At 34.1% G+C, this 107,066-nt stretch overlaps 9 protein-coding genes, 1 long non-coding RNA gene and 5 pseudogenes across 11 annotated transcripts in view; 5 read left to right on the plus strand and 10 right to left on the minus strand.

Annotated features, from left to right (window-relative positions):
* The window catches only part of LOC120214621 (pre-mRNA-splicing factor CEF1-like), an 8,313-nt gene extending 7,284 nt beyond the window's left edge, over positions 1 to 1,029 (minus strand). The window contains exon 1 of one of the 2 annotated variants that reach the window (XM_039212494.1): positions 525 to 1,029. In XM_039212494.1, coding sequence (XP_039068425.1) covers positions 525 to 942 — 418 coding nt within the window. In that variant the 5' untranslated portion in view covers positions 943 to 1,029. The remainder of the gene's footprint in view (positions 1 to 524) is intronic. The other variant, XM_039212545.1, reaches the window with a different exon arrangement.
* Positions 1,030 to 3,241: 2,212 nt separating this feature from the next.
* Positions 3,242 to 6,594, minus strand: LOC120215165 (annotated as a pseudogene).
* Positions 6,595 to 14,071: 7,477 nt separating this feature from the next.
* Positions 14,072 to 14,731, minus strand: LOC120215264 (probable calcium-binding protein CML27). Its single transcript, XM_039213016.1, has one exon. It carries the CDS (start codon positions 14,657 to 14,659, stop codon positions 14,219 to 14,221), a length of 441 nt encoding a protein of 146 aa, XP_039068947.1. The 5' UTR covers positions 14,660 to 14,731; the 3' UTR covers positions 14,072 to 14,218.
* Positions 14,732 to 19,166: 4,435 nt separating this feature from the next.
* Positions 19,167 to 20,147, minus strand: LOC120215359 (thaumatin-like protein). Its single transcript, XM_039213106.1, has 2 exons — positions 20,010 to 20,147; positions 19,167 to 19,919 (listed from the first exon to the last, which is right to left on the minus strand). Exons 1-2 carry the CDS (start codon positions 20,065 to 20,067, stop codon positions 19,237 to 19,239), a joined length of 741 nt encoding a protein of 246 aa, XP_039069037.1. The 5' UTR covers positions 20,068 to 20,147; the 3' UTR covers positions 19,167 to 19,236.
* An 8,676-nt stretch (positions 20,148 to 28,823) lies between these two features.
* Positions 28,824 to 31,332, minus strand: LOC120118598 (WUSCHEL-related homeobox 1-like). The gene is made up of 4 exons (XM_039138848.1): positions 31,051 to 31,332; positions 30,654 to 30,962; positions 30,310 to 30,389; positions 28,824 to 29,469 (listed from the first exon to the last, which is right to left on the minus strand). The coding sequence occupies exons 1-4, from the start codon at positions 31,214 to 31,216 to the stop codon at positions 28,897 to 28,899; spliced, it is 1,128 nt and encodes a 375-aa protein (XP_038994779.1). The 5' UTR covers positions 31,217 to 31,332; the 3' UTR covers positions 28,824 to 28,896.
* Positions 31,333 to 62,174: 30,842 nt separating this feature from the next.
* On the minus strand, positions 62,175 to 64,766 carry LOC120215459 (annotated as a pseudogene).
* A 3,121-nt stretch (positions 64,767 to 67,887) lies between these two features.
* On the minus strand, positions 67,888 to 69,675 carry LOC120215555 (protein C2-DOMAIN ABA-RELATED 4-like). The gene is made up of 3 exons (XM_039213232.1): positions 69,529 to 69,675; positions 69,010 to 69,105; positions 67,888 to 68,226 (listed from the first exon to the last, which is right to left on the minus strand). The coding sequence occupies exons 1-3, from the start codon at positions 69,673 to 69,675 to the stop codon at positions 67,942 to 67,944; spliced, it is 528 nt and encodes a 175-aa protein (XP_039069163.1). The 3' UTR covers positions 67,888 to 67,941.
* A 2,713-nt stretch (positions 69,676 to 72,388) lies between these two features.
* Positions 72,389 to 73,284, plus strand: LOC120119584 (uncharacterized protein At3g17950-like). The gene is made up of 2 exons (XM_039139695.1): positions 72,389 to 72,561; positions 72,657 to 73,284. Exons 1-2 carry the CDS (start codon positions 72,478 to 72,480, stop codon positions 73,170 to 73,172), a joined length of 600 nt encoding a protein of 199 aa, XP_038995626.1. The 5' UTR covers positions 72,389 to 72,477; the 3' UTR covers positions 73,173 to 73,284.
* Positions 73,285 to 73,596: 312 nt separating this feature from the next.
* Positions 73,597 to 74,120, plus strand: LOC120120565 (annotated as a pseudogene).
* Positions 74,121 to 75,922: 1,802 nt separating this feature from the next.
* LOC120179223 lies at positions 75,923 to 83,621 on the minus strand. Its single transcript, XM_039185134.1, has 12 exons — positions 82,891 to 83,621; positions 82,405 to 82,662; positions 81,290 to 81,532; positions 80,995 to 81,144; positions 79,584 to 80,787; positions 79,307 to 79,439; positions 78,740 to 78,813; positions 78,528 to 78,609; positions 78,321 to 78,446; positions 77,420 to 77,526; positions 76,650 to 76,807; positions 75,923 to 76,425 (listed from the first exon to the last, which is right to left on the minus strand). Exons 1-12 carry the CDS (start codon positions 83,329 to 83,331, stop codon positions 76,171 to 76,173), a joined length of 3,231 nt encoding a protein of 1,076 aa, XP_039041065.1. The 5' UTR covers positions 83,332 to 83,621; the 3' UTR covers positions 75,923 to 76,170.
* Positions 83,622 to 85,939: 2,318 nt separating this feature from the next.
* Positions 85,940 to 89,696, plus strand: LOC120121552 (protein TIFY 6B-like). Its single transcript, XM_039141161.1, has 7 exons — positions 85,940 to 86,049; positions 87,442 to 87,620; positions 87,723 to 87,985; positions 88,068 to 88,164; positions 88,232 to 88,559; positions 88,710 to 88,770; positions 89,446 to 89,696. The coding sequence occupies exons 1-7, from the start codon at positions 85,965 to 85,967 to the stop codon at positions 89,477 to 89,479; spliced, it is 1,047 nt and encodes a 348-aa protein (XP_038997092.1). The 5' UTR covers positions 85,940 to 85,964; the 3' UTR covers positions 89,480 to 89,696.
* A 748-nt stretch (positions 89,697 to 90,444) lies between these two features.
* LOC120180224 lies at positions 90,445 to 97,555 on the minus strand (annotated as a pseudogene).
* On the plus strand, positions 94,572 to 94,851 carry LOC120215648. Its single transcript, XR_005524985.1, has 2 exons — positions 94,572 to 94,681; positions 94,755 to 94,851. It is a non-coding gene; the product is annotated as an uncharacterized LOC120215648 (long non-coding RNA).
* A 963-nt stretch (positions 97,556 to 98,518) lies between the features above and the next one.
* LOC120181202 lies at positions 98,519 to 99,292 on the minus strand (annotated as a pseudogene).
* A 5,151-nt stretch (positions 99,293 to 104,443) lies between these two features.
* On the plus strand, positions 104,444 to 105,925 carry LOC120182186 (homeobox protein knotted-1-like 2). Its single transcript, XM_039187468.1, has 4 exons — positions 104,444 to 104,581; positions 105,202 to 105,342; positions 105,556 to 105,696; positions 105,836 to 105,925. The coding sequence occupies exons 1-4, from the start codon at positions 104,444 to 104,446 to the stop codon at positions 105,923 to 105,925; spliced, it is 510 nt and encodes a 169-aa protein (XP_039043399.1).
* Positions 105,926 to 107,066: the final 1,141 nt, after the last annotated feature.

Consider the following 107,066-nt stretch of genomic DNA (forward strand, 5'->3'; position numbering starts at 1 on the left):
GAGAGAGGGTTCTTGACTTCTTGTAAGTAAAAAAGAAACAAATTTTGCCACATTTGGATGGCGCTCGATATTAAAAAAGTTCCAATTTTGCAAGGAAAAAAAAGGGGGGAAAAAAGCTTCAGACCACATAAGATCTCTTATACTTAAAATTATGTACCCGTCCCACCAAATGGACACAAAATCTTTGGCATAGTTATCACTTATTCACTTCTACCAAGTTACACATGCAATCAAAATTGCAATTTCTATACCGGTATTTTAGTAATAATTCAGCTAATTCAACCTTCATGCTATTTTTCACTACTAACATGCGATATTGAACTGAGAAACAGTAAGGCACAAAATTCAGAACTTCGGAGGATATCAAGATGGGCTTAGATTTAACATTTGAATTAATGATGAAGCAATGAAAATTCTATTTTCGAACACGAAACAGGAAATTCATTATCCAGATAAATAGAATACATTAAAACACCAACCTACTAGACAGTAAAACCTTAGTTTCAAGGAGTATAGCTACTTACCATCAGTAGAATAAGCCAAAAACCGCTTCTGGATAACGCGAAGAGTCTCCAAATCATCTTCAGCATCCTCGTCAGCAGAAACCGGAGGAAGAATGCAGAGAGGCTCCATAGAAAGAGGATCACAAACGTCCAGGGAAACCGCTAAACGATCCCGTACACTCCGGAAAATCTCCATATCATCGTCGCTCCCCGAGTCCGTGGACGCAGCCAAGGCGGCGGCATCTGAAGTGGAAGGTCGGTCGTTGTCGGAAGGGACGAATTCGAGACTGTTAAGGTCGGTTCCGGTGCGCAGACAGGCTTTCTTTAGGGCTTTCATGTCCTCGTCAAAACCGTCGCCGTTTTCACTGCCGGAGAGCTCAACATCATCTAGTTCTTCTCCGTCTTCGTTCGCGGCGTCGTATTGATCGTGTAGAGACATTGTTTTTGGCTTGTTTGTAGATACAAGAAGCGAAAATCAACAGAGGGATTATTGTGAAGTTGCAGGGAAGGCTGAAGAAAGTCGCTAGAGAAAACAAACAAGCGAAGGTTTCTGCTTCGAATTCGAAACAAAAACAAACAATTGATGGGCCTCGGCTAGGGCAAGAATCAGATCCATTAATAGTTTGGGTTCGAGAAAATATGTTTGGGCTTAAGGATTGGGCCTTGTTCTTGTACCATGGAGAAGAAATGGTAAATATATACTTTGGTACATGAACTTGACTTCGATATGCAATTTAGTACCTAAATGTTTTTGTCGAATTATGTATAGAACTTGATTTTAAGGTTCAATTTGACATCTAAACTTTTTTTTTATTCAAATTGGTATTTGAACTTGATTTTTAGAGGGTGTTTGGTTTGCAAAAAATATAATTACCAGTAATAACTTATTACCAATAGTAGAATTTTTTGGTTAAAATGGTGGAATGTCATTACCTCCAAATTTTTAGTTAATGAACAATTCCCACCACTTTTTACATAGAAACCTCTTGACTAATGAATTCTTTTCACAAATGTCACTTTGGACACTAATTATATTAATTATATATTAAATATATTTTCTTTATAATTTAAAATTAGATAGTGTAACAATTAAAATGTTTTTATAAATTTTTATTTAAATATTTTTAATTTAATATTAAATTTAATTTGTTGAGAAAAATATATATTACAATGATAGACTGGTAAAATATATATTCAAGTAATTTTATATTCCTCCAACCAAACATTGTAATCTTATATTCCTGCTAAATAAACCAAACAAGGTAATACAACATTCCCAGAGTAATATTACAACTCAGTAATCTTATTCCCAAATGCAATCTTATATTCTGTGAACCAAACGCACACTTAGGTTCAAATCGAAATGTGGAAGGGTATTTAACATGAACTCGATGGGTTCTAATCGATTTGACTCGATGGGTTTGAGTTTTAAAAAAATGAATTTGATTTGGGTCAAGTTGTGTTTTTTAAAATAAAATTGAATTCGAGTTTAGGATTAAAAATACTCGAGTTGATTTGAAAATAATAGTATAAATAACCTTTTATATATTTAGGAATAATTGTTATAATAAGGAATAATTGTTATAATATTCTCTTTATTTTTTCATTTATATATCTATTTTACCCAATAAAAATAATATATATATATATATATATATATATATATATTATTTGTTTTGGGACGGATCGGGTCATTTGCGAGTTTTTACCCTAATAATCGGGTTGGGTGAAACCTCTCTAAACCCATCTCAGATCGGGTGGTGAGTAGAAGATTGTTATACTCGGGTCGAGGTTAAGGGGGCTAAAAACTCAACTCGATCTAACCTATGACCATCTCCTGTACATAAACTTGACTTCATGGTTCAAATAAATTATTTATTGTAGTATTAATTTGAAGAAGAAAAATAATGTTCGGGCACCAATTTGAAACAAAGTTGAAGTACCAAATCAGATTAAAAAAATTAAATATCAAATTACACATTAAAGCTACGTCCAAGTACCAAAATGTATATTTACCCGAGAAGGAAAAATAAATTTCATTGGATTAATTGTATCATATACGTCCTCCTTTTTATCAACGGAAATGGAATTTCAGTAAAGAAAAGGAGAAATAAAGTAAGCCAGTCCTGATAACAACCAGGGTGACCGACGGTCCCAAAACGGACCCGATCTAAAGACACAGAGAGTCGAGTCCGAGAAAATAAAAGTAGAAAGTAAAAACTAGAAAACATAAAATCAACCAACATCACACAAAAAAACAGACATCGAATAATCATTTCTTTAATCGAATCAATCCACCAACCGACCAAATATATTTGTTCTTAGGCTTATTTTAAAAAACATTTGAATAATTAATAGTGAGTAGATGAAGACACAAAAATAAAAACTTACCCACGAGGGCCGAGGTGGATGGTTAGAGCGCTCTCATCCCTTAATCAGGTCTCGAATTCGGGCCTGGGTATGGAGCCGCTTTAAAATACCTTTGAGGGACTGTTTTACCCCCCCCCAAAATGGGCCCACCCGACAGGAAGTGGTACCAAACAACTAGGCATCAGAACTTGATTCTAGGTGTAGGAATGGATGAACATATGGACTATTTGAGTTACAGAATAGAAGCCACAACAGTATGCATTCTTCTCTTTTTTCATTATAGTACAAAATACAACAGCTCTTGCTTTCCTCAAATGTAAGCTACATGATAGCCCAAGTCTTCTCATGCTTTCCTCAAATTTGTGGTGCAAATCACTATGAATTCCCCTCTTCCCAATAATCAGGGGGAAATGGTTAACGCGCCTAGCCAACTATGAGAAAGCAAATTCCAAGTTCCGATCACGCATTAATATCTGCAACCTGCTGAGACAAGGCATCCACCGTCTCATCGTCGGCTTCTGCAATTTGGTTCCCACTGCAGAAGCATAAATAAATATGGGCATCAATAAGATATACACATCATTTGTAGGTTCCACAATGGGAAAGTGTTGTTGGTTGCAAGACATAAGAGATAATAGTCTACCGTTGATTCGTTTGTTTCTTTCACAACACATTTAGAGGCGCTATTGCTAGCACTCTCCAATAGGCTACGAGCACTACTGTTTCCTTTGCTAGGCCCATTCTCCCCTGCTGCAATTGTGTTTTCTGAGCCGTGAGAACCGAGAATTTGAAGCTGTATCATTATTTTCAATAGCATTCTCATCCTTGGGAACAGGAACTCGCTCTCTGAACAGAAGATAACACAGTTGATCAAGCTAATTGAAAAATGACCCGTAGACAAAATAGAGGTTTTTCCACCCAATCTTAAGTACGATGGTAGCTCCTGGGTTTATGTTAAAAAGGGGCACAAAACTAATATGATTCCTAAACTTTATGGAGCATACCGATGCAAAGAAGCATGCTGCCTCTGAAGTGCAGGAGTACTTTCACCTTTACCATAATGTTCCTCCAGATGTGCAAATTGTCGCTTGAATCGATCAACGGCACTATTAAATTGAAAAAGAAAAGAAAATGTTAGTTGTGATGCTCGCAGAAAAGTTTTCAAATAGACTTCCTTTATCTTTTACACCTGAATTCCAGTTGTTAAGCAACATAGTTCCCATTCATGGGCATAGATTTACAAGTGTTTTCTAACCTTGGGTACATGAAGCTGGTTTGCTCCCCACCCCGAAGATACTCTTGCAGCATCTGTGGATGATACTCTAATATCTGTTCCCTCAAATGAAGAAGTTGATTAAGCTCAATGATAGATAAACACCACATAAATACCAAAGCCACACACGAGGAGTACCTCTAGATAAATCAGCTCTCTGACATCATCTTTTGCCAGTTTCCTTCTCTCAAACTCAAATTCTAGTTTTGAAATAGGTTGGGTGGTTGGTTCACGATCCACATTTGCCAAACCACAAAAATAAGGATCAGCTCATGCCTGCAAGCACAGTGCATAAGCATTAAGGATATCAGAAGCTTGTAAGTCAAGTGACTTGCTTTAATCATTTATACTAAATTTGGTGTCAGTGGTTAGAGGTATTGCCATATCTTTGATGAAATGAAGCCAACAGAACTTTAGATCAGAGAAGTAGCATTCAAGATCATCCCTTCATTCAATTTTATAATCCTTTCTGAATGCACACACATCCATTTCAGAGTTATCTCTTGTAAGCATACTTCCTTGTTCGTGCTTTATTTATGTATTTGGGGTGGGGTGGGGGGAATTAAATAACAGATTGGAATCTTACTTCTTCAGCTGTGACGCGATCTTTAGGATCAAATGCAAGTAGGCACTGAAGTAAGCGAAGAGCCAGGGGATCCGCATTGGGGAACATTTGTGAGAAAGGAACTGGTTGCTTTCTACGCATGCTACTAAGGTACCTCGGTGCCTATTCATTCCGAATCTGCCAGGTCATGATAATTTAAGTATTGATGAGTTAGTCAGTATCTAATCTCCAGAACCTCAAAGGCTATGAGGAAGCTAGAAAAGAGTGTCAAATGCAAAATACAGCTGAATATAGAGAAAATAAAATAATCAACCTTTGATATGGATTCAGCGGAAGGTGTACCAAGCATATCAGTCATAAGATCCAATTGGTGCACCACATTTTTCCCAGGAAAGAGTGGTTTTCCTATTAGCATCTCGGCAAATATGCATCCTATGCTCCAAATGTCAACTGCAGGAGTATACTGCAGAAGAACAAAAGATTCAGAAATTCTAATTATAGCCTAATAAAAAATATTTTATACGAATACTATACATCAAAAGGAAAATGAAATTTCAGATCTCATATCCAAAAGATATAAATATTAGTGATCCATCCCTTCCTAGCGAAGACTCGCAACAACAAAAAATGATGAAGACAATCGATACATGCACTAATAACAACAAAAGTGGGTAAATATTCATGATAACAGACATGGCAGAAAAACTAGATCCATGAATACTTTGGAAGTGAAGGCACAAACGTTCAGTATCTTTAACTCCTAGGTTAGGTGATAACATACTCGATTCCATTTCTTATTGAATGCAATGAAAGTATACGGGGTATCTAGCTAAAGTGATAAAGTGAGGGTCTTGTTTATTATTTTAGCCTTGAACTAATTTTCAAGAACATTACTCAAGAGATAACATCAAATCACACAGTGAATAGGTATATACGTGCACAAAGTATGTTAAAGGAAATTCCTTATCCATCAGAAAGCAGAAGGGGGAATCCCAGTGGAATAAAAACATTCAAGGGGAAAAAATCCATATTTAATGTCTAGGTAATCAAAACAGAGACATCTATGTCTATAATTGGAGCCATCTAAGCAACTGAAAACAGAAAATAAAAACAAAAAGTCTAGTATATAGAAGATCATCAGAACTTACTTTGGAGAAAAAAGATCCACAGAGTTCAGGAGCTCAATACCATCGTGTTGCTACATAGTCCTTAATAGATTAAACAAGTTTAATCTAGCATAACAATTTTAGAGGCTTACCCTCTGTAACGTGGAAAATAAAATTTAGTAAGATTTTTTTTTTGACAAATAATATGGAAGCATGAATGCAGAAGCTCAAAGAAAAAGATTTCATGACAGAAAAACATACAGTCCAAAAAATCGTTGACGGGGCATCATTAAACGATACTCGTGCAAGCCCAAAATCGCATATCTTCAACTTACAATCAGCATTAGCAAGGATGTTCTTGGGTTTTAAATCTGGATGGAATACATTTGCTGCAGGAATTTTTTTAGAATAAAAATCAATAACAAATCCAAGGTGCGAGAGTAGGAAAGCATACTGAGAAGAACAGACCTGCATGTATATACTTCAGACTGCGAAGAAGCTGGTATAAGAAAAACTGATGGTGCTCAGGAGTTAAGTCATCATTGGCCTTAATTAATTGATGAAGATCAGATTCCATCAACTCAAAAATTACATAAATATCTCTAAAATCTCGTCGCGATGGAGGGAGCATAATATGTTTTATTTGTACAACATCTGGATGACGAAGCAACCGTAGCAGCTTGATTTCTCTCAAAATACGTGTTGCATCAGAGACATGCTCAAATACATCGTTAATCTTTTTTTATTGCAACCTTTTCACCAGTGTGAGTGTCGATTGCAGAAGCAACAACCCTGTAATTTCCCTTTCTAATGACCTCCTGAACTTGATACCGGTTTGTGTCTCCATACTCTATAGCACGACTGTTTAGAAACATAAAAACTCATATTTGGAGAGGACAAAAGCCAGAAGGTGACAGGAGATGCATGTATTGAAAACGAATACTTTTTAATTGCGTTATACTATCATTGGCACTACTATAATAGCACAAAGAAATGAATCTTAACAGTGCATGCTTGCTAAGGTGGAAAAAAAAGTCTACCTAAACAGAGTCAATAGAAACTCCAGGATCACAAATGCAGCCTCTCAATAACAATTTCTATTAGGCTTCCAAAATGAAAGGAAATGTGTTCTCTTCATACTGTAGTAACTCTCCTTTGGGTGGATTCGGAATTGGACTTCGACTTAAATAAAATATGCTAGACCTGTCACAGATCATTTATTTTTTTTAAATTAGGTTGAATGTACACCTCAATTTCTCATCTTACCTGATCTGCGTTTTACCATAAATATGTTGGGTTTGGGAGTCAATTACAGTCAAGGAATGATTAGCACCCTTGTACTGCCATTTCGGTACCAATTTAATTTTCCGGTTGTCTTAATTGAGAAAATTAAAAGTCTAATTGAAATTTAAAGATTCGATTCAAATTACTTTCCTTTGATCAATTAAAATTGTCTTTAAAAAGTAAAAAAAAAATAGATTATAAAATAAAATAAATACTCGATAAATCAAAGAAGAAGAAAAATGTTAAATTAAGAAATTAACAAAAAATGTTAAAAAAGAAAAATAAAATAAAATAAAGAAAGTATTAAATTTTAAAAGAAATAAAATATAAAATATATTAAAAGGAGGGAAAAATACGTTAAAATGAAAAAAAAATGAAGAACATGTCAAAATTGAAAGATAATAAATAAAGGAAAGAAAAAGATAAAAATTTAAAGGATCAAAATTGGAGGGTTAAATTGCAAAAAATATGAAATATAATCAAGGATTAAATCGAAATAATTCAAAATTTAATGGTCAATTTATAACAGGTGACTAAAATGAATTACACATCAAAGTATCAGAGACTGCATAAATAATTTAATATTTTGTAATTACACCAAGATCCCCCTATAAATAGCCCATAAATCACAAAAAAAAATCATTTCATTCATTTCTCATAAAATAATCCTCCACCCCTCTCTCAAAATGCTCTCAACCAAACTCACTGGCCTAATGGCCGGCCACCCATCGGTGGAGTCTCACCACCGCCTCCAGTGGTCGATAACCCAAATATTTACCTCTTTCGAAAGCCCCCAATCCCGGGATCTCGAAACCAAACCCAAACTCCCAAAATCTCCCAAATCGAGATAGATGTACGTTCAAAGTTTCAAACTTTACCTTTTTCGACGATGATTTTTAAATCTAGGGACCATTCCTCTTTCCGAGCACTACCGAGACTGCTCCTTTCTTTTTATATGTGAGATGGTTTTTGATGTTGGATACTTCGATGCTTTTTCAATGCTCTCGATATTTTTATGCTTAACACTGTTTGAGCATTGCGTTGTATTTTTTTTGTTTTTTTCGTTGTTGTTGTTCAACGCTTCACCGGAGGCTTTTATAGCATTGGATTCGACCATTGTGGTCCCGAAAATGACGAAATTTTTGCTGAAAATCTAGCCAATTGAGTTTATGTGGGTTGTTGTTCTGGTTTTGTGATTTTCCGCCGAAAATTTCGACCGGTTGGTAACCACGTTGGAGCATGGCCTTCACGCGCTGCTCCTGATGCTTCCTGACCGTTGGGTCAAAGGGCCAGATCCAACGGCTCTTGGTCATGCGGCGCCCCTGCTTAAAGATGAAACTTTAGCTTGCTGGGTTAGGGGGCTTGGGCTTCTCTGGTGGGCTCTTACCGGGTCTACTGGGTCAGGTTGTCAGGTTGTGCTTGGATCTTACGCTTTGAACCCTTTGAAACCGGATTTGGACCTGTAAAAAATGATATAAATATATAATAAATAAATAAAAATAATATAAATAATATAAAACAATGAAAAACTATATTATATTGATTTTTTTTAAATTTTTCAAAACCATTATATTGTATATGTTTTCAAAGTCGTTTTTAAACTGTATATTTTACTTTTTCAAAAATATTTTAAAAAATTATATATTGTACGTCTTCAAAAAATGTTTTCCAACTCATATATTATACGTTTTCAAAAACATATACTATATATTTTCAAAAAACTACATTTGAAATTATTTTATATATATTATATACTACATAAAAAAATCTTTAATGTCACGAACGAAAATAAGTGTCTACACATACCTCTCAGCAGCTGCAATAAATAAATCTAAACGTATATACAATATTAAAAGGAATGTTATCCCTTACTTTTTCCATTTGAAACAAAATTCAGCTTTGACGAGCGGATCCTAGACACGACAATGGACTGATTTCCAAATTTTAGAATCTTTTTTCGGTTGTGATCTTTCAAGAAGATATAATTCTTTTGAGTATAAACTCTCTTACGAGATAAGAGAAAATATGATATGATCTATTTCTTGGAGATCGTAACCCTTTTCATATAGTTGATTTAAGAATTAGTTATTATTTCTACTTATAACTCTACTCCTCGTCAAATTATAAATACAAAAATAATAGTATCTACACTTTTATTTTCATGACACTTCTAATATCTTATGACTTTATAACATAATTTGTTACTTAATTTATGTCATATTTTATGATAACAATATACATTAATAATATGTGCCTATAATTATTGATTTTAATTCAACAACCTCTCACTTTAGTAACATATGTTTCCTGATAAATGTATAACCTTATGAACTCAAAATTTGTTATCATACAATAGATATTCTATAACAATCTCGTCCATCAACTCTATCCATATAGGATCAAAACAATCTTCATCGTATCAATCATTACATTATTGATAAATGATATTACGATCAACGTGGATTTATTTCATTAGTTCGTTGATTGTCTGACAACGAAATCATACGATCTATTATCTCTTTGTAGGAATATATCAAACGATTTGTATTTTTAAACGATTAGATATTGTCGAATAATTTTTTTCCAAAAAATAAACATAATACTAAGGATGCAATATTCAAAATAATATTTGTAAATGTATGGACTATAACTCGGCCTGATATGATGTATAGTAAGTGTCAGACCAATTGGTTTGTCCACAAACAAAAAGGCCTTCACCTTTAGATATTGTCACGGACCGCAACCTTGAAGCCGAGTCCAACACCATCCAGCCCGCATTGGCACGCACCAAGGCACTCCGAAACCCAAACGCATCAAGCCACGAACCAAGATCACCACAAAACATGCCAAGCTCGTGGTAGAATGGGATAAGGCCGAACACCACCTGATTCGGACCCTCTCCAAACTAAATCCGACCCCCTCTAAGAAAAGGGACTAAACCACAATCCTTGTTCAAGTAGGACACATCCTTTAGAGTTTTAACTTAAGTAGGGAAGTACTTCTAGTTAGAGTAGAAGTAGACTTAGCCATCAAGCTTGTAGGGGATTCTCACTATAAAAAGGGGCCTCCCCATCCCATTGTACTCATTCATTCTTTTTTATTGGAAATAAGACTAACCCGGCTTCCAAGCTAAATACTCTCGTCCCCCTCTTATTTTCGTCCATATTCTTTTTCTTACGTTCACAACAACTTAAGCAACCAAGCTTAAGCTTGAAGGCTGCCTTAGCGCCCAGCAACCAAGCAAAGTGACTAAGGGCCGCACGGACCAGCTAACCTACACTCTAGCCCCGTGTCAATATGCATGCGCCAATGATTTGAGGGGACAGACATTTGGGTGGTATGCTCATAATCCACCTAAACGTGGATGCCATTATCCCACCCACTAACAGGAACGTGCCTTGGCTCTCTCATGCATCTTTTTCCTTTAATGGTAAAGAATCAAACAAACTTACTAAATGAATTGTTAAAAATATTAAATCAAGGAATGATTCTAGTAATTTCTTTATACATTATATATCTCTAAGTGGTTTTAATTTGAATAACATTGTTTATAAAATATGTACATTTTATTTAAAATTTGATTATCTCACACTAAGTCACTAATTCATAGCCAAAATGATTTATACGAATCGTTACTAACATGATAGTGACCACCATGCACCAAACTCGATGGAAGGCAAGATCTAGAAGCACGCGTGAGGTGAGGCGACACAATGGATATGCACCGAATAATTCGCCAAGCTGTGGCTTTGATCTCTAGGGTGCGTTTGGTTCACGGAATGTAAGATTATCAGTGAGAATGTAAGATTACCAGGGAATAGGATTACTGGGAATATTGTATTTTGTGTTTGGTTGGCTTAGCAGGAATGTAAGATTACCGTGTTTGGTTAAAAAAAATAAAAGATTATTGGAATGTATATTTAATCAAATTGTCCTTATTATATATTTGTATAATATTATAAGTTGAAAAATATTTATATATTTTCTTTAAAAATTTAAATTCATAATATATATATATTTTTTTTTACAAAATTAAAAATATAAAAAGGTTTAATGAAAGGATAAAATTTTATTTTAACCCCTGAACTTCATATACAATTTTAATTATATACTTTTTTTTGTAAATCTATAATAATTTAAGGATAAATTTGTAATTTAATCTTCGTAGAATTTTTATTATTCAATGCCAGAAGAATGATGTTTTTGAAAAAAATAAAAATTTAAGGACATTTTAGTCCAAAACACCGGTAATTCAATAATACATAAGAAAAGGGAGGTAATGACATTTCTGGTAATATACCCCAAAACATCCACTATTGGTAATCTTACATTACCGGGAATGGGATTCCCGGGCTAACCAAACGTGGGAATGTGGATTCCATTCTCATGGGAATCCAACATTCCCTCATCCAAACACCCCCTTATTGGAACCAACCCCGAGACAAATCCACGGCCGAACCACAGAACAAAATGCTAAATTATGGACAAAGGAAACATGTTCAAATATTCCTACAAACCCTAATGTTTTATTAGAATATTGAGTAAAGTATATTAAGGGTCTCTAAAACATGTAAAATGATTATTTAGTTGAATCATGTTCAAATACCACTCTCACAAAACAAAATGCTAAACTACGGCTTTTACTTTCTGTTTTCTGGTTAATCAAAGTTTCTAATTCGTTTCAAACTGCACACGACGCAAGGAGGTTTCGGGGACCAAGTTTAATTGGTTAAACAAAGAACGGTGGCATCTATGCACTTGCCCATAATAGTCTTAATTTATTCATTTATTAGATATACGAGGAGTCCACAGTTTGACCTGGTCAAACCCTTTCATTGATCTTTATCAGCGTTTTTGTTCAACTCATTTGGTGCATCCAAGTATGTATGTATCGAAGGTGATGAAATGTTGTTTTTAAGCCTATTTTATAATAATAATATTTATTTTAAATTTATTTAAGTAAATGGTACTTGAAAAATTTATTTGTAGGTTGCGTTTTCTATAACATATCTTTATTGATGTAATAGATGTTCTAAACATGGTTTTCAGAATCGGACCGGTTAACGAACCGATCATGTTACCGGTTCATTGGTTCAATCGGTTGAACCGGTCTTATCGGTCGGAAGAATCAGACGACGTCATAATTATTTAAAAAAATTAAATAAAAATACCAAAAATATTTAATAAAAAATAATTTTTTATATCACAAGTCATATTCAAAGCAAGTCATAACATATATAAGTTAAAAACAATAAAATCAAGTGAAACAAAATGATTTAAATTAACTACAACATAATATTTAAGGTAAAACATATTAAATAATAAATATAATTATATAATTATAATTAAAAAATAAATTTGGGGTTAAAAAATCATAACAAAATAATATTGTTTGGTTTAATTTTTTTTTTAAAAACAATCTCACATGGCTAAGAAACATAGAAGAGCATCCCAAAAGTCTAAAGAGTAAAAATATGAGAACAAAACAATCTCACATTGCTAAGAAACATAGAAGCGCATTACAACTAACTTCTATAAATAATAGAGGTAATTTGACATTCAAAATCATGGAGTCTTTTGGTGAGCATTGAGTGAACTATTCTTTCACTTCAATCAAGCTTCTAATTTTTTTTTGAGTTCAAGCATTTTTGAGTTCAAGTTTCAATATTATATTTCGAGTTTGAGTTGAGTTGAGCTTACTTTTAAAGTTTTCAAGTTCGAGTCGAGCTCAGTAATACTTGAGTTCGACTTGGCTCGTTTAACAAACGACGTTGTTTGGTTTAATTTAAAAAAAAAACAAAAATCTCGGTTTTTTCCGGTTTTCAGCCGGTCCGGTTCGAACGGTTTAACGGTTCTGGCCGGTTCACTAATAGCGGTTCAACCGGTTTAGATTGAATCGAACTAAGCAACGATTCCCGATTAAACCGGCCGATCCGGTCCGATTTTCAAAACAGAGGTTCTAAACGATACTTTTTACACATATTTAATAAAGGATTATATATTATTCAATCACATGCACATTTAAAAGACTAAATGATTTAAATACTTTTAAAAAATATCCAAATAATATTGGATTTAAAAATATCATAATTGAAAATTTATTTATTTTAAAATATAAAACATAAGCTTAACTTCATCATTTTATATCAGTACACAATATCAATAAATCCATAAATATATTATAATACGTAATTATCTATCATGAAATTCGATTTGGCATATATTTGTTATTCATTAATTGAGCTCAACTTTAAAATTTTATTTGTACTTATGATCAACAAAAATTGAAATATTGTGACAAAAAATTCTTTTTCAAAAAGGTAGGTGTTAAAAAATTTATTTTAGGATCTAAATCATTTGTTATAATATACGTGGAATTTATCATGAGAATAATGACAAGTTTCATAAAATATATTTAAAAACTAAAAAATATCATATAAACGGGAAGAAAATTATATAAAATTTATTATGTAGTTTTAATTGTTTGAAATTTGTTATTATTTTATTACAAATTCTACATGTATTGTAACAAATAAGCTAAATTTTAAATGTACTTTTAAACATCTATATTTCGTCAAATTCTTTTCTACTTGGATTATTTGGCCAACAAAGTCCATAGTTTATACCATAAGACTTCTTTAACAACACTTGTAACGTAATTAATACCATAATAAAGACTTCTTCAAAGATATTAATACTATTTATGTTTTCGCTCCTATATAATATACCATGTTGTAGTAATACAAGAGCCTGCTCAAACATTATGTTAGAAAAGAAGTACATTAATTAATTGGGAGATTATTTTTTCTGTTTGGGATGGCAAAGGAAAATTTGTGCAGGAATCAATGATTCGATCTCCAAAAATAGCAATGAGTGATGGAAAATTTCATTAAAAAATGTAGGAAAAAAGAAAACGGCGACTAAAATCTCGGTAATGGAGTCAAAGACATTTTCATTCAATTCGGAAAGCTAAGAACCAAACAAGAAAGTCAAGTTCTGCTCCGCAAATTACATATGATGAAGGATTTATATATGAAAATATCTAAGAACGCTACCTTTGATCCACGTTGTTTGAACCGATCAATCACCACCCGAGAAAAGCTTCGAATCCTACGGCTTAGGTCGACGCCGACGAAGCACTCATCATCTTTTTAAACTCCTCGAAATTGACATTACCGTCGGAATCCGAATCAACGGACTTGATCATCCCAACACAAGCATCGACCGAACACGTCATCCCCAGGCGGTTCAAAACCTGATGCAGCTCGGTGGCCGAGATCAGGCCGTTCTTGTTCTGATCGTACAAATCGAAAGCCTCTTTCAGCTCGGAAGCGGCGTTTCCGTCGTCGGAAGAGGACCAGAAGGAGGCGAATTCTTCGAAGTTGATGTGTCCGTCTTTGTCTCTGTCGACGTCTTCCATGACGCGCTTGAGCTCATCCTCCGAGTAGTTGGATCCCATTGCCTTCAACACGTCACGGAGCTCCGCTATGGAGATGCGTCCGTCCTTATTGGCGTCGAATTGGTCGAACACCCTTTTGAGTTCGTCCATGTTTGGCATGGCGGCGGCGTTAAGAGGGGAAAAGGAAAATTGGAAGGGAGGCAACAGAGTTTAGAAGCGATGGAGATCAAAATAGGGAGGGCAGTGGGGATTTATAGGCGTGGGAGGAAAGGCAGGAAAAACAATAAAGGGACCACAATGACCGCTCATCAAATAAAATTTTCATTTTTATTCGATTATATATATACTTTGTTCTTAACTTTATATAAAAACTTGTCAAATATTATTCATCATTTTATAGATTATATAATATTCGTCCCCTCGTAATTGAAACACGCTATACAGTCGAGACTTGTGTGTCTGTCAACAATCTCATTAATCGATTTTATATAAAATGAAATTAAAAAATAACATCAGTCCATAAATATCCATATCCAATAGAAAGTGGAAATAAAGAAATAGAAATAAGAAAGGGATTGCAAGCCGCGTAGCAGGCGTGTTCTTAGAAATTGATTGGGACTGAATTTTAGCCTTTTCATCTCATTGATCGGAGATCGCATTACAGACGCGGGCTTCACGCGCTATTTTCCTACAACTTCACCACGATCATTTATTCTTGGAAATTTACCGATGAGGATGTCATTGTCGCACAAAGCTCCGATATGGCACGTTTGAAACAGTAAGATCAATAAAAAACAGATTGACATGGATTGAACCAATAATATTAGGCTATTCCACTATTTGTAAAAAGCTTAACACCGGGTAGGGTTAAAATTTATTTAATTTTAGTTTGTTTACTATAATTGTTATAGTATTTTGGATATTACGGGATTGAGTGTCTAAATGCTGGTATCAACCTATTAATCGTTAGGCTTGTAATAAGTGAAGTGTGATTTGGACTATAATTAAGGAATCAATCACTGACTCGTGCATGTTAACACTTGAGTAGAATCATCAAGGACAATCCCGTGTCACAACCAACTCAAATGGGTCTTTCCATGTTGAAAAATGACACAGACAGTGAGAGAAGAAAAAAAGAGCACTAGAATAACTAAACCGATAGATCAAGTATTTCGGTTTAGAATAACATTGTTTGGTTTTAAAAAATTAAAATATGATTTTAATATAAAAAATCAAATCGGTCGAATATTTATCCCGAACGTTATAACATCCATCTTTAGAGAATGTGGAGAATTTCATCCTTGGTTCAATATAAACCTTTTGTGGAATAAAAGTAAACTTTGGTAGATTTCATTTACATGTCGTTTATGACTTTGATAGGGAAATTATGGTTTGAATGGTTGCCCATTATAGTTCTCAATTCTAGCAATAAAATTATTCCAATTTTGAAAATGGTAATAAATTGTTGCATAATTTTGTGTCAGTAATTATCCATCTACCATTTCCAGATTAACTCTATCTTCATCTACCACTCAGCATTGAAAATTCAATGCTATCCCAAGCAGATTGTTTCAGCTTTCAAATAGACCCGTACATCCAATTCGATTAATGATAAATCTTATTTGACTATAAAATGTTTACACCACAAACTCGTTCAATTCAATCTGAATTAGAAACGACCTAAACTCAAGATGACTTGACCTGAAAAACCAAACTGAAGACATGATAAAACTTTAGAGTAAAATAGAAATAAAAATAAAATCATGGTAGGTGTCTAATTGTTAAGCCATCAATTTAAAATTAGAAATTGAGAGGTTCGGATCTAATTTGTTGAATTTTAAAGTTGAAAGTACCTAAAAAGTATTTAAAACAGAAAAATAGTAGGCCAAGATTTAATTTGCCTAATTTTAAAACTAAGAGGACCTAAAAAGTAAATGTACCGAAAAATGAAAGCTATGATCCTAATTCCAAAACTTAGAAGACCTATAAAATAATTGAATCTAAAAAATATAGAGTAAATTATGTCGATAGACGTGTTAAGTTCATGTTTAATTCATCTCACACGGCTAAATGCTATTTTGAGGCCTAAAAACACGGGAAAACTACATCAATCGGATTTGCCAGTGGCCTCATAGAGGGAAAATCAACTTGAGGCCTAAAAACACGGGAAAACTAAATTGAATCGCATCGGGATGGGTGTTTATTAGCGGATTTCCGATCTATGCCGAAAAACACGGGAACGGTCAGCACGAAGGTTCAAGACTTAGCCGAGCGTTAGCGAAGCTAGATTCTCATAGCGAGGCGCTTCGAGTTAGCGAAGCGTTGTAGTAGCGCCGAAGCCCTATGTGCTATAATGCTGAGCCAAGGACGCTCCGCCTTATCTATAGAAGCAGTCAACTGAGTTCTGAACGAATTAGCTCCTTGGTAATGACTTAATCCCTTATGATTTTGGTATGATTGACTTTGGTTACACAAAAAACTAAATAGAAATGATATCTATATTATCGATATGTTTGATTTTAATACTCGGCCGTTAACTCAAGTTAATCTTTAACGAAAGTATTATGTGTCAACTAATTTTTTTTTAAAAAAAACACGTGAGCTTAAACTCATAAGCCTTTCTTCTTCTTCCTCTTTTTTTCTTCTTCAAACACACATAAACCATAAGCCAGCTGCCGTTCGATACTAACAAAACCAACCAATCCACAACATCTTCCGACTCAACCCAAGTGTCGGCCCCGGCCCCCTCTTCGGATCACGCTCCGTACCCGAAGGACATCACTCCTCCACCGGATAACTCGATCCAGGTTTCTATGGGTTCCCAGTTGCAGACTAATCTAGGCATGGCGCTAATATCCTGCAGTGCTGCTACTACCATGCCGACTGAGTTGAATCCTTACGTGTCTCTTGCTCCGGTTCAATCAACTTCCTCCATGAGTAACCCACTTCCAATAACTCCACTTGCCTCAACTTATACTAAACTGATTCATTTTTTTCTTTTAATCGTTTGAATTTGATTCAAAATTTTCAGTCCTTTAGTTTAACAGACGCACATATGATTTTAATGACTGTATATAAATACTGTTTAGCTATGTATTTATGTATTTATTTATACATGCATTGCATTTTATCTAAATTTTTAATTTTCTGACTGCCGGAAGTCTTCCACGGAAGCTACTCTCAACCTGGCGTTGGGGTAGCCTACTACCCTACCTCCCCTTACCCATACATATGGGAATTGGGTTTTGTTGTTGTTGTTGTAGTTTAACAGGCAAGATGGAATCAGTGAAGAATGTACTGGGAAAATGGGGAAAGAAAACGGCGGCGGAGACTAAAAAAGCAAAATCGAAATATGGATTTTGATTTCAAAAATAGTATAATCTTTGTAATAGTATAATCAGTGAAGAATTGATGTTTTCATACTTTTCAAATATATGATTAGATTGAATTTCAACCAATTAATTATGCATAACATATGCATGTGTTATCTCAGTGTATACAGAAAATGAAATCCAAACCAGAAACTTCATGTGTGGCTATTCTAACATTATATATTTATATGAAGTATATATGATAAGTTTGTATTTTTTTCATTGGAACAGTGAAAATTGGGTCGAGTTTTGCCGATACTGCCGTAGGAAAAATTGCTCAGGGCACCAAAGTCCTCGCAGAAGGCGGTTACGAGAAGATCTTTCGAACAACATTCGAGACTGTTCCAGAAACGTTTCAACCGAAAAAGGTGTTGCAACGTTCGTCGGAGAATGATCAAGAACCAGAACTGCGACATTGAGGTTTTAACATGGGGGTTTTTGTTACTATTATTATTGCATGGTTTTGTCTGAATTGATGGTGGGTGGTTAATGGGGGATAAGAAGAATAGGAAGGGGCGGTGGGGACTGTGGTTTTTATTTTTTTAATTGCCATATAATAATTTCGTTAATGAGTTAACGGAAGTTAATGATGTAGGGACTTAAATTGGACGGACAAATAATATTAGAGAATTAAACCAAACAGATAATAACTTTAGGTATCATTTCCTTAATTTTTTTAGTGACTAAAGTCGTTCATACGGAAAAAATAGGGGACTATGGGCATAATTTATCCAAAAATATAATGGATAAAACTTAGTCACTTAACATACGAGGGATCTGCAAAATTAAACCAGGAAAAATAATTGTAGTTGTTCCGCATTACCATGGCTAAGTCCATGCAAACAGTTACAAAATTATATAGAGTTTGGAGCGTTGGCCCCTAACATTTTTGGTCCAATAGCAATTAAGGTCTCTATATATTAAAATATTAGTTATGTATCTTAGTCCTCAACATTTTACATTTCACTAATTAGTATATTTATAATATATTTTTTTGAAATCCGATAATTTGACATCTTTTAATGTTTAATGAAGAACCCAAACTCAAAATCATCTCAATTTGCCTAGACAACGCTCTTTATTGATAACCTTCAACGTTTTTAAAACCACAAGAATATAATTTCGAAAATTTAAAGGCCTAACAAAATATAAAAACTTTAAATTGATTAATCAATCCATGGATCAAAAGATCTAAAACAAGAGTAGGTCCTCTAGTCCCCACTCTCAAACGGTAAACACCACCAAGATTCTCTACTCAAAACTACGCAGATGAAAGCAAAAGATTTAGAGCATACCATATGACAAGGTCCAGTACAGAACAATAGAGGAAAGCAATCCAAATTTAATGGTAGTTAGGGTACAAGCCTAGCGACGGTGAGGGCAGAAAGTGACCAAATAGTTGCCCCGAGAGCAAGTTGCAATGCTAGTGGGATCATCGTAAGCATAAGAATAAGCTTTGGGGCAAGCCGTCTTGAAAATTCTCGAATACACAGTGGGTTTACAAGACTGGGGGCTCCCAAAGCTTCCGGTGCAGCAATACCTGGGAGAATTGAAAGCGAAACAAGCGCTCTTGCAAGCCACCACTCGCTTCTTATCCCTCGCCCTCACTTGTAAAGCCACCGGGCACATCAAGTTCAAGTCGCTAACACACCCCGCGTAGCTGCATTTGCCTGTGCCTTTCGAAGGAGTTATCGACATCGCTATGTTGTACCCGTCCACCAGGCTCACGTCGTAGAAATCTTGTTGTGTCCCCAGTGTGATTTCCGCCAGAGTTGCCGGAGGAGTCCCACCGAGGCCGTTGCAGTACAGTGAGCCGCCGCAGTCCCCAGTAGCGCAACGGCCGCGTCCGGTGGCGTCGAAGGAGCATCCGTGGCGGCCCCAGAAGCGACCTGACCAGAGAGGAGGTAGATTCATGGAGTATGCCTTGTTTGGTGGAAGCTTGAAGCCGCCGCGTGCTAGAAGTGGCTTTCCGGCGCTAGGTTGGATCCCGGGCCAAACTGGGTGCGGACACTTGTTGTAGAGTGTTAATGTCGTCGCCGACACCTCAACTGTTAACAGCCAAAAGAGGAAACCCATTAATCTAAGACATGTTTGCTTTAACCAAATGAAAAATCTAGCAATGTAAGTGATTTACTTACCTGAAGTGTGGGAGAGGAGAAGAGTGAAGAGCGTGAGAGTTAACACAGATCTCAGCATTGTCGCCGTGGCTGAAACTTTTTTCTGGGGGGGGGGGTAAGGGACAAGAAGCAAGACAGAAAGGTATTTGAAGTGAGTGAAGAAGAAACTAACAAACCCTGACCATCAACTAAGGAATAACTATGGTTATGGTGTTCCTAAAACTAAAAGAAAGTGGGGTTTGATAACTACTGGTTATTTGAACTTTCGGGATAATATCATATTTGATACCTATACTTTTAACATATATAAAGATATATAATTTAGAGTTTGCTCATCGATCGGACAAAGATACTGCAGTGGAATGGTTGTCTTGTAATGAAAAGAACAAAGATCTCAGGCTGTATTAAAACGTAAGCAATGTTATTAATTAAGATTAGTAGCACTTAACTAACACAGCATAGGTCTGATGCAAACGGACAGAAACAGTGCATAGGAAAACGGAGCGGGAACTGGGAAGAGTCAGTCTGTCCACATAATTAAAATCTTTGTTTTCTTGTTATTGGAGTTTGGACTTGAAAAGTAATTGCTTATTGCTGGATGTTCTTTTCGATGCATTCTTTGTTAAATTACCGAAATACTTATATTTTATTATCAAAATTATTTTAATTATTAATTTATAATATTCGTCAGAGGGATTGGTTAATAATTTGATGAATTAACACGATAATAAAAATCAATTGCAGAGAACGACTGTAGCAAATCATGAACAAGACAAATGACAATATCACAAATATTTGGATAGTGAATTATGGTAATAAAGATGTGATTGCAATTCGAATGTGGTTTGCTGCAGTGGTGTCCAAATATGGCAACTTCACTTTGTATTACGGTGAAGTGTGATGCCTTTTAACTTCAAATCACAACCTAATTATAAATTACCTGAAAGTTGAGTCAAGACCTTTCCATTTTCTAGTTTTCTTTAGACATGTAAAGCTAAACTTCAGTTCGGGACACATTATTTACTAATTTGTATACCAAAAAAAACTTCAGTTCGGGACTGGTCTAGCATCACCGGCCCGATGAAAACTTTGGGTTCAAGCCCAAAGTTCACGTGATAAAGAGGCATTAGCCAGCTATTTCAGGCCTAAATCCTTGAAAATTCAGGTTCCGCTCTCATTTTTATGTGTTAATTTTCTAATTTGAGTTGGCCTTCATGATGGAATTAAGAAAAGAGTCGTGGAGACATCACATGTATTAAAAGTTTAAGAATTTTAAGTTGAGATAATGATAAAAATTGTTTTTTCTCTTGTTTTAAAAAATATAACTCATTGTTGCTCTTCATAAGTTTAGACCTTTTTAATTGTCTCCTGTGTGGGAAATAAATTAGATAATTCAGTGCATCAAATGTTAAAATTATAGGTACTTGAATCAACATACAGTAAATTTGATCTTTAATATCAAACCAAGTCTTGCAATTCACTTTTGAACTCAAATCATGATGCAAAGAAAGGGGTTGCATGGAAGGACCTGTCAACGAAAAAGGTAAGCTGATGGTCTAAAGACATTTCAGTCTGTTGAAGCACAGGTAGGCTTTGTATTTCAACAATGTGTCCATTACATTTGCCCCAACACTAACAATTTTGTAACAAATAAGCTTCAATTACTGTGTGTCAGAGGATGAAAGAGAGAGAGAGAGAGAGAGGGAATCACCTTTGATTGATTATTAATTTTTGATGTTGTTGAAATGATGAGCTCATGATACAGAGGGAGATTGTTGAAGGAAAGAAGAGATCACATGATATGTTAGTGGAGATAACTGAAAGGTAGAGAAAAGGGAGTTGGCCATTGTGGGGAACTCACATGGCATTACATATATATGTGAGAGAGCTTTATGTAAAGCAGAGAAGATAGGTACAGCTGATCCACCTGCTGCATGTTTACTTCTAAATGTGAAATCTGTAGCTGCCTTTTAATTATTGTCCATTTTCACTTCTCTTCCTACACCCCACCCTATGAAATCAAGTGATGAAAAGTTTTTTAAATATTTTCTTTTAAAAATTGTTTTTCAAGTCATGTGAATAAAAATATATTTTATAAGTGGTAAGAGAAAGGGTGTTAAATTTTATAACATAAATTTCGTTTTGATTTGACTAGAAAAGCTTATGGTACAACCTGCTTGAGGAAAGAAATAAATTAAGAGAAAAAAAAATGAAAATCTGCAATGGATGCAGAGGTCTTGGGTCATAGCTCACCGTTGAGTCTTAACTCTTACCAAAGGTACGAGGGCTCCACCCCTATTGTATGAACCTTGCCACACATTTATCTATACAATATTATAATTCTTCTATTAACTTTTGACTAAAATTAAGAATTCGAATTAAATAAGACTCTTTATAATATTAAATTTGTTATCATCAATTAATTAACCTTATATAAATATGACATGTATTAAAATTATTTATGACAAAATCCTAGAATTCATGTGAAGTCTTTAAAACATAAAATTTTATAATTTTAAGATTATAGTGACTTTTTTTATTTGTTCCTTTTAACTTTTTTTTCACGCAAAATTTGGTGTTCTTATTTTTGGTCTTTTTTATTTCACTTACCGTAGTTTTTTCTAATTATTGTAAGCAAATATTATTTAAGAATATTTAAATTTGAGTCATTTATGTGTACATCAATAGTTTAGTTAGCCATCTCTGTCGACAATGACAATTGTTAAGCATGTGTCCCATTATTTGCATGGCCAAGTTTTGTTGTTCAAACACCAAATAATAGCGGCGGTTGAAAGATGGCGAGCAGCAGCCGAAGATGCCGGTGGCTTTGACGAGGTAGCAGCAAAAGAAAGCAAAAGGAGAGGCTTTTTAGGGTGTGTTTGGTTGGGGGAATGTGAGATTCTCATGGGAATGGAATCCACATTCCCCGTTTGGTTGGCCGGGAATGTCATTCCAGGTAATCTTATATTACCAATAGTGAATTTTTTTGGGTATATTACCGGGAATGTCATTACCTCCATTTCCTTAGGTATTATTGGATTACCGGCATTTTGGACTAAAATGCCCTTAAAAAATTTTATTTCAAAAATATCTTTATTCTGTCATTGAATAATAAAATTTTTACAAATGTTAAATTACAAATTTATCCTTAAACTATTTTATATTTACAAAAAAATCTATAATTAATATTTTATATAAAGTTCAATGATTAAAATAAAATTTTACCCTTTCATTAAACCTTTTTATATTTTCAATTTTGTAAAAAAATTTATATAAATTTTATGAATTTAAATTTTTAAATAAAATATATAAATATTTTTCAACTTGTTAAAAATATATATATAATAAGGACAATTTGGTCAAATATACATTCCAATAATCTTTTATTCCTTTAACCAAACACGATAATCTTACATTCCTGCTAAACCAACCAAACACAAAATACAACATTCACAATAATCTTATTCCCTGGTAATCTTTTATTCCCACTGATAATCTTACATTTCATGAATCAAACGCATTCTTAGGTGGCATTTAGTTGGCATGAATCCCTTGGAATTAGAATCCAATTTCACCACTTTCCCATGTTTGGTTCAAGTTTTCCAAGAATTGATGGAATTCAATTCCCTTGTTGGAGGGAATTGAAATTTGATCATACTACCCTCATCAATCTTTTGGTAACTTATTCATATATTGAATAATTTTTTTATTATTTCGGGTCAGGTGAAACTTTATTTTGGTAGGGTCGGGTCAGTTTTTTTAAGTGTGATATTCGGGTCGAGTCGAGTTCGGGTTTAGGGTGAAAAATACCCGACCCGAAAATATATATAATTTTACCTTATATATTTAGGAATAATTACAATAATACCCCTCTGAGTTGCCTATCCAGCTCAATTGGTAGAGCACAAGGTTCTTAATCTTGAGGTCGTGGGATCGAGTCCCACGGTGGACAATTCATAATTTGGAGGTCTCCCACGGAAGCTGCTCTCAACCTAGCGTTGGGGGCAGCCTACTATCTTACCTCTCCCTTACCCCATTACATATGGGAATAAGGGTCAGCTAATTTTTTTACAATAATACCCCTCTATATATAATTGTTTTTCAATTAAGTCACTATTTTTATTGAATAAAAATATTTTTTTATTATTTCGGGTCGGGTTGGGTCGGATTTCTAATTCATATATTCGGGTCGTGTAACCCCCTAGACCCGGTCTATGCATTTCGACTAAGTCTAGTGAATCACATTCATGATTCTTAAAGATATTGTTCTGAAACCATTATTCAATCATGATAAAATCACATTATAAATGGCGTTTATGAAATTATAGTAATTTATACTATAAAAATACAAATTAATTTAAACATGTCTTAAAAATCCAAATTTACGATAAACCAAATATAAATAGGAAATGAGTAATCATTATAAAATCTAATACTTTAAAATAAGGCATATGTTACTAAAATAGTGTCAACTTAAAAGATAAAACATTACAATATGATATACTTTAAGAGATATGTTGATCCTCCAAGTGCTTAATCAGGAATCTAACCAACAGTATCTGAAAGGGGAAAACATTTTCGAAAAGTGAGCTAGGCTCAGTGTGTCCCAACATTACTATAAAATCATGATAGGTACACTAAACAAATCATAGTCCAATAAATCTCATAAAAAGTATACTGCAGTAAATCTCATAAAAGAGTTATTCTAAGGGAACATCTTAGGGCCTGAGAGCCTACCCAAGATAGATTTTGGGGCCGTGGGGCCTACCTAAGAACACATCTTAGGACCGCAGGGCCTATCCGAGAATGATCTCAGGGCCGTAGAGCCTACCTAAGAGTCACATTAGGTCCGTAAAATTTTCTAGCTTGATCAGGGTTGTACTTTATAAATTCGTATTCCAAAAATTCAATTGCACCGTGACATAAATTCCATAAATCCATAAACATGGTAATTATATACCATTTCAAAACAAAATCAGATAGCGGTCATAATCCATAAACCATCACATTAAATCGGTGCATCAATAAAACATTAACCAAAGAATTCAGTGTACCACATATTAAAACAAATAAAACAGTTCAGTAATAAATAGGAAACACACCTCGATAATAGGTTCAAGTAGTAGATCTACTAATTGCTGGTCTCACCACGTTCTGCTACAGTTTTCGAACCTAATTTATAATAACACTATATTACTAATGGGTAACATAATTAATATCTAAAATCATAAAATTTACGGGTCTTACGGGTGAATACTTGCACACGTGGTTTAACTGATCTATAAGAGCTGGGTCGAGCTGTCGAACGATCCAGAGAGTCTCTTGTACCTTCAAACAATAATAATTTATCAACCCCAAGTCTTACTTAATTGATCAAAGCTAAAATTCTCAAGTATATAATCATTTTTCGGGTTTAACTATTAATTTGGAGAATTTCGAGTCTGAATTTGACCAAACAGATTACGGAATCGGAATCACGACGTCAAAAATCAAAAAGTATGACTTTTCGAAAATTCAAATTCTTGATAAACTCAAAGTCAATGGGTTTGACTAATGATTTGGAGGCTTTCGGGTTCAAATTTGGAAAAACGGACTTCGGAAACGGATTCGGCACGTCGAAAAATGTCAGAATAGGTATACTCGAACAAAATCAAAGGTAATTTAATAGCCGTTTAAATCCGGTCAAAGTTATGGTCAAACAGGTTCAATAGTCCACATTCAAAAATTCCTAAAATGTTACAATTTTCAAAATAATTCATAGAATGTTACCTTTCTTTAAAATAATTCCCAGAATGTCACCTTTTTCAAAATAATTCCTAGAATGTCATTTTTTTCACAAAATTCCCCGAATGTCACTTTTTTCCAAAATAATTACCAAAATGTCACATTTTTAAAATAATTCTCATAATATCACCTTTTTTAAAATAATTCCCAGAATGTCAATGGGTCGGGTCGGTCAACGGGTCGGGTCAGACCGGTCACAACATCACCCAGCCATTCACATCTTTCCCCACGTGCAAGGACGGCGAGTGGGGGCGCACGGGACCTCCTCCGATCTCTAAAAATTACTGCAAAAATTTGCAAAAAATATTTTAAGCGATTTTGAGTCACTTACCAACCTCGGTTCAATTTTTTGAACGGTGGAGAGCTCGATTTCAACTCGGCTGAATCTTTGACCGCTCCACCTCCCACACGCGCCGCCGCCTACGGAGACAATGACAACACTGTCGGGCTCGGAACGACACCAGGAACACGTTAGTGCGGGAGGTGTCGAAAACCGATCAACGATCGGAGATGAATTTAAGATTTTCCCGGCGGTGGTGTTAAAAAAACGTCGATACTTTGACTCGAAATTCACTGCGTTTGGCAGCGTTTCGCTAAAATTGGTTTACTGGGTTTTGTTTACGGGTCGACGATGAACACGATGGTGGTTTCAATTTTACGATTGGAAGTCGAACGGCGTCGGAATTGAGCTTGAAAGTAGAGGTACGGGAGGAAGAAAGTTTAAGCAAATAAAGCATGTGTTTTCTTATTTCAATTAGAAAACACGCTTATAATACAAGCCTGTCGACACTCCTTGGAGGAATTCAAGGCTTGGTTCCTGAATTTCCTTCAACTTCTAAAATGACCTATAACTTTTGAAAACTTTTAATTTAGTCACCAAATTTCACCAATTTAAATATTATTTTTTTTGGGTTGTTACAGGTCGGGTCGGGGTGGGTGAAAAATACCCGACCCGACCCAAAAATATATATAATTTTACCTTATATATTTAGGAATAATTATAATAATACCCCTATATATATATTTCCAATTAAGTCACTATTTTATTGAATAAAATAATTTTTTATTATTTCGGGTCGGATTTCTAATTCATATATTCGGGTCGGGTCGGGAGAAACTTTATTTTTGTTGGGTTGGGTCTCGGATGGAGATTCTCTTGTTCTCGGGTCGGGTGGACCAAAAACCCGACCCATGGCCATCCCTAATTGGGATGATTTTAACTTATGATGTTTATTAGCATGATTTTTATAATTTATTGAAATGAATAATCAAGCAATCAATAAAATTAAAATTAATTTTTAAAATTTTTTTTATAATATATTGCTACATTTAATTTATAAAACAAACTAAAATTAAGTAAAAATATAAGAAGGGTAATTCTGTCATTTTATATTACTGAAATCAAATTCACGTGGCATGTCTGAGAACCAAACATAATATGGAATTAGATTTCAATTCAATTTCCTTCTAACCAAACAAAATATGGAATTGGATTCTAATTCATGACATATTCCAATTCCTTCACATATTCCAATTTCTTCACAGATTCAAATTCGTTCACAGTTTTTAATTCCCTCATAAATATTTCAACGAACCAAACGTCACCTTAGTGTATTATCTTGGGAATGCAGTTTGTTGTTAGGTGTGAGACATTAATGGGAGGGTATTGTATTCCCAATGGAGCTAAGCGTAGCATCTTATAGGTCATGGGTTTAGTTTTAGGTGGAACATGGAGCTACGTTTCAGGGTAAAAATCCTTTTAGCTTTGAACATATGGGTAAGTCAAAAGTAGTGAATTTAATTATGGACTAACCCAATCTCCTTTGGGCTACCTGCAATATCTACCTAGACCTTGTAGCCTCAGTTACCATTTACCACCATTAATCGGACATTATCTTCCTTGGATGTGAATACGTCTCTCAAGTTTTGGTTTTCGTTTTAGACAGCACTCCCTTTTTTGTTTAGGGATATAGGTTTCAATCTAATTTTTTTTAACAATGACGAGTGGATTTCATTAATAAAAGTAATGGAAGGACCCAAATATAGAAAGAAAAATGAGACAATAATCACACAAAAAACTCATACATAAAACAAAAATATTAAACACAAATATACGAAGAAAAACGAAATCTTCCGTTGAGAATAACGTCCAATATCAAAAGAACTCAGTAACCTTCATAAAATTCTTTATCTCTGATGAACGAACCGTTTTATGAAGTGATAAAGGAGTGGTGAGCGAACCAATCAATTTGATAGGATATTTTGCTATACAATCCTGATTATATCGACAAACAACATTTTATCTAACAATATGTGACTATCGACAACTTAATCTTAAAACAAATGTCGTGAGTATCTTTGTGCAAGCACCAACACAACCGTATAGGTATGTGAAAAAAGTATCAAAAGCCATAAGGAACGTATCACAAGAACAAAGAAAAAACATTTCACAAAGATAGAGTTTCTTATTTAAAATTGAAAAAACTAAAAAAAGAACATAGTATGAAAAAGAACCAAATAATAATAATCACGGTATCAATATAAAGATTAGTGTCACCAAATAATAATAATAATCACGGTATCAGTTGGTAGAGCACAAGGTTCTTAACATTGAGGTCGTGGGATCGAGTCCCATGGAGGGCATTTCATAATTCGGAGGTCTCCTACGAAAGCTGCTCTCAACCTAGTGTTGGGGGCATGCTACTATCTTACCTCCTCCTTACCCCATTACATATGAGAACAAGGAACAACCATTTACATACCGGTACCTGTCCAATACTATCTACTTTTTGACAATAAAAAACTTATACTCTAATATATGTGGTGATTGAATATGAGACTTCGAAATATAAAAATAAATATCTGTCTAAAATGAGATAGCTTAATTCATACGACGATGTCTTAGTCTTTAAACATGGTCCAAATGCAATTTATGACAACCCTTCCTTCATATCCCACAATTTTCCCATTGCACCCATTCCATGAAATGTAACATCACAACAAAGAAAGAACACAGTTCCTAATTTCGAACAAAAAAAAACATTACATTAACCTAAACATTAACCAACATTTCTAATTTTACCTACATAGCAAATTAAGTAAAAAAAAATGTCTTCAATGATTTTTAGTTCTTCAAAGGAAGGAATTCAAAAAACTGGCAGTTAGGAGCTAGGTTGACGGTCGTAGGCACGGTTGCGATGGATATCTCGTTCTCCTTTTCCTTCGAGTTATCAGAACGAAGAGGGAAGAGTTGTAGGGTTTGAGAGTCGTCCCCGGAGGCTTCATGGTTTCTAGCAAAGCTGAAGTGGTCAAGCACATTGGCATGTTGCCTGCAAGGGGATTTAAAGATGTTGAGATCATGCGTCTTGAAAAAGTTGTGGTGCTTTGGGTCCATTGGTTTGATCGGGCAGACGGTGGTGGCAGTGCTAATCGCTGCCGTGGGCGTAGTGGAGCTAAGACCAGTAACAGGGCTAGAACTAGGAGACAGGCAACGAGGGTAAGGGAATTGCATCTTGTGCTGCTGCCACGTGTCATTCCTTTCAACAAAGTTTCTCATCTGCTGTAATTCCCCTTCGTCGAACTGGATCCATCCATCTGCCATTTGTATTGATACAGATTCCTGATAACACTGCTGCTTTTGCTGCCATATACACTCTGACACTGCTGCTTTTGCTGCCATTTGTATTGATGTAGATTCCTGATGACAGTAAATAGTTATCAATATCGCAATATAAAATATTTCATATACAAATTATATAAAATTTAAATTATCTAATAATAATAATAATATACTAAATCTCTCTCTCTTGGTGTTGGACAAATCATCACTAAATAATTTGCATAACATATAAACATAAAAAATACATTTTAATCAGAAAGTAAATGAAATATATTCCCAGAACAGAGATAATACGATACTGTATAGTCTGTATATATGGTGACATCAAGTCTGGAGAAACTTCTGTTTTTATTAGGAAGACGGGTTTTTACATTCCATTCAAATCAAAGAACAAATGGTTCAAAGCTGATATAGGCTGTATGAGATGACAAATTGTACTATCGGGGTGAGCCCAAGTCTTTTCATTGTCAGGACAATATATATATATATATATATGGATTTCGGAGGGGGTGCTCAAATCAATATCTAGCCTGAATGCCATGAATAAATATCGAGCACAGCACCCAAAAAAATCCAACTCGTTTAATAACAGCAGCCCCGACAGAAGGAAGGAATGCAGCTTTTAAGCCCTTTTCATTTCCCAACAATTCAAGGACTTTTCTTCTTCCTTCGGATATTATATATATACATGCACAAAGAGAGATTCATATAAAGCCTTGACTCTAATCCTCGTTCATGTTAATGTAATCCGGTTTTAAGAACTGATTAGGGTTCCTGTTAACGTAATTGTATGTAGAATTGTTGGATTACTTTTATGAAAATGTTGTATGGACATGTCTATATTGGCTATGGAGAAAGACAAATGAAGCAAAAGGTAAAGAAAAAGGAATGGAATGGAATGGAGAGATAGATATAGACCTCTGCTAGTATACTGCAGTTTGTAGGGAGTGCCCAGTTTTTGGTCTGTTCAACTTCATAAGCTGTCCTATTCGATTCTGCAGAGACATAAACAAAAACCAAAAAGAATGCAACTTTACTCTCTCCAAACAAACAAATGGAATATGAATGCAAAAAGAGAAAAGAAAGTAAACCTAATTTATCAAAAGAAAACAAATTGTTGCAAAAACAGGCCATTCATTCATATCATACACATGCATATGATATGATATGCAAAAGATGAACATGACTGTATGTATGTGCCTTGTCTGTTTGCCAATGGATAAACTTTAACATGATTCTTTTAAGATTAGTTAATGTACCCAAATCCTTTCTTTCCAAGGTGTCGGGTTCGCGTACGTGTTCATCTTGAGATGATTCCATCTGCCGGCGTCGTTTCTGGCGTTCCCTTGCCTTGTGGTTCTGGAACCAATAGAACACATTCTTCCCTTCGATCTTACCATATCTACGGAGCTGCGCTGTTATATGCTGAATTTGATCAGCCGACGGGGTTCGAGTGCCTCGTCTGTAAAGCTCTTCAAGTGTTCTTAGCTGCTCCGGCGTTGGATTCCACCTCGAGCTCACTACAACTGCTGGTTGTGTATTGAACTCCCTCTTGTTTTGTTCTCCCATACCTGCGGGAAAAAGCGATACAACATTTGGCGCCACAAGCATGCATATATAACCATGAAAAGGACGAAAAAGGAGAAGAAGAAAACGTACTTAGGTGATGATTCAGTGCAAAAAAGTCGGAGCCATTGATACGGTTAAGACAAGGAGAGTTGTTGGGAGAAGATATCGGCTTAGGAATTAAAGGCCTGAGCTTCCTAACATTGAAGGAATCAGGCATGTTGAACTCGGCACCATCATTGTAGCCCATCATCCACATCTTCACCAGCAGTAATATAGTTTTAGGGTTTAATAAAAAAAAGGGGAGGGGTTTAAATGAGCTCTCACACTCACAGTCACTTTCGTTGCCGTGAAAGGATAAAAGGAGTTTATAAAACGGTGATGAGATTGTAGAAAAAGGGAAAAGAACTAACGAAGCATGCGAAGTTTGGCAATGGCGATGATGATGGTTGAAAAGAAAAGAAAAGCCCTAATTTTGAAAAACAAGGAGTCGTTGGTATATAAGATGGAATGAAAGAAAAGGGGAAGGGGGTGGAGAGTTTGAGGAGTTGAAGAGAAAGGGATGGATGAGAGAAAGCAAAGAGGACAGAGAGGAGTTGTTTGAAGGAGGTTGACTAATGACTAAATACGTATGTTATGGATGCTGCTGGGAATTTGAAGAAGACGATGAGAGGACAAAAAGGAAAAAAAGAAAATAAAAGGCAAAGAGAGAGAGAGAGAGAAGCGTGGAATTCTGGAAGGGATGGTTTGGGGAGTGGTGAAAGTAAAACGACGTGACGATGATGAGGCTTATCATAAGTCTTATCACACCTCTTTCATTTATTGTTCGCCTCATGTTCTGTGCCTTTCATACATATTCTCAATCCAAACTGCCCCTCTTCCTTCTGCCTCCTTACCCTTTTCTTTCTCTATCTCTCTTCCCATGCATACATGCATTTAACATATGCATCATTCTTTTTCTTCACCATTCAAATATTAACATGTTGCCAACATTGGCCGATTAATGCATTTATCACCAACGACGGATTCTAAAATTTAGCTAATGTATAAACCAGTTTTATGTTTTTTTACAATAGTACTAATATAATTGTACGAGCTAATAAAAGGCTTATAAATAGAATAAATTATTAAAATCTTTCATAGAAAAACCTTGAGTTAACCACCCTCCCATCGACTAGAGCTCCTCCAATATTGCTTTAATCTGATTCTCCATTATTCGACACTCAGTTTTTAAAGGTACATAATTAAATAATATTATATTTATTATTTTTAATTAGAATGATTTGATCTTATATTTAATTTTAGTATTCCTTGAGTTAATCTAATAATTATTAAGGTGAATGGTGATTACTAAATTTGATTTTTTTTATGTTTTTGAATTAAATTTATATAAATGCAGCTTGTCATGGGAAAAATCCAACAATTATTGAGTCTTTTAAGAGAAAAAGCGGGGAAACTTCAAAAAATACAAGTACAACAACTTAAACTTCAACTGGTACACCTATTGACATTTTACCTTCGGAAGATAGACCTTTAAGATAGCTATAAATCAGAAACCAAGTACCAACTCTAATTACTAGGAGCGAGATCCTGGTAAGCGCAAACAAATATGAGAATATCCTTCTTAACAAGAAAGAAATGCAATTCGAAAAGCTTATATTATCGAGGGTCCATATCAACCATTACTCTTGGAATTCAAAAAATCTGGAAATGTTTCTCACCCTCGTCGATTTCAAGCTTCCTGGTACAAAACTTTCGTTCATGGTTAGAATATTCTCCTGAAAATGATGATGTTTTCTATTTTATTTGATTTCTTTTCAACAAACCAGATAGTCATCCATCACACAAGACTTTCACTATGAATGAGTTTCGAAATTGGAAGAAAGTAAATGAAAAAAAGTTGTTATTCTAATATATATGTAGGTTCAGAACCTAATTCACCTTATAAAATTGCTAAGCAAGATTTGGAGGATTTTCTTAACCACTCTATACACCTTCCACAAGTGTTGTATAAGAAAACATCATTACAAATTGCTAATAATAGGCTTAGACTTGAAACCTCTATAGATGCATTGTGTTGGCTAGCTTTACAAGGGCTGCCAATGAGAGGTCATGACTAGAGTGAATCTTCATCTAACCGAGGATATTTTCTTGAACTCATGAAACAATTAACTTCTTATGATAAAGATGTTGAAAAAGTTGTATTAGAAAATGCTCCAAAAAATACTACTTACACTTCGCCTGAGATTTAAAAGGAGATTTTACATATTTTGACAGAGAAAATTAAAAGAGCAATTCCTGAAGAAATTGGTGAAGAAAAATTGTGTTATTGTTTATGAATCATGGGATGTATTAAGAAAACAACAAATGACTATTATTTTACAATACATTTATAATTTTGGTATAGTAAAAGAACTTTTTTTAGCATTATTCATGTTCCTAATACTTCATTAGTGATTTAAAAAGATGAGATATTTTCCACTCTTTCTCGTTATTGCTTTGACATAAAGAATATTCGAGGTCAAGGTTATGACGGTGCAAGTAACATGCGAGGAAAGTGGAATGAGTTACAAGCATTAGTTTTTAATGAGTGTCCTTTTGCTTACTATGTGCATTGTTTTCCCCATCTTTTACAATTGGCACCAATAGATGCAGCGAAAGAGGTCATACTTGTTTATCAATTTTTTCCAAGTTATCCTTTATTATCAATGTTATTTTTGCCTCATATAAATGCATCGATGAACTAAAAAATGCTTATTCTGACGAGATAAATCATTTGATTGAAGAAGAACAACTTGAAACTGGAACTGGTTTGAATCAAACAAGTAATTTGCAGAGGGCAAGTGATACTTGATGGGGTTCTTACTTGAGATCAATTTCAAGCTTGATAAAAATGTTTAGTGCCACTTGTGTTGTTCTATATAAACTCATTGATGAAGGAAATATATATTCTAAACGTGGAGAAGCGACGACAGCTTTAAAGACTTTGGATTCCTTTGATTTTGTCTTCATTTTACATCTTATGAAGAAAATATTAGAAATCATTGATTCACTTTATCAATCATTACAATGAAAATCTCATGATATTTTGAATTTACTACATCTTGTTGAGAATTCAAAGATACATTTGCAGAAATTTAGAGATGATGGATGAAATAATCTTTTTATGGAGGTTACCTCATTTTGTGAAAGTCGCAACATAGATATCCCAGATATGAGTTCTATTTATATAGAAAGAGGAGGTCGCACTCGTCGCCAACAAGATCATTTTACAGTTGAACATCATTATCGAGTAGAAATTTTTTATGCTACAGTTGATGTTCAACTACAAGAGTTAAACAGTAGACTTAATGAGAAATCGATAGGGTTATTAACTCTTGGTTGTGATTTGGAGCCAAGAGATGGTGACAAAATTTTCAAGGTTGAAGACATTTGCAATCTTGTGAATAAACTTTACCCGAAGGATTTCACGAAAGTTGAAAAGAATAATTTATGAACAGAATTGTGTCATTATGAGGTGGAGTTATCTTGGAATCCATGTCTAAGAAAATTGTTGACAATCTCTGACCTAAGTCAGTGGTTGGTGGATACTAGGAAAGTGAACAATTATTCATATATATTCCGAACGGTAAAACTTCCATTGACTCTCCCAATTTCTACAGCAAGTGCTGAAAGAGCTTTTTCTACAATGAATATCATCAAGACAACACTTCACAACAAAATGGAAGATGATTTTTTTTAGAGTTGCATGCTTGTCAACATTGAAAGAGATATTGAAAGGAGTTTTAGTACAACATCGCTCGTGGATGCATTTAGAGATTTGAAAGAATGACGCGTTTTATTGTGATTATATGATAGTTATGTCTTTTGCACTTTTTAAAATCGTATTTTTTATTATTATTTACTTTAATTTTTAATTTGTTATTTCATATAAATATAGAACTATACGTATTTGATGTTATCATTTATATTTTTTGAAATAAACAAATAATAAAAGTAAAATTATATATATAACTTAAAGCTGTTAAAAATATTCAGTCTCTGTTGAGATATAGTTTTGGCTCTGTCCCTGCTGTATAAACCAGCGTTCAAGGTAAAACAAGAAGCCCTGTTTTTTTTAATATCTCTTATTTCACGCCATAGTTTAGAAGAAGAATAAGAAAGAGAGTCCAATGGTGTTTTATTTTAGTCGTATATTTGAAGCAAGAAATGAGGAAATAGCTGTGTGTGCATGCAAAACAAAATTACCAATCGGTGGATGTGCATGTGCATGCAGACATGCAAAGAAGACATGAACCCAAATTTGTGGTGTAAGATGTCATACATATCCAAACAAATCAAAATATATATTTTTTTTGATCCTTCATCTGTTTGCATTGAAAACTATACATGCGTATATATATATATCCAAGGAGAATGATGTATCATAGTTGTCTTTAGCATGTATACATATATATTGCATGGGATTGTTGATGTACTATGATGAATATTTTACAGTGTTGAAAGTTGTTTTTGGAATCTTCCCTTGTGCTTTTGATTTTGGGGTTACAAGTAGAACTTCCCCATACAAAAGGTTGATATTTTCTTTGGTGATGTATAGGGTTTAGCCCATCGGTCATTATGATGAAATGATTTGGATTTCTTCAGTTATTGGGGTACCCTATTGTCCCTCCCTTTATAAATCCACGGAAATTCTTCATTATTGATTAATTATTACTTTGTTTCTGTACGATAGTGACTTAGCAAATTCTCCCTCTTTTTGAGTAATTAAGTATAAGCTTTTTGTATACGATTGTAAGGTTTGTTTTTTAAGATTTCCTATCATTTAATAATTTTTTAGGGATGAAATTCTTTTTGTGTATTTTGTTTCAGAAAATAAAAAAAATATATCGTTTATATCATATGAAGACTGTTCACTACGTGAAAATGTTTTGAAGGGTCATGTCTCTAAAATTTAAATACTAATTACTTTTAAAGTTTGTAAAATTAAATTTTATCCTTCTAATACTGAATTTGGATGGTATATATCAGCGTCCCAAAGGAAAAGTTAAGAATATACGCATGTTTTAAGGCTTTTAGCCCTTACGCCTGGAAGCGTCGTTGTCGGTTTCTGCTCTATTGACTCTTTTCTCCGTATGAAAACACAGTTTCAACACAAAATTTGCTGACAAATTCATTATTTGCAAATCAATGAATCATTATCACGACCTTTTATTTTTCCCCCCAAAAAAAAGAAATTATTTAAATCTTAAAACTTTTTTTTTAAAAGTAATATTATTTTAAGAAGAAAAATTCCTAACATCGGAGTAGTAATTAAAATAAAATATATTTACAACTTTTGCTCGTATTTTGAAACCGATGAATTATCTTTCCCTTGCTGAAATAGTTTTTGAACAATTTTCATCACTGGAAATATGCCAAAGCCTGAACTAAGTGCCAAAGAGTTATGAATAGAACTAACAGAAAGTATCAAAGGCATCGAACATCCAATGCTAAAATACATTTTCTGGAATTATTAACGTGGAAATGAAATCATTTTTTAGAGAAATGACAAGGCGAGAGCTATTAGTTTTTCTTGGCCCAACTTTGGCTTCCATCGGAGGACTATATGGTCATAGGCTTGATATAGTGGGCGAAATCAGACGATGAAGCTTTAGCAGTTTTGCAGTAATGAGTTATAACAAGTTCGGCTTCAACCCAATGATCTAAATACTGCAGGTTAGTCCCGGGCCTTCCTTACCATTACAAGTGCGTAGCCGACCTATTATTATAGAATTATCCATTACAAAGCGCAGTCGGATTGAGAATATCTAGACCTATACCAGAGTAAAATCTCCAAGTTCACACTACATTAAGCCAAGGCGTTATGGGCCTAAATCTCTAATCTTTACTTATATTTTCAAAGGAAAACATTTTCAGTTATGCATAGTAAAGAATGAACACGAGTGTTACATTGTCCTTTTACTTGGATGTGCAGATAACATCAAAAGTGTTTTCGGGGTAAGTCTTTGTACATAACCACCTACCAAATGGCTCGTTCAAGAGCAAAAGATGTGACTATTTTGGGCCCAATGGACACAATAGCCCGAATTCTATTATTTACCATTAAAATCTCGGGGACCCAACCCATTGATGTGCTTCCTTTTCTTTAATAGGAACCCAACCCGTATCTGAACCTACATGAAGGTTGTTGTACTGTAATATTATATATACAATCACCAACTAATTGGCCTGGTGTCTCATAAATAAGATTAAATGTTAAAATCTTAATATTATGAATAAAATAAATTAGGTGTTATTATGGTTGAAAGTTCTTAAAAAGGGTTAATGTGCTATTTGGCCTTCAACTTTGGCATCAATCTAAATTAGAATAAATTTTGACCTAATTCACATATGATTAATTTAAATTCATATATAATATCTACACATTATAAAACTCAAACATAACATTTTGAAATCTCTAATTTTGTTATTAAATTAAAACTTTGTTAGTATAATAATATGAGTGTGAGTTGTGGTGGTGGGGTATATTTTTTAGTTTCCTTGCGGTGAGCATTACATATATGATTTGTAAAGATTAGTTTAAAAGCATATCCTTGGGCCAGAATGCTCCAAAGTGTAAAACGTTCAAAAGCGTCATGACAAAAATCTTCTGAGTGAGCAATTTCACTCAAAAACAATGGGTATGGGATACCAATATTATCCACGCTCTACATGTATTCGTTTTCGTCAAATCCAAATTACCAGAGATTAAGATTTAATTCATCGTAATATAGAAAAATTAAATAGACTGATTCAAGTAATCAAAGATGTTAATTATTTGGAATCTCCTACACATCAAACAGGGCTGCCTGCAGATTCATTCTCTTTCACTTTTCACGTGCAATGGGACGACACTCTTCCGACTATTATAATCAAATACATTGCTGCATGCGTAGCGTACTAAACAAAGCTGCTCCCTATAACCAAAACCTTTTAAATAATATGTATTATTAAAATTTCTTAATATATATCCATTTCTGCAGTTTTTAGAAACGAATGAAACAAATTCACGTGCATCCACCCTAATTTCATTGCACTTTGCTATTATTCCATTCTATCTATTATTTCTTTATATTTTGTTTTTGTTTTCATCTAATTGTTTTAAATTCTATCTCTATCACTCCCATGATTTTCTCCTTTTTCAACTCTATTTTATAAACTAATACTTTGGAGTTAAGTCGGGTTAGAGTTCATATAGAATTGTTTTAAATTATAAACCCGACCATCAAATTTGATAATATATTAGACACGACATACAAATTGTATTGATTATCTAATAATTGTATTAACAATATGTGAATCTATATTAATAATGTGTTAAATGTAAAATTCAGATAGAGTTTTATGAATTTTCATATTATTATCTTCTAATCTAATATTAAATGTTAATTTTGTTTCAAAATATATATCACAAAGATAATTTAATAAAATATATTCTTAATAATATAACATTCTTCAATCAAATATTATAATATTATATTCCAATCAAATAAACCAAAAAGATAAATAACATCTATTGCTATGTACTAATTAATTTTACTTTTTGATAATCATATTTTTTTATATAAAAAAGATACCTTATAACTCTCAATATTTTAACATTAAATGGTCATACCCTGATATTTCTAGTGCTTGAATCCGTAACTTCAACGAATAAAAACAATTATTTTACCATTAATGTCACTAAAATTCGTGCATGTCCCTAAAAGTTTTAATACCAATAAAGTTACTATATAATTAACCTCACGTGAGTATAACTGATTAGGATGTGACCATTAATGAAATTAAACAATGTATAAAATCTTTTAACCAATTGTATTAAAACTAAGTTATTAATGTATTATATAATGAGTTAGTTGTGAAATTGTTCAAAATCTTTTAACCAATTGTATTAAAATGAATGTTATAGTTTGGAGATAAATGATACAATTAGTTAGGGATAACTAAGAAAATATTACAATTAATCATTTTCTAGTTTTCTTTTTGTTGACGTAGGATGCAATTAAAATAAATAAATAAATAAATTGATTTATAAACTTTTGAATATTCCAATTTTATCCTTAAACTACAACTCTCATTTTAAATTAATCATTAAACTTTTGAATATTCTTAAGCTATGAGCCTCTTTCTAAATTGGTCCCTAAACTTTTGAATATTATGATTTCATTCTCAAATTCATCCAAATATATAATTAGTTTCAACTATAGTTTAACCTAAATTTTGTTTTTCCCCCAAACATATGATAATATAACTTGGCCTAACTATTTTATTAACAAGGGATGTGATTAGTATATACAAGTTTGGGATGAAATTGGAATGTTCATAAAGTTTGGGATTAATTTAGAATGAATGTCATAATTTGAGGATGAAATTGAAATATTAAAAAAAGTGAGGACTAATTTAAAATATGATCATAATTTAGAAATGAAATTAAAACATTTCACCAATTTAAAATAAATATCATACTTTGAGGGGTTTTATCATAAATTATATATTAAATTCAATATAAAATGTATAGAGAAACAAGTATGGGTGGGAAAGGGACAGGAGGTGACAAGCCACGAGGGATTGTCCGGGAAACGGCCGACCTAGCACAAGTTGGCGCTGCTTTTCTTATCCTTTCCCTTTTCCAAAATTCAGTGCGTTGTCGTGTTTCTTTCTCAGTTTAAATGTAATAATGCCTTTTATTATCAATATATAGGATTAAATTTGGTTTAATTTTTCAAATAGAAGTTTGAGATATATTTTTCTTATTAATATAACCTTTTCGAATCTGGATTAGAACAAATAAATCTTAGGGATATGTGTTATATATTTATTATTATTTTTCAACGGCTCCCTCCTTTCGGCTTTTGCTTTCCCTCGGTTGAATCTTGGGAAATAGAAATTCAACACTTTATCATCACACTGCCTCGTTGTTAATTAGCTTTCTAATACATTTCTTGAAGTTTTCGTTTCACACGTAATTATATTTTTAAGGAAAGATAAGTATAACTTTAGGTTATTTGTCAAGAAATTGTGCGGGGAATCATGAAAAAGCAACTTAATTAACATTGTTTTCTAATCATATTTTAATGAGATTAATTAATCCCCCAATTTCGTTGTGCGCAAATTCATAAAGAAGTGATAATCAGCCAATCAAAAGTTCCATTGTTTTCTTATTAAGAGGAAGAAAGAAGAATTTGTTTAAGGATTAAATTATACTCCACTAATATAAAATAGATATTTAATATTTATTTTTTTTATGAACAGAATAAATTAAATTAATTGTTTTTATAATAATTAATTTAAATAAATTAAATTACAATCGATTATCGCACTTTATATTTGGTTCAATCAATGTACTTTCCATTTGGATGAAATACGCAACAGTGGAGTTTATTTTATTACGTGTAACCAATTTTCATGGCTTTATTAACCTTTATGCCAAATTTAACCTGATTTTGCGGTCACGTTTTGCCATTTGATGGGCTCAAATCATTAACCTATCATCACAAAGATGTGATTCATATATACTAGATTGATTTTTTTTTTGAATTTTAGGTTATCCTACATAATTTGCGTATGATTTTCTTTTTAGATATGTTTTATTAAATTATCTCATTTATGAAAATCGGATCAGATTATTTTAAATTAGATTATATAATTTAACGGGTCGGATTATTTTAAATTAGATTAAATGTTTCAATATTTTGTAATAGTTTATTCTACTTATAATGATTTAAATTTGTATTGGTTATCACTACGATTGTATTTTTATTTTATATATCTATCTATCTTTTTATTATTACGTCTAATTAAATAATTTATAAGAATAACAAAATAATCATTTCATTTTATTTTATCGAATTTGATCATCTTATATTTTAAAAACTGAGAAATTAATATAATTCTTGGTAAACGCATGACTTTGAAAGATCATTTTTATTAATTTTTTATATTATATTGAGTGAACTACTTATAATCTCGTTAATATTTTTAAATCAAATGTTAATATATGTTTAAATATGTTAACATTTATAATATTTAATGTATTATAATACTCATAATTAAATTAAATTAAAATTCAATCGATAATTTAAAGATATTTTGACTTGGATAAAGATGAGTTTCTTTGTATATAAAATAACATACATGCAAAAGGTAAAAGTAATGGACCAAGAATATTCATGTCGACGCATAAATGAAATTATTTCCGATTAAGAATAAAATAATGTGAATATTGTTGAAGATGCCAACAATATATCTAAGCCAGCAACAAGAATTTTCTTTATGATAAGATAATATATGTTTATCAAAATACGTACACTAACAATAACAATTAATATACATATTATAAATGGTAAATAAACTATCATAAAGTTTTTAAAAAAACTCAAATTTTTATACAAAAACTTTTTGATAAAAAATTTATTACATTTGGTGATAAATTACAAAATAAACTGAGAAAAAAATATAAGATAGGTACACTCACCATATATTAACCCTAAAAGCCCTAAATACGTATATAAATATATAGATATCAGACCCTAAAAACTAAATTTATATTATAAAATAATCAGATCGTAAACTTTTTAAATTAAACTTGGAGTGACTACAACTACGTATTTCTCCCATTTTCTCCCCATTGTCGGTAAACAAAGCACCAACTTATATGCATTAAATAACTAGTCTGAATTCCATATGTTGAGATAAAGTTGGCTTCCATGTAACCAAGCATTTGTTAATTAGTTTTCTTCTTTTGTTGGAGAATTATTGTTACAAATGCCAAATACTTCATTATGAAAATGGAGGAAACTTTTGGTTTTTTCTCTCTTGTCATGATCAGTCAGTGTCTTACAATCAGCACATGCATGTTTATAAAGTTAAATAATGCGTATTTAACCTACGGTGTATAAATTCACAAATTACGTAGAATAAAGTCTTCTTTAAATAAGTCTAGAAGACTAGGTTGGGCTGCAATTGGGATGCTTGGATTGAAGTGCCTAGAAATTAGGGTTTTGATTTGGCAAGTCCCATTGCACTACCTTATCAAACCAATAATTATTTCATGTTAGATTGATGTGGATGCCATGTCTTCTATTGGTATAGGTACATATAAGAATAAGTAAAAGCATTTCTTTTCTTTTTACTTATTTGAATCTAGTTATTTCAGTAGACTCGTATTTTTAATTCAAGGCGAGTTTAAATTTATAAAATTTGAATAATATAAAAATTAAAAATTAAAATAAATTTATTTGGGTCTTTAATTAAGTAATTTGATTATTTTATTAACTGATATCCTTTTTTATATCAAATTCCCCTCATTTTAAGTTATTTTTGACCAAATTTAAACCGCTTGCTCCCAAACAACTTATATGATATTTGATTTATTAAATAATATTATATATCTCATATGCACATGTGAAAAAGAATATGAAAAAAATAAATGTATATCCTATATGATCAATGAGAGTTGTTTAAATTTCTAGTGAGATGAGACACTAGATCCCTTAAGCAATATCATGGGTTCAAATCCAGATGTTTGTGAATGGAGTAAATTGGGTTGAAAGGGTCACCCTCGCCTCTATAGTACCCGATTCGGATTAGTCGATCAATAGATTGGATAACAGTGATTATACCAAATAAAAAAAGAGTTTTTTATTAAACTAAAATGGATTAGTATCGTAATATTATAAATAAAAGTTATTGCATCATGTGTCCCTAAACTATAACTCTCATTTTAAACTGGTCCTTAAACTTTTGAATATTCCAATTTCATCCCCAAACTATGATTCTCATTCTAAACCAGTCCTTAAACTTTTTAACATTCTAATTTCATCCCTAAACTATGACACTCTTTCTAAATCAATCCCCAAACTTTTGGATCTTCCAATTGAATTCCCAAATATGTAGTTAGTTTCAACCATAGTTTAACCTAAAATTGTTTTTTCCCCAAACATATAATAGTATAACTTGGACTAACGATTTTATTAACAAGGTATGTGATTAGTATATACATATAGTTTGAGATGAAATTGAAGTGATTAAAAAGTTTGAAGACCAATTTAGAATGAAGTCCATAGTTTGGGGATTAAATTGAAATGTTCAGAAGTTTGAGGACTAATTTAGAATGATATTCATAGTTTAGGGATGAAATTAGAACATTTAAAATTTTATGAACCAATTTAAAATAGTATTCATACTTTGACGATTAGTGATGCAATTAACTCTATAAATAAATATATTCGACTCACTTCATAAGCTCAATTTAAAAAATAAATAAATTTGAATAATAAAATAAAAAAATATAAAGTGGAACTGTTAGTTAGAATCTATTGGCATAAATGAAGAAAATAATCGTAGGGATTCTCCGTAGAACTTTGAAAACAAGGGCCGTCGAAGTTGAAAAAAGTGAAATTGGCAGCTGGATGCTGATACAGACGCAATCGAAGAAGAGAATGCCGCAAACTAATGCGTATCGTCATCCACTCAATCATCACACCTTTTATTATTTCAATTTCTTTGCTTCCAACATCAATGGAGACGAGGCTTGACCTTATAATCCCGTCACATACTGCACTCTCCAACCATATTTAAACTTAAATCCAATCACATAATTTCTTTTAATGCACAAACCAACTTATTTCAGTGAATAAAAAGATCATTATTGTTCATAGAATTTATGAGTTCGAGAATTAGCTATTGCAAGAATGATTGGACGTACATTATCAAATGATTGAGAATATTTAAAATAAATATTACTTTACAATCACCTTAACTCAATAAAAAGAAGAAGAAAAAAAATTACTACTTTTAATTACGATATTTTATTTTAAATTTTTGTTTAATAAAATATTAAATGTCTTACTATTCTATTCAGTAAGAATCACTACTTATAACAACCACATTGATAGAATAAATAATGCAGCGGCAAATTGCATAACGTAAGTTGTGGTGCCCCCATGATATTTAGAAGCTAAAGATTTGTTTGAGAGCTGCAATACTAATTAGTCAATATTGGACTAATCCTGCTTCTTGGTTCCCTTTGCTTGCTCCGACATTTTCTTTCTATGTTATTGGTGTTGTTTCAGACATTCTATTTAAATATTTTAACAGTGCATCAGAATAACGGAGTCAAGAACTAATTATCACCGGACAATGATAGGGTCAAGTAAATTAACTTTGTGTCGTCTCTTGTCATTTCGCATTCGATTACACAGTAATTTCACCTTTGGATTTTCCCACCAACCTTTATTAAATTTATTTCACTCATTGCATTGTTTTTCTGCTATTATAATGTGTTTTTATAGAATGAAATTAATGTCATATCTTCTGTTAGTATTTATTAGATTATTTTGCTAATTTAAATCTCTTAACTAATTTCTTTTATATTGATAGATAAGAATAGTTATAGTCAGATCAGATCGGGTCATATTTTTTGTCCATCCGAGGTTGATAGAAGGATAACATTTGTTAAAAAGACTAATGCCTCATTTATTTCATTTATTCACACACTTAATTTATAATACAAAGGTTACGTTTTTATACAAGAATTGTAAACTAACTGCTTCTAACTACTGCTAACAAATCATCAACTAATTCCTAATTAACTAACTAATATCTCAACACTCCCCCTCAAGTTGATGGGTGGAAGATATATGCAACCCCCAACTTGGATGTCAAATACTCATACTGCAGAGTACCAAGCGCTTTAGTCAAGACATCTGCAGGGTGCTCCTTTGAATAAACCCTTCTTGAATCTTGTCTCTAACAAAGTGGCAATCGATTTCGATATGCTTCGTTCTTTCATGAAAAACAGGATTAGAAGCGATCTGCAATGCTGCTTTACTGTCACATAATAGCTTAGCAGTCGATCTTGTCTCATTCCAAGTTTATTCAACAGTCCACTTAACTATACCAACTCTACTGTAGTCATGGCCATACTTCTGTACTCAGCTTCTGCTGAAGAACGAGCCACTGTATTATGTTTCTTCGACTTCCAAGAGATAAAGGAATTCCCAGTTTTATGCAATATCCCGTTATTGACTTTCGTGATATTGGGCAAGTTGCCCAATCAGAGTCACAAAAAACAACTAACTCACATGTACTTGAAGCTTCTAACAAAATTCCCTGCCCTGGATTCTTTTTAAAATATCGAACAACCCTCAAGGCTGCTTGCATATGCACCTTTCCAGGCTGATGCATAAATTGGCTTAGGTGCTGCATTGAATAAGTTCAGGCCTGGTGTGGGTTAAATATATGAGCCTTCCTATAAGTCTTTGAAATTGTGTCTTGTCAAGCATGCCTTCTTCATCATGCTTCAAAAATTGAGTATATGTAGCAGCAAAAAAATTATTGTTCTGCTCTAAAGGTGTTAAAGCAGGCCTTGCTTCCCCTGCCCCAATATATATTTTTAACTCTAAAGCATACTTACGTTGGCTTAAGATAATTCATTTCTTTGATCTCAAAATTTTAAGCCCAATAAAATATCTCAACTCACCCAAATCTTTCATCTTGAATTTAGAATGCAATGTACATTTTAGCTCTTCTATCATATCAATATCATTGCCAGTAATCAACAAATCATCTACATATACAAGCACAAGAACCAACTTGTTTGCTACTTTCCTTGTAAACATCGAGTAATCATACTTACTTTGCTAAAATCCTGATGATATAAGTGCTTCAGACAACTTCTTGTTCCATTATGTAGAAGCTTGCTTAAGTCCATAAAGAGACTTTTGCAACCGACAAACCATATGCTCCCCATGGCAGGAAAAGCCTTCATGTAACTTCATGTAGACCTCCTCAACTAAGTCTCATTGCAAGAAGGAATTGTAGACATCCGTTTGCCACAAAGGTTAGTTAAAGATAGAAGCAAGAGCCAAAATCAACCGTACAGTAGTGAGTTTGGCAACAGGGGAAAAAGTCTCCACATAGTCAACACCCTCATTTTGATTATACCCTTTGGCCACCAACCGAGCCTTGAACCTTTCAACCTCACCTGAAGCATGATACTTGATTCGATAAACCCACTTGCAGCCAATAACAACTTTACCAGAGGGCAAAGGTACAACAACCCATGTATTATTTAATTCTAGTACCTGAATCTCTTCTCTCATGGTTTGCTGCCATTGTGATTTTTACAAGCTTCTTGATAAGTGGCAGGTTCAACAAGATGAGAAGTAGAAGCTAAAAAATGTTGAGTATGAGAAGGTAAATGAGAATAAGAAATGTATTGAGAAATGAGATAAGTAGCAGAAGGTGATGGATGCAGACATCAATCATAGGCTTGGAGACACGAGTTGATCTTCTAGACACAAGTGGATCTTGAACTAAAGGAGAAGGATTTGATGCACTTGTTGAAATAGTATATGGAGAAATAGAAGGAACACATGAGGTAATAGAAGGAAAAGGGGACACAACAGAAATTTCTTGTGAAAATGTTGAAGAATTATCAACATGAGATGCAGGAATAGGCACTGAAGAAACAATAATAAAAAATCGGAATCAGATATATGAGAATGGGAAGGGAAAAAAGAGAAGACTCTGAAACAAGAAAATAAAAAGGAAAATAAGTTCATGAAACACAACATCCCGACTTACAAAAAATTTCTTGGACTGAAGTCTGAACAAAATATACCCTCTTTGAGTTGAAGAGTAACCCATGAAAACACAGGGAATGGCCTTAGGAAAAAAATTGTCAAGGTAGTTAAGTTTCGTAGCATAACATAAGCAACCAAATACCCTTAAATGAGAAATATTAGGAGCTTTATGATGAAGAGCTTCAAAAGGAGTTTTGAAATGTAAGACAGAAGAAGGCAAATGATTTATGATATAACAAGCCGTAGTAACACATTCTCCCCAAATTTTAAGAGGAATTTTTTGAATGAAAACGAAGTGCCCTAGCTACTTCAAGAATATGTCTATATTTGCGTTCAACAACTCCAGTTTGTTGGGGAGTCTGAACACATGAACTTTGATAAAGAATTCCAAGTGAAGAAAAAAACTTAGAACACTCAGAATTGAACAATTCAATGCCATTGTCACTGCGAATAATTTGAACAGTGGCTGAAAACTGAGTTCTAAAAAAGGTAATAAACTTTTTAAGGGAAAAAAATATCACTCTTCAATCTCAACAAGTGCACCCAGGTCATACGAGTAAACTCATCAACGATGGTTAAAAATACCTTTTTTTTGCCTTTTTTATTTTTTTGAAAAAAATAGCAAACTAACAAGAAGGATTTGAATCTAAATTAAAATTAAATAAAAAGAACCTGAAACGATGAATCTTCTCTAGACTAGCTCCGTTGGGATACCTTGACGGTTTTGTGTGCAAGAACAAGCAAGATTGCTTGCTTCTTTCCAAGAATCGACCCAAATATGATACCAATTGATAGGGAAGCGATGTCGGGTTAATGAACATTTCTCTTGTTGAAGAATCAAACCTAGAAAGCTCTAGACTCGATGAATAACAATGGGGAATGAATAGGGGAAGGTGGCTGTAGCAATTAGGGTTCTTGGGATTTCTTTTAGGTACTGGAAACAAGGTAAGAAACAAGATTAAAACAAGATAAAGAAATGATAAAGGAATTACAAATAAAATAAGATAACCAAGAAATCAAAAGATCTCCCTTATGAAGGTGAACGGTAAAGATGATTGATGGCGTGGATGGATCTGTGGAAAATCGATGGATAATGTCCTATCGAGCCCTCCTAGTCGCAATGAAAAGGCAAACACGATAATATGGCTCTAACCAACCCTCATAGTCGTAATGAAAAGGCAAATTGGAGTGTGAAGATTAATCTCCCTCACAAGAACTTGAAAGAACACAAGGAGAAGAAGTTTCGAAGGCACAAGGCAATCAACACTTGCAAAAACAAACTCTCGTTGTATTATTAATCAAAGAAATCTTTTTACAAAGTTGAATGAAGTCTCCTTTATATAGGGGCTGAATCCTAAAGGTTCTAAATAACTATATAATAAAATAATAATAAACTAAACATATTTTAACTATAATTCTTAATAAAATAATAATAACTAAAAATATTGTTTTAACCCAACCTTAATTCCTAATAAAATAATAAATCTGATCCTAAAGATAATTAAACATCCTCAATACCGGGTTAGTGATCAAATTGTAAAGTTTCAGAATTTGATGACTAAAGTAGAAGAATGAAATAATTCAATGATTATTTGAATATATATTGAAGGTTATTTAGTAATTATTAAAGGAAATTAAGGGTTAAATGGTCATTTGATCATTCAAGGAATGATATACACGTGAAAAGGGGAGAGAACTCTCCAGAGTGCTCTTCTCCTTTCTTCTTCTTCATACGTGGGGAGCAAGCCAAAGGTAAGTTTCTTTGTTTGTAAATGAATTGTTGATTTTAAGGTTGGGTTTTGATTATTAGATGATAACTAAGCTTAAGGAAAGCTTAAATCATCTTAAAACAAAGGATGGGGGGGTTAAGAGAGATTAAGATTTGGAGTTTTTATATGAAATTTTGGAAAGGAATTGATAAGTAAATTTGAAGTTAAATTTGACTTGTCAATAGTTAAATTAAGAGATTTGGAGTGATATAATTGGATTTAGAACATATTGAAAATTTGGTATGATTTTTGAATCTCATATGGAAGATAGGATTTTGAGGTTTAAGATGAAATAAATGAATATAGATTGGGTTAAGTATGTGTACTAGAGTTAAGAATGAAAAGGGGATGATATATGAAGTGTTTGAGAGAAATGAAGTAATTTTCGGGTTGAAAATATGATTTCTGGGCAAGGGAATCGATACCCATTCAAGGGAACCGATACCCTTTCAAACGACAGAATTCCAGAATGTCTTGAGGAATCGATACCCCCATGGTAGGGAACCAATTCCCCCTAAAGAAAATGTTAATATTGGTTTAATAAGTTCGTTTAAGTTGCTAGTATTCAATTACAAGGTGTAGGTATCTAATGATTACCTCGAATGTACATTTATGTAGATTATACGCATAAGAATTCCGGAACGTTGGCAAGTAAGATCGATCAAGGGGAAATATAAGAGATTGGAATTGACTAGTGAGGCCATGTGAGTGCATATTAATTAGTTTATGGTGCTAATGGGAACAGGACTTGCGACAAGTCTATTTCCTCTGTTAGAATGCATGAATATATGTTATACTATATGAATGACATGAATTGTATGTATGCATGATTATATGTGTTAACATGCTTTTGAATGTAATGTTACGAGAAGTATGTGCTATGTAATGTATATATATGAACATATGTGAAACTGAACTATGTGACTGCATGAGAAAGATATGAGCCATACGACATGATATATGTGAACATGAGAAAACAAAGTATAAGATAAGATCTATGTGATTACATGTAACATATGATATTAGATATATGTTTACACGTACATGTGATACGTGACTGAAAAGAAAGCTATGTGGTTATAGAGAAAGAATATGAATAAGTAATGTGACTGTTATAAATGATAATGCCCATGTTATGTGATATGAGAGCTAGGGGTATAGTGGCATGCCAAGGGTCGAGGTTTACCTATGTTCTTCGGGACATATGGACTGTTTACCTATGTTCTTCGGGACATATGGACTGTTTACCTATGTTCTTCGGAACATACAGACTGTTTACCTATGTCCTTCGGGACATAGGACTGATTACCTAGGTTCTTCGGAATCTATGGACTGGTCCTTCGGGACATTGATCGAGCTGTGGTGACAGCATATGTGTGCACAACCTCAATGTACTCACATACCTTAAGTTCTCACTAGTGTACATGGGCTAATAAAGTGATTAAACAAGCATACTGAATGTGATATGTATACGATGGGGTTATAAGTGGTTTGAAATGTGTTACGTGAACCATATGATGAATTATGTGTCTGTATGTATTTACTGTAATTAATCTGATATGATTTTATATGATACGAAGAATGCATGGAATTGGTATAACATGATAGAACAGAACATGCATGTATTGATATATGTTATGAAGTGCATTGTAAGTCGTTATGCCTCACTAAGTCTTCGACTTAGCGTGTGATTGTTTCACACGTAGGTTTCGAGAAGAGGAAAGGGTAATGCGGAACAAGACAGGTCAGTTTTCCTTACCAGATGTCAGATCAGAAAATGTATGTACTGTTTACAGAGTGTAGTTGGCATGTAGTCTAAAGATATAATGGTATGAACTCTGATATCTGTTGTAAACGTTTTTGAAATAATTTAAATGTTATCAAAGTTTTTAAATTACCAACTATTTTATATGAATGAATGTTTAAAAAGTCAATGTGACACTTCGGACTCGTATCCGGGTCGGATACGGGTTGGGGGTGTTACATTTAATGGTATTAGAGCTATGGTTTAGCCGATTCTCGGCATAAACCGAAGTCCAAAATGTCATAAAAGGTGTACATGCCAACATAGATTGAAAAATTTCTGATCTGATAGTGTAAGGAATACGTTGTCTTGCTAATAAAATAAGAATAGTTTAATACAATAGAAATCTGATCGTGATAATTTCGAAGTAAGTGAAAGGTGATATTCCTGATTGTGATAGCTATTCACTTGCCCTGGCCAGGCAGGATGAAGAGTGGACACCTCAGGAAATGCCTAGTAAGATCAAAAGTTGATTTCAGAAAGCTGAAATCATATCTGAATAATGATAGAAAGTTTTCATCGTTTGGAATCGGAAAAACGATATAGAGTTATTATGTGGATAATAGAATATGGTGAACGGTGTCACCATAAGAATGTTAAAAAGATCTAAGGACGTGATGATACGTATAGAAGAACTTAAGGATAAGTGCATCAGTGACAAGTGTATAGATGTATAAAGTCAGAGTTATGAGTTTTGAAACGAAGTGATAGTATTGCGCATAACAGAGTATGTTTATGATAAGGGTTTACAGTTAAGATGAAAAGTTAGTATAGGCTAACTAGAGTATGTGATAAAAATGTACTGGAATTATAAGATTATAAGATATTGTCAGGATATGAGAACCAAATCCGTAATGGATCTGGATACAGTTGCATATTTGGATCATAGTAATATGGTATAGTAAAGGAAAGGAAGTAAGAATTTGTATATTTAAGTAAAGCTGAGGATTGATAGAAGAGTTTGAGAATGTGTATATTGATGATCAGATTATAAGACACAGGAAGTCAGAATGTGAGTTTGAGCAAAAGAATTTCAGGATGTATGAGAATAGAGGTGAATTGATAAGTTGATAAGCGAATTTTAAGATAATTTAGATTGGAAAGATGTATATGATTGGTATAAGAGGGCTTTGTGCCCTAGACTGAACCAAAGTTATTATCTAGCTGTCAGAGTAAAGGTGCTAGAGTTATAAGATTGGAGGAAAGATATAGTGGAGTTAATTGATTATGATATGAATTTGAATATAATTGTATATCTGAGCAGATAGCTATAATGTAGAAACAGAGATAAGTATTTGCATGGAACCTTCAGGAAGGAAATACAGTATAAGAAATGAAAGGGATTGATTTAAAAGAATCAGATACGATAAATATGGAAGTACAGAGACAGTTTTTGATATAGAGTGATGAGATGAAGTTATTGTCAACGTGATGAGTGACAATAATGAATTTTAGAAAGGTCAAGGAAAAATGCATAATCGAATGAGAGAAAAGACAACAATGGATTGGTATTACTGGTTATTGCTTATATGATAAACAACAGAAGATGAAGGTATAACGAAAAAGATAGTCGAAAACTAAGGGATTGAAAATCCTCAATACCGGTTAGTGATCAAATTGTAAAGTTTCAGAATTTGATGACTAAAGTAGAAGAATGAAATAATTCAATGATTATTTGAATATATATTGAAGGTTATTTAGTAATTATTAAAGGAAATTAAGGGTTAAATGGTCATTTGATCATTCAAGGATGATATACCGTGAAAAGGGGAGAGAACTCTCCAGAGTGCTCTTCTCCTTTCTTCTTCTTCACGTGGGGAGCAAGCCAAAGGTAAGTTTCTTTGTTTGTAAATGAATTGTTGATTTTAAGGTTGGGTTTTGATTATTAGATGATAACTAAGCTTAAGGAAGCTTAAATCATCTTAAAAACAAAGATGGGGGGGTTAAGAGAGATTAAAGATTTGAGTTTTTATATGAAATTTTGAAATGAATTGATAAGTAGAATTTGAAGTTAAATTTGACTTGTCAATAGTTAAATTAAGAGATTGGAGTGATAATTGGATTTAGAACATATTGAAAATTTGGTATGATTTTTGAATCTCATATGGAAGATAGGATTTGAGGTTTAAGATGAATAATGAATATAGATTGGGTTAAGTATGTGTACTAGAGTTAAGAATGAAAGGGGATGATATATGAAGTGTTTGAGAGGAAAGAGTAATTTTCGGGTTGAAAATGATTTCTGGGCAAGGGGAATCGGTACCCATTCAGGGGAACCGATACCCCTTCAAACGACAGAATTCCAGAATGTCTTGGGAATCGATACCCCCTGGTAGGGAACCGATTCCCCCCTAAAGAAAAATGTAATATTGGTTTAATAAGTTCGTTTAAGTTGCTAGTATTCAATTACAAGGTGTATGTATCTATGATTACCTCGAAATGTACATTTATGTAGATTATAACGCATAAATTCCGGAACGTTTGGCAAGTAGATCGATCAAGGGGAAAGATAAGAGATTGGAATTGACTAGTGAGGCCAGGTGAGTGCATATTAATTAGTTTATGGTGCTAAATGGGAACAGGACTTGCGACAAGTCTATTTCCTCTGTTAGAATGCATAATATATGATTATACTATATGAATGCATGAATTGTATGTATGCATGATTATATGTGTTAAACATGCTTTTGAATGTAATGTTACGAGAAGTATGTGCTATGTAATGTATATATATGAACATATGTGAAACTGAACTATGTGACTGCATGAGAAAGATATGAGCCATACGACATGATATATGTGAACATGAGAAAACAAAGTATAAGATAAGATCTGTGATTACATGTAACATATGTATTAGATATATGTTTAACGTACATGATACGTTGAAAAGAAAGCTATGTGGTTTATAAGAGAAAGAATATGAATAAGTAATGTGAACTGTTATAAATGATAATGCCCATGTTATGTATGAGAGCTAGGGTAGTTGGCATGCCAAGGGCGAGGGTTTACCTATGTTCTTCGGGACATATGGACTGTTTACCTATGTTCTCGGGACATATGGACTGTTTACCTATGTTCTTCGGACATATGGACTGTTACCTATGTTCTTCGGAACATACGGACTGTTTACCTATGTCCTTCGGGACATATGGACTGATTACCTAGGTTCTTCGGAATCTATGGACTGGTCCTTGGGACATTGATCGAGCTGTGGTGACAGCATATGTGTGGCACAACCTCAATGTACTCACATACCTTAGTTCTCACTAGTGTACATGGGCTAATATCTCACTAGTGTACATGGGCTAATAAAGTGATTAAACAGCATACTGAATGTGATATGTATACGACATATGATGATTATGTGTTCGTATGTATTTATGTATTAATCTGATATGATTTTATATGATACGAAGAATGCATGGAATTGGTATATAACATGATAGAACAGAACATGCATGTATTGATATATGTTATGAAGTGCATTGTAAGTCGTTATGCCTCACTAAGTCTTCGACTTAGCGTGTGATTGTTTCACACGTAGGTTTCGAGAAGAGGAAAGGGTAATGCGGAACAAGACAGGTCAGTTTTCCTTACCAGATGTCAGATCAGAAAATGTATGTACTGTTTACAGAGTGTAGTTGGCATGTAGTCTAAAGATATAATGGTATGAACTCTGATATCTGTTGTAAACGTTTTTGAAATAATTTAAATGTTATCAAAGTTTTTAAATTACCCACTATTTTATACGAATGAATGTTTAAAAAGTCAATGTGACACTTCGGACTCGTATCCGGGTCGGATACAGGTTGGGGGTGTTACAGATAAGAGACAGACGGTTGTATCTCCAGAATACATGTTGACTGGATAACAACTGGATCCCCTTCAAAACGTTGTTGCAAATCTGATGCTATTAGACCCTTACGGATGAATGCTTGAACTGCGATTTGAAGCTTGTCTTTAAGAAGTTTGGTCTGGCCTCGTGTGATATGGTCAAGTGGTATAATAAATTCATCATCCTTAGCTTTAGGTTTTGTGGTGCATGTATCAACTATGTGTAGCAACTCGATAAGGACTCCATAAGTCTATATGAATGAGACTAAAAGGAGCTTGCAAAGAAGTAAGACTAACAGGAAATGAGAGTCTAGTTTGCTTGGCTAAAGGACATATTGGACAAGAATGATTCAATTTAGAATCTAATTTAGCAGAATGCAACAAAGGTAACTTGTTCATAGTTGAAGCAACAACATGTCCCAAACAAGAATGCCAAATACTTGTATTATTACTAGAAACAATAGTCATACATTCTGAAGACACATGACCACAATCAAACAAATTTGAAGCATATGATATGCTAGAGGAAATTTCAGAAGACAAATAATTGAACAAGTATGTTGATGACTGAAAAAAATAAAGTCCTCTATACTCTTTATGTAATATCCCAAAATCGGGGTTAGTGACTAAATTAAAAGATTCTAAAATTTAGTGACCAATCTCTCAGAAAAGATTAAAAGTTTAGGGACTTAAATGAAAAGTGTTTATGTTGGATTTAATAACAAAATTTGAAAGTAATAAGGGTAAAATGGTCTTTTCTAAGGAAGGATTTTATTTTTCCCTTTATATAGGAGAGCAACACGTGGTAATAGAGAGAAAGGAAAGAAAATTCTGGAGCTTGTTTTATCTTCTTCCTCTCTTTCTCGTAAGCTCCATGTCAAGGTAAGTGGTTTTCAAGTTGATTAATTCTTTTATTTTAAAGTTGATTTTGATTCTTAGAGTGATAGAAAAGATTAAGGAAAGCTTAAGATGGATTAAAACTCAAAGATTATCAAGTTATGAGAGATTGAAAATAAGAGGTTTCAAATTGAAATCTTGGAAAAGAGTTAGTAATTGAAGTTGGAAGTCAAATTTGACTTGTCATCAATCAAAATAAGAAATTCAAAGTGTTAGAAACGAATTTTGAACACGTTGAGAAATTGGTAAGATTCTTGGTTTCCAAATTTAAGATGGAATATGTGATATTAAGTTGAGTTCAAAAGATATAAGTGGGCTAGGCTAAGTGTATTTAAGTTTTAAGGGTTAAAATGAGATTATATAAGAAGAATTAAGTGAGTTTAGTATAATTTTCGAGCTTAAAATGTGAATTCTGAGCAAGGGGTATCGGTACCTATTCAATAGGTACCGATACCCTCTCAAACGAGAAAATTTCAGAATGTCATAGGGGTACCGATACCCCAGATGGGTACCGATACCCCCTTGAACGAAAAATTACAGAATGTTGTGAGGGTGCCGATACCCTCAGTATGGTATCGATACCCCCTTAAGGAGAAATGAAACATTAATTCCTTAAATTTGTTTAAGCTATTAGAAGTTAATTACAAGGTTTAAGCATCTCATAATCATTTTGAAAATTATATTTAAGTATATTCAGAGCCTAAACAAGTTCCATAACAATTGCCCAGTAGAATCGATCAAGGGAAAGATAAGAGATCGGATTGACTAGTGAGGCCAAGTGAGTACATAATAGATATTATATGATGTTTAATGGAAATAAGACTTGCGACAAGTCTATTTCCGATATTATTATGCATGAATTCATGAACTTGAGTATGTGTTTGTTATGAGTGTATGAGTAATATGTTATTGTATATGTTACATGATTTATATGAATATATGATAGTGTGATAGGTACGATGAACTGGTATAAATGATTTGTATGATTATATACGTTATATGACATGTACATAAGGAATGATATGAACATGTACATGTGATGTGTGAATATATATATATGCTATATGATTTATGTAATCATAAGAGAACAAATGATAAACTATGAGATCACACGAAAATGTTATACGATCTGTATGACCATATGAGAATATGACATGAAATTATATGCATATGTGATATGAACATGTAAAGATATGAAATGATAAAAAATAATTCACATGTTATATGAGGTGAGAGCTATAGGTATAGTTGGCATGCCAAGAGTAGAGGGTCTACGCAGTCATTCGAGACATATATGTATTCTTTGGAATATGTATGAGGTCTTTTGAGACACATATTTGGTCCTTAGCATATGTATATGATTCTTAAGGAATTTTCTACGTGGTCCTTAGGGACATCTTATATGGCACTACGGTGCAATTCTACGTGGCACTTCGGTGCAATTCTACATGGCACTTCGGTGCATTTATACGAGCTGTGGTGACAATATAGTGCACAACCTCACAATACTCACATACCTTAAGTTCTCAGTAATGTACATGGGCTAATAAAGAGATAATAGAAATAAATTTGATATAATTATTATGTAATTGTGTGTTTGAATATGAGTGTAATGCTTGTATGTATTGCATATGTTATTATCTATGTTAAAAATTATGTTCGTTTTGATATGTTGAAATATAAGAGATTATAATGAACTTATATGATATGTTTCAAGTAATTACATGAGAAATGTTATGAATTCCATAAGTATAGGTATATGTAATAAAATGATGATTTAGGATTATATGAATAGAATAGTTATGATTGTCTAGTGAGAATATACTTGTAGATGAACTAGGATAATAGAATTATACTTGGAAATGAGAATTTAGATAAATTATGGAGATAAATAATAGTACATCAAATAGGAAATATGTATAGAAATAAGTTGTATAGAAAATTCCATATGTTTTAAGGAAATGATGATTTAAAACAGGTTCAACTCTTAAGTGATATAAAACATAGTACAAAGATTTAGGAAATGAAATCATATGAGAACATTATAGAAATTAAAATTTTGATAGGTTATAATAATATGTTTATGTGACAATTGTGAAAAATGAACTAATAGAATATAAAGAATTAGTACACAAGGATATGATATAGAATATGTAACAAGAATCTATGAGTTATATGATAAATAGATGTAAATGGAAATAAGAAATAAGATAGATGATTATGGTATAGATATTATATGACTAAGAATTATGAAAAAGGGAATGAGTTAAAGGATAACAAGAGAATGTGATATAAGCTGAGTAAGGTAAAATAAATGATTATATGAACATGAAACAATACACAATACTATATGATACGATGATATAGTTGTATTATTTGTTATATGAATGTGTATATGAGGTTTTATGATTTGTTAGTATGAAGTATGCATTAATTGTTAAGAGTTATAGTTACCTTATACGTTTTATATGCCTCATAAGTCATCTAATTAGCATGTGAGTGTTTCATACGTAGGTTTCTGGAAGCAAATAGAGAAGCGAAACAATGATAGTCAAGGCAAGGTAGGTCAGCCTCTCATTTCCTATGATCAGATCATAAAAGAGTTTAGATTTATGTGTATTTGGTTATTGGAAATTTAATGTTTTGAATTATATATGCACTGATTAGTTTTGAAGATACTTTTACTTTAATGATATGAATTATGAACTTTTATTGAATAAAAGTGGAATTTTTCGTATTGGTAAACAAATATAAGTTTTGAAAAGTCAATGTGACACATCGTACTCGGATTCGGGTCTGATACGAGTTGGGGTTGTTACATTTAATGGTATCAGAGCTAAGGTTTAGCTGATTCTAGGCTTAACCCGAAGGTAAAAGAGTTTTAAAATGTGTACATGCCAACATAGAGCGAAAATTTCTGATATGATAGTGTAAGGAGTATGTTGTCTTGCTAATAGAATTAGATTGTTAAATTATAATAGAAATATGATTATGCTGATTTCAAAGTGAAGTGAGAGGCGATATTCTTGATTGTGATAGACATTCACCTACACTGGTCAGGCAGGATGGAGAACATACACCTCAGGAAGTGCCTCATAAGATCAAATATTGATTTCAAAAAGTTGAAATCATATGAGAATAGTGATAAAAGGTCTTCATTGTTTTGAATAAAAAACAATGTGGAGTAGTTTTATTATTATTATGTGGATAAGATAGAATATGGTGAACAAGTGTCACCATAAGAACATTAAAAAGATCAAAGAATGTGGTGAGTATTTGTCTAAGAATTCAAGAAGAGATGCATCAGTGACAAGTGTATAAGAGATATGGAGATAGAGTTTATGAATTTGAGACAAAAGGATAGTACTATGTTTAAGCGAGAATATGAATACGATAAGGGTTTGTATTCTAGATAGAAAGAATTAGCGTTAGCTAACCAGATTATGTGATGGAAAATGTATTGTAATTCAATTTAGAATCTAATTTAACATAATGCAACAAAGGTAACTTGTTCATAGTTGAAATAGTAGCATGTCCCAAACGGGAATACCAAATACTTGTATTATTACTAGAAACAGTAGTCATACATTCTGAAGACACATGACCACAATCAAACAAATTTGAAGCATATGACATGCTAGATGAAATTTCAGAAGACAACATATTTGAACAAGTATGTGTAGATGACAAACCAGAGGGTAAAGTTGATGACTGAAAAAAAAATAAGTCCTCTATACTCTTTACCAATCCCCTTCATCCTTCTACTTAAGAGATCCTACAAGATGTAAAAATCAGGATAAAAGCTAACAAAACAGTGAAGGTCACGGGTAAGTTTTGAAATAGAAAGCAAATTGTGAGTGAAATTGGTACATATAAGGCATTAGAAAGACTTTTGGTTGAATAAAAAAAAGAACCAACATGTGTAATCGAGACAGTTTTACCATTGGATAATTGGATAGACCGTGAAGAACACAAGACAGGAGATTGCAAGCACTAAAAATCATATATTACATTGTCTGTAGCACCTGCATCTAAAATCCAGTTAAGTGATTTATAAGAAGCAGGTAAACAACTATCAACTATACCTACAAGATTCAAAGCGGAATCAACAGTAACAGCAAAAGATAAAAGACTAAGAATCTGATTGTATTGCTCTTGAGTGAAAGTATGTGCCATGGAAGCGGAAGAACCCAATCGGTCAGAAGCAACAATAGATTCAGAGGCAACAATAGGTCCAGAAATAACAATTGCAGCTTGAGCATTATTGCGTTTAGAAAATTTAAAATCGGGTGGAAACCCGATAAGTCGATAGCATCTATTACGCTTATGACCCTTGATTTTGCAGTAATCACAAACACCTTGAAATCGATGACGATCAGGAATACCAGAACTTTTAGAATAGAAAACACTGGAGTCAAGAGTGGAAGACATAACAGAAAGCTGAATTCACTGAGATTCCTCTTGAGTTATCATGGAATATATCTGGTTTACCGAAGGAAGATGTTGCATCAACAAGATTTGACTTCGAACCAACGAATAAGTTTCGTTCAAACCCATCAAGAACTAAAGAAACTGCTGCTGGGCAAGATGCCTAGAATTCTGCTGTGAACTTGCACACTCACAGGATGAAAACAGCACAAGCGTAACATACTCATCCCACAATAGTTTCAACTTAGTAAAGGAAGTAGAAACACTCGAATCACCTTGAGAAATAGTAACAATTTCTCGATGAAGGAAGAAAATTATGGAGCCATTAACCTTATATAAAAGCTCCTTTAAATCATTTCACGTCGAAGTCTCATTTGAAGCAAAAACAATGCCAACCGAAAGCTCCTTACTCATGGCATTGAGGATCCAGGACAGTACGATGTCATTACACCTCTCAGACTGAGGATGCAATTCAATATCATAATCCTCCTTCTGACATGCACCATCAACAAAACCCAGCTTGTTTTTCGCCAATAGTGCAATTCTCATCGACCTGCTCCAAACGATGTAATTCTCCAACCCAACTAATTGATGAAAAATTAAATGAGTACCTGGAGTATTTGACGGATGCAAAAAGAGAGGATGATTAAAATCAACCAAAGTTGATTCGCTCATTCGAGGCATTGCAACAGTGGAGATTGTCGAACAAAACCCTAGCAAGAATCAATTTGGGGAAAAAGAGAAGAGTGAAACTGTTTCAGGAACGAAAACAAGCCACAAGGCTTAGCAAGAAATGGGCCAAACAAAAAACCCAAAGGATAATGGCCTGGAAGTTGATACCATGTTAAAAGAATAATTCCTCATTTATTTCATTTATTCACACACTTAATTTATAATACAAAGGTTATGTATTTATACAAGAATTGTAAACTAATTGCTTCTAACTGCTGCTAACAAATCATCAACTAACCTAACTAACTAACTAACTAATATCTCAACAACATTCTTACAGCTATCATTCGACTTGAAATATAATCTAATTTTTACAATAAAAAATATATTCAACTCAACATATATATATAATTCTTATTTTTGTTATGTAAAATATGAACCTAATTGAAAAATATAGATAAAGAAGTGTTATAGTAATTTTTTAAATATACAAAAAAAATTAATTATATTCTTATTTCTTAGTCGGATCATATAACATATTTTTCACTCAAAATTCAAATATGACTGTATATAAAATTTAAAAAACCAATCCTGTAAAATAGTCAAGTCAAGACACAATAGATTCGTGTCAAATAGCATCTCTATTGACCGGTGCTCATAATTCTCTTAAATAGATTATATTTAAATTACGATAGAATTAATTATTTTACTAAATTTTTTGAATAATTTTAGGGAAAAAATACAGACCCTTCAATTTTAATTTTAAATAAAATTCACCTCTACTGAACAATATGAACGCACTTGGAAGATTTACTAACAATTTATTTATTTATAGCAAAAGGTAGAGGGAGATATAATGTATTTAAAGAAATGAAAAAAAGAATGGCAAACAAAGCACGAAGGACATAAGATTTAGTAAATAGGGAAAAGTGTCTTTAAATTATTACAAATAAATGTATAATTAAAAAAAATCAGCCCTATGAAGGAGAAAAAAGAGTTAGAAGAACCTAAAGGATGTGACTAATGTCTCCCAATATTCCAAAAGGGTCGACATCATGTATATATCATAATATCGAACTCCCTCTTGTATTAGGGTCCCCTTTTTCATTGTCTTCTACACCATTCACTCTTTATTTCTACCATCATCACAACATTACGTATATCGGATTGGAATGGGAAACGAACGAGACAGATGCAGATACTCCTTTTTTTTTAATTCTCATATTCTCTTAATATTTGTATATTCATTATTTACTCACCACTCATGATGAATAAATTTTTAAATTTACACCCGTCTATACGAATATATTTTCAAATTTATATTTACACCCATTATCCAATTAGATACCCACCACTCCTTTTGTACTTGCTCATACCTACCTGGTAACAATATCAAAGATTACATAAGCAACAAAACATAAAACAAACATATCTATTAAGAAGCATAATAAAATGTTTATACTCTAATATTTGGTTAAATAAATGTTTATACCCTAACATTTGGTTAAATTACAAGTTATGTCTTATAAAATCTTAAGATTTACATAATAGTCTCTGAAATTATACCTAAATTCATAGTGGTCCAAAATTTATATGGTGTGTAGTTAGTGGGCGAGTAGAAATGGAGAGGATGGATACGAGGCGGGTAAGATTTCAAACTCATCACCTACCAGCTACCCGGGCGGATATAATTTTTTACATCCACATCCGTCCACTATCAACTAAACTTATACCAATCCTGACCTCAATTGAAACAGATGCGGTGCGAAATCCTAAAATTGTACCGTCTACCATCTTTAATATTGGTTTTCATAATATTTATAGATCTTTTTATATCATTCATTTAACGTTTAAATTAGTAGTTAAATTAATTTGATTGATATAATATTAAGATTTTAAAATTTTTGCAAAATAGGTTAGATTACAAGTTCTCACATCGTCAATCAATGAGGTAGAAAAAAGAAGGTAGAATTGACATGTCATTAGCCCTTCAAACGGAACATTCATCATGTATAAAACCTTTTTCATATATGGCCATCAAGATCGACGACTTGGTTTTTTCAATTCCCCCCCCCCCCACCCCACTCCTACAGAGAGCATAAATTCTTGGAATAAAATGACAACCACTGATGCGTAGCTAGCCGCCCCTGGGTTCTGCTTTTATAATTAACCAGCAAAAAAGGAAAAAAAGAAGATTCGTTCCTTATGAAATTGACTACAAATATGATTTTACAAATCTTACTAGTAAAAACAAAACATCTGCGTAAGTGAGATTAAAGCACTGATGTCTTAGCTCGCCACCCCTTGATTCTGCTTGTCCCTTGGAATTTCAATGAAGGGTTTACATTTCTTCGCATCACTTACCCTACAAAAAGGGCCTTTTAGTTTGAGGTAATGCAGCGAGTTCTTCACAAGTTAAAACCCCACTTTATATCCCCAATAAAATGTAGTACACCAGCGTTATGGGCAGCGCTATTAGCATCCCGAATATAACACTGCGATTCCAAAAGAATACGATATTTAATGCATTGATAATGTATGATTTTCATTTATGCGGTGTTACGAGAGAAGTCTTACGCAGTGCTGAGAATATCGGGATGCACGTTGTATTCCTTGGCGAAGACGAAGGGGACAATGCCTGACAGCTGGACCTGTAAGGAATCTAACAGCCATTGCAAAAGTTGCGACGGAGTTCCCACATGCTATGATCCTCGGTTGCAATGCCATGAAGAGACCTGTATGTGTACATCAAAAATGCATGCCCCCATCATCATCACTTCCACCAACCCCAACACATATTATCATTACCGACACTGTTTCTTTCTTGCTTGCTTTATTACAGCATTTTAATAATCTTAAAAGTTGTAAGAGAATAAAGATAGAGAAAAGATTGTTTGTAAAGACTGACCAAGACTGAACATTGCCATGCCGAGGCCTGCATCTGACAGTATGGAAATGGACTTTGCTATGATTGCAGGCATTTGTACATTCCACCTACAACACTCCCGGTTATCAAAACAGATTTATATACCCATGAAGACATAAAATCGAAATATAAAGTTTAAAACCTGAATGAGATGAGAGACCAAGTGAGTCCGATTAAGCTCGAATAAGTGTTGGGATTTCTAATAAGCTTTCTCCAAACCATGATCAGTATAAGCCTTGTCATTACACTTGTGGGAGGCATGGTTATGGGTTTACTAATGCCATCACCTACTTTCTCACCTTCCTGGACATTGTTCATTTCTCTTCTGTTCCCAAAGCTGAAGTCATCTCTCTCCATGACCTCCTCCTCATTCTCTCTATTCCCTTCAACTGACAGGATAAAATATCCCATTAATATTAAAAATAACAGAAAAAAAATTGTCTGAAAGTACTTAAAAGAAAAGACTATACCTTTCCCTGGAGAGACAACTACCCTAACTTCCTTATGGTCTGTTGCAGCACCATATTCATGGCCACCGAAGACATCAGATACCGGGGAAGCACTTGAGCTCCAAACAAACATATGAAGATCTTTGCCCCCTTCTTCATGCTTTTGCTGGTGTTGACCATTAGGCTTTTTAGCATTACCATTAGCACCTTTAGAGCCGGTGGGCGAAAACATACCAGGATTAGGAGCAGGGTAATGAGCCGTTGGCCCACCGGGTGTGTTGTAATGTAACCTCGGCTTACCGGTTGCCGCACCGTCTTCCTCAAAATTCGACGGCCTAGGGGTCGGTCCACGGGAAGCAGACAAGCCATAAACGTCGGCAGAACCGAAATTCGAATTGCGTCCACCGGCCATCATGGAGTAGAAATCGGTGTGGTTAAAGCTCGAGCCTCTCGGCGTGGGGTTTCTCGATGATTGCAGGGAGTAAATCTCGGCATTGGTTAGATTGGAAGGTCGTGGCGTCGTGGAAGACAAACCTTGGGACCTTCTCGAGAAAATGTCAGACCTCGAAGCATTCGATCTTCGGACAGTAACATGGAGCTTACCATCTTCTTTGATCTCAGCTTCGGTTTCAATAGGCTGTCGACCATCGAGCGACATGATATCCGAGTCGACATGGATGGAAACAATGGAACCGGCTGTGTCCGGGAATTGCTCGGAGATGAGCATTTTGGCAGCTCGATATTCAAACATGAAAAGCATCAAAGTGTACCAAATAATGCATTGAAGGACGACGATTTGCACCATCAAGCTCCCCGAGAAATCACCGTACATGCCTTTAAGCAAAGGGATACCCATAACCAACGTATTTGGAAGCGTGGAGAGTGAGAAGAGTGTGATTGTCCATTCCAAGCAGCCTCTTTTGCTCACCTTGGTCCAAACCGCTAACACCACGAGAACTATAACTTTCTGCAAGCTATCAGCTGCTATGAAACGAAAGTTCATAGCATAAGGATTGTTCGACGCTATGAAGTGAAAAGAGAGAAGCGGCACGGCAAAGAGAGCGACAAAGCGGTTGATGCCGGAGCACTGATCGGGCGTGAATATCTTCCACCACTTCACGGAACCGTAAGCTAAAATCATGGCCACGTAGAGTGGCACCATTGCAGTCATGACATGGTAGAAGTCTGTTAACGTGATCATCTTTGAAGCAACAACACAGGATTACAAGTGCAAAGAAGAAGAAGAAGAAATTGAGAAGGGAAAGAGCATGTGATGTTGAAGAAAGGAAAGTGGGTAAGAAGAGCAGAGAATAAAAAGCTTTTGAGAGTTGTGAGCAAGCTTGCACTTGCAGTCCCCAATGCCTAAAGCAATGGGTTTTTTTTTTATTTTTGCCTTTTATTTTAGAGAAAATCGCCTCAGTGACCAAAAAAAAGTTATAATATACGATTTTAACCAACATTTTTTGGATTTGCGAAAATGACCAACAAAATCGCAACGCCGAAATAAAAATCGCAACGCGATTTAGAAAATCGCAACGTTGAAAAGAAAATCGCAACGGTCAAAAGAAAATCGCAACGCGATATTCCAAGAATCGCAATGCGATTAAGAGAATCGCAACGCGATCTTCCAAGAATCGCAACGCGATTCAGAAAATCGCAACGCGATTCAGAAAATCGCAACGCGATTCAGAAAATCGCAACGCGATTCAGAAAATCGCAACGCGATTCAGAAAATCGCAACGCGATTCAGAAAATCGCAACGCGATTCAGAAAATCGCAACGCGATTCAGAAAATCGCAACGCGATTAAGAAAATCGCAACGCGATTCAGAAAATGAGTAAATTTTTCAAAAGCTTTGTATTGTTTCTTTCTTAAGAATTTTCTCTAAAAAGATAGTATCCGCGCGGACGTGTCGAAGACACGTATTACCACGACCACGACCACGACCACGACCACGACCACGACCACGACCACGACCACGACCACGACCACGACCACGACCACGACCACGACCACGACCACGACCACGACCACGACCACGACCACGACCACGACCCGAGACGAGACGAGACGAGACGGCGGCGGCGGCGCGCGAGAGTCCCCCTTGTTCTCTTTCACTCAACAAGGAAATGGGAAATCCAAGCCTTAAATACACTTCCCAAGAGTGTTTCCAATACTATGTGGGATTGAGCATTACTCAACACTTCAAAGAAATATAGCATTTTTGTAGTATTTTCCCACTTAATCCATATCTAAAAATATTAAAACATTTTATCAAGAGAATTAAAAGAGTTGTAGATATCTACATTTCAATTCAACTTATATATATAGTTTTAATATGATAAAATGTTTAATATTTTTAAATATGGATTAAGCGGGAAACATGCTACAAAAATTGCTATATTTTCTTTGAAGTGTTGAGTAATGCTCAATCCCACATAGTATTGGAAACATTGGGAAGAGTATTTAAGGCTTGGATTTCCCATTTCCTTGTTGAGTGAAAGAGAACAAGGGGACTCTCGCGCGCCGCCGCCGCCGTCTCGTCTCGGGTCGTGGTCGTGGTCGTGGTCGTGGTCGTGGTCGTGGTCGTGGTCGTGGTCGTGGTCGTGGTCGTGGTCGTGGTCGTGGTCGTGGTCGTGGTCGTGGTCGTGGTCGTGGTCGTGGTCGTGGTCGTGGTCGTGGTAATACGTGTCTTCGACACGTCCGCGCGGATACTATCTTTTTAGAGAAAATTCTTAAGAAAGAAACAAATACAATAGCTTTTGAAAGAATTTACTCATTTTCTGAATCGCGTTGCGATTCTTGGAATCGCGTTGCGATTTTCTGAATCGCGTTGCGATTTTTGGAATCGCGTTGCGATTTTCTTAATCGCGTTGCGATTCTTGGAATCGCGTTGCGATTTTCTTAATCGCGTTGCGATTCTTGGAATCGCGTTGCGATTTTCTGAATCGCATTGCGATTCTTGGAAGATCGCGTTGCGATTCTCTTAATCGCATTGCGATTCTTGGAATATCGCGTTGCGATTTTCTTTTGACCGTTGCGATTTTCTTTTCAACGTTGCGATTTTCTAAATCACGTTGCGATTTTCTAAATCGCGTTGCGATTTTCTAAATCGCGTTGCGATTTTTATTTCGCGTTGCGATTTTGTTGGTCATTTTCGCAAATCCAAAAAAAGTTGGTTAAAATCGTATATTATAACTTTTTTTTGGTCACTGAGGCGATTTTCTCTTTATTTTATGGTGTAGGCTTTTGAGTTGTGATAAGATGTTGGTACATTTGTAAATTGAATATAGTACCATTGTGGTGGCTCTACCTTCGATGGTTGAGTAGGAAAAAGCAATTTGGGTGGGTGGGTGTGTCTCCAAGTATTTGTTTGGGATGGATCCTATACCTTCTTGGATTCGCTTTTTTGCTATATGGATTCTCTCTCTACCTTTTTATTCTCTCACTCCTACCAAATAAATCCTCTTCAAATTCACTAATCAATTCGTTTGCTTCATTAATCAATTAAGAATTTGGTTAACTCTATTCTATATGGTTTTAAATTTATAATTGTATTTGTTTCAAATATTGTTGGATTAGTCTTAATTCATGAACTTTAATAGTTTACTTGACTGTATCTAAGGCCCAAAAGTAATAAGACACAAAAAAGTGTAATCATATCCAAAATCTTAGATAAAAACAATTTACTTATTTTAAACGTACATGGATCAAGATGCACTTGAATGCCTACACCATACACGAATTGATGTGAATATCATTTTAATATCCAAAGTAAAAGTACATTGAAAATTGACGGTTAAAAGAAATATTAAGTAATTTTGAGAGCATCTCCAAAATGAGTGATGAAATAAAATCAATTTGGGGAGAAGTGAATGCGCTTAAATATGCGGCGTTAGTTTTGGGGAGGTGCAGGACAACGATATAAGCCCAAAACACTACTCCCCTTCACGTGGACCCGAGTTTATCATCCATCTCCAATTCATATCGATACTTTATCAATAATTAGATTATGAATTTACGAATGAGATAAATTAAATTTGAAAAATTAATGTTATTCTTTAAAATTTTAGGTTCAAATACTACATAGGTAAGAGAATGAGTATTTATTGTCAAAATATTAAACATTTCGTCTTCCGTCAAGGGTTAAATCAATTCTAGATATAGTCAAAGTTCAGATACAGGCTCTCAGACGAAATAAAAGGAAAAGATTTACTCTTTTGTAGTTAAGATTTCATGCAAATGGTAATGGAAAGAATTCAACATATTGTGCAAAAATGGGCATGATAAATATGTATTGAAGAATGTTTAAAAGCTTCTCACAAAGAAGCTCAGAAAATTAAATCGTAGAAAACGTAATTACCTTAATGGGGTTTCAATGATGAGATAATTACCAAAATTTGTTCAATCCTATATATGATTCAAGTTCAGTTGTTACTATAGATAGATATGACTACATATTCAAATAGTTCTCGGCACGAAACTAACAAGGCATCCGGGACTGGAAGCTCCGGAACCTTCAGTGGAACATAGCGAGAGACGGAAGCAAGAGCGAAACAACATTTTGTGAACTTCATTTAGACCCGGGAAGGTCAATCCAGTTGAGTTGAATTTCCAGTTCACCGCACTCCACATTTTTCAATCGGAGGCAAAGGTCCTGCACGACCTTCCCGTCGATCCACATAATGGCGCTCTCTTCAGACAGGCAGTTGGATCTGCACGGTTGCACTCTCGAAATTGTGGTTCCACTCGGGATGTCTTCCAAATCTTGTTTCAAGGCTTCCACGTAAGGCCTAATGTCAAACTCTGCCTCTCCCATTTTGTCATCCTTGGTAAAAGTGTCATGGTCATACACTGTCTGGTAGCAGAAATAACCTCATATGTTAAAATGCCAAAAGAACAAAACATGATTATAGCCCTAGTATATATATATATCATGAAATAACAAAGAAGCTTATGAAAGCACAAATTTTAACAAGTTATATACTAATCATTTTTAAACATATTGGGATGTTTCTTTAACCTTAGGGCATGGGATTTTCTATCTATATAATGAAACATGGAAACACCTTGAGTTACACTCCATTATTTGTTTGTTTTCTTTTGTTCTTTGATTCGGTGATCATGTATGCATGCAAATATTTTATTATTTGATCGTGCTCTACTGTCTATCAAGAATTCAGAAAACTGCACAAGGTTGCCTAGACAGAGACCAAGACAGAAAATTGCTTGGGACTAAACTCAAGGAAAGAAAGCATATTGTTCCTTGATAGTTAAACAACTAAAAAATATAAATTCCGTAACAGCATTTGATGACATTGAATAATGTCCGTTAACAACTTTGCAAAGAACACACAGTAAACCAACTCAAGGAATTAATTAAAAAAAAGAACGAACACCGTTAGCAACATCAAGAAGACAAACAACAATTTAAGCATATAAATGATGATCCAGTCAAGAACTTGTCGCAATTTAAACATGTTTGCATGCATATATATATATATATATGCAACTAAATCTAGAAGCTGTAAAATACTGGGGGAATGGTTATCTAATGTAGGCGCCCAATGTTCTCCTATACAATAATGCAAGTGTTGATTATTGAACTGACACTCCATGAATATTGTACAAGAAAACTTACCAGTTTTATTGGAACACTAGGATCCATTACTGAAAGAGTCAAATCCTCATTCCACTCAGGATTAACATCCTTCTTTTTTACACGAGTCTTCAGTTTCTGCAAAAGAAATATTTACATGCAAAATTAGAAAGGTATTCATGCCCAGGCCATAAAATCCAAGTGCAACTATCGCGTTTTGTAATATCAATTTTATACTTTTACATGATATATATATTGTTAAACCTTCAATCTAATTAGAAGCATCGAGTTTAGTAAGTGATTTCTAACATATTAATGAATATAGTTATTGAATCTGAAAGTCAACTACGGTTCACCATATTAATTTCCACAATCAATAATCCTTCAAGTTGCCTTTGAATCCAGAATTTTGATAAGAAGCCAAAATTTCAATGTGTTTTAGGAGGAAATTGCATCAAAGTGATATTCGTAATCAAATATAAATATTTACAAATAAAAAAAACAACAATAAATGTCCTTGCGAAATTGTTAACCGATCACAATAAGCTAGGGGAGACAGACCTGTTTACCCATCTTAACAACGACGTAAGGGTCGCTGCTTCGGACATCACGAACGGCAAGGTTGACGCCCCGTTTGACCCGAATCCGTAACAGACCCAACGAACAGGCCATCAACGATGAGTTCCCTTCACTTGGAGATTCTGCCATTTTTTTGGGTCTCCCTTCATTTATACGTAAAATAAACCAGTTTATTCCTTACTTTAACTTTTACCAAATCAATATTCAAAATAAATAAATAAAATATTAAAGGAACTTTTGCATCAGAAAACTATTAAAAAACAATACTTGAATATAACATAAAACAAATTAAAATATATGAATTATTAAATATATATATCCGATGATTAATTAAAATTAAAATTCAAAAATTATAAAGAAATGAAATAACTTAATTTTAAAGGTACCAGGTTTAAACACATAACACAAAGGGGACCTACCTGACCGTTCTTCGTTGACAGTCGAGGAGTTTTTCTTAAAAAGAAAAAAAAAACAGTATTTGGAGGCAAGATGGTGGGGCGCGGTAATATATCACGGGAGAGTGACCGGGAGATCTGGTATAGGAAACTACTGGATGGGAATTGGTCTTCGTTGTATAATTGTTTAGGGAAGGTGAGTAAAATACGGCGTATCCCATTGTTTCCCGACGTCGGTTCTGGAACTTCCCTTGGACTCGGGCCTTCTTATCAGCCTGCAAAGAGACATTTGTCACTACATTATTCGGGAATAGTGCAGAAAAACAGAGACATCAAAATTGTGTGTAGCAGCAACAACAATACTTTTATCGGGTATTCTTGGGAGGGGAAAGAGAGAATAGTAAGATACTATTTGACATATACAGAACATCCACGTTAATTTTCGGATATTCTTTAAGTCCTTTTTTTCACCTTTTTCATTAAATGAATCTTTATTAGTAAGCACAGCATCAAATTCTATACTTCTCAAATTTTGAGTATTGAACCACAGATATGAACCATAAGAAAATCATATATATTGACCAACAAAAAGACTGCATTTTTTGTAGATAAATTAGACCACTCTTTAGAAATTATTATATATCATAAGCGTATTATATACATGTCATGAGTCTAAGACAATACGAGGGTTCTAGCACCTAGAGTGCGCCTTGCACCCTTGACAATGCCAAGGCTCTGTTTAAGGGTAATATCTATTCAAGTTCAAAAGTTAACTAAAAGATAACAGAAAGGATAAATATTACCCATGAATAACAATAAATAATGCTCTGTGTCCTCCAAATTTTCCATAGCAACAATAGCAAGTGGAATAGATATGTATAGTGACGCTTTTTCATGAACATGCCACCCAAATAAAAAGCCACAAGTATATGCATATGCAACTGAACTGACAATCAGTCTTGGCCTGGGATCTCTCCAAGTTTTAAAAAGACAAGGCAAGCAGAATCATAATAAAGGTTGTCATGGGTGTTATATGCCATTTCATTGAGATTCAATATGAGACAGATCAATTCCCGATATTCCCGAAAAACTGTGGGGATGTGGAGAGATGGAAGCAGATGTACTCGTATAAAATGTGGTTGATCTATAATGTACTTGAACATGCAGGGTGATATTTAAGAGTTTACAAAATATTTCTCACTTAGGCTATTCATGGGATATATTAGAGACAAGACAATTCAGTGCTTGACATTAGGTTTAACCTTACAGTTGTTTTTGATACATGTAGGGAGAAGAATTAACCTTTTACATTAAGGAATTAAAATATTTCATTGCATCGTAAACTCGCACGAAACGAAAAATTTTATTTTAAGTAAGCTTTTTGCTCATATGAGTGGTGGTTTCAACAAATACTTGTTAACTATGTCTGTGCTTTGCACTGTTTCCCCAACTTATGATATCCAATTTCATTGTTAAATGTTAGCCTACCCACGTTTGCCGGATTATATCATGATTTCCATAATCTCATCCTGTTTCGGGTTCCATGATTTATCAGATATGTCATTTCTGTTGCGTTTATAGCCGGTCTGAAAATAACATGTGTTGGTTGTGTTGGTTTTGCTGCATTCTCAGTTGCAATCGAGAAGTTTTTCAACAGACACACTTGCTAAGAGAGTCACCTCTGGTCCAATCTTGCAGATGAAGACGGAATTCATAGCTCACTCTCACACACACACATATATATATATATATTGTTCAATTTGTACCTGATTCATAGCAACAATGGAAGGAATATAATGTTTTCAGGAGTTGAAATCCTTTCAAGTGTTAAATTTTGGATATTGAATATATTTATATTGCTTTATTTTTATAACAGCGGCTGAAAAGTAATGTCAATAGATACAGATGCAAGATTTTATGTTAATAGTAGTAAATTTATAAAATTTTAAATATGTAAAACTTATAAAATTTTAGGGGTGAAAACATTTTTCAATGAAAAATATAAAAAATATATAAAATATAAAAGGATAAAATTTTAAATAGGTAGAATTTATAAAATTTTAGAGGTGAATATTTTTCAATGAAAAATAAAAAAATATCTAAAATATATAAAAATTTGAAATTTTTCGAAGGGCCGACAGTTATTATTTGCCCCTCTAGGTACATCCCTAAATGTTAGGCAATTAAGTTAATCATGAATGGTTCGGTTCTGATCGAATTAAGATACACTTGTGTATTAATTAAATAATGAGTAAGATTTGTGTACACTTGTGTATTAAACAATGAGTAGGATTTGTGTAGGGAAACAATGTATTCTGTTAGTTGAAAGAGATGGAAAAAGGAAAAAGAAAAAAGGAAAAAGTGAAGATGGGTGGACAAAGGCAAGGCAACAATAATAATGATAATGCCATTCATAAATCTAAAAGCTAAAGAGAGAAAAAAAAACACTTTATTTATCTATCACCATCACACCACCATTTCCTCTCCAATTAATCCATCCAAATCCCATCTATATTCAACTAACATCACCAACAATATGCTACATCCAGCCCCCGATCTGCTACCGCCGCCCTCCTCCCCCACCATCTCCTCCGTCTCCTCCTCTGATCTCGACACTGAGGTAATTTTCATCAACTTTCCCATGTTTTATTTTGGGTTCAGCTTAATCTTTCCTTCATGCAATCTTTTGTTTTGTGTGTGTGTGTGTAAATGAAGTCGACAGGGTCTTTCTTCCATGATAGAAGCACTACATTGGGAACATTGATGGGAGTCAATTTTCCGGCTATCACTTTTCGAGCTCCTTCCCGCCACCATCGCGAGACGCAACAGGAAAGCGCCGGTTCGGCTTCTGCGACGGCGACGAAATTCAAGAAGAGGAGGGCGCTGACTGCTGCTTTCGGGGCGGAGCTTCTAGGGAGGCGGCGAAGGAAGTGGTGGCAGTTATGCAGGGACGGAGATTCCAAGCCGGCTTCACTGGGAGAGTTCCTGGATGTGGAGAGGAGGTTCGGAGACGGCGCGTTTTACGGTGCGGCGGCGGAGCTTGAAGGAGTGATGGGGACGGCGCACGATGAGCATCATGATGCGAGGAATGGACGGTCGTTGTTTGCTGGTGGAAGGGTGTTGCCTCCATCTCATCCGGGCGGTGATGATGAAGAAGAAGATGAAAAGGCCGGGGGTGTTTGTAGATTCCCGGTGTCGCTCACGGGGATATGTAGCGGTGGCGTTGGATAGAGCGTACACCTTTTGACTTGTCTGCTCACCCTGCATTTTTTTTATTGTTTTTCTCAGTGCATAATTATAAACTTGTCTATCGCTTTTTTTCTTTTGGAACATCCCAAAAGGAGTATAAACAATTACTTCTGGGTTATAATTATCGCTTTGTCCATTTACTAATTGAATAATTTAGCTTCTGGGTTATTTAATTGAATAATTTTCTTTTTAGCAATATTTTTAATTAAAATATTTATTTGGAAAGTTTGAAGTTGTAATCATTTTGAAAAATAATGAGATTATCGTGCTTTTTTAATTAATCACATATATTTCATTTGATTCTTTAAGTTGCCATCAAAATTTCATCTTTATCCTCAAATGAACACAGAGATCCAAATCTGAAACATAAGTTTTGATTGGCCAACTACTCCACCCATTTTCCATTTCCATCCCTAATGCAAATGGTGCTATTCCCACCGTCAATGGCCTCACTGGTCTCCCATTGGGGACCGGATTATCAGGCACGGCCTTTGCCGGCAACGTAAACCAAAACGGGCAGCCTCAGGTCCCTCTTGGACCGGATGGATTGGGACTAGGATTCGGAATGATCACCGTCATCGACGACATACCGACTGCTAGCCCAGATTTGGGGTCACTCGCGATAGGGAAAGCTCAGGGTGTTTATGTGGCTACTCGGCAGACGGAACGACCCAGATGATGGCATTCACAGCCATGATCGAAGGTGGGGAATACAACGACAACCTCAACTTCTAAGGGGTGTACAAGGTCGGAAGCACGATGTCGCATGCGTCGGTGACAGGCGGAACGGGGAGGTTTAAGAATGCTTGTGGTATTGCGGAGGTTCGACCTCTTATACCACCTGGTCAACATGTCACCGATGGCGCTGAGACATTGCTGAGGGTCACTGTCCATCTCAAATACTAAGATATTGAATCTTGTCTTTAAAATTGTGTGAAACAAATGAGCATGGTATTGCTTTTCCAGTTGCAAAATCTTTATAAGGTTGGTCTCCAACGCCGAGAAAAGCAGGTCCATGGGAAGAAGAAAATAAACCTGGCGTCTCTCCAACTCACCATCTGCCGTTAATCCATGAACCCTGGAACCGACTTTTAAGCTGCTCGAATCGCACACTAATTGGCCTGGATTCTCCGCCATCAGATCGGCTGCTTTGAGTGGTTTGGCATATATCCGCAACTTCCCATCTGGGAACACCACTTGAAATGATCGACGGTGCACAACAAACTGCATTCCCCATAATTGAACAGAATTATAATGGCAGAGGAAAACCATACACCCTTTGTAATTTTGACCTGAATATATGTCCATGCAAAGATGGTGGTTGAGAGATTTAAGGGGAGGGTTTATTTATTTATTTACGGGTCATGATGTTACCAAATTATGTTCAAATTACAGAATCATTATCATTAAATCTTATTAAAATTCATCAAAGTTTTATGATTTTTATAATACTGCAGCTATATTCTATAATAATATAAATATTATTTTATAATTTTAAAAAGGCCTCACATATGAGTATGAAACAAGAAGATGAAAGCAAATTTTCATGAGCTGATGGGATCACCAAACTTTAGTTTTGCCGTCTTTCTTTATTATTTAAGGCTCCGACTGTAACTTAAAATATTCAAATTATTGTATCAAAACTTGTTTGCATATCATTTACAAGTTTGTTAATTAGTGAGCACATGGAGTAATGTAAATAGGCATTGCAAAACCACACCACCAACCCCATGATGGGATATGGTTAGAAGCTATTTCATATTCTCTGCGCCTCTTTCATCATTACTTGATCATAAATACATCCCTTTTCTTTTGCACACACCACACCAATTGCTGTGAATGTCAAATCTTCTCTATTTCCTACCTTGAAAACCATCCTTTACCTACCTATTTCATTTTATCTACAAGAAACCACATTTAATCAGGATTGTTAAAATTATAAATAGGTTTAATGGTTCAAGACAATTGATCAGAATTGTTATTATCGTCACCCTAAACACTAACAAATTAAATACATAAAAGATTTGGGGAAAAAACTTCTCTTATCACCTTAGTTATATCTCCCACTAATTTTAATAACATCTTATACTATAAAATTAATTGTTTTAATAAAAAAAAATCAAGTTTAGATTAATTGTTTCTAATAAATAAAATAAAATCAGGTCGAATTTAAATTTAAGATAAAAAAAATCCCCAACCTAATTATACTTGAGATACTGGTATAATTATCATTCATGCATTTTAAAATAATTATAATAATATCCTCTTAGGTCTCATACATATTTGTATCTAATTAGATCAGATCGAATACAATTTTTATTCTAAACCGAGTCAAGTTTCAAATAAAATAAAACCTTTTTAAATTCAGATCAGATATGATAGCAGGAATCAAATTAAAATAAGTAAAAACCCCAACCTAACTCAACTCATGCTTAATTATATTATTTATACCACATGAATGTCGAATTCTTATTTGTTATTTTAAACTAAATAATGGTGTTTAGTCGTGACAATTCAGACATGATATTAAACATTTTTATCGAAATACAAGTATCATGTTGGACATTTTAAAAATATAAATATTACATTAGACATTCGATCAAAGTAAACGTGTCCTATTGAACATTTTAAAAGTCAAATATAATCCGAATGCACATTATCAAGCCTAACGCTGAACACATGAAAATCTGCATTTAGTACAATACTTTGATCAAAAGCAAAAGAATTTTTTGCCATCACTCAAGTCTTCTAACATATCCATACATCTGACTTGCTTTGCTATTCTGTATACTGTACTATCTGTACATGTGAAAATTGAACTTCCAAAAGAATACAAATCAAAGAATACCGACACGCTTACCGACTCTGCACACACCATAACCAACCAAACAAAATCCCATAAGCGGAAAAGAACACACACAAGAAAGAATGAAATGAATATGGAACAAGGGACATGCAAAAACCCCACAACTAAAACCTCTTATGATTCAAATCTTACGTGCAAAGGAGATGAAGTGGTCCCCGGATGGATTGCCTTCACCAATGCCACGAACTGGGACAGACTCTCTTCCGAGAACCACTTCACTTTCCACGTCTGAGTCTGAGACCTGGCTACATTCTTTTCTTTCTTACTACTTGTACCGACCATCTTTTGTATTTTCGTTGAGGAGCAGACCTCTGTTGTGCTGCACTCGAAAGATAATGTCACGCAACGCCTCTCTCTGTTCTCGATAATCTAGAGAAGTCAGACCAGAAAAAGGAGATTATGCATATTATATAGCAAACAGCAAGGACCTCTTCATGAACATATAATAGGGAAAATCACTGTTCTGAAAAAATAATAAGTTTAAACAGAAAATACGGCCATATACCGCTATTATGACTGTTACAGCAACCAATTTCACTAACAACATAATATATTAGTAGCATGATGCAAGAATGAAGTACTGGAAAAGTTACCATCTCAGATACATCTGCGATCTTGCAGCATGAATCCAGGGAGAAATATGGAGGTGAACATGCATCATTTAGGAGAGAACTGAACCGAATAATGTCTTCGACACACAAAAGCACTTGTCCTCCAATGACAAACAGTGATCGTGAAAGCCATGATTCCTCTGTTTTCACATGAAAATTAAGCATATTATCAAATCCAAGGTTTATGTGTCTATGCTTCTGCATTCACAAGCGAGAGGGAGTGCAAGAATAAATTATTAACAAAAAGGCGCTTTCATATAATCTAAACCAAGAATATGAACTGCTAAACATGATCATACAACCACCTTTTTTCTCTGAATGCATGCACACTCAGGACCAAAGGCATCAGCATCCACAACCATGATACCAAACAAGCCAAAAAAAAATAATGATATGCATGCAAACATAAACCAAAAGTTATTTTGGACAAACAAAGATGCAAAAACAGTGTCTGCAACAAAAATATCAACGGCAAATACAACCTGTTTATGCTCCCTTTAAACATACCTACAAAAACACAATCCTATTCATCCAAAGTTGCATATAAAGAGCCACCAACATTTATCAGGAACTGAAAGAACAAGAACATATAAAAAACGACTCTAAATTGCATTGCCACTTCTTTCTCTACCTTTCAATTTTCATTATTTTGCATGAAACAGTATCTAGCCTCCCCATTGCACACAAGATTATAGGAAATAAGCAATATTAAATATAACAAATCATGACAAGATAAAATTTAGTGCACATACCTTCATTGCCACCTTTCTGAAAAAGCACCATTGAGTATTGGAAAATGCTTAATTTTAAACCTCCACATATTTGTTTCTCAAACAACTCAACCTGAACCTGCTCCAAACTGCCATTTAAATTTCCAAACCTCAATCTATCATCACAAAGAAATGTACTCTGTATGGCAGCTATTGACGTCAAAACTAATCATTATTAAATTCCTCATCCTATTTGATGTAAGTTGTTGATCTAGAGTGGTTTTTGGACATAGAAATTTACATTTGATTTCAGTGCATGCAACTTGAACTACATTCACCGAGACATAGGGATGAAAAAAAACACATATAAATAAACGAAGGCCAATTTAAATCTAAGTACCAACAAGGACGCATAATATGGGAAGAACAAGGAACGGATACGGTAACACGGGAAAATTTAAAAAATTAGGACACTAGTATGGCAAGGTAACAATAAAAAAATACTTTTACATGATAATCTACAATAAAAATGCAACTTAACTATAAAAAACCATTAGAACCAAATAATTCAAAAAAGGCCAAAAGGTCCTAAATTATCGCACTCTAATACCCATACCACATTATACTTCTTCCCCCCTGGTTCTCATTCCAGACATTAGGTTAATACTTTGCTTTCTACTCCTACGCTTTCTAGTATTTAAACATTTCTGTCTTGACCATGTCTGATTTTTTCCCAACTTACTATTGCATGTCCAATGTATTTTGCCACATCTGAGAAATGTTTGTGTCGGACATGTGCTCAACACTTGGATACTCCGCTGGCAAGTGTTTGTGCTTCATGTTATGATGTTCAGATAAGTATTTATATCACATAAACACAGACACAATTACAGATGGTATGTTAAGTATGTTTCATGGTTAAGTGAAAGAGTATTGAAATCACCTCCTTAAAGAACATTTATCATTTGGTGCAGATATATCCGAAAATTTCAACGTATAAAGCAATTGAATTGATTTCTCGAAGCTCCTTGTTAAGAACAAGTACGCTAAACTCCCTTCAACATACACCCTAACCAACAATAGAAAATAGAGACAGTTAGAGGAATGAATGGTTATATCTTAACCTCCATTGAAGTTACAAATCACTAACCTCACAACCTGAAGGCTCAGACCAACTAAAACCGCTCTTATGTCTTCAATCCTATGTGAACCTAATAAATCCAAGGTACTCTCTGCAGAGACAGTAAAGTGAACGCCATAATGAAATTTGACAACCAACTCAAGAAATTTTGTCAACAAAGCAGCACTGCAAAGACTATCAACAAGTGCACGCCTTATGCAAAGGCTACTTCATTATCCAACCTGATCCGTCAAATGCGATGCCAACAAGCAGCACATACAACTTTTCCTCGCTGCTCAATACTAGAGCTACTTCTCTGCAGATGTAAAGAAAGCAACAAAAACAAAATTATTTAAAATACCAAGTCCTCAATTAACAAGAAAGGCCTGGTTGGCACAGGTTTACGATAAATCATAATCAACACAAAATGAAACACCAGAAAACCATATCAAGCAAACAAGATCAAGGGTTTTCAGAAATGTCCAATGTGAACATCTAGCCTAAAAACACGTTAGAAAACCATGAAGATTCACATGAAAAAGAGAAATTTCTCGGAGAAATAAATTCATTAAAAGATGTGAAGGGTAAATGCAAATGCATAAAGAATATAAAAGGTGTTTGATCTGTACAACTTCACAAAAAAATAATTATGATTAAGCTGATAATAGACACCATTGTGAATTGAAACTCATTGTGGAAGTAGTGTCAATGATTACCAGTAATATGATTTTGAATTCACAAGCAGGAGACTTAAAAGCCTCATCAAAACAAATATCCTAACCTTTTTCTCTAAAGTCTGCAGTACTTACCTTTCTTTGCAAAAAGATTGGTCAACCATACAACTGCAACACATATATAACCTACAAGTTTCATGAGCTCTCAAATCCGCAACATTTTTATTGAAATAGTCCTCAATAAAATCATTCTTCCCCGAGAAGAGCACTCAGCATCAGAATATTTCACACCATTATCAAGTGGCAGCATTGAAATTGCATTTTTAATCTGGTTTCTATCAAAATCTTTCCAATGACCACTCTCGTTTGAAGAGTTCTTCCCTTTCATTTCTTTAATATGAACCCCACTAGCCCCCAGGCTGCCATTCGATTCTTGTGGTACATGTTGACAGCTGTTCTCTTCCAACAGTGAAATCACTCTTCTTTGGTTTCCTTCCACTTTTTCTCTTCTCAAACCAATCTGCCTCTTGGTTCACAAAAGAAGATGTCTCTAGATCATTAGAACCTGTATCTAACTCAGGGGGCAGTGACAGGGATTGCTTCATATTTACAAATTTGTTGGTCCTAGGGGCTTGTTCAGAGCGTGAATCAATGATGCAGACGCCATTTTCACTCCCATGTGAGGTGTTATTTCCATTTTCATAATAAGCATGCCCAAAAAAGTTTGCTGGAGAATGCCCTTCAGTGCTCCTATTGGGATATTCCTCAACAGGTATCCTAGCTTCGCTGTAATCATCTTCACTGCAGCTCGTAACACTGTCTGATGATGCCACCGAATAGGACTCCGCTGATAGCTGTAGAATTTCTTCCACCAAATTCTGGCGACGATGCAAAAGTTCCTTCTTATAATGAGGAGGTGATCCAGGGTTAGCATATGAAGAATTAGACTCTGTTATATTACCAATTGAATTCAAATGTGATACACTGGCATCTTCAACCATTCTATTAGTTTCTTCAAGGAAAAAAATATTATGATGAGAACTCTCAGCTAAAATGGATCCACTACCAGTCTCATCATGCAAGTGTGATTTTTGATACTCCTGTTTCACTTCCATTGTTCTCAAGCCTGGTAGAGAAAATCCACCATTAATTCCTGAGGAAAAAATGTGGTCAAAATATCTGTTGGCATTCACACTGGCTGAAGTATCTGCAAAAGAATTATCAGATTCCAAAACATTCATGCTACTTTCATCTCCTGAACCTTGAACCGATTCTGAAACACATTTAGAACTTTCACTAAGATGCCTCACGCTTTTCCCACTTTTCTTATACTTTTCTTTCCCCGGATGTAACATAGCCGTATTAAAACCACCATCAGCAAAATTTTCAGAAGCATGATCCATCCAGTCCTTGAACTCTCGTAACCAAAGAAAAGAACGTTCTTTCTTCAATTGTTCTACTCTTTTCATCAAATCGACTATTTCAGCTTCATCTTCAGATATGATATTCTCCTCTCTGCTTCGCATTTCATTATCACATGACACAGAATCTAGATCGGAATAAATGCATGTGTTATCTTGTCCATTCTCAATACAAGCAAGTCGAGACGCCTTTATCTGCAAAAGGTTAAAATGATAACCACCTATTACCACAGCTAAAGAGGTATAATAAATTATGAAGTACATGAACAAACAAAAATTCATCAAATGAATCCAAAAGACTAGTCAGGATGCCAAAATTTCACCACATAGGAGAGAGGAAAGATGGATGACTGTAAAGTTAAAATAGCTTACAAAATTGAGAATTGTTAAAACTTAACGCACCCTCTTTTTATTGATAAACCCTGCTCCTTCAGCATCGCATTTTGCAGGATAGTAGAACCCAAAGCTGGAAGGTCGCTTCTGTCTGCTGGCAACAATAATCTTCCTCTTCCAATACTCTCTTGTGCTGATTTCTTTGTCATCTAATTTCAACTGATCAAACCATGTAATAGAACAAGGGAGAGCTGTACCATTAGCAGGATTACAAGATGGAAACTAAAACTATGAAAAGTTTTAGCAAAGGAGCATAGAAGTTTAACAACCGAACTCCATCTGCAAATAGATACTTGAGACTTACATTTTCAGGACGGTTGAAGTAGCTGAATACATGTGCACGGTACCATCGGGCACAACAGAACGGATTCCCTTCAAGCCACAAGCTTCGAAGAGATGGAAGCACCGCAAGGAACTCTAACTCTAGAAAATTGGAAATAATATTGTAGGAAACATCAAGCCCTTCAAGAGACTTCAAATTCTCAATACCACGCAATGTAGTTAGAGCATTGTTCCTCAAAACAAGTTTAACAACATGACAAGAGACCTGCAATTTTCATCAACAATGATGTATTTGTCCAAATAGAATTCCTATATCAAAATATTTGGTGAAGGAAAAACATGCAACGCATAGAGATTATAACCAAAAAAAGGTTCAAGAAAAGTCCCCTTTTTATTCAGGGAAATGAAAAACAATTAAATAAATGTCAAACCAGTAAATGTTTAAATAGACATATAGACCTTAGCTAAATGAAAAGTCCCCTTTCTTTTATTCAGGGCTTATTCTTTCAAAATTTAAAAGTAATAAATAAGGGAAAGTGTTAATGGAAAAGAATAAGGAGAGAACAACCAAAGTCCTCAAGGAGTACACAAGAAAACATGTAAACAAGCATTAAAATATCCAAAACTAAGCCTGCTACAATGATCAAATTAGACTGTTCTCTTCTATATAGAACCAGATCTCTTCTTAAACTTTCCTCCCATGTCATATTTATTCTTTCTTCCTTTAGACATGGGAAATTAATCTTGACAGAATCACTGTTATTCCACTGTCTCATATGTAAAAATCATCTTAGGCGTGTCCATTACTTTAATTGGTGATGAGGCTACCTTGACCTTTTTCAATCTAATCTATGTTTTCTCACATATACATGTATCTTTCGTAACAATCTCATTGCAGCAACAATCATTTTCTGAACAAATGAAAATTTAACAGCTTGGGATTTAGGGTCACATAGTTTAAATCCTATCATTAACTTCTCCCTGAAGAATACCATCTTTTTGTACTGTGTGGCAAAAGGCTAGATGGTAGATGCAATTGAAATACAATACAAAATATATACATCAATTTATTAATTTTTTAGCATCAAGTAAAAACCAAAAATCATTATTTCATGAGTAATAATCACAGTGACTTACCTCACTAAATGATGAGACGGATCGCAAGTGATTGAATCCCAGGTCCAAGTGCTTCAACTTGGCACATTTCCGAAGATTGTCCACCTTTGCAAACTTATTTCGACTTAAATCAAGGGTTTCAACAGCAGGAAGTAGCTGCAAAGACTCATCCATTAATAACAAGCCATTGCATGCACACGAAACGAAGGACAAGCGGTTCCACTGTGGAGAGCCCTTTATCTCAGCAATTCTACTGGCAAACACATGTCGTAAAGCATCCTACATAATTTAAAAGGACAAACAAAATCCATGAATTGTTGTGAAGTTCCAGCACCAGTTCACCTACTATTCATCAAATAAAAATTGAGAAGATTTTGTCTACAGAGTCCATTCGCAATTTTACTAAATTGTCGCTAGGAGAACAAAAGAAGGAATAGTATATAACTAAAAGAGGTAATTAACTCTCCCTGTGCTTGTAATAAATGCAAAACATCCAAAGAAACTCACAGTTGAATTATGACAAATAATCTTCTCCAAGGTATGTCTCAACTCAAGCAACCCCTTGGCTGCTGAAGTAGACAAATCGCAGCCCCTGAGTTCCAGAACCTTCAGTCTCCCAAACGACAGAAAAGAGAGAGGCGTGGGGTCACGCGCAGGAGGAGTCAAGGCAGACACCACTTTAAGAGTCGTAAGGAGCCGCAGAATCCGGCGAAGTTGCTCGAGGGCCCGGTGATCCCCGAGGTCCGACACGTAGGCACGTAAATAGTCAACCGGAGCTCCAGCTAGAAGTCCCTCCAGCTCCTGGAGCGCCTCGAGCCGCAATTGCATGTAGTGGAGCCCAGCCGGGTTGAGCTTCAGCACCTTCGTACCTTCAATCAAAGCCCCGGCTTGTTCGTCAACAAATTTAACCAGCTTCTCGAGGTAGCGATCCCCTGTGACGATCGCCATCGACAGTAGTGGAATTAGGGTTTAGAAACAGAAGGAAAAGCTCATCCACGGGCACCGCATCGAAAGCTCATAAATAAACACACATTCAAGTCCCACAGTGCATATATATATAAATACAAATAAACCCAAATTCTTAAACCGTTCTAAGATGCGAGAAGCTTTAGGGGGGGAACTAAAAAAGACAAAGAACTGAGAAATGAATTCCCGGAGGAAACGAGAAGGAAATTGCTTTGAAGATTGCGAGTGAGATGGAAGGGAAAAGGAAACATAAGGGGACTGCTGTTGTAATTATTAACAACAAAGAGGCGGTTCAGGGGAGAGAGAGACGGCCTTGGGAGGGCAGATCACTGAACCAAACGAAAACGACGCTATTTTTTAAATTTTAATATTTTTTTCTTCAGGGGTGATATTTAATTGGGACTTTGGAACAGCATCATTTTGTGCTTTCGTTTCCCCATAAATTCAAAGGGAATTTTACTTGTAATTAGTGTGTCATTTTTCTTAAATAAACGAGTTTAATTCAATAAAGACGAAATTCTATTTAGGTCGATACAAGTTTATACTTTTTTTTAGTGTGTGTATATATATATATATATATATCTGATCTTGAATTCAACTTCAATATATTTTAATATATAATAATATTAAATTATATTTTTTGACAAAAAAATATACATTTACTTTTCTTTGAGAGGATTCAAAGTTAATATTTTTTTATAATTTAATTAAATAACTTAGTATAATTATAAGATAATATTTATTATTTTTATAATTTTTTATCATTGAAACTAATTATCAAAATTTATAGTTTAATGTGCGTGTGAATAAGGCTATGAGCGGGCAACATATTTATATATGTTTGGGTGGACATATGCAAAAGTGTGCACGTAGGCTCCGGCTTCCGTGATAATATCCACCATTTTTATGGATGGAACGCGTAATGCTACCTTACCAATCAAATCTCGATGCTTGTATTGTATTAACACGTATAAAATCCATTAGCCTTAGGATTGATGCCAATCTTATCACACAAGAACACCTCAAACTAGGCTACATGAAACAGCATCTTTCATATATGAGATTTATACATCATTAACATGTAACCCTAAACTTGATATACAGCTTGAGTTTTAAGCTAATACAAATAAAATATCTTAATTAAGCCAAGGGTGTGTATCCGTATCGACATCATTCATAAGCCATCTCTATTGTTCCTTGATGAATTGACATCAGGTATTAACTCGACAAGCGCTTACAGTGTGGTGGAGAAGGTGGAGGACATAGCTCACAGTGGTAGCATGGTCCTCAGAGTTGCTTAAAAACAACTAGGGTTAGAGATAAGTCGCTCGCTAAATTTAATTATATAGATAGTATGATAAAATTTTAAACTATATATTTTAAATGATATATTATATTCTCCTCCAACGATTCCCCCCCGACTTTCATACAAGAAAGTTTCATCTTCATCATAGAAAGTAGAAACCTCCCACAATGCTTACCGTGCATCGGCCTATGTCATCTCCTCCCTCGAGTCTATCTCCCGTTTTGCACCATCCAAGGCTTCACATTCGCCGCAATCACCAAGTACTGGTTTCACCTCAATAGAAGCCTCTTCAACTTTTGAATGATCCTTTACTCATCACTAATAACAACCAATGCTTAGGTGATGCTCGTGAGAGCACTCGTCCCAAGTTACATCACCAGCTATGCCATCGTGATCGCCACCACGTCTCTCTTCTTCCTCACATGTGGGTTCTTCCTCAAAGGGAACAAGATTCCCATTTATTGGAGGTGTCTCCACTACGTCTCGGCCATCAGATAACGTTTCGAGGCCTTGCAGGGTGAAAGAGTTCAATGACGAGGAAATCTGCTATACAGGAACCCAGCCGATCTTTCACCGGGTCCTTTAGGCGAGTTAAAGCTCAGTGATTTGCATATCAAACACAATGATACCCTAAAATGCACAATGATGGGAGAAGATGTTATATCATCAATGGGAATTATCTTGGAGAATCATTGGTATGATATTCTTATCATGCTTGCATGGTATTTTTGTAAGTGGTGCACAGATTTTACTCTAAGGACAGAAAATAAATAAAAATGTCTATATCTCTGGTTTTTTTTTTCTATTTTCTTGATCTCCCATCTCCATGTTTATCACTTAAAGTTTGAGTTCATTGCTAATAGATGAATAAATCATTGAAATATTATTAACTAAAGATTTGAAATTTAATTATTTATCCCTCAGGTAGCTAGAATTAAACCTCTGTGAGAATTGTGCGGGTGATGAGGGGAAACCTTTGTTGCTGGAGAAACAAATACAAATGGTTTAATCATGTCGAAGATATTCAAAGAGTTGGAAGACGACAAAATTTCAACAGAAAAGAGCGAATATGAGGGAAAGGAATCGCACATCCCTCACTTCAACGGACCAAGTTTAATATTGAAATGTTTTTTTAATTAAAGCTAAAAGTCAGACTCTCATTTTTGTTTCCTTCCCCGCCATTTAATATAATATATTCCTCTTTTGTTCCTTTGCTTTCCCTCTCCTCCATACTTGTCTGCTCCACGAAGCTAAGCATTGGCTTTTTAATTTGGTTCGTTTCAACTCTTTTTTTTGACTTTTGGAGATTATGGAGAGAGATTTTATGGGTTTGGGCTCAAAAAATGCTCCGATTACAATCAAGGAAGAGCCCTCTGATGCGCCTAACGATTCAGGTACGGTTCTTCTTCTTTTTTAATTCATAACTTGATTAGTTTTTCTTTTTGATTTCAAAACTTATAGACTCCGCAACCCTAGTTGGTGTCTATTGAAATCTTATAAACTTCTCGTGCCTGAATTTTTTTTCTCTCTCGTTTTCTTGGTAACCAAACAAGCGAAACCTGGGAAAGTTTTACTCCAATAAGAAATACCACGAGCAAAACGTCATTTTCATTTAAATAAGTCTACAATACCTGGAAGCACAAGGTACAATTACTTTACAGCAATCCTAGGATACTTTTAATAAAGTTGACGATGTCGGCGTGTGTAAGTTGCTACCCCGTTAGATTCGATTAGGTGATATCTAAGAGCAGCCTTAAATATTAAGAAAATATAATAATGCTAATTAGTCAATAATTTATTTTAAAATTTTTATAAAATATTTGGAACAGATCATTTGAGATAAAATATTAAATAAATGTGGGTTGGGAAAAGGACAATTTGATGATAAACTAGAAATGTATGGTAGCAGGATAACATGGTTGCGTGTTAATAAAACTAACATGGATGGTACTCATATGATTTAATAATCTTCTTGTCAAGGACTTCAATTATTATTTGTTATATATATAAGTCTTTATTCAATCGTCTTGTATGGATCTATGTTCAGATTATTATTTTGGCTCAGCTAAGGACATAATTTAGGTTGTGCTCTACTAATTATTTTTTCTAGTTATGTATAGATTCAGTTTTCATCCAATTATATTATGTAATGTTGATTTTTATTATATTTATACTTATAATTTTTAAATTATAATTATAATTAGACTTATATTTTGTTAAAGAAAACATGAATAAATATTCATATAATTTAATAATGTTTTTATCAAGGACTTAAATTATTAGGCTAATGTGGCATTTTGGAAAGTAGAGCCTATCTGTAATGACGTGTGATTTGAATTTTTTTTATGGGAATACTCATTAAATAAAATATTTATTTACAATGTGATTGGAATAATGTATTTATTCCAATGCCATAGGTGATCTGACCAATGGTTTTTTTTTCTATTTATGTAGCTATTACTAAAAGGAAACAACATGAATTGGATTGTTCATGACATGATGTATGGTGGTTGTGGCTTCATATATCTATCTCATATTTTTTAAAATGATTTAGTGATAATATATGAATTTAAGTCGTGTTAGTATATCAATACAAATTAACCCATTTTTTAATTTAGTTTTGTGCTTCCTTTCCACTTCTAATAATTGTAAGAAGCAAACAGTTTTGACCTTATTATATAAATTTAGCAATCAAGAACATGAACATTGTATTCGATCTTCTTCAACCGAAACATTAGCTTGGAGGTAGCACAGAAAATCATATCCCATTCCTTTTGCTTCTGCAGTATTGTTCTTCAAGGGCTCAGGGATGCAGTTGTCTTTCTCAAACAAGGCACCTTCAGTTCCTCACCTGCTATCTTTCAAAGCTTCTCAAGAAGATAGGCCGAGGAAGGCTGCTCATGACCCTCCACCGGCATCCGGATTCATTGCTATACCGACTGCCAATTCATATGGCTCCACTCAGGTTGGTTCAATATGCAGGGACTTTTGGACCTGGTTGTCTTATGATTTCATTGCAGGTTTACTGATTTTCTTTTATCTCTTCTTTTCCTCCTATTACTGACAGAAACTAGGGGGAAATCACTACAGTGAGGCACACCAATCCCACCATTCCCGTGACTCGAGGGTATTTCCTGTCTCCGGCCAGCCAAATCAAACTATTACAGTTTCCATGAGCACTCCTCTTCTCCAGCCCCGCCTTGGTTCCACTGCACAGAATATAGTGGGTCATACCGTAAACCCGCAACCTTTTACCGGAGTTCCAATCATGGCTCCCCTTGTATCTGTTGTACCTCCTTCAAGTTCTATCATTGGCACTACTGATCTTAGGTATCTAAACTTGTATCCCGTGTGGTTTTATTGAATCTCAAATAAGTATTAGCCTAAACTGCTGGTTGAATTCCTTTTGAAGGTGTGCTGGCAGTGCCAAATCTTCCGGTGCACCATCGCAGTTGACTATTTTTTATGCTGGATCTGTGTTCGTGTACGATGATGTGTCTCCCGAGAAGGTACACCATATTAATTCAGCATGTTCTGCTTGACACCATTAACTTAGTTCTTTGCTTCCATATCCAGGCCCAAGCTATTATGTTATTGGCTGGAAATGGTTCTGCAACTCAGAGTAAAACAGCTCCCATGACTCAAACACAGACGCATGATTCAAGACCTACTGCCGATGCTTTTTTCAGAAACAGTTTCTGCACCATGTCCTCTTTCTCGGGACCTCCAAGTCATGTTTCTGTAACCTCCCATGTCAGTTTACAGGCCGGTGGACAATGTAGGAGCATCAATGAACTAACAGCTGCCCCAAGAATCGGTGCTTTAGCATCTACTAGTAACCCACCGGAGCCTCCGAAATCGGTGAATTCAGTAGGATCTGCTGCGACAATTCGAATTCCCACGGGTATTAAACTCTTGTTTTTTTTTTTGGAAAGGATTCTCCCGTAGCTATTGTATTCTTTCTCTAAACTCTTAGTTGTTTGATTTCATGGACTGTGTACTTTGCTTTCATTTTCCGTGAATCTCACCATTGTTTTTTCATTTATTTTTGTAGTAGCTGTGCCGCAAGCTCGTAAAGCATCCTTGGCCCGGTTTTTAGAGAAGCGCAAAGAAAGGTATTTGCTTGCTTTTATTAATTTGTTGGCAATTATTTAAATGTCTATTGAAATGCTGATCATTGTTGATTATGGTAAATAAAATTAGATTCCACCTAAAAATCGATTTTTTTTAAATAATTTGAGTTATTCAAATCAATTTTATTTATTTTTGAAATTCAGGTTTGAATTTATGAAGTTTAAATAATAAAAAAAGTTAAATATTAAAAATCATTTTCATTTTTAACTCAATAATTTGATTATTTTGTGATTTGATCTCTTATTTTCTTATTTACTTAATTCTTTTATCATTTTAAATTTATTTTTTTATTAAATTTACACCACATAACCCATGTATAAAAGTATATGATAATATATATAGATATAGTATATGATTGAAGAGAACAGTTATAGTTGGAACTTATCAGTATCATAATATTATAAATAATTATAATTAAATTTAAACATAAACTTGAAAAAAAAATGTATTCAATTTTACTAGAATTTCATAAACTTGGCTAACTTAAACTTTATACATTTAACTACATTGGATACACGCCCTTATTTATATCCATCTTAAATGTTATATAATGTTATATATATGTGTGTGGTTAAAAAGTGGGAAATTAACAATGTTTGTGGTGCACTACATATACAAGTTTGCTAGGCTTTACATATTTATGGTTGTACATCCAGGGTATTGAACATGTCGCCATACGGAATCTGCTGATTCGGGCCCTGTAACTTGTGATGGCTTAAGTTCTGCTGGATCTGTCCTCCACTAGCCCTCAGTTAGGGGTCGCTAAGGCTTCTTGTTTTTGCTATAAATCATGTCAGGCTTTGGGTCGAGTTAGATAGAATATATGTATTCGTATATACATATGTTTTGTTTTCGGTTATCTTTTTTAGTTCCAGCAAATGTTTTCTTGAGATAAATTATGAAACTCGTTACATATTCTAAGTTGATTTGTAAAAAGACACATCATGAACTCTGAAATCATAATTTTTGTATTAATAATACGTTGTCGGATTTGACATTTCATTTTTTTTGTGCTACTTCGTTGCAGAAAATATCATAATTTATCGAATTCAATTAGATTAACGAACGAATTTAATGACCTCTTAACTCGAGAAACAAAAAATAATCGAACTGTTGGTTGAGCATTTGAAGAACAGTTCTTTACCATTCCCAATCTAATAAACATAAATTTCAATAATCACGAAGCTTTTGTTAACGTTATAGTTCAAAATATTTATCTAATAAATCGGTTAATGTGCTTTGATTTTAAATAAAAAAATGCGCCATCAAAACGTAATTTCTTTGAAGTAAAACAACATAATCTATAGCAAACTACCAAACATGGAAGTATTTCAATGCTGTTGTCTAAAAAATTTAGCCAAAAAAAAAAACAGTACTCAATTTGCCAAGTACAACTGCAGCCGGTCTAACTGTTTGTTCAATAAGCAAAAAATTGGTAGTCATTAAAATTGTTGAACAGTACAAAATGGTCATAATATTTATTTAACTTATTATTATTATTATAATGTCGCAATGACTCTCGTTCGATAAATTTAACGACAAATTTATAACTTTTAAAAGTTCAGTGACGAAAAAGTTCATTCGAACATAGTTCAGTGACCCTTTGGTGTACTTTAAACATAAAACTCTAAAGCAAATAAAAAAAGGCTGTTACGAGGGAATAATAATAAAACTGGAATCTTCAGTAGTAAAAACATGCAAAAGATAAAATGCAAACTTACTTCGGCTGACACGAACCATGTCCTATAAAAAGTTCTCAATGTCAAGTTCCAAGAAGAAGCAGGGATCTGGAATATCGAAATTATTCAACACCTGCACACCACATGACCGAATAGCATATATATTATGTATATGATACGTATATCTTACCATGGAATTTCAATCTCAAGTCATGTATATTTTGTTACTGATGTAGCTTTGAGTATTCGTTTTAATATGTAAGAATACAGAAGAGGAGACCAACACGGAGCAAAAATCATCTCTATGTACAAATATGGAATTGACAAAAGGTTGGAAAAAGAATCAAGGGAACACACAACCTCAAACCACAACGGTTCTTATATTGAGAACAATACCTCAGGGTACACGATACCAAAAATGCCGATGCGCCTTCCTTTGTAAATGATTTTGGCTTGCCTACCCGATAGAAATTCGGGTTCCTACAGTAAACATAAATGCATTAAGTACAGCTTGACTAGAAGTATGGTTGGAGAACATGTCTTTTCCTTCGTGTCCTTTCCCTCCCTCTCGTGCACAGAAGAGGATAGAGAAAAAAGAACTAGACACTTGCATCAGAAAGCTCTATATAGTATCCTGATTTATCACCGACCGGAACAAAAGGAGTCCCCATAACTTCCATGATTCTGTCCACCAGGCTATGAATCAGCTGTAGACAAGAAGTCCTTATTTCATTAAGTTCAGTCAACGCATAAGGAACACACAATTGAACAACACTCATAGTTTGCAGAACACCATATATTCCCTTTCTGGACTATCCATACCATTAGTACATTCCCCGTAAATAACAAAGCAAAAATTGTGAAATCTTCAACGATGTACTACATCATGTAATAAAACAAAACTTCAAAAACAATGCACAATTAACCATGGTTTTAGAACAGAGCAAACAAGCAGATTTTTTACAACAAACCGCCAACTTCTATGGGTTGGATGACCCATCAAGATCAAGTGAACCAGAAAGTCATTTCTGATCATTTAAAGATTTCCATAACCAACTTTATAAAGATTTTTTCAGTCCTTACAGAAACAAGAATTGGCAATTAAAGACTACAATAAATCAATGCATGGAGTCATCAAATTCAAAAACAAGCGGGCATAATAAGGAAATCTTACTTCAAAGCCTGAGTTAGCACCACAATATAACGCAGCAAGTAGGCGACGGTTTGATGCACCAACATCTTTCTTATCATCCAAAAGTACTACATCACCCACTTCATAAATCTGGACATGTGAAAGTTTCCAAAAAAATGAGCAAAATATAAAAGCAGGGGTGATCGTATAAATTAAGATGAATGAAGTCAAATTTGAGAAGCAAAACAAGTGAATAATAGTAAAATAATAGACAGGAACGTTTTTGCATTCCCATGTTCATTATTGAACACCTGTTGGGAGAGGATGAGACATGGAATGTATAAGACTGACGCTCTCAATGAAAGAATGGTTCAACTAACATAAGAATATCTACAAATATGTCCCCCTCCATATACCAACATCAGTCTTTCAAAAGAAAGAATGATGCCAACAGAACAGAAGACCAAGGGCTTTTAATCAGAACGGACCATCTTCCAATGAAAGATGTGCAACAGAAAAAACACAAATTAGAGAAGGTGCCACAATACAAAAAAGTAAATCCATAATACTAAATTCTGCAAGTGTTTCAACCTGAACAAGTCAAAACCAAAACTGTACCTTTATGGGCTTTGGATGGTCTTTGTTATGTCCAGCGGTCTTTAGCATGCCAGGCATGAGACTTGTACGAACCACCTATGCAAACAGAATAAGAAATCTTCAATTAGGAGTTTCGATAAAAGGCTTCCAGTAAAAAAAACAGAACAGCAAATTCCTATTTCTTTTTTTTCTTGTCCTTTTCCCCCTCATCCTTCAAATAAACCAAATGTTTATCACTTATCTATAGAGAGCAACAATGGGCTCCTCAATTGTCTGTTCGATTTTAGCAGTACCAGTCATTTCAAAAATAAATTTGATTGTAGCAAATAAGGCCATGCACAATATTTCAAGAAGTCTTGACAAAAAAAAAGGTTGAACAAAATCATAAAAACTAATACTAGTTCTCAAGCAGTCTAAGATTACAGCTCTGGCACAGACACGTAGGGAGGAACCCAGAAAGCTGAAATGTTGAAATAATATTATACATATATTCTAACATGAAAATACAAACCTCAAAATCAGAAGAGCGGGGATTTCCAATGACCACAGCAGTGGATTTGTCATCCTTCCGATTTAACATCTCAAAATATTATTTCTTAGAACATAAAATCCATGTCAACACCTCCATAGACCCATTTATGGATATCTAAAAAGAAACTCAATTAGGGCATAGAAAAAATTACAATAAAAAAGACTACTTCGGTGTATTCAGGCACCTCAGATCTTATAAGATCACTGAGCTGGTTCAAGCTGAGGGGCTTCAAAGATGAAAGCTTTCTCTTTGGTATTATTATAGCTAAAAGCAATTGCAACATTCGGAACAAGAATAAAGAGCCTCATTAACAGAAACCCACAAGGGAGGTGCACAACAACCTCCCCCTCAAAATGCATCCGTGAAATACTATTCCTTCGATCATTACCTCCATAACATCACATGGGTGAAGAATGTCACTTCTGGTTGGAGGTACAGACACAATGATATAGGAAGTACCTGATCCTGCTTTTTCAGCATTCAATTGCATTCGTTTTAATAGATTAGTGACCTTTTTAGTGACAACAATGGAAGAACATATTAAGAATAGCTACAACATTCTGGTTATGAAACCATATAAACTGAACAATGCTAGCAATAGAATGCCACCAATGATGCCATCAAAACAAACAAATACATGACACTGACCATTACCATATCAGACTAATGTAACCTCACTCAATGCTATTCCTCACCTTTATATAAGTGAGCAGTTCGGTGAACAAACTCAGACAACCATACCAGTTTACAACATATAGAAATATCAAAACAGACCAACATGAGTGGAACTCCATTAAACAATTATTTTAACTATATGGATAACATAAAAGATAACAAAGAAATAAGAGACATAAAGAAAATGGAAGCATTACCTCATCTACTTCCATAGGAACTCCAATGGAACCAGTAATATATGATAGTGGAACTTCCATATTATATTCTGATAAATCTGGATGAACACTTGAGTTTCCATCAAATGATATGACTTCAACCGGTTCCACCTCAAGTTTCCTTTTACAGTAGGTAGAAAAAGTGGTAACCTGTAGATAGAAAGAAATGTTCATTCTTACCACCACTTATAATGGTGAGGCCAGAAGCTAACAGCACTCAACTCCTTACCATTGTATTTAAAACAATTTTAGCCTTTGTTAGATCAGTTGCTTTGCACTCAATGAAGACATTTTTTGTCTTCAAAGTGATTGCTGAGTGTGCACCATTAATAATTGGCGGTAAAGACAAAACAGTTCTGCATAAAGACAAGAAAAACAGAAAGGTCATCAAGCTGAATTTCAGTATTTTTAAACCTAACAAGACATACTGTACAAATATACACTTGAAAAGGAGCAAATATCGGCAGAAGGTTAAGCAGCTTTAAGTTAAAAGTGAAATTGATTACAAAACACAAAGGCTAAAACTAATAATCAGGTGCACAGTACCAAGAACACCCTTACCTGTTACGGTCATAAATGACAGGGAACACACTTGAATTCTCAATAATGTGCAAGAACTTCTTCAACTTCAAATCTGACTGTTACGTGTTAGTAGAACATATTTATTATAACCCTCCATTGAAATATATGTAGTCAAATCCTATCTAAAAATTAGGAGAAACAAGTGCAGAAGGTACAGACAGAAGTACCAAGATACTGATTGCTTCATAAAACAACTTCGCAGGTAAGCACAACAAATAAGCTTTGTGAAGATTTACCTTGTAAAATTCCATAAGCTCATCAGCTCTGAAGTTCTTCACCTAAATTAAAAAGACCAATTCCAGGGAAATCAGTTTGCTCCAAGGACATAGGAAAAGGTTTCAAATGAGTAGAAGTGTGCAGATGATCAACAAAAGAGCACTAAAGTAAAGAGTAAAGACTAACTGCAATCCCTGAAAACCACAGTAGTTCAACAGAAAGGCACCCTTAAGAAGCTTTGTTCCTAAAATATCTAAGCATTATGTGGCCAAGAGTTTAAAGCAAGGCAAATATTTCCATAAACAGTTCTTAAATTCAAATAATACCTTAAAAAAAGGGGGGGCCTTAGCTGTTTTAATAATAATAGAAGCAAGATCATCTTGAGCATTCAGTAATAAATTTCCGACTGAAAACGCTAAAAGTTAACAAAAAAACAATAATAATCATTTTCTCTCTAGTATAAACTAAGTTCCTAAAAACTTGATCATATAGAAATTAAAGTGGCAAGGTAACAACAGATAATCTAGTCAATGTGTACATGGAAAATAGTATCCATCAGAAAACAATAATACCTGTTTCAATGGAACAAAATTTATCTCCGGAGGTGGCAGGGCCTACAAATATTTAAATAATTGCTTAGAAGTTAGAATGTGATAGTCAGAAGTTAGTAAGGCTGTATGATTACTAGATCTTAAATTATTAAAGCAAACTTTACATTTGCTCCATAATTCCTTATCAAAAAGTACATCTTCTGTTGATACTTTGACATAGTAAGGAAGAGAAAAACAAAAAGGAACCAAAGAAGTTTGAGCAAACTATACTGACTGTAACAATTACCCTATCAATTAACAAACTATAGAAAAAAAATTATTGCTAACATTGCCAACTTGAAGAAGTTTGAGCAACCTATTAATTGAAACTATTACCCTATCAATTAACAAGCCAGAGAACAATTATTCCCAACATTGCCAACTTGACCATAAACAACCGGGCAGATGCAAAATAAACAAACAAATAACAAATACACCTCTGTCAGCCAACAAAAATACTAAAATGAAAAGATCCCTTATCTACTGCGCAGGTTATATTTGACCAAATTAACAATAGGCACTGGATTTCAGCCTTGGGCTGAAGCTTTCCTTCACCCCCCCCCCAAGGTTTGATCTCCAACAGAGGATCTAAAGCATCTTCAACTATTTATGGCCACCATTTTTTAATCCATAAAAAATTCCAAGAGATTATTTATAAATAAGAATTAGACTATTAGGAAGCCCACCTCATATGTAAAAGGCCCTTGTAATGTATCCAAGTCATGTGTCCCGATAGCAACTAAGGTCCGCTTCCTAAACGAATAAGTAAATGTAAGCAAGACAACTTAAATAAAAAGGCAAAACCTTTATACAATAATAATTGGATACTTATTTTAGAAAGTTTCAAAGCCATCAACACTTAAGAAGTCGAAAATGGAAGAAAAAAATTCCGAACACTACATAAATTTAAGGTTACTATAAACAAGTTTGAGGGTAACATTTCAACATTAGCAGTCATTTCCTCATTTTGGCAGTTTCATTTTCCAGAATTGTAAATTCTTTCTAGATTTATCATTTTTGAATTATGGTGACAAAACACAGAAGTTGTCTTTGTCTACATCAAAAATATTACAACAGTAAAGTGTTATCAAATATACTTTACAGCAAGAATCCTACTCCCCAATTGATATCAGTTTCTGTTCTGGAACAATTCTAAATGGATGCTCATTTCAAAAGATGCATTTCAACAGCTGAGTGCAGATACCACTGGACCAAACACAAAGTCTCTCTAATTAAATTTCTATACATGAAGAAACTGATGGCTGATGCATATTGCTTTATAACAAAATGTGTGCACAGTTTCCGCCTTTTTATTACTTTTCACCCCTCCCTGTCATGCCAACAAAGGTCCAACCCAAAGTGTAATAAACCACATAACACCCCCAAGCACTGAAACAAACTATAGCCATTCAGACTTTGATTAATGCATGTAAATATTCCCCTTTTCCATAAGATATTAAAAAAAAAGCAATCAATCATATTTTTACAGCTCATGCTACTTTATTTTGCAGGTTCAAATTAAACCTGCAGATATTTTGGTGCAGCTTATCCTGGAGATCAATGAAGCTGTTATAGCTAGCTTCATCAAAAGTTATGTCCCTCAAAACCGCACAAACAACAAAGGGACGGATTAGAGATGTCTGCAAGGAAAGGGAAATGAATAAGGTATCAGTAAAACCCTAAAGAATGTCAATACCCGAAAACAATTTTTCAACCTTCAAAATTACCTCTTTTCTCACATGCATTTTAAGCATTGATTCCTTACAAATCTTTGCAACTGTGTATCTAGGTATCTTCTCATGCTCATTGAAAAGTCATACCTGTAAAGAAAACCTTCGTTAACATTTCTACTTTTTTTATTATTAAATCAACTTAAATTAGAAACCAAAAATACGAGTAAAACTATGCAGTTTCCTTCCACGTAATTCTCTCCAATTTCCAGGTCAGTCCAACTTAGTTAAACTAAAGTTGAAACTATTTTTGCAAGGGAATCTAACAATTACCTAAACGATGGTCTTAATAAAATTAAGAGTGAACACATAAGCAAAATTCGAGAAGCAACAAAATTGCTATAAGGAATAAGGCAGCTTCTAACAACAATACATTGTTCAGTTCTATCGAATTAACAAATAAAATCTTATAAAGATAAGCAATGGAATCCTGTTAGCAGGTACTTCAATCTTGTAAATGATTTCATCATCAGCACTAGGTTTTTCCTCTTCCAAATTCTTCTCTTTCGAAATTATCGCTTTCTCAGTTGTCTGGTTCACAGTAGCAAGACCCATTTTTTTCAAAAAAAAAATAGATATCCACGGTTTTCCAATGAAAAATCGTAAGAATACACTCACCACATCGTCAAGCTCGATCCCGAAACTGAAACACAGATCGTCAAACTCTTCTTGAGCTGAGCAATTTTTTTAATTCCGTTAGATGCTAAAATAAAAATCCGAAAAAAGGGGAAAATATGAGGTTAGTAATTTAGAAACTCACTATAAGACCTGCCGATAGCAGCGAAAAGACGGTCTCTACCGACGCTGACGGTGGCCATTGTGACAGCCTCCGTCTATCTCAAAGTAAAACAGTCTAAAAAAGGTTTGTGTTACAAGGCAAGGGAATATAGTTATTTAAGAAAAACTTTTGGTGTATTCATAATTTAGCCCCTTAAATATAATATTTTCTCATTTTGCATCCTAAACTGTTTTTTAACCCAATTTGTCTCTAAACTATCATTTTTATCCAATAAATTGGCAACATCAAATAATAACATATCACATTGCATATTGTTATTGGTCATCCTTTATTCAGAGAAAAATAAGACAAAAATAATTTTTTGAAGAGTAAATTAAATGAAAAACATGATGCCAATTGGAAATATATATATACTTTGAAAGTGAAATTGTGCATTAAGCCAAAAATAAATATTTAAATATGTCAAATTTCAAATATTACTCTATATTGTTTTAAAATTAAAAAATTATTTTATGACATTAAATTCATATATTAATTTCATTTAATTTTTTTTTATTATTCTATTAGCTTTTATCTAATTTTTATACAATGTAATAACTATAAAGAAAAAAAAAGTAAAAATACAGTTACGAGTAAAAAAGTGTATATCCTAAGATAGCACCATTAAGTATTACTAGATTCGATAAATGTTGTAAGTCTAACGTATATTTTCATATACCATTATTAAGTTTTTGGATAACATCAGTTAATTAGGTGTGAAAAAATTATTCATTTAGAGTTAGTTTAAATCTGTTTGTAACGTGAATTGAAGTAATATATATGCATATGCATAGTTATATAAAACTCAACGAATAAATACAATTTTTTACATTTAAAAAGAAAAAATGTTTGTAGATGAGATTTCAATCTTTCGTGTTTCTTGAAAGAATTTGTTGGCACCGTGAGAAAGAATGTAAGGAAAAGCAGGTGGAAGTATCCTATAGTGGAAGTGGCTTGCTAGGTTGAATTATATATCTCACAAATCCAAAGAAACAAACATTTGTTATGTACCCAACTCCTCTAAAGCTTCCCTCATCCACAAATGTGGGCACTCTTCTTTAGCTTTAGAGATTGTTACCTACACACATTTGTGTAGACCTTTTAGGTTAACTACATCTAGCACTAGGATACAGTCATAACTGAATTAAACCATTAAAGTTGGAAGGGTTATGACTTATAACGTAGCCCTGTCTCTGTCTAATATTCATTTTAAGAGTTTAATACCAACTTAAATTTGATATGAATTAATTTTAAATGGATGTACGTGTATCATATATCATTTTAATATAACATATTGTATTCGTACTATTCATATAATAAATAAAAAGGTGCTTAAAATTCGATGAAAATTTAAATATGTTCTATGTCAAATCAAGACTAACAATTATTGGTGATGATTAGAATGATAAAACAGAAATTAGGATGTGTTATGTACCCATTTCCTAGTCCGGTGTTTTTCTCGAACATGTGGCCTTCATGGAAAGCACTTCGCCTCTTGCTCTCGTACGACCATTTCCCTAATTTGCACTGTTAAAACAACAAAAGGGTAGTGTTAAAATAGAGGAATAACAATAATAAGAGTTGATATACATGTACTAACTTCGATGTTGCCAACAACACCGGCTTCTTCGAGCGTCTCTCGAACAGCCGCCTCTTCCATAGATTCATCATGTTCCCACCCACCTTTAGGGAATAACATACCTTTGCCACTTTGTGCACTGATCACAAGTACTTCGATCATATCTTCATTTGAATTCGCTTCATCCATTTTCTCATATCGATATGATTTAAAATAAATTTAGAACACATCAAACATGTTGCATTATAAATCTAAATTGTCCAAGATCCCTTTCATATTATCATATAATTATGGAAAAAAATAAAGAATATATTGATGTTGAGATTGTGTCCATTCTATATTCCTTCTCTTCATCACCCTTAACTAAATTTAGAATTTCCATCATTTAACAACCATCAATTTTTATAGGAGATTTCATCATTTCTATATGTATTGGATAAGATGTAAGAGACAACTTTGATGTCTCTTATGTTTTTGTGTACAAGAAACACCATTCTCCTTCGTCGACGTATGGATGGGAATCACCTTAAAACAATGTAGATTATATGTATACTAATTTCCTTTGATTGAACCTACAAATTAATTAAGTTGTCACCATGAAATAACAACAAATAAATGATGATAAAGAAAAACAAATTGTAAGAACATACAATTTATGTAAAAACTCTCAAAAAGAAAAATTCAAAAAATGAAGGAGATAAATTTATTATAATTTTAAAATTAGAAGAAGTTTATGTCGGTATCTAAGATTTAATCAAGAGTCTTAATTATTATTATTATTTATTTATAAAGATAATTATTTGATAAATATAAAATTATAAAAGAATTTTGTTCAATATATACTATACTTTCAATAAAAATCGATAAATAAGATTATATAAATATGAATTCATATAATCTTAGATTATATAAATCATAATTAAGTGTAAAAAAATATGATAAGTATAAAACAGAATAAAAATTAACATAAGAAAAGAGACTTGAGGATGATGCAACGTGGGTGACAAGAGGGTGACGAGTGGAGTGCCACGTGACAAAGGGAACACCCCCAACTTGAAAGTCTAACCGCCTAAAACCTACCATGTAATTTGAAATGCCTGCTTCATTAGAATAGTCATTTGCAACGCAGCCCTTTGAAATCTTGACTGTTGAATTCAATATCAACAGGATTCACTGAGCTCGGTTCCAACTTAGATTTTTGTTAATCTTACATGCTTCCGTAGGATTTGTCATGCCATCTAATACTAATATTTTTTTTTATTAGTTTGTATGATTATAAAGTATTATCTATTTAGAATTTTTTAATTGACGCAATTATTTGTATTTAAGACTTTTAGGGATAATAACACTCTCTTTAAACATTAAGATCACTTAATAAATGCAAGTGCACTAATATTAAATTCGATTGATTTGATAAATTTAATTTCAATTTCAATAAATTATTAATTATTCTTTTTTAATTTGACTTGAATGATTTTAAAATTCAATTATAATTTGTGAATATTAATATGTAAAGTAAGAGTTTAATATTTTAATATAGTTTGATTATTAAAAATAAATTTTGTATGCAATATAAAGTCAATTCCAGAAAGAAATCACTAATATTTTAATATAGTTTGATTATTAAAAATGATAAACGAAAACAACGGTCAAAAGATCGAAAAATGTGTCAAAAAATAGAAGAAAACATGTTATACATGTAGACTTATTGAAAATAAAAGAACAATAAAAAATAGAGAAAATAACCTCATTGACCAAAAACACCTTATAATATACGATTTTAACCATTTTTTTTTAGATTTGCCAAAATGACCAACTAAATCGCAATGCGATCGATAATTCGCAACGTGATCTCCGGTATCGCAAATCAGTTTCCAAATTCGCAACGCGAACTTCGACTATCGCAACACGAATATGTAAATCGCAATGCGATAGTCGGCTATCGCAATGCGAATATGTAAATCGCAATGCGAACTTCGACTATCGCATTGCGATTTACATATTCGCATTGCGATAGTCCAAGTTCGCATTACGATAGTCGACTATCGCATTGCGATAGTCCAAAATCGCAACGACTGGTGGTATTGCATTTGTTTCTTAAGAATTTTCTCTAAAAAATAGTATTCGCGCGGACGTGTCGAAGACACGTATGACCACGACCAGGACCACAACCACCCGAGACGGACGGCGGCGGCGGCGCGCGAGAGTCCCCCTTGTTCTCTATCACTCAACAAAGAAGTGGGAAAGTCATGCTTAAATACCATTCCCATAGTGTTTCCAATACTATGTGGGATACTATCTTTTTAGAGAAAATTCTTAAGAAACAAATGCAATATCGTCGTTGCGATTTTGGACTATCGCAACGAACTTAGAATAAATCGCAACGCGAACTTCGACTATCGCAACGAATTTGGAATAAATCGCAACGCGAACTTGGAATAAATCGCAACGAATTTGGAATAAATCGCAACGAATTTGGAATAAATCGCACGCGAACTTGGACTATCGCAATGCGGATATGTAAATCGCAATGCGATAGTCGAAGTTCGCGTTGCGAATCTAGAAACTGATTTGCGATACCGGAGATCGCGTTGCGAATTATCGATCGCATTGCGATTTAGTTGGTCATTTTGACAAATCCAAAAAAAAATTGGTTAAAATCGTATATTATAAGGCATTTTTTGTCACTGAGGTTATTTTCTCTAAAAAATATTAACTGTCAATAATTAACATTAAAATTGGTGTCGTCGCCAATTAAAAAAATACATAAAACAATATAAAGTCAATTCCAAAAAGAAAAACGTAGATTTAATTAATAGTTTAATGACAAATCGTCTGATATGGAACTTGTCTAGATTTGTTTTAAAGAATATATATCTTATTCAACTACCCTAAGCTTTAAATAGACTAATAAATTAATATATGGAATAGTTTTTTTTTTACTCAAAAAAATAACTTAGTTATAAATTTATTGAATGATCTTAATAAGAAGTGTTATTTTATTTTAAAGTGTTAAGCTCGACAGTTAAGTATGCATGATATGTTTGTAGTCGATAATTAAGAAAGATTATGAACAAAGAGGTTTTACTAAAAGCTATTCCTTTTTATAACATATAGGGATTCATTTGCTTATTTTTCAAATAGGGATTAAAATGCAATGCGGAGTATAGTGGAAATTTTTATATGAAATTATACCAAACTTTTTTTTTTCTAATTGAAAATAATAAAAAAATCATTTGAACATGGTCAATGGTATTTGTTCCTCTAAGTTTCTTCAGTCTTTGCCTGCCCTGTCTGCATAGGCCCTACTGCTCCATCTCTATCCTTTTTCCTCCACAATCTCTCCCTCTCCCTGTGTGTATATATCTCTTACGATTGATATATTTTCGGCATCAAGACGTAGAGATTTGAGTGTGGTTTTTGTTAAGAACTGAAGCAGCACAGATGGAGCTGAACAACGACGACGACAGTAATTTCAGTGGAAAAGAAGACATGAGCAGTGTTGCAATTCACAGCCAAGTTAGCAAAATAAAGCAGGAATCGGAGCAAATCATCGACTGGTCGCCTGGACAGCCTGAGATGAGACCTGTTCTTAGAGAGATTTCCCGACGACAGATTTCTCGTCGGTCTCCTTTGGGGTTAAGCGGCAGCCCGATCTCTGTCGGTCGTTAGAAGGCTACTTGTGGGATCAGTTCTTGAATAAAAGCTATAATAATAAACTGTATTCAAACAATATGGGGATGCCGACTTAATCTCCTGTTTTCGCATAAGATTTTCATAGCCTTTTTTTTAATTCATCTCTCTTTGCACATCTTTGTATATACATACGAGTATAATGGAATTTTCATAGAATTTTTTAAAACCTAGCTGACTGGTATCTCAACGTTATGGATCTTATTCAGACTATGATGCAAATACATTGGACATACATATACGTAATCGATTCTTTACAATCATATCGTATACACCATACCAACCTCCACCAGAGCTGCATGAGGGACGCTCAATACCACGTGTGACTCTACCATTTTTATGCAAATAATTATTCATTTCTTGATACTCTCTTCCACTTCATTAGGTTTGTTGATACATACATTTTGGTTTGTGCACGTAACCATTCATTTCTTAACTTTCTCCGTTATGTTTCTAAATTGAATGCCAATTGTGAATGGGAAGAAAACAGAGAAGAAGAAATAAACAAAGGAAGATGTTACGTATTTAAACATACCCTATGGGAAAAGTTGTTTACACTATGAAAGAGTAAACTTCTAAAACTTTCATTCTTTTAAGAGGAAAGTAATTTGTAAAAATTTTGAAGGAAAAATGGTGAAAGATCATTTCTATGGTTGAGCATGAAAGGTGATGTAAATAGGTTTAGTAGAGGGTATTTTTTTTAATTATGTTACAATTTCATTCCTGTATTTATATCACAAAAATTCAATTTAGAGATTAATTTTTACGTTCCTACATTTTCTCATCTCATATTTTTCTTATAACTCTTTACACAAATTCAATTTAAATAAAAAAAAAATATGTTCATAATATCTAGTATTATTTGAATGTTCATAATATGTATGTATGTATATTAGTTGGCATGTGAAAATGATTCAAATGGTTTTCCAGATATGGGACACACTGATTGAAGTAGTAAAGATGCCCATTTATGCAATCTGCCAAAACCCTGAAATAATTAGAGAGGAGCTGTAGCTACCTCATAAACACTGCTCGTCCTCTCTACTTGTCTCCATCAAAAACATTCCACATAATTAATTAATTAATTATATACACATATATATTTGCAATAGATATCGAACTGTCAAGGTTAAAAAGTGAGGGAATGCAATGAACAGTGAAGGAACAAGGTCTTTTCCGAGAGTGGGAACAAGGCCATGGTGATGAAAGAGTACAGTGATAAACAGTACGAATTTGGAATTTTCTGCTACAGAAAGTGGGAGGAGAATGAGCAGTGCAAACGTCAAATAAAGACGGGAAAACTCTAAAAAAAAAAAAGTAGTACGAGCTAAGCTTCCCATTACTCGAGAAACCCACCTTTGAGATGTTCCTTTCGTTGCTATAAAAAGACAACGAGAGATTGCAGAAAAAGGGAGAGAGAAGCACTTTCAATGAGTGTGTTTTCTGTTTATCTGACTGATGATGATACCACTTTCAGGATATGCATGCATGGGTCATTCCAAAAATGGGACTACCTTGTGATGAATTTTGTTATCAGACAGTACCAACAGTCCTATCTGAGGGGGTTCTCCCTTTTAGCTTTTAGCTTAACATATTTGCTTTACAAATATGGCAAAACTAAGGAGTTGTTTACTTGTATGTAGGTAGGAACAGGAGATGGAGGCCAACAAGAGTGAAGATCATCACCAGGAGGAAGAAGCTGGAGATAGGGACGACGTTGAGCTTCTCAAGACCATAATTTCTAGTCATCCTTTGTATGGGAGGCTCGTTGAGAATCACCTCAACTGCTTAAAGGTTCTTTCTCTCCCACTCCACCTTCAAGTATATTTTTTCTGTAGGAAACTCATGGTGTTCAGTAGTATCCAGTGTTCAAAAGATTCTAAATGGGTTTAGGGTTTACTAACATTTCTGAATTGCTTCAATGATTAGCTGAACTTTCACCACGTCCCATGATAATGATCTTCTCAAAGTACTCATTGTTAACTTTATGATAAGATTGGGATTCGGGGTTTCAAACTTTTCTCCAACATGCTTAAGTGTAACTGTAGCATGCTAGCTAGTTTATGTTATTAGGGTTAATGTTCTATTGTATTAACCTAGCTAGCTAGTCATTTTTGGTTAGATTAGAGCCAAACTCATATGTGGTATACCAACCCATTTCACCAGCTTAACATTTTATATCTGCCAGAAAGTATAACATTGAGTCTCAAACTCTTAGCCAATTACTTGTATAGGGAATTACTTCTCCTTATTACCTTCTTCGCACGGTACTCGTTGAAGCGCCGTGTAAACCATCATCCTCGTAGGCTATGCTTTAATATGCAGTGGCATAGGCGTTAAGATTCCTTTTTCCTATGTAGCAGTAGCAAGTTGAGAACTTTTTATTTATTTACATAAATTTTTACTTTGATTAGGTTGGTGGCATTGGCAACAGTGGCACAAGTAGCAAGGGAAGTCAAAGTCAGGCTGAGGTTTATAATAGTAGCAATAATATCAAGAAGAATCCATGTTCTAGCAGCATGCAGCTAAACCAGTCAGAGTTAGACCTCTTCATGGTACATTTCCTTGTTTCTTTTATTCCTTTTTCTTATTTCAAAATTCCTCCCATATATACTCATCCATTTATCATATATTCTTTGTGTCCATGATACGTAAGTTGATTTTTAGTTGGATTCTTTTTCTCTCTTTTCTGAGGTTGCTATAAATGTTAAGCTATGGAATCAAAGGTAGACGAAGCAATAAATTTGGATATTCTTAAACACATGCAGGAAGGATATTGCTCGGCACTGACCAAGCTAAAGGAAGTCATGGAAGAACCTCAGCTGGAAACAATAGCTTTCATCAATGCTATGCATTCTCAACTCAGGGACCTCGCCGGAGCTAATCCCTTCTCACCTGATGTCTTTCTGGTAAAGATGTAGCTTTTGCAATCAAGACTGAAAATGCACTAATAATAAGCATATGCCAGGCGAATAGATTTTGTAAGGTTTTGGCTTCAAATCTCAGTGTGAGGGTTTAATCCATATTCATTCCGAACTTGTGCAACAGGAAGCTGAAACGAATAATTCAAATGAGGGATCAACAGAAACGAGAGTCGTCGAATGCTGTGGATCATCAGATGCAGAAAAACCTGGTTGATTGACATTACCAATCAATCCTTCCCGCTTACAAAATCTATCTAACATCATATGTTATGCTGCATCGGAAGATACTTAAGCGTATAAATATATACATGTGTCGGTTGATACGGATTGCTACTTGGGTTGATGTCCTTGTCATTAAATTATAATTATAACATAATAAACTAATGTTATGATTTAAAATTATTATAATACCATAAACATATCTGTAAGTCTTTTTCCCGACTAAACATCTGTATATTAAATGTAATTTCTAAAAATAAATCAATCTACAGTAATTATTATAACGCCCACGACATACTGGAAATGACACGTGACAAAGGAAATGACGTCATTGATGAACAAATGAATGATGCAGCTGGTACTCTACTACTAGACGGACGGCTTGGCTTGGCTTGGCTTGCTCTGGTTCATGCATCCTTCAACCTTTTCATTCACTATTATTAATTATCAAAATATATGTGCTATGACTCATCCTTTCCCTTTCTCCTTCAGAAACTTTCAAGAACCATCCATATTTCATGCCCTATATTCGTCATACAGATTTTATCTCTTATCATTTTTACTATTTCTAAAAAAATTCATCTTAATTCCAATTCTGTTGTTAATTCTTTATCAGTTAAAAACATGGAATTCTTAAGTTGGACCATTTTTCTCTCTAGATTTTCTTAACCCTATAATTTAACTTCTTCTCAAAGCTTACATCCAATTGGTCCCTTCATCATGTCTAAGCTGTGGACATGAATTTTATAATTTAATTATGTTTTATTTTACAACTTTTAAAATTTTAATCTTAACTCTAACGCCATTTTTTTACTCTATTAAATTTTTTATTTATAATCTATGTATTATTTATTATCAAAAGTATGTGTATCATGACTATCAACTACCAGATGATCTAGTAAGATGAGATGTCATATATTTTGAATAAAGTTAAAAAATTAAAAATGAAATATATATTCTTTTTTAAATTAATCGATCTATAAATCAAATACAGTTAATTATACTAAAATATATATACGTGATCCTTGCCCTGGTCCCTTCTTGAATATGGAAACTCCCAAGAACCGATGATTATAATTTTCATGGTCGATTATTTATTTAGATTATAATTCAAATTGAGTTGGTCTCCTTTGCCG

The sequence above is a fragment of the Hibiscus syriacus genome, unplaced genomic scaffold, assembly GCF_006381635.1.
Source record: "Hibiscus syriacus cultivar Baekdansim isolate YM2019G1 unplaced genomic scaffold, ASM638163v2 tig00000002_pilon, whole genome shotgun sequence".
NCBI lineage: Eukaryota > Viridiplantae > Streptophyta > Magnoliopsida > Malvales > Malvaceae > Hibiscus > Hibiscus syriacus.

Excerpts from the sequence above, each read along its gene's own strand:
- LOC120215555 (XM_039213232.1), bottom strand. The coding sequence starts at position 69,675 with ATGGCAGAATCTCCAAGTGAAGGGAACTCATCGTTGATGGCCTGTTCG. Across the intron at positions 69,106-69,528 it reads TTGTTAAGATGGGTAAACAG|AAACTGAAGACTCGTGTAAA; the intron begins GTCTGTCTCCCC and ends TTTCTTTTGCAG. Across the intron at positions 68,227-69,009 it reads CTAGTGTTCCAATAAAACTG|ACAGTGTATGACCATGACAC; the intron begins GTAAGTTTTCTT and ends TTCTGCTACCAG.
- LOC120215359 (XM_039213106.1), bottom strand. The coding sequence starts at position 20,067 with ATGCTGAGATCTGTGTTAACTCTCACGCTCTTCACTCTTCTCCTCTCC. Across the intron at positions 19,920-20,009 it reads TCTCCTCTCCCACACTTCAG|TTGAGGTGTCGGCGACGACA; the intron begins GTAAGTAAATCA and ends GGCTGTTAACAG.
- LOC120179223 (XM_039185134.1), bottom strand. The coding sequence starts at position 83,331 with ATGGCGATCGTCACAGGGGATCGCTACCTCGAGAAGCTGGTTAAATTT. Across the intron at positions 82,663-82,890 it reads TTATTTGTCATAATTCAACT|GATGCTTTACGACATGTGTT; the intron begins GTGAGTTTCTTT and ends TAAATTATGTAG. Across the intron at positions 78,447-78,527 it reads CTGAGCCTTCAGGTTGTGAG|GGTGTATGTTGAAGGGAGTT; the intron begins GTTAGTGATTTG and ends ATTGTTGGTTAG.
- LOC120119584 (XM_039139695.1), top strand. The coding sequence starts at position 72,478 with ATGCTACATCCAGCCCCCGATCTGCTACCGCCGCCCTCCTCCCCCACC. Across the intron at positions 72,562-72,656 it reads CCTCTGATCTCGACACTGAG|TCGACAGGGTCTTTCTTCCA; the intron begins GTAATTTTCATC and ends GTGTAAATGAAG.
- LOC120182186 (XM_039187468.1), top strand. The coding sequence starts at position 104,444 with ATGGAGGCCAACAAGAGTGAAGATCATCACCAGGAGGAAGAAGCTGGA. Across the intron at positions 104,582-105,201 it reads ATCACCTCAACTGCTTAAAG|GTTGGTGGCATTGGCAACAG; the intron begins GTTCTTTCTCTC and ends TACTTTGATTAG. Across the intron at positions 105,343-105,555 it reads CAGAGTTAGACCTCTTCATG|GAAGGATATTGCTCGGCACT; the intron begins GTACATTTCCTT and ends AAACACATGCAG.
- LOC120215264 (XM_039213016.1), bottom strand. The coding sequence starts at position 14,659 with ATGCCAAACATGGACGAACTCAAAAGGGTGTTCGACCAATTCGACGCC.
- LOC120118598 (XM_039138848.1), bottom strand. The coding sequence starts at position 31,216 with ATGTGGATGATGGGCTACAATGATGGTGCCGAGTTCAACATGCCTGAT. Across the intron at positions 30,963-31,050 it reads TGCACTGAATCATCACCTAA|GTATGGGAGAACAAAACAAG; the intron begins GTACGTTTTCTT and ends TTTTTCCCGCAG. Across the intron at positions 29,470-30,309 it reads ACTGCAGTATACTAGCAGAG|GAATCTACATCAATACAAAT; the intron begins GTCTATATCTAT and ends TACTGTCATCAG.
- LOC120121552 (XM_039141161.1), top strand. The coding sequence starts at position 85,965 with ATGGAGAGAGATTTTATGGGTTTGGGCTCAAAAAATGCTCCGATTACA. Across the intron at positions 88,165-88,231 it reads ATGATGTGTCTCCCGAGAAG|GCCCAAGCTATTATGTTATT; the intron begins GTACACCATATT and ends TTCCATATCCAG. Across the intron at positions 88,560-88,709 it reads GACAATTCGAATTCCCACGG|TAGCTGTGCCGCAAGCTCGT; the intron begins GTATTAAACTCT and ends TTATTTTTGTAG.